Source organism: Tachypleus tridentatus, chromosome 12 (genome assembly GCF_004210375.1).
Source record: "Tachypleus tridentatus isolate NWPU-2018 chromosome 12, ASM421037v1, whole genome shotgun sequence".
In the NCBI taxonomy this organism is placed as follows: domain Eukaryota; kingdom Metazoa; phylum Arthropoda; class Merostomata; order Xiphosura; family Limulidae; genus Tachypleus; species Tachypleus tridentatus.
Window position 1 is genome coordinate 46,032,707 of NC_134836.1, and position 144,179 is coordinate 46,176,885.

At 33.6% G+C, this 144,179-nt stretch overlaps 7 protein-coding genes across 9 annotated transcripts; 2 read left to right on the forward strand and 5 right to left on the reverse strand.

Moving 5' to 3' along the window:
• The first annotated feature begins 1,297 nt into the window (after window positions 1-1,297).
• LOC143235620 (uncharacterized) lies at window positions 1,298-2,635 on the forward strand. Its single transcript, XM_076473853.1, has one exon. The coding sequence runs from the start codon at window positions 1,298-1,300 to the stop codon at window positions 2,633-2,635; it is 1,338 nt and encodes a 445-aa protein (XP_076329968.1).
• An 18,366-nt stretch (window positions 2,636-21,001) lies between these two features.
• On the forward strand, window positions 21,002-21,715 carry LOC143235621 (uncharacterized). The gene has a single exon (XM_076473854.1). The coding sequence runs from the start codon at window positions 21,002-21,004 to the stop codon at window positions 21,713-21,715; it is 714 nt and encodes a 237-aa protein (XP_076329969.1).
• A 510-nt stretch (window positions 21,716-22,225) lies between these two features.
• Dip-C (dipeptidase C) lies at window positions 22,226-60,633 on the reverse strand. Its single transcript, XM_076469146.1, has 16 exons — window positions 60,396-60,633; window positions 55,847-56,027; window positions 51,165-51,292; window positions 50,018-50,081; window positions 45,094-45,141; window positions 42,019-42,080; window positions 41,330-41,374; window positions 40,551-40,626; window positions 39,789-39,835; window positions 36,553-36,621; window positions 34,904-34,981; window positions 32,384-32,532; window positions 29,799-29,983; window positions 29,110-29,220; window positions 25,740-25,823; window positions 22,226-23,648 (listed from the first exon to the last, which is right to left on the reverse strand). Exons 1-16 carry the CDS (start codon window positions 60,413-60,415, stop codon window positions 23,496-23,498), a joined length of 1,500 nt encoding a protein of 499 aa, XP_076325261.1. The 5' UTR covers window positions 60,416-60,633; the 3' UTR covers window positions 22,226-23,495.
• Window positions 60,634-71,884: 11,251 nt separating this feature from the next.
• Window positions 71,885-83,608, reverse strand: LOC143233183 (tubulin beta-2 chain-like). Its single transcript, XM_076469147.1, has 6 exons — window positions 83,449-83,608; window positions 77,334-77,442; window positions 73,954-74,064; window positions 73,379-73,623; window positions 72,559-73,195; window positions 71,885-72,253 (listed from the first exon to the last, which is right to left on the reverse strand). The coding sequence occupies exons 1-6, from the start codon at window positions 83,503-83,505 to the stop codon at window positions 72,075-72,077; spliced, it is 1,338 nt and encodes a 445-aa protein (XP_076325262.1). The 5' UTR covers window positions 83,506-83,608; the 3' UTR covers window positions 71,885-72,074.
• Window positions 83,609-90,357: 6,749 nt separating this feature from the next.
• LOC143233188 (tubulin beta chain-like) lies at window positions 90,358-96,033 on the reverse strand. The gene is made up of 6 exons (XM_076469152.1): window positions 95,873-96,033; window positions 93,598-93,706; window positions 92,456-92,566; window positions 91,935-92,179; window positions 91,111-91,747; window positions 90,358-90,852 (listed from the first exon to the last, which is right to left on the reverse strand). The coding sequence occupies exons 1-6, from the start codon at window positions 95,927-95,929 to the stop codon at window positions 90,674-90,676; spliced, it is 1,338 nt and encodes a 445-aa protein (XP_076325267.1). The 5' UTR covers window positions 95,930-96,033; the 3' UTR covers window positions 90,358-90,673.
• Window positions 96,034-101,178: 5,145 nt separating this feature from the next.
• On the reverse strand, window positions 101,179-113,902 carry LOC143233189 (uncharacterized). Of its 3 annotated transcripts, none has more exons than XM_076469154.1 (2): window positions 111,354-113,902; window positions 101,179-101,455 (listed from the first exon to the last, which is right to left on the reverse strand). In XM_076469154.1, the coding sequence occupies exon 1, from the start codon at window positions 113,900-113,902 to the stop codon at window positions 113,297-113,299; it is 606 nt and encodes a 201-aa protein (XP_076325269.1). In that variant the 3' UTR covers window positions 101,179-101,455; window positions 111,354-113,296. The 3 variants fall into 3 exon arrangements, with proteins under 3 accessions (XP_076325269.1, XP_076325270.1, XP_076325268.1); XM_076469155.1 differs by having other exon boundaries at window positions 109,589-113,902; XM_076469153.1 differs by having other exon boundaries at window positions 109,341-113,902.
• On the reverse strand, window positions 104,751-108,707 carry LOC143233190 (uncharacterized). The gene is made up of 2 exons (XM_076469157.1): window positions 106,587-108,707; window positions 104,751-106,370 (listed from the first exon to the last, which is right to left on the reverse strand). Exons 1-2 carry the CDS (start codon window positions 106,780-106,782, stop codon window positions 106,249-106,251), a joined length of 318 nt encoding a protein of 105 aa, XP_076325272.1. The 5' UTR covers window positions 106,783-108,707; the 3' UTR covers window positions 104,751-106,248.
• Window positions 113,903-144,179: the final 30,277 nt, after the last annotated feature.

A 144,179-nucleotide genomic window follows, 5' to 3' on the forward strand; every position in this document is an offset into this window, starting at 1 on the left:
TAATGCGTGAAAGTGATTTACATTACAGTTGCAAATCTCGAAAAACTACTCACTTCTAAACATTTTTGTATTACTTGAGTAGAAATACATGTAAATCTTGATTCATATGTTGTTTTATTCAGACCTTATGTAAATGAAAATGTGAAAATTTGCCCGTTTTTTACATAGAAAATAGGTTAATTTCTAAATTTCATTATCCAGGCTACAAAAGGAAAGTTTGAAGGGAATAATGGCCATTTTCTGTACTTTTACAACATGAGCAATTAAGAAATAACACATACTATCCAGGAACAAAATTTGTGTTACATAGTGTAATGTACGTATAAGACAAAGGTGTGTTTTCGTGTAGCAAAGCCACAAGAGGCTGTCTACTCAGCTCACCGAGGAAAGTCGAACCGCTGATTTTAGCGTTGTAAATCCGCAGACATACCGCTGTACAAGTGGGGGCCTGAAACAAAGCACAGTATCTGTACCGTAAAGTTCTCTCTAACACCTCCTACGAACGTATTAAGATGTTTCTTAAGAACTGGTTAATTTTACTTATTAAACGTTAGGAAAGCATCACTATTCAAATAAAGAGCTTAAATTGCCATGTAAATGCTAATAATATTAGTTATCCAACCCTGCTACGCAGATGTTATGGATATTAATTACTCTACCATGCCACGTAGATGCTTTGATGTTAATTATCCTAACATGCTACGTAGTTATTGGCATTAATTATCCTACCGTTCACATAGAACAAATCGATAACAGAAGTTTCACATAATAATCACATGTATATATATACTTGTGTGCGTGTAACGTAAGTTTTACTCAGTTTTCGTGCTAATCGTATTTTTATGCTTGTTACATTGTAATGAAAAATACTTAAAATAAAACACTGTGTGAATCATTTTAACTCACCATCTATCTCAGAGATTAACTAACACAAACATATTTTTACAGTTAAACTTCGAAAACGTTGCTAGTATAGTGTATTTCACATATGCTGTTATTTTTTTGCCCGCATGTTGGATTGGAGAGTTTATTTCGTGTTATATAAAATACTCAGGTAGGAACTGCACACCACGTGTCATCTGGTATACTGCTTGTTTTTAGTACATCAGTCGCCGATAAAAACCAACTGTTTCAGTTGTGCCACATGAGGAAAGCTGCATTGCATGAAGCTTTCTTTCAGATACGTTCTAGTGCAAAAAAAGAAATGAAATTTATTAAATTAAAGAAGAAAACCCTGCTTATTTTTAGCATCACTGCGGTATTCCTGATAAGTATTAAGTTTAGAGCGAATGATAAGATGGACAAATATTTGCTTAAATTACAGACTGAAAATGATTCAGATAGTGTAGTGAATGAGCCACAGAATTATATCATGAAAGTGAACTTGGAAAACGTTAAAGACAAAGAATTTATTTCTCGTTTGGAATTCTTACATGAGAATAAATACTTTCAAAACGAAAGTGTTGATCCAACCGACTTTTGGCGCATTGTAATTCCGGAAATCTATATTTATTCTGCTTTCTGGGATGATCGGCCGTCGAACTCTGGCACGGGACCTCTAATCCGCATCTTTGGGAAGGTTGGACTTAACTTTCAAAACTTCGATAATGTTCGTTGTATTTTGCAGTTTGGAGGATCAAGCTCTAGAAGAATTCTAACTCGGCCTTTGCAAGGTCGATACCGGTTTTCTGCAAAGTGCTATGATGGCGGAAGCATTGAGTTTCGTTGCCTCGTGCCACCCGACCAGCACCCAATTGCTGTTTCCATCATATCAAATGAGATGGCGAAGCCAATGCACTGGATAAAGGTTCACTATCCAAAGAAGACGAACCTAACGAATAAAACTGTGGTATGTACAACTCCGATGTATGGTGATTTTGATGGATATATGCAAGTTATAGAAATAGTTGCTTACTACACCGTTGTTGGTGTCAGCCATTTTGTTTTTTACGACGCTGGCTGTTCGGAAAAAGTGTTAACAATACTCGAACAATTAAAGAAGGCGGGCGTTTCGCTGGACGTGTTACCCTTTGCTAAACACGGAGAAACAGATAACCGCAAATGGAGCGAGCGTGCCCAGGTTATATCTATCCAAGATTGTATGTATAGACATATGTTTCAGTATGAGTATGGTCTGTATATTGACCTGGATGAGTTTATTTTTCCTGTGCAGCATGAAACATTACAAGATCTCCTGAAGAGCGAAGAGCGAAAGTTCTCTGGAGACTGCTGTGGAGAGTATCTTTTCAGACATGTTCTTTACTGTCTCGATTACCCATCGTTTCCTGTCCAAAACGTCTCTTTTCAGTTCAACACCCTGCTTAAAACAATGAAAACTAATAACACCGAGGGCTACGAAAGGTCTCGCTATATTACTAAAATTGCCGAGCTGGAACATCACGGCTGCGTGCATCGTGTTGCACACTTGTTACCGAGATCGAGGCGATACTTAGTACCCGACCAGATTGGTTTTAGCCACCATTACCGCCATGGGGTCAACTACGACAAAAGAATCGATTGCGGAAACTTTGCCAACCAAAGGAACAGCAACGCCACCGTTTACGATCCAAGTCTTCCATTGAAATTTGGAAATAAAATGATCGAACTTGTGAAACAATGGGGAATACTTTCATAATTCTTTATTTTACGCTGATATTTGTATTACAATTCCGAGATGTCGATCACTCCGTCTTGAAATTTGACAGTGGAAATTAACTTTCGTTAAAAATATTTCTCGTGTGTGGTTTGTTTGTTTGTTCTTAAGAGCAAAGTCACGTTGGATTATCTGCTGTGTCCACAGCGAGGAATCGAACCCTAGATTTTAGCAGTGTAAGTTTGTAAGTAACTTACCTCTATCTCACACGATCCTATGCAAGAAATGTAACGAAGCATTTACAATCAAGATTAGCGCATTCTAAAGTAAAATTAGTCCTAGCATCTTTAGAGTAATAGAGTTCATTCTTTACTTCACTCAGTACATTATGTTTATATTGTACAACGCAACACAGCTGCACCTTAGACAAAAATATTTATCAAAAATTTTGCCATACTCTAAGTACCTATTCCAAGAACTCAAAGAAATAACGCATACTTTCTTAGTTGTTAAATTTCTAAGCACTGAGGGTAATGTCAACAGAACGTGTGGTCTTTCGGCACTTCGTTTATTAGATAAGAAGATTGGTCCTATTAATACCTAAACATGATGTATCAACAATTACTGAGTTATTTTTTTCATTTATAAATGAAACACAGGACCACAGACATACTGGGATATACAACGAGTTTTCAGACATATATATTACTCTCTGTAATATATTCAAAGGTATCGAAACCCAGTTTCTAGCAGTTAAGAGTCCACAGACATATGCTCTGCTACTGAGGAGCAATCTAATAAACATTTAAGGTAGAATGAAAATGAAACGTACCATACCAAACGAACAGTGTGGTAAGTTTAAAGCAGCATATTTTGCCAAGCCAGCTTAAATGACGATTAGAAACGTTCTTCAATGAAATATAAATGATTTTGCGATATAGTTGTCTTTCTGGACGACTTTAGTTTTCCAACAGTTCCTTTCTTTTGTCTTATTCTCGTTTCTAGAATGCAAACTGAAAGTTCTAAGACAATTCCTGATTTAATTATATCACGTTAGCAATTATCACGCTCGCATATCTCTTATACCTCTTTGTTTGTTTGTTTTGAACTTCGCGCAAAGCTGCACGAGGGCTATTTGCGCTAACCGTCTCTAATTTTGCAGTGTAAGAATAGAGGGAAGGCAACTAATCATCACCACCTACCACCATCTTTTGTGATGCTCTTTTATCAACGAATAGTGGCATTGACCGTCACATGACCACGCCCCCACGACTGAAAGTACGAACATGTTTGGTGTGACGTGGATACGAACCCGCGACTCTAAGATTACGAGTCGAATGCCTTAACCACCTGGCCATGCCGGGCCTCTTTAATAATGTTTCGTTCAAAATCTCAGCAAACTAAGAATAGCACAACACATAGTGGGAAAATAAAGATTAACTTATACGTTTATAGATAAGACATATATGTAAGAAGAGTAGAATTTGATCGAGAAAACAATTACATATAGAGATGGAAAATAAATTATAGCTTTAATTAGTAAATGTAAAACTTTATAAATTATATTCATGAAAAGAAACCTGAACGTGAAAAACAATAATGCAGAGTATTATGTTTAATACTAATGTTAACTACCTAAACTGTTCAAATAATTTAAGAAAAATGTACTCTTGCTGTATTACTGAAAATCAACTCATTATTTAAACCAGATGTAACGAGAGTAGAAATTCTCTCTTTATTAAAAAAAACTTTATCTGAAACTATTGTAATATTCCAGAGCATAAATAGAAGTTCCTCAGTTATTGTTTCTTCAAACCGTTGAGGTTCTTGGAAGAGCGAAGGAAACGCTGACGTTTAACAGTAAGATGGATTTAACCTTTGAACTACAAATTGCAGCCTCCCATTAACATAGAAATATATCATTAACTGACATCTTTCACCGATCACTCAAAACTGGTTCTTTGGACACAGCTTCTGGTGTTGTCACCAGTTTACGATCTGGATTCAACCATTACAATTAAATAAACTAATTAATGATTTATCCCCATTTTTTTTTTTCACAAATAGAGCTTGTAATACGAAACACGTTAAGTGAATAGATATATTTTTAGGTAAAATGAAAACAAAATAAGCCATGTCACGATGAGTAACATGTGTTAGTTAGAAATATAAAGACACAGTATAACAATTACAAGGCTAGCGGGGGAAATCCACAACAAATAGGACAAGCTGTTAGAAGATTGAAATTAAGAGAAGTTAAATATGACATTCATGCGTCCTCCTGAGAATAGAGATTGGTTGGTTTGTTGTTGTTGACCTCAAAGTTACACAAAGTAATAATGTTCTCAAGACTTTGATGAACCACGGATGCATTCTCACTAATCAATTAGAGCATCCCAAGAGTTAGTGACGGGTACTGTTGACCATTTGAATTCCCTCTAGCTCACACCTTCAAAATTAAGGTCTTTAGCGTTAATAGCCCTTGTGTAGCTTTGAGCAAAATTCGATAAGACACAAAACAAACAGTCTGCGTTTATCAGGAAGATTAAATTGTTTGTAGGATGTAAGAAAACGTAGAATCTTATACAACATGCAGTGAAAGAAGAGATATCAGCACATATAGCCCTCGAGTAGCTTTGTGCGAAATTTAAAAAAATAAACAAACAGATGCTATTATTATTAATTATACAACCATGCCATGTAAATGCTATTAATATTAATTACATTATGTAACAAAATTTTTACTTTTCTTGTTCATGGGCAGAAAGTATTATTTCCCAATTGTTTATGCCTAAAGTAAATGGAAGAGACCTATTTTTCACTTCAAACTTTGCTTTTGTGACCTGGGTAAAGAAATTTTTAAATTTACCCATTTTCCAGAACATTCCAGGTCTAACAAAGTCGAATGCCGAGCTTTTGAGATCTAGGCTCAAGAAGTGATATTTGTTAGATGCAATTGTGGAAGTCACAAGAGAGAGGAAGCGTCACCAACATATTTCAAGCTTCTTCATTCATCAAGTTGGGCTCTGCTTCTGCCACAATGTATCCGGTCTGTGCGAGGCAGCTGGAATTGCCTGAAACCCGTACGAGTGGCGCCTCTTCATTGATAGCTCATCCAGAAGCTTCAAAGCTGTGATGCTCCATAACGGGAATAAGTATCCGTCTCTTCCCCTGACTCATTAGGTGCACCTCAAGGAGGAATACAACAGCGTCAAAACATTGCTAGAAGCCTTGAAGTATGATGAGTATGGCTGGAAGGTTATCGGAGACTTCAAAATGATGGCATTCCTGATGGGTCTCCAAGGAGGCTTTACTAAGTTTTCCTGTTATCTTTGCCTTTGGGACAGCAGAGACACTGCAGCGCACTACAACAGGAAACACTGGCCATAACGGATCGAGATCTCTGTGGGGAGGCACAATGTCATGTGTGAACCACTAGATGACCTCCAGAAGGTGTTGTTCCCACCATTGTACATAAAATTGGGTCTTGTGAAACAATTTGTCACAGGTCTTGATAAGGAGTCAGCAGCCTTCAAGTACCTTCGATAATTTTTTCTGGAGTGCACAGAATTTCCCAAGAAGCTCAGTAGGAAGGGGAAAATAAAACCTTGGGGGAGCTGTGTCGCAGTGGTTCGAGGCTTCTTGGGCAGTCACAAGGCCGAAAATTATGTGTAACTGGTGGAGGCTCTAGTGGAAAACTACGGTCAGAGGAGCAAGGCGAGCACTTCCACTAAGATATATTGGACTTTAAAGCTACCAAGAAGCATATAACGAAAACATGATGGGAGACTATATTTGGGGGCTAATGCGTGAAAGTGATTTACATTACAGTTGCAAATCTCGAAAAACTACTCACTTCTAAACATTTTTGTATTACTTGAGTAGAAATACATGTAAATCTTGATTCACATGTTGTTTTATTCAGACCTTATGTAAATGAAAATGTGAAAATTTGCCCGTTTTTACATAGAAAATAGGTTAATTTCTAAATTTCATTATCCAGGCCACAAAAGGAAAGTTTGAAGGGAATAATGGCCATTTTCTGTACTTTTACAACATGAGCAATTAAGAAATAACACATACTATCCAGGAACAAAATTTGTGTTACATAGTGTAATGTACGTATAAGACAAAGGTGTGTTTTCGTGTAGCAAAGCCACAAGAGGCTGTCTACTCAGCTCACCGAGGAAAGTCGAACCGCTGATTTTAGCGTTGTAAATCCGCAGACATACCGCTGTACAAGCGGGGGCCTGAAACAAAGCACAGTATCTGTACCGTAAAGTTCTCTCTAACACCTCCTACGAACGTATTAAGATGTTTCTTAAGAACTGGTTAATTTTACTTATTAAACGTTAGGAAAGCATCACTATTCAAATAAAGAGCTTAAATTGCCATGTAAATGCTAATAATATTAGTTATCCAACCCTGCTACGCAGATGTTATGGATATTAATTACTCTACCATGCCACGTAGATGCTTTGATGTTAATTATCCTAACATGCTACGTAGTTATTGACATTAATTATCCTACCGTTCACATAGAACAAATCGATAACAGAAGTTTCACATAATAATCACATATATATATACTTGTGTGCGTGTAACGTAAGTTTTACTCAGTTTTCGTGCTAATCGTATTTTTATGCTTGTTACATTGTAATGAAAAATACTTAAAATAAAACACTGTGTGAATCATTTTAACTCACCATCTATCTCAGAGATTAACTAACACAAACATATTTTTACAGTTAAACTTCGAAAACGTTGCTAGTATAGTGTATTTCACATATGCTGTTATTTGTTTGCCCGCATGTTGGATTGGGAGAGTTTATTTCGTGTTATATAAAATACTCAGGTAGGAACTGCACACCACGTGTCATCTGGTATACTGCTTGTTTTTAGTACATCAGTCGCCGATAAAAACCAACTGTTTCAGTAGTGCCACATGAGGAAAGCTGCATTGCATGAAGCTTTCTTTCAGATACGTTCTAGTGCAAAAAAAGAAATGAAATTTAGGAAATTAAAGAAGAAAACCCTGCTTATTTTTTAGCATCACTGCGATATTCCTGATAAGTATTAAGTTTAGAGCGAATGATAAGATGGACAAATATTTGCTTAAATTACAGACTGAAAATGATTTAGATAGTGTAGTGAATGAGCCACAGAATTATATCATGAAAGTGAACTTGGAAAACGTTAAAGACAAAGAATTTATTTCTCGTTTGGAATTCTTACATGAGAATAAATACTTTCAAAACGAAAGTGTTGATCCAACCGACTTTTGGCGCATTGTAATTCCGGAAATCTATATTTATTCTGCTTTCTGGGATGATCGGCCGTCGAACTCTGGCACGGGACCTCTAATCCGCATCTTTGGGAAGGTTGGACTTAACTTTCAAAACTTCGATAATGTTCGTTGTATTTTGCAGTTTGGAGGATCAAGCTCTAGAAGAATTCTAACTCGGCCTTTGCAAGGTCGATACCGGTTTTCTGCAAAGTGCTATGATGGCGGAAGCATTGAGTTTCGTTGCCTCGTGCCACCCGACCAGCACCCAATTGCTGTTTCCATCATATCAAATGAGATGGCGAAGCCAATGCACTGGATAAAGGTTCACTATCCAAAGAAGACGAACCTAACGAATAAAACTGTGGTATGTACAACTCCGATGTATGGTGATTTTGATGGATATATGCAAGTTATAGAAATAGTTGCTTACTACACCGTTGTTGGTGTCAGCCATTTTGTTTTTTACGACGCTGGCTGTTCGGAAAAAGTGTTAACAATACTCGAACAATTAAAGAAGGCGGGCGTTTCGCTGGACGTGTTACCTTTGCTAAACACGGAGAAACAGATAACCGCAAATGGAGCGAGCGTGCCCAGGTTATATCTATCCAAGATTGTATGTATAGACATATGTTTCAGTATGAGTATGGTCTGTATATTGACCTGGATGAGTTTATTTTTCCTGTGCAGCATGAAACATTACAAGATCTCCTGAAGAGCGAAGAGCGAAAGTTCTCTGGAGACTGCTGTGGAGAGTATCTTTTCAGACATGTTCTTTACTGTCTCGATTACCCATCGTTTCCTGTCCAAAACGTCTCTTTTCAGTTCAACACCCTGCTTAAAACAATGAAAACTAATAACACCGAGGGCTACGAAAGGTCTCGCTATATTACTAAAATTGCCGAGCTGGAACATCACGGCTGCGTGCATCGTGTTGCACACTTGTTACCGAGATCGAGGCGATACTTAGTACCCGACCAGATTGGTTTTAGCCACCATTACCGCCATGGGGTCAACTACGACAAAAGAATCGATTGCGGAAACTTTGCCAACCAAAGGAACAGCAACGCCACCGTTTACGATCCAAGTCTTCCATTGAAATTTGGAAATAAAATGATCGAACTTGTGAAACAATGGGGAATACTTTCATAATTCTTTATTTTACGCTGATATTTGTATTACAATTCCGAGATGTCGATCACTCCGTCTTGAAATTTGACAGTGGAAATTAACTTTCGTTAAAAATATTTCTCGTGTGTGGTTTGTTTGTTTGTTCTTAAGAGCAAAGTCACGTTGGATTATCTGCTGTGTCCACAGCGAGGAATCGAACCCTAGATTTTAGCAGTGTAAGTTTGTAAGTAACTTACCTCTATCTCACACGATCCTATGCAAGAAATGTAACGAAGCATTTACAATCAAGATTAGCGCATTCTAAAGTAAAATTAGTCCTAGCATCTTTAGAGTAATAGAGTTCATTCTTTACTTCACTCAGTACATTATGTTTATATTGTACAACGCAACACAGCTGCACCTTAGACAAAAATATTTATCAAAAATTTTGCCATACTCTAAGTACCTATTCCAAGAACTCAAAGAAATAACGCATACTTTCTTAGTTGTTAAATTTCTAAGCACTGAGGGTAATGTCAACAGAACGTGTGGTCTTTCGGCACTTCGTTTATTAGATAAGAAGATTGGTCCTATTAATACCTAAACATGATGTATCAACAATTACTGAGTTATTTTTTTCATTTATAAATGAAACACAGGACCACAGACATACTGGGATATACAACGAGTTTTCAGACATATATATTACTCTCTGTAATATATTCAAAGGTATCGAAACCCAGTTTCTAGCAGTTAAGAGTCCACAGACATATGCTCTGCTACTGAGGAGCAATCTAATAAACATTTAAGGTAGAATGAAAATGAAACGTACCATACCAAACGAACAGTGTGGTAAGTTTAAAGCAGCATATTTTGCCAAGCCAGCTTAAATGACGATTAGAAACGTTCTTCAATGAAATATAAATGATTTTGCGATATAGTTGTCTTTCTGGACGACTTTTAGTTTTTCCAACAGTTCCTTTCTTTTGTCTTATTCTCGTTTCTAGAATGCAAACTGAAAGTTCTAAGACAATTCCTGATTTAATTATATCACGTTAGCAATTATCACGCTCGCATATCTCTTATACCTCTTTGTTTGTTTGTTTTGAACTTCGCGCAAAGCTGCACGAGGGCTATTTGCGCTAACCGTCTCTAATTTTGCAGTGTAAGAATAGAGGGAAGGCAACTAATCATCACCACCTACCACCATCTTTTGTGATGCTCTTTTATCAACGAATAGTGGCATTGACCGTCACATGACCACGCCCCCACGACTGAAAGTACGAACATGTTTGGTGTGACGTGGATACGAACCCGCGACTCTAAGATTACGAGTCGAATGCCTTAACCACCTGGCCATGCCGGGCCTCTTTAATAATGTTTCGTTCAAAATCTCAGCAAACTAAGAATAGCACAACACATAGTGGGAAAATAAAGATTAACTTATACGTTTATAGATAAGACATATATGTAAGAAGAGTAGAATTTGATCGAGAAAACAATTACATATAGAGATGGAAAATAAATTATAGCTTTAATTAGTAAATGTAAAACTTTATAAATTATATTCATGAAAAGAAACCTGAACGTGAAAACAATAATGCAGAGTATTATGTTTAATACTAATGTTAACTACCTAAACTGTTCAAATAATTTAAGAAAAATGTACTCTTGCTGTATTACTGAAAATCAACTCATTATTTAAACCAGATGTAACGAGAGTAGAAATTCTCTCTTTATTAAAAAAAACTTTATCTGAAACTATTGTAATATTCCAGAGCATAAATAGAAGTTCCTCAGTTATTGTTTCTTCAAACCGTTGAGGTTCTTGGAAGAGCGAAGGAAACGCTGACGTTTAACAGTAAGATGGATTTAACCTTTGAACTACAAATTGCAGCCTCCCATTAACATAGAAATATATCATTAACTGACATCTTTCACCGATCACTCAAAACTGGTTCTTTGGACACAGCTTCTGGTGTTGTCACCAGTTTACGATCTGGATTCAACCATTACAATTAAATAAACTAATTAATGATTTATCCCCATTTTTTTTTTCACAAATAGAGCTTGTAATACGAAACACGTTAAGTGAATAGATATATTTTTAGGTAAAATGAAAACAAAATAAGCCATGTCACGATGAGTAACATGTGTCAGTTAGAAATATAAAGACACAGTATAACAATTACAAGGCTAGCGGGGGAAATCCACAACAAATAGGACAAGCTGTTAGAAGATTGAAATTAAGAGAAGTTAAATATGACATTCATGCGTCCTCCTGAGAATAGAGATTGGTTGGTTTGTTGTTGTTGACCTCAAAGTTACACAAAGTAATAATGTTCTCAAGACTTTGATGAACCACGGATGCATTCTCACTAATCAATTAGAGCATCCCAAGAGTTAGTGACGGGTACTGTTGACCATTTGAATTCCCTCTAGCTCACACCTTCAAAATTAAGGTCTTTAGCGTTAATAGCCCTTGTGTAGCTTTGAGCAAAATTCAATAAGACACAAAACAAACAGTCTGCGTTTATCAGGAAGATTAAATTGTTTGTAGGATGTAAGAAAACGTAGAATCTTATACAACATGCAGTGAAAGAAGAGATATTAGCACAGATAGCCCTCGAGTAGCTTTGTGCGAAATTTAAAAAAATAAACAAACAGATGCTATTATTATTAATTATACAACCATGCCATGTAAATGCTATTAATATTAATTACATTATGTAACAAAATTTTACTTTTCTTGTTCATGGGCAGAAAGTATTATTTCCCAATTGTTTATGCCTAAAGTAAATGGAAGAGACCTATTTTTCACTTCAAACTTTGCTTTTGTGACCTGGGTAAAGAAATTTTTAAATTTACCCATTTTCCAGAACATTCCAGGTCTAACAAAGTCGAATGCCGAGCTTTTGAGATCTAGGCTCAAGAAGTGATATTTGTTAGATGCAATTGTGGAAGTCACAAGAGAGGAAGCGTCACCAACATATTTCAAGCTTCTTCATTCATCAAGTTGGGCTCTGCTTCTGCCACAATGTATCCGGTCTGTGCGAGGCAGCTGGAATTGCCTGAAACCCGTACGAGTGGCGCCTCTTCATTGATAGCTCATCCAGAAGCTTCAAAGCTGTGATGCTCCATAACGGGAATAAGTATCCGTCTCTTCCCCTGACTCATTAGGTGCACCTCAAGGAGGAATACAACAGCGTCAAAACATTGCTAGAAGCCTTGAAGTATGATGAGTATGGCTGGAAGGTTATCGGAGACTTCAAAATGATGGCATTCCTGATGGGTCTCCAAGGAGGCTTTACTAAGTTTTCCTGTTATCTTTGCCTTTGGGACAGCAGAGACACTGCAGCGCACTACAACAGGAAACACTGGCCATAACGGATCGAGATCTCTGTGGGGAGGCACAATGTCATGTGTGAACCACTAGATGACCTCCAGAAGGTGTTGTTCCCACCATTGTACATAAAATTGGGTCTTGTGAAACAATTTGTCACAGGTCTTGATAAGGAGTCAGCAGCCTTCAAGTACCTTCGATAATTTTTTCTGGAGTGCACAGAATTTCCCAAGAAGCTCAGTAGGAAGGGGAAAATAAAACCTTGGGGGAGCTGTGTCGCAGTGGTTCGAGGCTTCTTGGGCAGTCACAAGGCCGAAAATTATGTGTAACTGGTGGAGGCTCTAGTGGAAAACTACGGTCAGAGGAGCAAGGCGAGCACTTCCACTAAGATATATTGGACTTTAAAGCTACCAAGAAGCATATAACGAAAACATGATGGGAGACTATATTTGGGGCTAATGCGTGAAAGTGATTTACATTACAGTTGCAAATCTCGAAAAACTACTCACTTCTAAACATTTTTGTATTACTTGAGTAGAAATACATGTAAATCTTGATTCACATGTTGTTTTATTCAGACCTTATGTAAATGAAAATGTGAAAATTTGCCCGTTTTTACATAGAAAATAGGTTAATTTCTAAATTTCATTATCCAGGCTACAAAAGGAAAGTTTGAAGGGAATAATGGCCATTTTCTGTACTTTTACAACATGAGCAATTAAGAAATAACACATACTATCCAGGAACAAAATTTGTGTTACATAGTGTAATGTACGTATAAGACAAAGGTGTGTTTTCGTGTAGCAAAGCCACAAGAGGCTGTCTACTCAGCTCACCGAGGAAAGTCGAACCGCTGATTTTAGCGTTGTAAATCCGCAGACATACCGCTGTACAAGCGGGGGCCTGAAACAAAGCACAGTATCTGTACCGTAAAGTTCTCTCTAACACCTCCTACGAACGTATTAAGATGTTTCTTAAGAACTGGTTAATTTTACTTATTAAACGTTAGGAAAGCATCACTATTCAAATAAAGAGCTTAAATTGCCATGTAAATGCTAATAATATTAGTTATCCAACCCTGCTACGCAGATGTTATGGATATTAATTACTCTACCATGCCACGTAGATGCTTTGATGTTAATTATCCTAACATCCTACCGTTCACATAGAACAAATCGATAACAGAAGTTTCACATAATAATCACATGTATATATATACTTGTGTGCGTGTAACGTAAGTTTTACTCAGTTTTCGTGCTAATCGTATTTTTATGCTTGTTACATGGTAATGAAAAATACTTAAAATAAAACACTGTGTGAATCATTTTAACTCACCATCTATCTCAGAGATTAATTAACACAAACATATTTTTACAGTTAAACTTCGAAAACGTTGCTAGTATAGTGTATTTCACATATGCTGTTATTTGTTTGCCCGCATGTTGGATTGGAGAGTTTATTTCGTGTTATATAAAATACTCAGGTAGGAACTGCACACCACGTGTCATCTGGTATACTGCTTGTTTTTAGTACATCAGTCGCCGATAAAAACCAACTGTTTCAGTAGTGCCACATGAGGAAAGCTGCATTGCATGAAGCTTTCTTTCAGATACGTTCTAGTGCAAAAAAAGAAATGAAATTTAGGAAATTAAAGAAGAAAACCCTGCTTATTTTTAGCATCACTGCGATATTCCTGATAAGTATTAAGTTTAGAGCGAATGATAAGATGGACAAATATTTGCTTAAATTACAGACTGAAAATGATTTAGATAGTGTAGTGAATGAGCCACAGAATTATATCATGAAAGTGAACTTGGAAAACGTTAAAGACAAAGAATTTATTTCTCGTTTGGAATTCTTACATGAGAATAAATACTTTCAAAACGAAAGTGTTGATCCAACCGACTTTTGGCGCATTGTAATTCCGGAAATCTATATTTATTCTGCTTTCTGGGATGATCGGCCGTCGAACTCTGGCACGGGACCTCTAATCCGCATCTTTGGGAAGGTTGGACTTAACTTTCAAAACTTCGATAATGTTCGTTGTATTTTGCAGTTTGGAGGATCAAGCTCTAGAAGAATTCTAACTCGGCCTTTGCAAGGTCGATACCGGTTTTCTGCAAAGTGCTATGATGGCGGAAGCATTGAGTTTCGTTGCCTCGTGCCACCCGACCAGCACCCAATTGCTGTTTCCATCATATCAAATGAGATGGCGAAGCCAATGCACTGGATAAAGGTTCACTATCCAAAGAAGACGAACCTAACGAATAAAACTGTGGTATGTACAACTCCGATGTATGGTGATTTTGATGGATATATGCAAGTTATAGAAATAGTTGCTTACTACACCGTTGTTGGTGTCAGCCATTTTGTTTTTTACGACGCTGGCTGTTCGGAAAAAGTGTTAACAATACTCGAACAATTAAAGAAGGCGGGCGTTTCGCTGGACGTGTTACCTTTTGCTAAACACGGAGAAACAGATAACCGCAAATGGAGCGAGCGTGCCCAGGTTATATCTATCCAAGATTGTATGTATAGACATATGTTTCAGTATGAGTATGGTCTGTATATTGACCTGGATGAGTTTATTTTTCCTGTGCAGCATGAAACATTACAAGATCTCCTGAAGAGCGAAGAGCGAAAGTTCTCTGGAGACTGCTGTGGAGAGTATCTTTTCAGACATGTTCTTTACTGTCTCGATTACCCATCGTTTCCTGTCCAAAACGTCTCTTTTCAGTTCAACACCCTGCTTAAAACAATGAAAACTAATAACACCGAGGGCTACGAAAGGTCTCGCTATATTACTAAAATTGCCGAGCTGGAACATCACGGCTGCGTGCATCGTGTTGCACACTTGTTACCGAGATCGAGGCGATACTTAGTACCCGACCAGATTGGTTTTAGCCACCATTACCGCCATGGGGTCAACTACGACAAAAGAATCGATTGCGGAAACTTTGCCAACCAAAGGAACAGCAACGCCACCGTTTACGATCAAGTCTTCCATTGAAATTTGGAAATAAAATGATCGAACTTGTGAAACAATGGGGAATACTTTCATAATTCTTTATTTTACGCTGATATTTGTATTACAATTCCGAGATGTCGATCACTCCGTCTTGAAATTTGACAGTGGAAATTAACTTTCGTTAAAAATATTTCTCGTGTGTGGTTTGTTTGTTTGTTCTTAAGAGCAAAGTCACGTTGGATTATCTGCTGTGTCCACAGCGAGGAATCGAACCCTAGATTTTAGCAGTGTAAGTTTGTAAGTAACTTACCTCTATCTCACACGATCCTATGCAAGAAATGTAACGAAGCATTTACAATCAAGATTAGCGCATTCTAAAGTAAAATTAGTCCTAGCATCTTTAGAGTAATAGAGTTCATTCTTTACTTCACTCAGTACATTATGTTTATATTGTACAACGCAACACAGCTGCACCTTAGACAAAAATATTTATCAAAATTTTGCCATACTCTAAGTACCTATTCCAAGAACTCAAAGAAATAACGCATACTTTCTTAGTTGTTAAATTTCTAAGCACTGAGGGTAATGTCAACAGAACGTGTGGTCTTTCGGCACTTCGTTTATTAGATAAGAAGATTGGTCCTATTAATACCTAAACATGATGTATCAACAATTACTGAGTTATTTTTTTCATTTATAAATGAAACACAGGACCACAGACATACTGGGATATACAACGAGTTTTCAGACATATATATTACTCTCTGTAATATATTCAAAGGTATCGAAACCCAGTTTCTAGCAGTTAAGAGTCCACAGACATATGCTCTGCTACTGAGGAGCAATCTAATAAACATTTAAGGTAGAATGAAAATGAAACGTACCATACCAAACGAACAGTGTGGTAAGTTTAAAGCAGCATATTTTGCCAAGCCAGCTTAAATGACGATTAGAAACGTTCTTCAATGAAATATAAATGATTTTGCGATATAGTTGTCTTTCTGGACGACTTTTAGTTTTTCCAACAGTTCCTTTCTTTTGTCTTATTCTCGTTTCTAGAATGCAAACTGAAAGTTCTAAGACAATTCCTGATTTAATTATATCACGTTAGCAATTATCACGCTCGCATATCTCTTATACCTCTTTGTTTGTTTGTTTTGAACTTCGCGCAAAGCTGCACGAGGGCTATTTGCGCTAACCGTCTCTAATTTTGCAGTGTAAGAATAGAGGGAAGGCAACTAATCATCACCACCTACCACCATCTTTTGTGATGCTCTTTTATCAACGAATAGTGGCATTGACCGTCACATGACAACGCCCCTCACGACTGAAAGTACGAACATGTTTGGTGTGACGTGGATACGAACCCGCGACTCTAAGATTACGAGTCGAATGCCTTAACCACCTGGCCATGCCGGGCCTCTTTAATAATGTTTCGTTCAAAATCTCAGCAAACTAAGAATAGCACAACACATAGTGGGAAAATAAAGATTAACTTATACGTTTATAGATAAGACATATATGTAAGAAGAGTAGAATTTGATCGAGAAAACAATTACATATAGAGATGGAAAATAAATTATAGCTTTAATTAGTAAATGTAAAACTTTATAAATTATATTCATGAAAAGAAACCTGAACGTGAAAAACAATAATGCAGAGTATTATGTTTAATACTAATGTTAACTACCTAAACTGTTCAAATAATTTAAGAAAAATGTACTCTTGCTGTATTACTGAAAATCAACTCATTATTTAAACCAGATGTAACGAGAGTAGAAATTCTCTCTTTATTAAAAAAAACTTTATCTGAAACTATTGTAATATTCCAGAGCATAAATAGAAGTTCCTCAGTTATTGTTTCTTCAAACCGTTGAGGTTCTTGGAAGAGCGAAGGAAACGCTGACGTTTAACAGTAAGATGGATTTAACCTTTGAACTACAAATTGCAGCCTCCCATTAACATAGAAATATATCATTAACTGACATCTTTCACCGATCACTCAAAACTGGTTCTTTGGACACAGCTTCTGGTGTTGTCACCAGTTTACGATCTGGATTCAACCATTACAATTAAATAAACTAATTAATGATTTATCCCCATTTTTTTTTTCACAAATAGAGCTTGTAATACGAAACACGTTAAGTGAATAGATATATTTTTAGGTAAAATGAAAACAAAATAAGCCATGTCACGATGAGTAACATGTGTTAGTTAGAAATATAAAGACACAGTATAACAATTACAAGGCTAGCGGGGGGAAATCCACAACAAATAGGACAAGCTGTTAGAAGATTGAAATTAAGAGAAGTTAAATATGACATTCATGCGTCCTCCTGAGAATAGAGATTGGTTGGTTTGTTGTTGTTGACCTCAAAGTTACACAAAGTAATAATGTTCTCAAGACTTTGATGAACCACGGATGCATTCTCACTAATCAATTAGAGCATCCCAAGAGTTAGTGACGGGTACTGTTGACCATTTGAATTCCCTCTAGCTCACACCTTCAAAATTAAGGTCTTTAGCGTTAATAGCCCTTGTGTAGCTTTGAGCAAAATTCAATAAGACACAAAACAAACAGTCTGCGTTTATCAGGAAGATTAAATTGTTTGTAGGATGTAAGAAAACGTAGAATCTTATACAACATGCAGTGAAAGAAGAGATATTAGCACAGATAGCCCTCGAGTAGCTTTGTGCGAAATTTAAAAAAATAAACAAACAGATGCTATTATTATTAATTATACAACCATGCCATGTAAATGCTATTAATATTAATTACATTATGTAACAAAATTTTTACTTTTTCTTGTTCATGGGCAGAAAGTATTATTTCCCAATTGTTTATGCCTAAAGTAAATGGAAGAGACCTATTTTTCACTTCAAACTTTGCTTTTGTGACCTGGGTAAAGAAATTTTTAAATTTACCCATTTTCCAGAACATTCCAGGTCTAACAAAGTCGAATGCCGAGCTTTTGAGATCTAGGCTCAAGAAGTGATATTTGTTAGATGCAATTGTGGAAGTCACAAGAGAGAGGAAGCGTCACCAACATATTTCAAGCTTCTTCATTCATCAAGTTGGGCTCTGCTTCTGCCACAATGTATCCGGTCTGTGCGAGGCAGCTGGAATTGCCTGAAACCCGTACGAGTGGCGCCTCTTCATTGATAGCTCATCCAGAAGCTTCAAAGCTGTGATGCTCCATAACGGGAATAAGTATCCGTCTCTTCCCCTGACTCATTAGGTGCACCTCAAGGAGGAATACAACAGCGTCAAAACATTGCTAGAAGCCTTGAAGTATGATGAGTATGGCTAAGGAGGTTATCGGAGACTTCAAAATGATGGCATTCCTGATGGGTCTCCAAGGAGGCTTTACTAAGTTTTCCTGTTATCTTTGCCTTTGGGACAGCAGAGACACTGCAGCGCACTACAACAGGAAACACTGGCCATAACGGATCGAGATCTCTGTGGGGAGGCACAATGTCATGTGTGAACCACTAGATGACCTCCAGAAGGTGTTGTTCCCACCATTGTACATAAAATTGGGTCTTGTGGAAACAATTTGTCACAGGTCTTGATAAGGAGTCAGCAGCCTTCAAGTACCTTCGATAATTTTTTCTGGAGTGCACAGAATTTCCCAAGAAGCTCAGTAGGAAGGGGAAAATAAAACCTTGGGGGAGCTGTGTCGCAGTGGTTCGAGGCTTCTTGGGCAGTCACAAGGCCGAAAATTATGTGTAACTGGTGGAGGCTCTAGTGGAAAACTACGGTCAGAGGAGCAAGGCGAGCACTTCCACTAAGATATATTGGACTTTAAAGCTACCAAGAAGCATATAACGAAAACATGATGGGAGACTATATTTGGGGGCTAATGCGTGAAAGTGATTTACATTACAGTTGCAAATCTCGAAAAACTACTCACTTCTAAACATTTTTGTATTACTTGAGTAGAAATACATGTAAATCTTGATTCACATGTTGTTTTATTCAGACCTTATGTAAATGAAAATGTGAAAATTTGCCCGTTTTTACATAGAAAATAGGTTAATTTCTAAATTTCATTATCCAGGCTACAAAAGGAAAGTTTGAAGGGAATAATGGCCATTTTCTGTACTTTTACAACATGAGCAATTAAGAAATAACACATACTATCCAGGAACAAAATTTGTGTTACATAGTGTAATGTACGTATAAGACAAAGGTGTGTTTTCGTGTAGCAAAGCCACAAGAGGCTGTCTACTCAGCTCACCGAGGAAAGTCGAACCGCTGATTTTAGCGTTGTAAATCCGCAGACATACCGCTGTACAAGCGGGGGCCTGAAACAAAGCACAGTATCTGTACCGTAAAGTTCTCTCTAACACCTCCTACGAACGTATTAAGATGTTTCTTAAGAACTGGTTAATTTTACTTATTAAACGTTAGGAAAGCATCACTATTCAAATAAAGAGCTTAAATTGCCATGTAAATGCTAATAATATTAGTTATCCAACCCTGCTACGCAGATGTTATGGATATTAATTACTCTACCATGCCACGTAGATGCTTTGATGTTAATTATGCTACGTAGTTAACATCCTACCGTTCACATAGAACAAATCGATAACAGAAGTTTCACATAATAATCACATATATATATACTTGTGTGCGTGTAACGTAAGTTTTACTCAGTTTTCGTGCTAATCGTATTTTTATGCTTGTTACATTGTAATGAAAAATACTTAAAATAAAACACTGTGTGAATCATTTTAACTCACCATCTATCTCAGAGATTAATTAACACAAACATATTTTTACAGTTAAACTTCGAAAACGTTGCTAGTATAGTGTATTTCACATATGCTGTTATTTGTTTGCCCGCATGTTGGATTGGAGAGTTTATTTCGTGTTATATAAAATACTCAGGTAGGAACTGCACACCACGTGTCATCTGGTATACTGCTTGTTTTTAGTACATCAGTCGCCGATAAAAACCAACTGTTTCAGTAGTGCCACATGAGGAAAGCTGCATTGCATGAAGCTTTCTTTCAGATACGTTCTAGTGCAAAAAAAGAAATGAAATTTAGGAAATTAAAGAAGAAAACCCTGCTTATTTTTAGCATCACTGCGATATTCCTGATAAGTATTAAGTTTAGAGCGAATGATAAGATGGACAAATATTTGCTTAAATTACAGACTGAAAATGATTTAGATAGTGTAGTGAATGAGCCACAGAATTATATCATGAAAGTGAACTTGGAAAACGTTAAAGACAAAGAATTTATTTCTCGTTTGGAATTCTTACATGAGAATAAATACTTTCAAAACGAAAGTGTTGATCCAACCGACTTTTGGCGCATTGTAATTCCGGAAATCTATATTTATTCTGCTTTCTGGGATGATCGGCCGTCGAACTCTGGCACGGGACCTCTAATCCGCATCTTTGGGAAGGTTGGACTTAACTTTCAAAACTTCGATAATGTTCGTTGTATTTTGCAGTTTGGAGGATCAAGCTCTAGAAGAATTCTAACTCGGCCTTTGCAAGGTCGATACCGGTTTTCTGCAAAGTGCTATGATGGCGGAAGCATTGAGTTTCGTTGCCTCGTGCCACCCGACCAGCACCCAATTGCTGTTTCCATCATATCAAATGAGATGGCGAAGCCAATGCACTGGATAAAGGTTCACTATCAAAGAAGACGAACCTAACGAATAAAACTGTGGTATGTACAACTCCGATGTATGGTGATTTTGATGGATATATGCAAGTTATAGAAATAGTTGCTTACTACACCGTTGTTGGTGTCAGCCATTTTGTTTTTACGACGCTGGCTGTTCGGAAAAGTGTTAACAATACTCGAACAATTAAAGAAGGCGGGCGTTTCGCTGGACGTGTTACCTTTGCTAAACACGGAGAAACAGATAACCGCAAATGGAGCGAGCGTGCCCAGGTTATATCTATCCAAGATTGTATGTATAGACATATGTTTCAGTATGAGTATGGTCTGTATATTGACCTGGATGAGTTTATTTTTCCTGTGCAGCATGAAACATTACAAGATCTCCTGAAGAGCGAAGAGCGAAAGTTCTCTGGAGACTGCTGTGGAGAGTATCTTTTCAGACATGTTCTTTACTGTCTCGATTACCCATCGTTTCCTGTCCAAAACGTCTCTTTTCAGTTCAACACCCTGCTTAAAACAATGAAAACTAATAACACCGAGGGCTACGAAAGGTCTCGCTATATTACTAAAATTGCCGAGCTGGAACATCACGGCTGCGTGCATCGTGTTGCACACTTGTTACCGAGATCGAGGCGATACTTAGTACCCGACCAGATTGGTTTTAGCCACCATTACCGCCATGGGGTCAACTACGACAAAAGAATCGATTGCGGAAACTTTGCCAACCAAAGGAACAGCAACGCCACCGTTTACGATCAAGTCTTCCATTGAAATTTGGAAATAAAATGATCGAACTTGTGAAACAATGGGGAATACTTTCATAATTCTTTATTTTACGCTGATATTTGTATTACAATTCCGAGATGTCGATCACTCCGTCTTGAAATTTGACAGTGGAAATTAACTTTCGTTAAAAATATTTCTCGTGTGTGGTTTGTTTGTTTGTTCTTAAGAGCAAAGTCACGTTGGATTATCTGCTGTGTCCACAGCGAGGAATCGAACCCTAGATTTTAGCAGTGTAAGTTTGTAAGTAACTTACCTCTATCTCACACGATCCTATACAATAATCTTAAAGATTTGTATTCTTTGTTACTACATAAAAGTTTGTCTACATTATAACCAAAGGAAGATGACTTTGAAAGTGAGAAAAGCTTGCTCATTTACAGTATAAACCAAACTTATACACAAACAAGTACTTTGTAGTGATTCAATTTGCCCAGAAAAAAAAACTACATAGCAGTTAAACATATAAAACTTATTAGATCAAACAAGGATCTTTTCAACAAACTTTTATATGATGTTAAGAATGGGAATTGACTGATTAAACAGAGTTCAGCAAGCTCTCATCACATGGTCACTAACTACAACTGAATTGCAAGCAACAGTCCAAAGATGATGTCATACTTTTGAGGTAACACATGAAACAAATGCTATCTTACTATTTTAGAAGTTGAGAACATTACAGAGGTATATGGCAGATACAAATAACTGATAAATAAACTATTTTGGAAGTTTTTGAATAGAATCTAATAAAACACAAACCTTACAAATGAAAAATAAAACAAAAGATGCAGTTAAAGAGAATTTGACCTAAAGAGGAATGCTATACAATCGATATGATGTTTCATAAAATGTAAATCAGCCATTTAATATTATAGCTTAAAGTTGCCTTAAGGACAAATAACATTTCAAAATGTAGACTTTTTTTTAAAATTATTTTGGACAGAAAATAAAAATAACTTTGTGTGTGTGTGTTTTAGTCTAGCTTATAATCTGTATTCACATACAATTGACTGGAAAAACCATATACATAACACAGAGAATTAGTGGAGTCTGCCACTACTCACAATGTGATACACATTCAGGATAACATTTCAAACAAGCAAATTGTAAAAAAATCTTTTTCAATACACTTCAGAACTGAATACAACCACGGCTGTGTTCTTTCAGTACACTTCAGAACTGAATACAACCACGGCTGTGTTCTTTCAGTACACTTCAGAACTGAATACAACCACGGCTGTGTTCTTTCAGTACACTTCAGAACTGAATACAACCACGGCTGTGTTCTTTCAGTACACTTCAGAACTGAATACAACCACGGCTGTGTTCTTTCAGTACACTTCAGAACTGAATACAACCACGGCTGTGTTCTTTCAGTACACTTCAGAACTGAATACAACCACGGCTGTGTTCTTTCAGTACACTTCAGAACTGAATACACCCACGGCTGTGTTCTTTCAGTACACTTCAGAACTGAATACACCCACGGCTGTGTTCTTTCAGTACACTTCAGAACTGAATACACCCACGGCTGTGTTCTTTCAGTACACTTCAGAACTGAATACACCCACGGCTGTGTTCTTTCAGTACACTTCAGAACTGAATACACCCACGGCTGTGTTCTTTCAGTACACTTCAGAACTGAATACACCCACAGTTGTGTTCTTTCAGTACACTTCAGAACTGAATACACCCACCCACACACCCCTGACTGTGTTCTATGGTTTGATAGATCTCTTCCTATCTTTTCATCCATACCTTTGTAAAATTATTCTTTCTGCAGCAGTTTCTCTTGAGGGAAAGGGCTTGGTAGTTGTTTTCCTTCGGCCATGAGAGCTTCAATCTCCTCAACTGTGCGAGGCACACAAGTGAGCAGTTCCATACCATCACTTGTAACAACAATATCATCTTCAATACGAACCTAAAGGGTTATTAAATAAATTTTCTTCATTTAAGAATAATGTGCAACACACTCAAAACTTAGCTATGATATTGATTGATATAGAGTTTTAAAAACAAATGAAACTTAAAACAATATATCTTTTTTTTTTTTTATCTACTATCATGTTAAAAGTTCATGAGTATCAAGTACTAACATTTAATTTCAACTACATTTCAACTACCAAATGTATCAGTTTCTATAATACTTTGATAAATAACCAGATTGAAGCTCATATATGGTATAAACAAAATAACTTAGTTTTTTGTAAACTTTTCACACATGCAAGTACAAATTTATTATACATCCATCCTAGAAATAATGTGTCAATAAGCAGCATTTTTAAGAAAAATATAACTAAAACAATAACTGAACCCCTGAAACAGAAAAGCAATAATACTTGGGATTCTTTCTCTGATGTTTACAACTCTTATCATTAAAATTGTAAGAATTTAGACCACAGAGACAAAATAGGATGTTAAAACAAATGTGCCCAAAAACATTTACAAATTAAGGGATATTTTATTTCTTTTCCTGTTACATTATGGACATTAAATTGAATTTGACTAAATCACAAGCCATTTTATTAATCCCTTTTTGTAGGTGCTGTAATTTATAATGGTCTAGAGCACTAAATACATATATATTGTAGCGAGAATAATTACATTCTAATGAAGATAAATAGAAAATTAAGTAAAATCATAAGGAAGGACTACATTAAAAACAGTAAATCCAAACCTCTGACTAATTATACAATTTATTATTTTAACTCAAAAACAAACCAACACAAAAAAAATTAAACAAAAAAAGCTACATCAACTGAAAAGATCCAACGATACAAGCTACAATGTTGGATTATAAAATGTACCCTAGATTTTGGAAGTGACTGAAGAAGTAGGATCCACAAAGCAGTGGGGATACATCCTCTTTCACTGATAGTGTGTGTGTTTTCTTATAGCAAAGCCACATCAAGCTATCTGCTGAGTTCACCAAAGGGAATTGAAGTCCTGATTTCTATCAGTGATAGACTGATGTATGTGAATGGTCACTAACTATGCTGTACTTTTCATTACATTGTTCAATCTTTATGAAGTATAATAACCTTAACTAATGATAAATTGTGAAACTATAAATTAGCGTAGTGAGCTGGTTATAGTAATTATATTGCTGCAAATGTTAAAAAATGTAATAGAAAAAGATGTCTCACATGTCCTGCTCGAAATACTTTTCACCCTGTTACTTAAATTAAAATTAAAGAGTGATAGACAGTGTATACCCGTTACTATGTGGGTCCTACTTCCACAGTCACCTCCAAAACTTAGGGTACATTTTATAATCCCTGTTACTTAAATTAAAATTAAAGAGTGATAGACAGTGTATACCCATTACTATGTTGGTCCTACTTCCACAGTCACCTCCAAAACTTAAGGTACATTTTATAATCCCACATTGTAGTTTGTACCCTAGGATCTTTTTAAGTCGATATAATGTTTTTTGGTTTAATTTTTTTTAGCTTGTTTTTGAGTTAAAATAACAAATTATACATATATGTATGTATTTCAAACACAGTTGTTTCCCACCTAACAACTGAGACTGATCACCTTTTGAGTTTACATACAAAATATTTCTGTAGCAGCCATTCATATGAGTGTTTTTTGTTGTTTTGTTTTTTAAATCAACTTTCCATATTAAACAGACATGCAAGTAAATTTAAAAGCAGTATGTAGCTACATGTACAAAGTATTTTCAGGTCTTGCTTACAATACTACATATCACAGGATACATTAAATGCCTGGGTAAAAAAAGATGCACAACTACAACAATGAAATGAATTTTATGTTTCAAATAAAAGCAAAATAAAATATTTTTCAGTAAATATATATTTTCTGAATGGGATTGTTTAGCAATTATACAGATAGTTGTAAAAATTAAACTTCTGAAAAACATTTAGAGATTTAACTGGAGGCCTGAAAATATTTTCTTTGCCTACTTGCCAAAAGTAGACAAATGACTTAGTCCAAAACCTTTTTCCTCTTCATTATTTAAAAACTTTATATGTGAAAATAAACTCACCCCTCCAAAGTTACGAAAGCGTTCTACACATTCAGGTACGAGAAACTTTGCCAGTTCAGGATTATTCAATGTTTGTTCTAAAAGCTATATATATAAAAAAGAACAGGATAAAAATTAAATTTATATAGAATTTGTTTTTCTTTTCCAAAAAGAAACCCATATTTATATACATCGTATCAACATTATAAACATCTTACATGTTATCTATTTTTCACTGTATCACTTCATTTGTATAATGTAATTATCAGAATTTGGTAAGGATTCAGCTTTTATAAAAAAACAAAAAAGTAAATCATTTAAACCATCCCATAACATCTTGAAAGTTTTGTGTTGCAGACTTACATCTGAATCTTAAACTAGCTGCATTTCCCAGACTTAAATCTGAGTCATGGAAACATGCACACAATGTGTTTGTAAAGACATTTTTTAATAAAGCAGTTATTCTTGTATTGATAAAAAGTATTATATAATTACACTTCATATGTGAGAGCCATGCAGTAATTACTAACTAGTTAGAATAGACTGAATTTTATAGTTTTCACATATTCCCTATTAAATGCTAAAAAAGTTTATTTTTATTTTCCCTTTCCTTATTTTCATCCTTCAAAGCTCTACTGAAATAAATGGTTGAGTCTAACAATGCAAAATGCATATTTTGTCTTTATGTTTATTGGCCTTAAGATTTTGGCCAGCAGTGTATCATATTAGTCCTAGAGCATCAACAGTCCTCAGCTGTAAATACACTCACTAGAAACAATCAACCAACATATTACAATAACTATTATTGGAACTCAAACTAGTTATGCCTAAATTCTGAGCAACAGGTATGATCTACATAGTTCAGGAAATGTTTGAGCTTCAGAACCTATCACTAATTGAATCATTATCCATGAATCAACTTCCTAAAATGAATCTGTTGCACATTTTCAATCTAAAAGTGTTTTTAACAACTACATTGTACACTTTTCAAGCCACTTGTTTTCAATACATACAAATCAGTGATGTCCTCAGAAGACTTGCATTTAATTCACATCATATGATAAACATTCTGTACCCTAAATACAGAATATATTTATGGATCACCCAATTTATGTAGGATCACAAGTGTCTCATGTTAATGATTTGGCTATGTCAAAAAGCAGTCTGTTCATTGGGTTTTTGTTCTGTATTTGTCACAAAGTTACACAAATACTATCTATACCAGCAGAAAGAAGGGATTTTGAGTCAACTCTTGGGCTACTATTTTACCAAAAAATAGTGAAAAACTGTCACATTTTAACACTTTCATGGACAAAAGGGTGAGTATATTGACAGAGATTTGAGCCTGTGACTTGCAAATTGTGAGTTGAGTGCCTTAATCATCAGATCATGCCAGATATACAGTTTTGTGAACATGCCAAAGCTTTCATTTGTTAATGGGAAAGTTCAATCAATATTTGCTACTGTTGAAAAAAATAGAATGTGTTTCAGTTGACTCAGTTGCCTTGACAGTTCTGTACTCAAATACATAATCATGTCACGCACTGGTGAAATAGTGGAACTTAACATCACTTGCCAAAATACAATTTATCACAACACAGTGAATACATAATTCCTAAAATGTCTAAGAAAGGACTTTTTTTCTCAGAAGGGTACAACATTATTATCTTCCATACTAAACGTACATCCACAAAATCCCCCCAAAATGTAACATTTAAAAAATAAATCAAACCAAAATTAAGAGGAAAGCATTTATATTGCTTGCTTTTGAAGTTCCTATGTATGTTCTAGCCTACAATTCTTATGACTCATTGCATGCACGTAATTTACTGATGTCACACCAGTACAAATTGCAACATTAACAATCCCTTGTACGATATCATGATAAATGTCTACTTACTGACTGACAAACAAACACACTACTGTGTGGTTGTCTAAATGGTTACACGGGTAACCACCTCTAAGTAAGCCTTTGGTTCCCTTTCTGGGAAACAAGCTAATGTTACATGTATTTACACCTAGGCTTACATATTTTTCCTTCAAAAATAAAAAATGGACTTTCCTTGTGACTTGCCTCTAAACAAAGTTTAGAAGAATCACATGCGATTTAAAATTTGTAAACCTACCTACTCTGAGCCTTTTCAGTAGTTTCTGTAGGTTAATTATCTTGCATGATACATTCTTTTAGTAGTTATGGGTTTGTACCCTAAAAGACATGCAACAAACTTACTTCAAAGAAAGCTGCTCCAAAATCCTTAGATCTTCCCTTCATTGCAAGAACCAGAGTGTGAACTAGAATATTTTTTCTTAAAATACTCAACTTTAAAGTGAGTTGAGATCTTTTGATTAGAGTACCACATTCATTGAAAAATGGATAAGTAGCAGTCAAGTCTGAGAAAAAGACTGGCTTGTTCTGAATTTCCCAGAAAGCTACTCGAGGGCTATCTGCACTAGCCATCCATAATTTAGCAGTGTAAGACTAAAGAGAAGGCAGCTAGTCATCACCACCAACTGCCAACTCTTGGGCTATTCACATCATAATGCCCTCATGGCTGAAAGGGCTAGCATGTTTGGTGGAGCAGGGATTCAAACCCCATGAGACCCTCAGATCATAAGTTGAGCACACTAACCATCTGGGCATGCCAGACCAATGGTGAAAAGACAAGAAAGATGTTGAAAATTTAAAAATGTGAGGTAGATGAGGAAAACTATACCACAACCATGAGGCATTAAAGTCAAAACTGTTTCTTAAAAAACAGCTTGTTAAATTGTATCATGTAATGTATTTGTTTTCATTTAAATAGAAAATCATAAATTACTTCTTCTAACTATCAAATTTAAATTCAAAAGTCAAAACTAATAATTCAACTGCTGCTGTATTTAGTTTATAAATGTGTACATTAACAGATCAAATGTCAGTTACTTTTATAAAAGTTTTAAATGTTCTACTACTATTTAAATAAATACAAATGTGATGCTTTTTAACAAATATTTGACTTAAAAAAGTAATTATTTCTGTTTACAATACACCTTAAAACATTAAACAAAATTAAAATTCAACCTCACTACAAGAACTATGAATTATTACTGCAGGCAAGTTTGTTTTTTTAAATTGCAAATAATTTTATAGTATTAATTCCAAGTAATTCGTAAACATTCTATGTCATATTATATATAAAATAAAGAGATAAGTGATAATATTAAATAGAACTGCACAACACAAATATTAGATTAAGAGTATTTTGGGGATACTTTTCATAAACTAAGATTTTGCTTTAACACCAATTAATCTAAATACCAATCACTTCTCTGTGTAATATAATGTTAGTATTTTGTGTTCATGATAAGTCTGATATAGTACAAGTTATTCTTGATTTGAACATTAACTTACAGCATCAATAAAGTAAATTCCAGGTTCAATAGTTAAAACCATTCCCTCTTCAAGAATACGTGCTGTTCTTAGTGAACGCACACCTGGCTCAGATCGCCGGGGTGGTCCACCCTAAAAAAATATATTTTGTCATTTAAACCTGTCTTATACATCCTAAATATTTATATATGCAAGTTAGTGTGATAATGTCAGAAAGTTAGTCCTTACTACAATCAAAGTTACATGTTAATGTATCTGAACTTTAGCACTTCTTAAGAAAAAATGTCTCAGTATAAAGACAAAAAATCTTTCAGTTATTATACCTATCTCAATTTTGAAATTGTTAAAAACAATAAATCTTTTTACTCGTATTTTAAGTTAATAACTTTACAAGTCATTCAATGGTGCACTACTTTCACTGTTATAACTATTATAACTGCCACTTCCAAATGTAAAGTTTAAAAGACTGTATGAACAAACACAGTTTCAAACATTATCCTATGAATTAAATACTCAATACCAGCCAGAAGCAACAGTTGGTAGCTGTTGCTTTTTTTAAAGTTAGCATTTTGAAAGAATGTACTTGATCTGAGAACCAAACAACTAATAACAAATATAATAATATATTCTCAAATATAAATGTAAGTTATTGTGTTAGAAGCTGTATTATATGAAAAATGTATTTTTGACTAATAACTTTAAATATTTACTTCCGGATATCCTCCCACATCATGTACGTCACATCCCATAAAGTGGCCCAACCCATGGGGCATAAAAACAGCTCCTAAGTGAGCTTTCATCATTTCATCAACATCTCCTTTCAAAAGTCCATGACGTTTTAACTCTTCAAGCTGAGTACGTTCTGCCAGGAGATGCATATCTACCCATGAAACACCTGAAAACAATAACATAAAATCACTATGAAAACAACCATAATTACATCAGCATTTCAGTACAGAATTTTCACTAAGCCCAATAAAAACTTGCTAGGAAATACTTAAACTAGGATTTGGAAATGTTCTTGGCACATAACTCAACAGAATGGAAGGATGACAGAATTTTTGCAGTGATGAAAGCTTTAAATGTAATTCAGTAATTATTCAGCAATAGAAAACAATTAAAGTATACATCTGAACTACCAGGTGAATTCATTTACTTTTCCACATTTTCTTCTATTCACAAAATATAAAACTTAATTAAATGATTTCAAACATACAGCTCGAAATGAATGGATAAATGACAAGCTTATCTTTATTTTTTTACAAAATAAATCACCTTGGTTACAGAACATGGAACTTAAAATAGCATTGCTATTCTCTCATTAAATAATTTTCCCAAAAGTAATGAGACTATACCTTCTTCTTAGTCCATTTCTGTCAGCTTTAAAACCTTGAGAAAGTTCAACTAGATAAAAACTTAAAGTTAACTTGTATTCATAGTCACCAACAAGAATTATAAGGTGACAATAAAAAGTTCTGAGAAAAATGTCATGTAATGCACTTAATACCTAAACATCCAATTAACAATCTTTATAGAATTCATTACTTCTAAAACTAATTATGTTCCATGATCAAAACTACTTACAAATAAACAGCCTAAGTATAGACGATCCCATGTCACTAGTTCTAGCCAACATTTTTACGACAGATTGAATATTGAATCTCAAGTGATCAATTCAGCCTTACACCCACCAATATACTAGTACAGATATGTTAAAAACACAATTGCTGGATTCACATCTGCAGAACACACTTAGTTTTTTCAACAATGTTAACTCCGTACACTCCAACATTAAGTTCACCTAGGAACATGAGAAAACTAACAAACAGTATTTCATAACCTCAAGATCACAAGAATCAATACACAATTCAAAACAGAAATCCACAAAAAAATCACCCATACTGGACTATACATTCCCTAGGATTCAGCACATGAAACAAGAAACTAAACATTGATAAACCAAATAAACACAGCCACAAAAATATGCTCACCCAATAAAATTAATGATGAAATCAACAAAATAAAACACTTCATTAACATTAACAAGTTTCCTCCAAAAACCATTGAAAGAATTATACACTCACATCTAGATCAATAACAAACAAACAATAATAAATTCCAAGAAACAACAAAACCCTACACTGCTGCACACTATGTTCCCAATATCAGCACAAAATAAATAACCAACACTTGGAAAAAAATCTTAAAACACAACATTTCAGTAAACACCAATTTTTTTTCCAAAACCAGGTGCAAAACTAAAGTCCGTATTATGTAAACACTACACTGACAAACACAACACAAACAATATTTATAGAATATAGTGTAACAACTGTCATGATTTCTATGTTGGAGAAACAAGCAGAAAAATAAAAACTAGATTTGAAGAACACAAAAGAAACACCCTCACGCATTTTCGAACACCGCAAATCACATAAACACAACACAACCACAGAAAACACCTACATATCAATTAGGGATACAAATATAAACAAACACAAAATCAGAGAATCCCTACTTATACAACTAAAACCAAAATTAAACCAATATATAGGAACACCTTTATAACTATACTAATTAAATTTAACATCTAACTGCAACAACCCATACAGTCCTGTACCAATTTACACTCTTGCCCCTAAGACGTGCCCGGCAACGATCAGTTGTAAACTGTTACCTTGAAGATGACCTAGGAAGGTCAAAACGTTGTTCTCTGCTTATCAATAAAAGTTTTAATACCCATACCAGCTTTCTTGAGAAAACACAGATTATGTTCTAACTTCTAGTTCAACAGAATTATTTTTCATTATTAGAAAATTGATACATAAATGTCCAAGATCACAATGACGACATTTTGGATTAACAATAAATAATCATAATGCAAAAGCTTAGTTACTTACTTTAAAGACTAAACCTAAAAAATCTCTACCATATTAAAAACAATTACCCTTTACTGTATTAATTACCTTTTACTGTATTTTAGTTTACCAACCTGTCACATTGGTGGTTACAAGTTTACATAAAACTATTAAAATACACTTCACTTAAGTGTAATGCATGTATCTATTCTCATTTATACATTGTTAAGTTAAAAAATATTCTAACAACACTGCAAAAATTAATAAATTTGGAGAGTATTTTCCTACAAAAAATACACATGGTCTTTTCATTCCTACAATGACAGATTAAAAATAAATTTATTACACATTCAAAAGGATACCCAAATACATACACAAGAGAAACTTATAACCATCACCATAAAAACAAACTCAGTTTTAGTTTATATTACACTAACCTGGTTTTACAGCATTCATCACTGCTCGACTAGCATTGTAAACAGATTCATAGATTATTTTTTGATCTTCTGTAAATTTTCCATTGGCAGGAAATGAACAAGTGATGTCTGACGTGTAACAGTAGTAATCACAACCCATATCAAACAAGCTGTAGATCAATTATTGGAAACCATTACAAGATTACTATAAAATATAAACATATTAATTGTAACTCTCATTTCATAAACACTTCTTAAATAAATTATGTTAACTATCCATAATGTGACATTACAAAATACCTAAATCACCTCATAAAAAAAAACAAATGTTATTGCACAAAGTTCCAGAAAACTGGGAAAACCAATCATTTTTTAAGAAATAAATGAGCATATAAATTAGCCATGGTTCAATAAGAAAGTGAGCTTACACTAACACCATTATCTCCAAAATTAGAACTTCTGCTATTATTAATGACCTCCAAAGATATACACACATTAATAATGCACTTCAATTACTTTTAAAAGGTTCCTTCCTTTAGACAGGGTTGTATCCAATGTTCAAGAATGTGAAGAAACAGAAAGTTAACAAAAAAAATAATACTTTAAGTTTAACATATACACAAACATTAATTCCACAACTTCCTGACACACAATCATTAGATGCACGACTTTCTGCTAATATTAATAAATATAGAACTGTAAAAAAACGCCCAAGGAATTAATTTTTCAAAAAAAAATTCAAATGTGGCCCACTTTTGATATGATCAGCCTAACAAAACAAAAAAATACATGTATAATTGGATTCAAAAATTACATAGAAGTACCAGGAAACTTATACAAATATTCTTAAATGAATTACTTAACAGCTGTAATTAGTATTGTTGGTTAATGTAATGTTGCAGTTATTTGTTTTATTTAGTAACTAATAGTCAACATGAACTTTTACCACTAAGAAAAGATCCAATTCAAGATACTTTTTGGTGATGAAACACTATAGATACTTAACAGGCAACTATGATGCCAGATCAATATTTGAATGGTAAATTAGAAGTGAAAGCTTCAAAGATAAAAAAAACAAAACAACTAACACAAAATATAGAACATACATAAGAATCATAAACAAATCAGGAAATTAATTTCTATTGTTACCTTTTATCAAAGTTTTGTAAACATACGTTTCAAGCCATTAAGACTTATAAGATATATATTATTTAATCCAAAACACAGGGTGTTTGGAAAGTCACTGTGCAATTATGTAATCATATTTTATTCAGTCTATTTCAAGCCAGCAACAGATAGCGGTGTTTATAAACAAAATAAGAAGGATCCAAGCCTGTATTGATGCCAACAGGGGTCAAACTTTCAATATTGTTTATAATTGTCATTCATATTTACCTCCTGTATTCTATATTGAAAATATATTATATTTATGTTAATAAATATAAAAGTGCACAGTGACTTTCTGAACACCCTGTATAATATATTGATTGGGTCTTTGAAAATCTTGAATTATAAATCAAGTAAAATATGGGTAACAAAAATAAGCTGGAGATTTAATACCAAAATTTTAGAAAAAAAATAATTTTTAGATTTATTTTTTGAACAAAAATTTTATTACATTGCCATTACATTTTAGTTTAGAAACCTTTAGCAAAAAAGTAATTGTTCTGTTTAGGTTACACTCAAGTGAATATACAAACAAAATATACAATCTAGTAATTAAAAACTGGTATTTAGATAGACAAGGTGACTTTTTGCAGTATGTGTTGACTGCCAAGTATTTCAGCTGCTATAATACAACTCTAATGCTTCTTCATTTTGTAACTTTTTGCGTGACGCCAGTTTGGATCGAAAGTGAAACAATTTGTAAGTAGATCAAATGTATGTATGGTGCTGACATCTAGCGTTGAAGTTAGGTATTATTGAGAACGGATTAACTCGTCCGTGGTACTGTGTTAGCGATCAGCTAGGACGAATTATCTCGTTTACGACACTGAACAGGTCAATGGATATGATTTGAAACTGATTGTGGCTACTTACACTTTACTTGTAAAACCAATTTTGCTGGCAAAAAAATCACATCAATAGCAGATATAACTAAACAACTGGCATGACTTACATATGTAGCAGCATACATACTTTAAAAACGAGAAAGTCAAAAATAGGGGTATAACAGTTTGATCTAAAGGTAATTTGCTTTCAAGGGATATTTTTTAATAAAATTATTTAAACTAGTTGGAATCTTAGACGTATTTAGGTTGTTTCAGTAACAGGGTAGATTATACTCTGCAATGGTAATTTCCTTCTCTCTCATGTTATTCATAAACAGTACAGCTGGGAAAGAAATACTTCAGTGCATTTTGTGTGACCTTTCATGCAAGTGCAAGACATTATTAAAGTTTTTAAACAAATACTTATGGATAATAGATATAATCTATCATGGGAAATAAAGATATAGTTTATAATTATCTCACATGGTAAAAAGTCTACAAGTGTTTTTTTCTCATTTTCTTGAACACAAAACAAAGGAAAGCTCTTTACCACATATCTCCATCTCTCACAGTTTTATCATTGGGTGCCCCTGCATGACCATAATGGAGAACTGCACCATTTTCTCCACTAGAGAAAAGACGGATGAACAAAATTTAAATTTAAGAACTTCACATTGATTCATTTTTATTTTTAAAAACAAAACAATTCAAAACATTACATTATTTCTAGCCAACAAATTTATATTCCTAGAATGAGCAAGTTTTGATTTCTATAAAAAAAATTACATTTCTTCTGTTAGTGTTAAATGGAACATTAAATTATAACACATTTATATCACTATTAATTAAAAATTTAGATTGTAACAAAAAGGGTTAATATTCACAAAACATTAGCACTGAAAATGTTTCCTATTGCTAAAAATAAATTTGGACTTTCCTTGCAGATACATTCAAATTATTTTGAAACTGTTTTTTAAAGAAGTATTAAGATATGAATAAATGTTCAATGGCTAAACATTTACTTCGCTCACAGTCAAGCTGCTATAAATAGTTGGATTTGAAGAGGATTTTGACTCGCTGAGATAAAGATTGTCCATACAATTCCAATTGTATCAACTAGTGTTAGATATACATGTAAGCGTAGGTTCAAGTGGAAAACTTAGGCTTGAATCAAACATACAATTTATCTATATTTTTAAAACACGTTTTAAATCATAATTCATCCATAGAAAAATTGTACAGTAGTTTTACATGAGCCAACTAAAAAATTTTAAGCTTTTTAAAATTATCAAACACATGTAACTAATCAAAACTCTGATCAATATGTATTATTAATATCTACAAAAAAATAGAAGTTTATATATTTTCCTATGCATTTATATATCAATGTTTTTATATTTAATAGAATATAACCACAAAATATTGGGCTTTCAGGTCTTTAAATATACACTTGTAATCTAAATACAATGCTCTCAAGAATCAATGAGCATAAAAAACCCCACTAAACTACAAACTGTAAAACATATTGTGGTTTGGTGAGCATAGTGCCAATCTTGCATTATCAAATTACATTATCACTTCTCTCTGTCTTTCCACTTTCAACCACGTGTTTTGCTATTCTACTTGCACATGTTTCACTCTATCCTTTCCTCTACCTTATGTTATAGTCTACAATGCTTTATTTCTTGCTTTATTTCAATATCCACTTTGCCTTACCACCCCACTGACTCCAATTCTTAAATAGATCACTTACGTTAGAAGTTTTCTTTCAATAATGTGCTCTATTATTTTGTTTCATTTCAACTCAGAGATTGAAATATGAAGAAAAATGTTTGTTCTATTGTTGACTAATATTATTCTGCTTTGAAAGTCATCTCATAAGCTCAAGAATATTTAAATACAGTACTAATAACCTAGCAATTCATTTCCTCATGTTTATAATAGATTTAAGTTACTTTACATTTACTTTCTAGACAACTAGTTACAAGTACAGAACCTACAGTGTTACAGGATCATAGCAGCTTTCACTTTGCACAAACAGGCAAAATAAAAATTTTAAGTTTACAATTTTTGCTTTTGGATACCTAGACTGGTTTGTCATAAAACCTTTGATAGAGGTACAGACACTCCACCAGAATTCTATGACTGTGAAACTTGTAAATGGTCTACTATTACTTTTGTTACCAAAATTTTGCTTACCTGCCACAAATACAAGTGTATGACATGTGTCTCGATCCACCAGTAAAATAGCAGTAGTGTTGGAATATGCTGAAAGAAAAGAAAAACAATCAGGAAAATTAAATAGCCAATGGATATAAAAGTTGCAATGAAATTTCTGTGTGTTAAAAGAATATATTACAAATAAACAACATACTAGCATTTATTTAACCTGAAAATTAAAAAGCCCTGGAGAAAAAGGTCAGCTTACAATAACCAAAATGTGGCTATATGTATACAATATGTACAAGTCCTTGAGTCCTTTCTATTATGGCTGACATTTTTATAAAATTTTCTAGATTGATCTCCAGAAATTTGCATCACTTGCTTATTCTATATTATTCTGCAAACACAATCAATGCGCATTTATATACTCTACAGTATAAATATGAGCATCGCTTGCTTCCAGTGGCAGTCTAAGTTCAGCTTTATCTTCTTAAGCATAAGTGTATCCTTTGTGATATTTTTACCGAGATCCCTTTATTATGAGTGAAAAAAAGAAAGTGTGATGATACCGAGCCAAAGAAAAGTAAATGGTTGACATTAGAACAGAAATCTGAAATCATTAAATGCCATAAAGAAGGCGCTTCGTTTACCAAGCTCGCATGAGAAAAAGGAACAAATGAATCATCTGTAAGAAGAATTGTAGAAGAATCAGTACAAATAGTATGGAATGGCTACCAACTCTTTTGCCTCAAAAACAATTGTAAAGAAAAGGAGCTCTTCTAATTATAGAAGAATATAGAACATCTGCTATCAATATGGATAGAAGATTACAATCAGAAGTAAATTCCTTTAAGTCAAACGGAAATTCAAATGAAAGCTATAAGTCTTTCCAACGTCCTTAAAGAAAACTATGGAGACGGGGCAACTAATGGAACATTTTCTGCAAGTCATGGTTGGTTCTTTTATTTTAAAAAAATGCACAGGGATTCATAATGTTCACATTGTAGGCAAAAGTTTAAGTGCAGACAAAGACACTGCTGAAACATTTCCAAATGAATTTATAGAATTATTGAAAAGGGTGAGTACAAAGATAACTAAATTTTCAATGTTGACAAAACAGGTTTATATTAGGAAAAAATGCCTTCTAAAACTCTTCTATTAGAAAATAAAGAAACTCAGCCAGGTTACAAGACATCAAAAGATCTTTTGACACTGTTGTTAGGCAGAAAATGGATCTGACAATTTTAAATTAAAACCCATGCTTGTGTATTGTGTGAAGATAACTCTCCAAGTTGTTTGACAACCAAATAAAAAAGTATGGGTCATGAAAATTTTGTTTGATAATTGATTAAAAAGTTATTTTTGCCCTGCAGATGAACACATCTGCAAAGAAAACAACTTTGACTCTAGAGCTTTGTTGTTATTAGACAATGAGCCAGGTCATCCAACATGGCTTTGTAACTTTAATGAAAATGTCAAAATTCATTTTCTTCCACCTAATACATCTCTACTGCAATCAATGAATCAAGGTGCCATTGTGACGTTTAAAGTTTATTTTTTTATCAAGCAATAAAGGCTACAACTAGAGAAGCTGCATTATATTTCACTGAATTCTGGAATGATTACAACATCAAGAATGCTATTGAAAACTTCAACGAAACATGGCTCGAAGTTAGCGAGAGTAACACGAGAGCAGTGTGGAAGTACATTTTGCCTCATTGCATAAGCGATTACTGTAGCTTTGAGTCTGAATTTGGGGATGTTTTCAAAGATGTCGTAAAATTGGACACAATCTTGGATCTGAGTCTTTGGAAGTGGCTAATGTTCAAGAGTGCATTGACTTGCATTCTCAAGCTCTCAACAATAATACACTCCTTAATTTAGACCAAGAGTGGGCATATGAAAAAGAAAGTTCACAGTGTAATGAAGGTGATAGTGAAGAGTGTGAAAAAGAAAGTCCACAGTGTGTGAAGAGTGTGAAAAAGAAAGTCCACAGTGTGACGAAAGTGATAGTGAAGAGTGTGAAAAAGAATTTTCCCAACAGGAATTTGAAAAAATTGTTTATAACAGTGGAAACTGCTTCAGACTTAATTATGAATCATGATCCAGACAGAACGCAGCATTAATGCCTGACAAATGTTAGAAAATGTCATTCAACACTACCGAGAACTCCATAAAGAAAAGAAAATAGTGCAACTTAGATCAGTTAAATTTTTCTTTAATCAGTAAATTTTTGCAGTTTTCATTTTTGCAAAATCAAGTTCAATTAATTTCGTTTTTGTTTTACTTCATAACTATTTGTGTTTATTATTTTTTTCTAACTAATCTAACAGTTTGTTTCTACTCTGAAAAAATTCCTTAAGATACTCATGTATCATTATTTTTGCTATTGAAACTACTCTCTGTTCAGTGCTGATTCAATGAGTGCAGTGTTTTTGTCCAATGTATTAACCACACTGTGCAAGGTATTACTGTAACTGAAATATGACTACAACACAGCCAAGACAAAATCACTTTGTAAATATTAGAGATCATTCAGTGTTACTGAACACAGTAACTCAAGTGCACATGCAACACATCAAAGCAGAGTATGTAATGTTAACTAGGTAACACTGGAAAGTCAATATAATAAAAATAAATATATAACATTATGTGGCTTAATTTATTTGTTTGTTTGTTTAAAATTAAGCACAAAGCTACACAGTGGGCAATCTGTGCTCTGTCCACCACAGGTATTAAAACCCGGTTTTAACCAGTGGGAATCCGCAGACACACAGTTGCACCACTGGTGGGCACCTGCAGTCATTCTAGCAAGAAAAAAGCATAATTTTTATATTTTATGATGGTTACAAATTAACAGATCCCACATAGTTAGGGCAGAGAAAATAAACAAAATCTTACTGAAAACAAATGCTTGAAATGTATTTAAGAGATTTTAAGAGTTTACTCAAATAATATATGAAATTTTTGAAACAGAATGGTCGTTCTTTATCATAACATGAAAATGACTTTGCACTTGGATTAGTAATGAAACAGAGTTGATACTTTTTTCACAAACAAATATACAGTAAAAATACTTCATAAAAAAAATTTTTTTATTTACAAAAAAACTTGTAGTCTTTATTAAAGTCTACCAAATTTTGTAAAGATAAACACACTGCATCAAAAGTTATAGTATAAATACTTATCGTATGCAAATGTGTATACAAACCCGTGTATATTATACCGAACTATTGCAAAAGGGTTAATACATCAGTAGAATTTATCTTTACCTTTCAAGTTGGTATTCTTTCATTCCAATACGAACACGCTTCATGACCTACACAAACATCATAAAAATAATTCAAAGAGCACTTGCAAAATCATATTTGGTAATAAACATTTTTTTTTTTTTTTTTAAATGTGAGCCACAGCCTTACGTACATATTATACAGCAACAGAATTATTTGTCATAAAACATTTTAATAAGAGGAGAATCTCCCATGAAACTATTAAAAGTTCTTTTGACTTTTACAATGCCAATATAATAGTTACCAACAAATTATTCTAGGTACACTTATTGTTTTTTTTGTACACCAGTAAAAGTATCTTAATTACTTCACTGGCTTACAAATAAAGTGTTTGATTTTTTTTATGTGAATATTTAAGTAAATTAATGGAAATTTTCCAGTTCTACAATACAGTTTTCCTAAATCCATCATGAGTAACAGGATATATTTGATTTTGGGAATTTTCCTGTAGTGATTTTGAAAAGGAATTTAATATAGATGTGCTACTTCTAATCAATCAATGATGCATCTTTATGCACAATAAGAAAGAAGATAAGTTTCTCAATTCAGAAAGGCACTAACTGGAACTAGTTAATGGCATTTTGAAGAATTAAATCACATATCCATAAATGATTAATGCAATTTTAGTTTCAACGATAGACCAATATACAAGTCTTTTAAAACTCACTTTCTCTGTATCTATTTCTTGGCATGAAGATAATGTTTTAGTTATATGCTCATTCCCCTATTTATTTATATACCAACCTCTTTATGAGCATCTGAACTAATACGATTTGTGTAGCGAAGAATCTCAATCTCCAAAGGTGTCTTGATAACACGGCTGCAATAATAAATTATCTGTTACTTTTTTAAATAAAAACACTGTACAAGATATAATTGGATGCCAGACTTTTACATCATTTTAAAGTTTGAAGTTACAAGTGTATATTTTTTTGATTATCTCTGTTTGATATCTTAATTACATTCCACAAACAGTACAAAACTAGACGCCATCATAAACTTCTCATTACAGCAAGCTACCAATACACATGCACACACACACATATATATACATATGAGAAAAGCCTAAATTTACTCAGTAACCAGTTTGGCTAACTTATACTCTTCTTACTGGATGTATGCAGTGTTAAGAAACATTATAACCAGAATGCCATGATTTACAGTATTGACAGAACACTAGTATACGACAGGTTCCAAATTTAAATACAATTTTTTCTAGTGCAAATAATCATATTAACTTTACTAAATGTCTATCTGAACATGTTAGTTGAATAATTAATAACATCAGTTACATTAGTTAGCTAATAAGCACAAGGTTTTCTGAAAATGTCCAATGACAACTGAATTAAATAAATTGTACCATACATTGATCTAATGTACTAATTAACTGTAAACTAAAACTTCAAATGGTTTTCTAATAATCTACATCAAAAAATGATAAATGGCTTTTTGGTTTTAACCATGTGTTAGTTGAACAAAAGAGAAAGTACATATATCCATGTGATGATAAATTTCAAACCTACCATTCCATTATTTCTGGGTGAAGTAATTTGTTATCCACTTTAAACCTATCAAAAGTCAAAAAGTAAATAATTCTCAAAGATCAATTCTTAAAAAAAAGTTTCTTTAAAGTGTAAAAACCTACAAGTGTTAAAATAACTTTGCAAAATTATTCAAATGTAAATATTAAAAATCAAAAACAATTACCAGAAAAATGTGGATTATTCTCCAATAATCAAAAATAATTTAGATATTTCTTTCAAGAAAATTAAAAATAATTGCCTTTAAAATACAACTTAAACACTGGTGCATTTGAAACTTTCTTTTTGTTTCTGAATTTTGCACAAAGCTACACAAAGGCTATCTGCACTAGCCATTCCTAATTTATCAGTGTAAGACTAGAGGGAAGGCAGCTAGTTATCACCACCCACTGCCAACTCTTGGGCAACTCTTTTACCAACAAATAATGGGATTGTCTGACATTATAACACACCCATGGCTGAAAGAGCAAGCATGTTTGGTGGGATGGGGATTCAAACCCGCAACCCTCAGAGTACGAGTCGAGTGCCTTAACCACCTGGCCATGCTGGGCCTCGTTTGAAAGTAAAACATGTTCTTTATACGTTTTTTAAAAGAAATCTCGAAAAAAAAAAGTAAAAGAATAAATAAAAATATCTGAACAATCCCCAAGTGGATGTACTAGCATACTCACTGACCAATCCCTTCAAATGCAGCCTCTCTACAGGTTTTACCACTATCAGTGTTTATTCCTTTCTGCAAACAAAGTATTTTTGGAATTAACCAAACTATTCCATTAACAATGTGCTCATTTAAATAATACTGACAATAAACCCCACAAGTAACAGAAAACTAATGAACATTATTATAAAATTACTATAGATAGGTGCATCATGGTTTTTGATACTCAAATATATTCTTTGATATAGGGCTCAATCTATTAACCTCAGAAAAATAACACTTTACTGCCAAAAGAACTCACTTTTCAACAGTGTTGAGAAGAAATCCTTACATTCAAATGAGTGGTATACTTAGCCATCTTACAGTGGTTACAAATTTTCTTTGACCATGTCTATCAAAGAACTTACAAAAACAACTTTATAGAACTGAGTAACTGGATCCTAAATGGCACAAAATTCACAACCAAGAACTGCCATGTCTTGTATGGGATTATAGAATCAATTATACTTCCTTATAGCAAGAAAATTAAAGGGAGTTTGGCCATGCATTCCAGATAGTGCAAGGAGTTTAAGATGTTTATCTCTCCACATCTTGGACTGAATAATAAAAGATATTAAGAAGCAATCCACCAAACATTTTTTCCTAACTGGGTGTTATGCATTTCAGACATCATAACTTACTTTTTTATTATAATTATTTCAACACCTATTACAGCAATTGGAAATCAATATATTTGAGATTAATAAATATTTATACTTCAATGATAAAAATAATACTTAGAAATCTGTAATTTTGTTATATTATTTGTTTTGCTTTAATAATCCAGAGGCAGCATTACCATGGCTCAATTAACCCATTTATCCCCTTTATTCACAAGGAAACAGTTAAGACAGATTCTAATATGTTGCCTATATACATATGATATGATATAATATTAAGTTGTCCAGAAATAAATGTCAGAATTCTTACAATGACATTTAGAAGCTGAATACTAAGCAACTTATTGTTGGTTAGTTGGTTTAATCCAATGTTTTTCGCTTACAAGGTGTCTTAAATGTCTGCTGTTTCAACTCTACTCTGAGTAAGATTTGTAATCCCAAAGGCATCATGAACAAGAGGGACTTTCATCTGATGTTCCTCTGAGACTTCAAACTTGGAAGAAAAGCTACCAAAACTACATGAGACATTAACCAAGCATTCGGCCTTTGATCTGTTACTACACGTACAGGTTTCAACATGGAATTGAAAGTCTTGAAGACCACAAAGGTCATGGAAGGAAGCCATCCTTAGATGAAAACGCATTAAGGGAAGCAGTTGAGACAGACCCTTGCACAACAGTATGTACTTGCAAAAAAGCTAGGCATAAGCAAATCAACAATTTCCAACCTGAATGCAATTGGAAAGATGAAAAAGTTGGATAAGTGGGTTCCACATGAGCTGAATAGAAAAAAAAAAAAAAAATGGTGTTATGAGACCTGTCAAGGATGATGCTTCAAAAATTGAACAAATTGGGAATCGAGGTTCTGCCTCATCCACCTTAGTTCTCAGACCTTTCATCTACAGATTTTCATTTTTCAAGCACTTTGACAACTTTTTGAACAATAAATGCTTTCAAAACCAGGCAGCTACAGAATAAGCTTTCATGGAGTTCACTGACTATAGAAACTATGATTTCTACAGCAGGGGCATAAACAACATTGTTACACATTGGGAAAAGTGTGTTGAAGCAAATGATGCTTACTTGGGTTAAAGCATGTTTTACAATGCTGGTTTATACTTTTCCAAACTTCTCAGTTCAAAAACATTTATTTCTGGATAACCTAACACATTACTTTTTAAATTTGGTGTCACTCCACTGTAGGTAAGGATGTTAATTTATGTAAACAAATGCACTTCTATTGCCAACCTTCCTCATAAAAATTAAATGATAAATACACACTTAAAAGTTTCTTAGTGTAAAAATTATCAATTTAATGATCACAGAGCCCTTACAAAATTGTCAAAATTTTATGAGGCCATAATGTATTTGGTCTTTTCATACATGAATACAGGTTAAAATGAACATAGGTGACAAAAACTGTCAAGAAGGAAAAAGGCTTTCTGCAGTTAAGAAGAAAAATTCCCAAATTTTATAATTTTAACAAACTGTTATAAAAATATAGTAACAAAAGAGAAAAATTACTATGTGAAAATACCAAGAAATGAAAATCCAAGGTGATGCCAATAACAAGAAGGAACTGAATGATATAGAATAAATAAGTCACGAAAGTATTGAATCTATTAAATTAATTATGGTATTAAAATAATGTTTGATGGGTACCAATATAAATAATGTAAAAGCATTGTTGTGAAATACTTAGCACATGTGATCAAAGAAAGAAGCTTCCTTATGTACATAAAAATATAGTAAATTAGTTGTTTCTTGTATAGTTTTTAAATATGCAAGTTTCTTTCTATATAACTGAATTGAATTGTTCCACCATCAGATAATACTCGAGAAGCAGAAATTGAGATTATGTGGGAGTTTTAGTGAAACTTCACCTATATCTGCATAAAAAGTACAGGAAGTTACAATGGAATAAAAAAAAACTAACAGAATTTCATAAAAATAAAGTTGTGATGAACTAAAAAAGAACAACTATGGAGATTTTTTAAAAATATTTTATGCCCTTAACATGAATAATGTATATTGTTATTTGCATGAACAAAATTCTAACAAGGTTAGGCAATAAAGGTAGTTCAGTTTGAGTTTACTTTTTCACTCTAAATATAGTTTTAGTTTCTATATTAAATCATAAACATTATTTTAGTATTATACTTTTAGATTTTCAAAAGATATTCTGCAGCTACTAACAACTTTTGACATACATTATAGAAAAGATGTTCATAATCTAAGAGTTCCTTTCAAATGGTGTGGAAAAGTTGTAACTTTATGGACAGGAAGTGGCAGGATAGTATACTGACCCTTCAACATAAAATATTCAGGTCGCCTAAAACCATTCCTTACTGACAGTTATTTGATTATCATTAAAATTTATGGGTTATGCAAACCTCATGAAATAAATAATAAAAACAAATGAAAACTTACCAGAGTCAAAAGCATGTCAGGTTTTAATCCAGTCAAAACATTCGCAATCTGTTCAATATGGAAACATATTTATCTATATGTTCATTTATATAAATCATTTTAAATTTAATGGTTTCTCCCCATAACTACTGATTATACTTACCTTTAATAACAAGATGAGTTACACACAGCTATTTAAATTTATGGAAAATACACCAATAATGAAGTTATTCATATCTTAAGTTAAAGCTAATGACCATTATTATACACTTACCAATTTTTCTGAGACTAATTATGCTATGATACACGTTTTAAGTTTACTATACTTTTAGTACACTAACGGCTTGTGAACAATGAACAATTCTTTACTGGCACAAACTAATTTGTTTTGCAAAGAAAATTTTACAAAACAATGGTATGTCATAACTGAAAACCTACTGATGCTTCATATACACGACATTTATTTACTTTATTAGTTAATCACATGCACATGATATTTACTTACTTTATTAGTTAATCACATGCACGACATTTACTTACTTTATTAGTTAATCACATGCACACATTTACTTACTTTATTAGTTAATCACATGCTTACATTTACTTACTTTATTAGTTAATCACATGCACATGATATTTACTTACTTTATTAGTTAATCACATGCACATGATATTTACTTACTTTATTAGTTAATCACATGCACATAATATTTATTTACTTTATTAGTTAATCACATGCACATGATATTTACTTACTTTATTAGTTAATCACATGCACGACATTTACTTACTTTATTAGTTAATCACATGCACGACATTTACTTACTTTATTAGTTAATCACATGCACGACATTTACTTACTTTATTAGTTAATCACATGCACGACATTTACTTACTTTATTAGTTAATCACATGCACGACATTTACTTACTTTATTAGTTAATCACATGCACGACATTTACTTACTTTATTAGTTAATCACATGCACGACATTTACTTACTTTATTAGTTAATCACATGCACGACATTTACTTACTTTATTAGTTAATCACATGCACGACATTTACTTACTTTATTAGTTAATCACATGCACGACATTTTCTTACTTTATTAGTTAATCACATGCACGACATTTACTTACTTTATTAGTTAATCACATGCACGACATTTACTTACTTTATTAGTTAATCACATGCACGACATTTACTTACTTTATTAGTTAATCACATGCACGACATTTACTTACTTTATTAGTTAATCACATGCACGACATTTACTTACTTTATTAGTTAATCACATGCACGACATTTACTTACTTTATTAGTTAATCACATGCACGACATTTACTTACTTTATTAGTTAATCACATGCACATGATATTTACTTACTTTATTAGTTAATCACATGCACATGATATTTACTTACTTTATTAGTTAATCACATGCACATGATATTTACTTACTTTATTAGTTAATCACATGCACATGATATTTACTTACTTTATTAGTTAATCACATGCACATGATATTTACTTACTTTATTAGTTAATCACATGCACATAATATTTATTTACTTTATTAGTTAATCACATGCACATGATATTTATTTACTTTATTAGTTAATCACATGCACATGATATTTACTTACTTTATTAGTTAATCACATGCACATGATATTTATTTACTTTATTAGTTAATCACATGCACGACATTTACTTACTTTATTAGTTAATCACATGCACGACATTTACTTACTTTATTAGTTAATCACATGCACGACATTTACTTACTTTATTAGTTAATCACATGCACATGATATTTACTTACTTTATTAGTTAATCACATGCACATGATATTTACTTACTTTATTAGTTAATCACATGTACATGATATTTACTTACTTTATTAGTTAATTACATGCACATGATATTTACTTACTTTATTAGTTAATCACATGCACATGATATTTACTTACTTTATTAGTTAATCACATGCACATGATATTTATTTACTTTATTAGTTAATCACATGCACATGATATTTATTTACTTTATTAGTTAATCACTTCCTGTTCAGATTTTTTACCATTTCCTTCTTCCCCCCCCTCTTTTTTCACTCACTCTAAATAACAAATAGTGCCTTTAATACCACTACTAACAGTAATAATAATACAAAGGCAAACAAACACAAGCTATGTTAACTATAATTATTTAGAGTGTAACTGCACTAATTGTTTTAATTCACACTCATGATAGATATTTAGTTTAGAATAACACTGGGGAACACTTTTTCAGTAACTTTGAGTTGCATTGGATATTTTAACTGATTCTGAAGGAGTTTTAGGCGCTGATTTCAAATCTGAAATTAGTTTTTCTCTACAAGCTCTAGTTTGTATGCAATTTGAGGTTAATGAAATTGTACAAATGTGAACTTGCGTAAACCATGTATAAGCATTTTCACGTCCATATATATAGATAGCTTCTAATATTTTGATCATTCTTTTGTTTCAGATCAAACATGGCTTCCAAAAATAGATGTCATTGCAGAAACAAGCCTGATGCCTTCTGCTACATATGTGGATGCTACACACTCAATCGTCAGAGACGTAACATATCCTCGTTCGTCAAGCGTGCCTACAAGGCATATTTTTAAGTTCATCTTTGTGATCAAGACAAGCAATGGGCTCCTCATGTTGTGTGCCACAATTGTAAGAAAATGCTTCGAGACTGGACCAAAGGAAAACACAATGGTCTGCCTTTTGGTGTTCCAATGATTTGCCGCAAACCCACCAACCATGTAACTGACTGTTATTTCTGCATGGTAAACACAACGGGTGTTGGGAAGAAAAACCGACATAAGATTACGTATCCGAACATTCCCTCAGCTATTTGGCCTGCTCCACACTCTGAAGAAGGTCCTGTTCCAGTTTTCAAAGGCTTGCCTTCATTGGACGATAAAGTCAAATTGCATAAAATCTGTAGCTTGCAGACAAAAACCGACTTCAGATTTGAAATCAACACACTCAAATTGACTATAGAAAGGTTTTTTTTTAAATGCAACAAAATGAGTGTTCCCCAGTGTAATCAGTTTCCATCGCTGCTGTACAAACAGTGATAACTGTTCCACTTTTCAGTATCTCCACTCACATACTAATGTTTTAACAATTATAAATATTAATTTACTAATGTAACGGCTCAGTAAAGCAAATGTGTGAACAAACATAAGCTGAGTTTAGTCTTAATAATTACTTAATATGAAACAACTTAAATGCAACTGTTATGTCTCAAAAATAACTCAGAATATCTATAAGAAAAAAATATTACATGAACAATAATTAAAAACAAAATTCCAAGAACTTAGCTTTCACTCATGATTATGTACAAATAATAAAATGCATTATATATATATATAACAATTATATTTACTTTGAGTATACATTTTAATCATTTCTACTATACGAGTCTCTAAACCTTCAAAATTCATCACATTTTCAACACATCCAAGTTAATTAAAACTGAAACACTTCAGTCCAAGTAACTATAAGTGACAGGCCATTTAAGGGTTTTTACACTATTCTAAATATTGTTTATTTTTGAAACATGGCATTTTACAATTCCAGTCTTTATACTGCTAGAGCAGATTTATAGTTGAGGTATGTACCAGTATTTGCAAGTTTCCTGTAAATGGCTGTAGTTATGTGACTTGATAACCAGCATACCTAGGAATGGAAGTTCATTATCTTCTTTAATGTTAATGAATTCTGAATATTCTCTTCAGTGTGTTTGTGTGGCCATCTTATAAAAGAATCATCAAAATACCTAAGCCAAATACTAGGATTTAACACACCTGTTTGATGTATACTAGTGACAGGCATTGAGATATCACAAGACCATCTTCTTGTTAGTTGTGTTAATACAGAAGGTTGTGAGGTCTATTACAATGAGTTTGTTCATTGATAGTTCTACCATTTTCAAGCTGTTGGCAGAATGTTTGTATTATCTTAGGGGTTAGTATATTAGTGAATTGATTGGACACAAAGCTAATAATTTTGTCTTGTGAAATTACCGTTTGTTTTTTATAATCTTTACAGAACGGACTGAGACCATAACGTGAAAATGTTTTACCACTTAGTTATCTTACTTCATCAAGAAGACATTATCTGAAGAATGGCATGGTGGATCTCTGCAATAAACTAAGTGGACCAGATATATGTAGGGTAATTCTAAGTTGTATTATTAAATGTTTGGTTGTTCATATTCCACATTGATATATCATGAGGAGTTGATTTTCCTTTCTCTGTATACCCTCAAGATAGATTTCATTTTCACGTAGTAAATAATTTCTATCAAAGTTTGCAGTTTATTAGCATATTCCTCTTTGTCCATGATTAAAGCGGGACCACCTCCGCATGCAGGCATTACTGTTGTGTAAAGCGGACCACCTCCGCATGCAGGCATTACTGTTGTGTAAAGCGGAACCACCTCCGCATGCAGGCATTACTGTTGTGTAAAGCGGAACCACCTCCGCATGCAGGCATTACTGTTGTGTAAAGCGGAACCACCTCCGCATGCAGGCATTACTGTTGTGTAAAGCTGGACCACCTCCGCATGCAGGCATTACTGTTGTGTAAAGCTGGACCACCTCCGCATGCAGGCATTACTGTTGTGTAAAGCGGGACCACTTTTGAATGCAGGTATTTTTGTTATGGTTTTGCACTTCATGTTTCAAGAACTGGGGGGTTTACATTTCAAAATTTTTGGACTGCCGAGTTTATTTTAATTCCACTCCTTTTTTTCTGTTGCAACTTATATTTCACTGCAATAATCTTCCTGTAAAGTACTTTAAGACCCAAGTATAAGAAAACTTTTGAAAGTTTCAGCTGTTTTTTTATTTAAGAAATGTTAAAATTTCAATACATAACAAAAACAGTACTGAATTTTACTTACATCAGTTACATAATGTACTTCATCAATGTGATATCTTTCTTTGAAGAACTCTAATGAATGAAGCCTATGAATCAAGACAAAAAATTCAGTTTCATGTTATTAATTCAAACAATAACCATGAACAATGTAACCGTTACTTTATTTTACATACTCTGATTGTGGATAACAATTAGTTTGAAACTTTGTAGAATGAATGGCAAGTGCCTGTTGTGGAGAAACAAGTGTAGAGGACAATATTTCATAAAGCAAAAGACTTCCAAAACATCTTCCTCTACACTCGTGTCTCCATAACAGGAAGACAAAAGGCAGAAGACTTCCAAAACGTCATCCTCTACACTCGTGTCTCCATAACAGGAAGACAAAAGGCAGAAGACTTCCAAAACGTCATCCTCTACACTCGTGTCTCCATAACAGGAAGTTGCCATCCATTCTACAAAGTTTCATCATGAATACTCTTACCTAAACAATCTATCAAAGAACAGTCAGTTTTGTGACCTCAAGTTAAAACTGCAAAAACTAGTTTGAATGCAAAACAAAATTATTTTCATAAAGGAAAAAATAAGAATTTGTTTAGCTTTTTAGCTTCCCAGTATTTAGTTAATTTTGGTCAATATTTTGGAAAAGATGGAGAATTTTAACATGTTTTTGATTTTCCTTTCTGTTATATGCAAATGTTTTCTAGTAAATTACATCTTCACTTCTACTTTTTCATTTATTTTTAAGTTAATAAACAAAGAAACTTGAATGGTATACTAAGAGAGATTAAATGAAAATAAGTAATTCATATTTCATAATAAATAACAACATAATTTCAAAGTCCAGTCATTCACTGTTTTAATTTAGTGTTATTTTAACATACATGAGGAACTTCAGTTTCATTAAGTAAGACTATTCAGTACTATCTCTATAATACATTAACAAATAACTTTGTATGTTATCCTCAGATAAATTACTTTTTCTAATCACGCAAGTGTTATATATGTATTTTTCTTCAGTTTATATATATTTCTCTTTCTTCTCTATTCTACACCCAACAAATACAAGTCCTGTTTTGCTTCCTAAAAATATTCACACAATAATTTTTTCTGGCTTAATTGCAAAAGTTTGTGCTCAAATAAAATAAAGATGGAAATCAGAATACTCTTACTTGCCCATCCACACAGCATAGGACTCTGGGAGCTTTGGAACAAAAAGATGAGATTTTCCACTCTTGACTTCAATAGCCCCATAACAATCTGGTTCAATCACCCCAAAAGTCCAATGAAAGTATGATTCCTGTAAAGGGGATAAAAAACTTGTCTAACAATCATTTACTTCCAATACACAGGTTAAGCAAAAAAAAAAAAGGCTATGATTAATATATGAAAAAATTACATAAAACATTCCAAAAACAGATAATTCAAATATGAATAAACATAACAGTTTACAAGAAAGAAAGCATAATACTTTGTAAGAAATGTTTGAGAAATAAGAATAATGAATATAATATTAGAACATAGATCTTTCTTTGTGGATTCTTTCAAATTATCACAAAAATAATTTAATGCCCAATCTACTTAAGGAAATAATTCCTATAAGTTTAAACCACTGTTTAAGTTCACATTTACAAATGACTATTCACCCCTAACAACAGTACTAAAACTAACCTATAATCAATTAATTAATTCGTACAAAGTTGTGTAGTAACTATCTCAATCAACTCGACACTTCAGGAAATAGTCTTTATAATCTACCCTTGTTCAAGATATATCTAGAGCTAATGTGAACTAAAATCACATTACATCATCAAAAACTCACATTTCCCTTTAGCTATAAGATAAATTACAAAATTAAAATATTTATTTTACAACAAGAATAAGACAAATATGAAAAATGAAGGGAAAGTAGAACTTTACAAACATTTTGATAATAACTTCTTCTAGGATATTAATCCTTTTATGACAGGCTTGTTATAAAATGCACTAGTTCATATACACATTGGCACATGCTAATTTATACTATAACTTTTAATGCAGTACATGTATTTTCAAAATACTTGCAGATGTTTAGCTAACATTACAAGTCTTTTGTGCATGAAAAATGTGATTTTTTAAATGAACTACTTTTCACTAAAGATTTGTTTGTAAATATACCAACTGTTTCATAACTAGACCAAGTGTGATTTTCATGTTATGATTAAAAAAACTATTCTTCATCCACAAAATCTCAAATATCATTTGTGTAATCTCTAAAACCTCTTAAATACATTTGAAATTTGCCATGAAAAAACAAGCTTGTCATCTTTATACTCTACAAAGGTGCAGAGAATCATGTGGGAGACACTGAGCTTTCAATTGGTCATTCCCACGTCATAGACAGAAGTAGATGTATATGAGCAAAGGTGGGTGGGGCCACAATGTTTGATTCAGCACATGTAACGATAGCTCAACAAATAGAAGTGATGGAAGTTTATTTCAGATTCTACCTTGCCAATACTGGTAATCTGAGTTGTATTCAACATTCCATGTGGCAAAAATATTTTTAAAGTTATTTTTAAATTAACAATTAACTACTGAATCATACTAAAATGTGAATTATAGTCTATAATTTGATAAACGTATTAACATATATTTACAAATGGTAGTTAAATAAATTTTTGAATGAAAGTCAATAAATGCAATATGGCATGACTTTTGACCTGTAGCATTAGGGTTAATGATACACATGCACATAAAATATAGAATTGAATGTTTTTCATATTACAAAATATCTTATATGACCTTTTTAATCAAAATAATAGTTCACTCATCTAACATTACTATTATTATCATTTCAACTGACAAGTCAACAAACATCTTCAAATATTATAAGACAATTTGCTTTTCAAAACAATTACTTTGAAAACTAACTGGTTCTATGTAGTCTAAATTTCCTTAAATTAACTCATGCAGAAACCCATAAAAAAACTGAGTATTTATTATTTATTAAGCTGGAGATAAAATATATCTAGTACAAAGTCTCTTCTCCATTACAGCAATTAATAGTGTTGAAGTACTAAGCTTATTCTGCTTCTGGTGTATAAATGGATGACTATATATGTGCTGCCAGAGGAGAATAATGAACACAAAAGTGATGCAATTTAAATTAAAGAAAAAAAAAACAACAGTTTAGGACTCAACATACATCAGATAATAAAGCAGAATGATTCATGTCAAATGTTTTCATACAAAATATGTGGAAACAAATCTAGTGGTTTACATGTAGCAAAGACATTTATGAATATGAAGTGTAACAGAATCTTTATCATACACAATTGTATACACAGGTGAATTATCAGATTTCTGATTTCTCTAAGCAATTTCCTCAGTTTATAGTCACCAACAAAAATTTGTAATCCTACTATGTTCCTCATTTAACATCCTTCATAAGGTATGGAATTTATGGTTGCTTTGATCACAAGTAATTGATAAACCTCTTGAAACTGAACCTAACATAATCAACAAAATAACTTTTAAAGTGAAGATAAACTGATGAATGTGAAACTTATCAGCTATTGTGCAATTACACACACAGTTCACTCCCCACATTTGTTTTTGGAACACAATGTAAGTTTTTAATAAGGTTCCAAGAAGTACAAGATAAGGTTATCACAGAAGCTAAACATGACAACTGTTGTTCAGCTTAGGTTTATTAATACTTTTAAGTAGTATGTTATAGTAGTAACAGTAGTAGTGGTTGAGGTGGTAAACAAGATAGAAGAAATGACTTAGGATTCTAATACAGTTGCTTAGCATTATCTGATTTATATACAACCCTACTCTCAGCATTTATAACATAACTAACGAGTATTTTATGTATCAAATGAACACACTAAAGATTATGATAAGTCTTCCAACTTTATAAGTTGATTACAACAGTAATATCACTATCAAACTTGAAAATAAAATCCTAAACTTCATAGATGCTCATCTCATATTCCATACATAATATTCAGCTTTATTGCTTGACTTGTATCTTATTTTTTAATATATAATCAATTCTCAGTAATAGTTTTACAGTTGTTTTAATAGATTTTAATATATAAAAAATTTAGAATATTTGAAGACAGAAAATTTTTTTTTCAAAACTTTTTACAATTTATCAACCTAAGATTGATGTTCCCTGTTGAAATTATACAATTTATCAACCTAAGATTGATGTTCCCTGTTGAAATTATCACAATTCAATTGTGTGGGACAGAATATTAGTTCACTAACAAACTTTATAATCATTCTGAATATTATGGGATAACATTTGGAAGCAGGGTGAAATCTGTTTATGTGTGCCTACCCAAAACAAAGCAAATTTTGTCTATTAATATAGAAGTTTTATTCTCAATTTCCCTTTCTGTTGTGATTATTATTATTATTCAGGCAAAGTGATTTATTAGATTGCACTGTAAATTTTAATAAAATTAATTTACAAACACTAGTAACTGCTGTTTGTTTTTTTGTTATTTTTACTCCAATACAAGACCCATTTACTAGAGTAAAATAGTACAATATGGAGACAAATAGTGTAAATAAACCTGGCAAATGTTCTAAATGTGTGTGTGTGTGTGTGTGTGTGTGGTTACTACTAGAATAGATATTCCTACATCAAGATTTAGGGTAAAGACACTAAATAATAATTAGATTAACACTCCTATGAAAAGTGGGGCCTAATAGGCCTCAGAGCAACTTGAAAGGTTATTAATATTAGGCTAATAATTTTGTATTTAAATGAAATTGCCATTTAAATCCATTAATGAATGGATTAACGAGATTCCCATTGTCCTTATCTACTATCTATCGAAACCACAGCCAGGGGAATGGGCTTGGAGAAATCAGGACTAGAAACATCTTTTCGTAGGAGTGTTAAGTAACTTTTAGCACCTGGGATGTCTTTTGTATTCTTAGAGACAAGAGTAAGTGGTTAGAAAGTGAGATAAATTGCAGCATATGTAAAAGTACATAGAGGATAAAAATCAGATATCTGTTACCAGAGCTACCATTGGTGTATCAGCTGGTACAGCACTAAGGATTTACAACTTGGTAAATATCCTTAAAATTCCATACCTTGACTTTGGCTTATCATGTAAGTACTTCATTCCATTGTTTTGAGAGTGCACGTACACCTACAGTACATCTACAAACACTACCTAATTTATTATAATATATACCCAGAACACAACACACTAAATCAATTCTTATTAATACAACTATGTCCATGAAGTAATTAAATTGTGTGTATGCATGTATGAGATGATTTAAATATTCATATATTCTTATAACTCACTTAGAAAAATTACCATCACTAATATTTCAAGAATTGTAAACATTATGTTTCCAAATTATGTTTAAATCTAACTAAATATTTGTAATGTGTTATTTCTAAGCTACCACCACCATTTGTAAGTCAATTTCTACACAACACTCAAGCTTCTTTCAAAATAAATTAATGTTTTCATCACATGATATTCAAATTCTTATAGGCTATCATCTACATTTTGTTTATTATTGTGGTCCTAATACTCTTAGACTTCAAAATGCAAAAATAGATTACTTCAAAAAATATAAGTGGTATATTTTAGAATCTTATCTACAACTAAAACCTGTCCTTAAATAAACCCACCTCCCAATATCTCACAACTCCTATGATTCTTTTTTTTGCACTTTGATGTCCACAACTATTTTGTAAGTTAAATTTTGTTGTCCCTCCCCCTACAAATATTTGTTTATTTTTTATAGTATGTCAATGAAGTTTTTATCAGTTATAATTCAAAATAATTAACTGATTTACAGTGTTATGTAACTTAAAATGTTATCAAACCTGACGAAAAACTGGTTCCATATCGGAGCAGTAGCGAGTGCTTGATTCACCTCCCTGCAATACAACCACGGAATTCTCCAGAACATTCTTTGCTCTTAATCTATCACACAACCGCTGTCTGTTTAGTTCGTGAAGTTCAGTATGAACAGTTAAGGTGTGTTCTCCCATACAAAATGCAGGTCTACAAATATTCAATGTGATTATGAAAGTTAAATTGGAATGCATATATGGATCTTCTATATTTCAACAAATTACTGAATCAGATGTTTTTTTATTAATACAAATATTTTATGGTGAATAATATAAGGATATATAAGTAAGGAAGCACATTATGCTAATACAATAATAGTCAGGCAAACAATGATTTATAAATACAAGGGAGAGTTTTATTCATGATGAAACACGCATGTTTGACAAAATATTGGTCTATCTTCTTCAGGTATGATAGTATATATGCGAGTAACACAGGGTTTATATACAGTTAGAAAGACAAAAACATGAAATGTTATGAAAATGATGTCAACAGCTTACAGGAAGAGTGAAGGTCAAGTCTGATCAAGAGTACAAGCAGTGAGCAAACCTCATCATATAAAGTTGGTATTACCAGGGCCATTATCATGACCCTTGGAAGCAAGTTCCAAAGTCACATACACTGAAACAACTTTCAGATATCTATTTTCACATTTTATCAGTTTGCTTGTTTTTTGAATTTTCCGAAAGCTATGCGAGAGCTATCTGCACTGGCCTTCCCTAATTTAGTAGTGCAAGACTAAAGTGAAGAAAGCTAGTCATCACCACCCACTGCTAACTCTTGGGCTATTCTTTTACCAATGAATAGTGGGATTAACCATCACATTATAACAACCCCATGATTGGCGTGATGGGGATTCGAACCCCCAATCCTCGGATTACAAGTCCAGTGCCTTAGCCACCTTGGCCATACCAGGCCTTTTATCAGTTTGAAACTGGTCACAAATTACTTTGGGATGAAATTCCAACCAACCAAACAAAGCTAAAAAAAAGAAAGTGTTTAGAAACTACAGAGATTGAATGATCATTTTGTAGCTAACTGGAATAAGATCTAGGAAGTTACAGCACTTAAACACTTTATGAGAAAATTAAACTAAAATCATGAAAGTTCAGGTATTTATGAAAGCCAGTGTTAAAATTAGGATTTAAGATCATATCTGAACAGATCTCATTGAGTACGTTCTAAAGGCATAGTTTTACATATTTTTCTGTTATCTAATAAAAGATATAACAAATTAACAACATTCTCAAGGGGAACCACTTTTCTTCTTATCCATCCCTTTTATATATAAACTTTGTATTCCTTAGCACAGATCATATGTGAAGAAGACAGACCCATATTTTGTCAAACTGTATTATGTTCCACCATCAATAAAACTCTTCCTTATGTTTAAAAATTGTTGTTTGCCTACCTATTATGATATATAATAAATATACCAATAAAAACAGAGAAAACTTTTTTTTTTTTTTTTATTAATTTACACTGACAACTCTTAATGGAAAAAACATCATTGATTCACAATTAAGTTTATCACAAAAAAGGCTATATTTAAATTGTTTATATGATACACACACACACACTATATTTTATGTTAAAAATCTGACACACATACACAAACCAGATCAAAACCAGGCAGCAAATTACACACAGACAAAACAGTAATTAAAATTTGTCTGTGAAACTAATTTAAAGCACAAAAATCAGGGATTGAAGATATAAAGCTAGATAACTAAATAAAGATTTAAACATCTACACCCTGAACAGTTTCTGTTGATCATGGCAAACTATTATGATATATATATATATATATATATATATATAAAGGACACCAATAAAAATAGAGAAAGGTTTTTTTTAGTACTTATAACTCTTAATAGAAGAACCATCTCATTATGTAATGATCCTACATTAGCTGTGTTCAGCTTACATTGAAAATTGTAACAGTTTTCTGCCCAAGTAATTAATGTCTTTTCCAGCATATTCTACATCCTAAACAGTTGCTAGAGAGTAATATAATTGATGAATAAGATAATATCATATCAATTCTGTCAAGGTTCCTTGACTAGATAATTTTTCCCAAAGAACTTTGAGGGAGGATAAGAGTTGGACATATGACTCAATTGCTAATGTGAGAGTTCTTGTACCAAATGTTTCCTTAAGGGTTTTGAAAAAGTTTAAGGACTGGATAATTAAGCCATTTACCACTTGAACAGAGGGCAAGTGCCTGATGACTGACAGTTTGCAAATCTTTTTTTTTTATTTAATGGAAATGATAAAAAAATTGCCTAGGTAACAGACAATATCTGTTGTACATCTTATATCAGTCTTAGGAAAATGATTTGAAAGTTTGTTAAAAGCCTTTACAAGGTACTGTTTACCAAAGTTTAAAACTTTGTTAGATAGTCAACAATGGTTTCACTTGAGAAAAAATCTTGCTTTATTAATATTTTAACATTCTTTGAAGAGGTTACTGTTTCTATGTATGTAAAAAAGAATAAAGTATGAATTTCGTATATCTTGATTTTCAGAAAACATTTTATAAGGTGCCATATACGATTTGTTAAAAAATTAACTATATTGGTGTATTGGATAAGTTGTCTCCATAGGCTAAAACTAGGTTAATGGAAGAAAGCAAGATATTATTATAAATGGAGTTTAGACAAACTGGATTATTCTCATAAGTATGAGACCTCAAGACTCAATGTTTGTACCTCTGCTCTCTTAGAATTTAGATTTGGACCAATGATGGATAAAGAATTTATCAATACATTTCTTCAATTTGATTACTATTTTAAGACCTTGGGTAATTGCTGTCTAGAGGATGATGTTTACAATAGGATTAAGACCCTATGTAGTTAGGCAAATAATTGGCTCATCATTTTTCATTAAAATAAATGAAAGATAATATATGTGAATTATTGTAATTTAAACTACAAGTTTAATGGAAATAACCTTAAGTGTTATGACAGAAAAGCCTCTTGGAAGTTTGGTTTCTCAGTTTCTTAAGCCATCAACACAACGTACTGTTATTATAACAGAGCAAATAATATTTTGAAATGTTTATAAGGAAATAGAATACAAATCTAAGGAGGTTATTTAATTGTATAAATCAATGGTTTATATCCTTTTTGCAAATGAGGACAAGCTAGTTTTGGTCCCAATATGCCCTGGACTACTTTGCACAATATTAACTTTCTGAAGAAGTTTTAAATTACATTATAAAATAACATTCTTCAACAGGTGTGCTTTAAACACTTTTTTTTTTTTTTTTCATCTGTCTTCTGGAACAGCTAAAATTTCCCTATGTTACGGTGCACCAATCCACGGACCAGCAGCTAAAAACTACTGGTATAGGTCATTGGTTAGACCTCATTTGGCATACCACGTTAAAGTCTGTGATGCTTATCTTAGACGAATTGAACTGTTAGAAAAGACTAAAAGGAGATCTACCAAGATGATACCTTTCTTATAAATGAAACACTAAAAACTGTATACTATTCATACATGATCGTAAGAAGCAGCAAGGCCAAGTTTGACCATATATTCATGGTATGTAAACTCAAACCTTATGTCTTAAAACTTGCTTCTTTTAACTCAGTAGATTACGTTGTGCGTTTGCAGCATCTGTAATTAAAATAGTTCAAGATTAAATCTTAAAAGCATTAACATTTTCAGAAACAAAATGGTGGGCACGCACCCAGACACTCCTCAGAAATCTGTCAGTAATGTGTTTTGTACAATGACCAGACGGCAATATGCCATAGTAAAGCTGTTGTAATACTAACGCTTTTTATTCATTTGCCAGCCTAAGGTTTTGTTTGTATAGTTCGATTAATAAACTTTAAAACAGTTAACTATAATTTTCAATAGAGAAATGAGATATGCAACATTTCTTGTTCTACAGTATTACTACTTCATAATATTAATGGTTACTTTTAAACTTAAAAATCTGTTAATATTAAGTAATTGTTGTAAACAATGATTATTATTGTAGATCTCGATGCAAACTATATAATACGATACCGTTGCTTGTGCTCTGCGTTTGCAAAAATAAAAGCGCCACATACTGATAGATAATCTCTATTTAATCTATTCAAATTTATTAACTTTATTCCAAGTCTTACAATTAAACATTGAAAACCATCATTCACACTTCAAGTTCAACATAGCCCAATCCCTACCGCTAATTTCCATACAGATGAACTTTCCCGTTCCTACTTTTAAAAAATTCACAATTCTTAATTCCTGATGCACGTTAAATTAATGAAAACTGTAATTCACTGTTGGACCTCAATACTTTCGTGTCATACAGAAATGACTTAATCAGTTAATACCGGTTTTATAATATAATAACATTTTATGCTCAACGTTTTATTACTTTCAATTTAATATATAATCTTAAAAAAAATATATATATGAGCTCAAAATTTAAATTAAACGCTTGTTTATCAGAAATCTAATAATATTATTAGTGTAGAATATTCTAAATGAAACAATTTTAAGTATATTATAACTTACTGAGCTTTTACTGATGCCATAGTTCCTGCTGTAAATAATATTAAGAAACAAAAAAAAATTAGCAATAACAATTGTGAGGACCGTTTTCACAATCCAACCGTCAACATTACATCTAACAGAATGGAAACGTTTCTATCACAGACATAAATCAATCCGTTAACTTTATAGCGATATTAGTGACCTCTATTCTGTAAAATATTCACTCCTACCATTGTTTAATACATTGAGATGTAGTTTTCTCGTCACGGCGCTTCTATAACTACAAATGTTACTAATTTTTATTGTGATTTATTTGGCCAACAACATGTTTAAAATTTACTAAAAGATAAATGTAAAGCCCAAACCATCATTTATTTTACAACCTTTCACGGAGTTATGCTTACTTGAGATAATTCTGCCCTTCAAAATAAAATAAAATAAAAAAGACTAGCCTTTATATAACAATGATATGTTTAGCATATGTAGAGTGAGTTGAGATTTTTTTGTGTGTTACCACATAGATCCCATATTTATAGAGGTTTTTTTTAAAATCCTGAAACTGATGTAACTCAGTAAAAACTGGTAAAACATTTTGTAACTAAGTACTAAAATTTGCAACTATCTCGAATGCAAAAGCAGATATAAGACGAACAACTGGTAAAATAGCAAGAACACTGATATACGAGTCAATTTTATAAAAGTCATTTGCAAAATGAAAGCTAAAGAGAAACTCGTTTGTGCTTTCCATCTGGACCATTTTGGTAGACATTTTAATGCAAAACATCAGTTTTGTGTGGTTGAAGTTAAGCGCAGAGCAACACAATGGGCTATATGTGCTCTGTTCACCACAGATATTGAAACCTAAATTTTAGCACTGCAAGTCCGCAGACATTCCTCCGTGCCATTGGGAGCGAGGGCTCAAAGTAACAAAGCCAAAGCTTGAAACCTGTGTATATAAGTATTTTATTATTAATGTTTCACAACTCACAGTACGAACATTTTCACAAACGGTGATAAAGTTTGATGAAAGAAAAAACGAAATTTGTATTCTGTTATAAGTTACACTTGAAGCAGAAATTACAGTTTTCACATAGAAAATATTGCCATAAGAATGTAACACCATTCTGAATTTTCTTATGTTGTGACGGTTAACTAATTTAGAATATCTCATTATTTTGGTACATTCCGGTAAATCTGACTAAATTTTTGTTTATCTATTTTGCGTGTAGTTGCTGCTTGTAAATGAACGTATAAAGGTAATAAAAATGTGATGATTCTTCATACAACAGTGTCATTCTGTCTTGAAGAGTGGTCATACACTTGCAATATACAGGCATATCATGGACTTTATGTCTTCTTTAGTAATGACTCATTCACTAATTTCGACAGCGTCTTAGTAGTAACATGTGTTCAAGAGAATTACTAATATCGTCTTCCTAGCTGCTTTGTCCCTTTTTTCCTTAAGTAGGTAACGACTTCTCTGTAGCAAGGATTTTTCATATTTGTTTGTAAAATCTGGATTGAACGAGTTAACGCTAAAATATCCTTGGCTGACCATTTATGACGTTGAGTGAAGATGATGGTCAACCACTGCTATCAAGGAACATAGATCATGATGTTATGCCATCCACTGAACAAAACTAAAACCAAATTGACATTCTGAATACAGGCACGCTTTCTTGGTTAAGTTTCCCATTACTTGACCAACAGAACGAATCTACTCTTTTCATCGGAGTTCTTCTATTGGGTTAGAATATTTAATTTTCAGAAGAAGAAAGCAACAAGACTAAAAACCAACTAAGGAGGATGTTAAACTCGTTCACGGTGGATATGTATAGTAATTTCATTTTATTGTTTAAATAAATATTATGATTCGTTATTTATATTTTAAGGATAACAGTCAGTGTGGGAGATGTTTTCTGAGCAAATTTTGCTGTTGTCATGGAATATCTTTCTGATACTTCTGGGGAAAGCAGTCCTATCCAAGAATACCACAAATAGACAGAAATAGCAAAATTGAAAATCTCGAAGGAAATATATAGGTTTGTACAGTTATAACTTCTGTCAAAAGAGATAAAATTTATAAAATAATAATTACAATTATCAATAAACAGTCTCAATTATGAGTAACAAGCAAACTACAGAAGGAGTTTATGGCTGTTTTGTAATCTGAGTGTAATCTAAATTTATACAGTGCGATACAACACTAGATTTCCAGTTTGATATAATAGCCTAGTGTGATCATAATTTTTGTACCTATAGCTCGCAGCCAGAGAATTAATTATACCAAATATATGTGATAGTCACTATAGATAACAGTCTCAAGTAATGTAAAATGAATAAAATATTTAATTGTCTTTATACATTTGTTTGGTTTGTTTTTAATTTACTATCCATAAAGTATTCAGTTCCAGACTGGATAGAGAACTTATGTAAGTTTCTAAAACTTTTACAAAAAAATTAGAATTAATTTGATATCTGTGAACAGTCGATAAAATATTCAGTTATTTACCAGATAGAAGACTCAGTACTGTTTGTAAGTTTGTAAAACCTTTATATATGAATCATTATTTGTAATAACTGTTGTTATAAATTGTGTTGTTGTTTCTATATCAAAATATATTTGTGTTAAGAAAGAAAATTGTGTGTATTAATCCTGTTGGTAAATAGCGTAAACTTGATATATGCTAACATTCAATTAACTTCTAAATTCAAAGGAGTAAACATACTTTATTTTGTCACATGCATTTGTTTAATTTTTATTATTGTTTGAAATAAAAAGGAACTGTTTCATTGCATTTTATGTCCTGTGTTTTTCTTTTATTTGAACTCAGTCGAGGTCGAAGAATTTACACTTTGCTGCTTTGTCATACATTTTCTGGTACTTGCTGTCATTCTGTACAGTCCTCATGATTTATCTAGGATAAATTAGTATAACTAAGAATACCACAACTTTATCCTGTTTAGCGTACTCGTGAAAATAACAGTGTAATACGCATTTTAATATCAGGACAATTTCTTCTCAGTTACTCAAAAATTAATAATTAAGTGTTAGTTTAGTCACTAAATTACTTTACGCTATACTGATAAAGAAAGGCCAAGGTAATGAACATTTGTAAGTATAACATTGTTATACTAGATATCACTTTATCTTAACTATTTTAAACCTGTCTTTAACACTTTTCATAATAACTGGTTCAGAAAGTTACAGTTTCAATGCTTAGTTATCGAGTGAACATTATATTGTAATTCATACTGCATAGCTTAGTTATTCACAATATTTGGTCATTATAATTATTTTAAGAAAGCGATAAATTATAAAATTGTAACGAGAACATCGAATGTTTGAAAGTACATGTGATCTGATATCCAATAAGACAAAATGTACGAAACACAAGTCTTAACATATTTAACTCTTAGCATATTTACCATAGCCAGCTTTATCACTATCCGGCATAAAATATCTATTTTTGGTTCATTAGTTCAAAACTACTTTGGTTAAATATAAGAAGAAAAAAAAACAACTGTCAAGTTCTGTGTGTGTTTTGCCTTTTTTTTTTTTTTTTGGCTTTTATCAGATATAAACAGGAAGTTTATACGAATGTTAATAAGCATGATATACTTTTCAGAATATGTGAAGTGACCAAAATGCTAATTATACAAAGAGTGTTATCCATGTCTCTATTTCCAAGTACAGGTTAGCGTTCCCGACTTGTCAGGCCAAGTTTTCACCGTACCACTGAGTTCTTGATACAGAAAGGAGTTTGATCTTAGTTGTAATTATCAGTTGCGTTCTGGTGGCTCAACAGTAAGATTTAGGGTAAAAAATTTAAGGTTCCATATCTTCAGTGGGCACAGAAAAGATCGCCCAATTTACCCTCTTGTATATAAAATAAAATAAAACAAAGAAAGCAAATAATAACTTAAAAATGTATTTTACTCGAAATTTAAATATTTATTTTAGGTAAAGCATACGAATGCTGTTTTCACATTAGACACTCCACACTCCAGTAGACACAAATTAGATAATTCAGATTACTTGAATATTAATTTAATATTCCGGATTCAATCTATCCAGCCTATTGGGAACCGTTGCATGGCCTGATGGTGAAGTCGCTAGACCCGTGCTCTACGAGTCGCGAGATCGAAACCAGCCATCGATTTGTTTGTTTGTTTTTAATTTCGCGCAAAGCCACTCGAGGGCTATTTGCGCTTCAGCCATCGGACGTGCTCGCTCTTTCAGCCTTGTGGGCGCGATATTGTGATGATCAATACTACTATTTGTTACTGAAGAGTAGCCCGAGAGCTGGTGACGGTTGCTGTTGATTAACTGCTTTCCAAAATTAAAGACAGGTACCGCAGACAGCCCTTGAGTATCTTTACACAAAGTTGAACTGACTAACCGAATTATGGGAAAGTTAAATCGGCACATCTGTTGGATTAGTGTTTCGGCGTAGACGTTTGAATGGGAGTAACTATAGTGTGAACACGTGATTTTTCTCATTTCGCTACAGGAGGGCGCATTATAACCTGATTAACTCACCCAGTTGTTTGTTAGATACTTTAAGATATATTATTTTTTTATAACAACACCTTCGCTTTGAACGTAAATGCCGCGGTGGATCGTGAAAAATGTTGGCATTCATCTAGTGTGCAGAAACCATATGGAAAAATGTTTGTAATGTTCTCACAGCTTAGCTTAGCATGCTGATTGCTTGCATTTATAGAACGAATTTTTGTGCTTGTGAAATACACATGTTAAAAAAAAAAAAATAGAAAATTTTGCTGCCGTTATCGAAGATCATCCTTTTGTGATTTTGCAAGATGTCACATGATCAACAAGGAGAGCCATCTGGTGTACTATTGTGGTACTAAGAATAAAAGATATTTCAGTACAGGGCTGATTCATATCAAATGTCCCTAATTGAAACAACGCGGGTCGATTAAAATTCCCGAAATGTTTTCCACTTATGTTTATGTTGGAAGAGAAATGTGATCGCGACATAATTAGCTTTCAATGATTCACTGTTTAGAAATAAACTTCAGGCAGAAATGTGGATACGAACATTTATCGGTTTTAATTAGTTGTTTGTAAAGCACAAAACCACATAATCTAAACCGTTTCTTAGCAATATACGGGAAAGGAGTTGTTAATAATATTCAAATAACAGCAAGTTGTAACATAAACACTTTGTTTTTGTTTTTTTAGAAATGTAATTATTTGTTCCATGCAGAATATACTCATTAGTCTTAGCGCTTATAAATAAACTCAAGTCAAAAATATAGGTAAATAAATTGCAAACAGTTGTTAAAATTTTCGATCAAAGTAAACGATTCTTGTATAGCCGAATTACCTTAAAATCCCAAGTACAAATATTATGCAAAGAATGGACTGTTTTTAAACTAAGTATTTTTGCTTTTCTTGTGTTCACCACAAGAAAATTAACTTTCGACGTGTTCATAGCAAAAATTATTGATTAAATATAACAGTGACAATCAAGTATAAATATTTCTTACTTTCATTTTGTACTTTTAAGCTTCCGTACTATTGAAGGCGAGTTCCTTAATGAGTAAATGGAAATTACTTTGTTTTATTAATCTATTCAGAGACAAGGCTTGAAATTGTTTTGGTTCATAACTTATATGGCTTTCCCTGTTGTTATGATTCTAAAACGAATTATATGTTTTCAATTATAATTCTAGTTTGTTTGTTTGTAATTAAGCACAAAGCTACACCGTGGGCTATCTGTGCTCTGCCCACCTCAGGTATCGAAATCCGGTTTTTACTTCTAGTTTAATCGCTGCTAACAGGACAGTTTATGCAATAGCAAATTAGTAGCAATGTTTATTTTCGATTCATGTCGTGAACTTTCTCTGTGTATGAAATTTGTAGAAAATAATACCAGTATAACCAAATAATCAACCAGTTGCCAAAGGCGATCTGACCTGAAGAACAAGAACAAAGCTGGAATTTTCAATATACGGTAAATCTGAAGTCGTATAGCGCCAAAAAAAACCTTTGATGGACATAGTACATATGGTACACTGGGTAGCTCTATGTTTAACTGTAAAAAAACAAACAAAACTGATTAATTCTTACTTCCATACCATTTGTATAATTTTTTTTCGGGCTAACGTAGCAGAGATATTGCCGCATATTGAAAGAACCAATCTGTTAAGCCAGGTTCGACCAACCCCATGTGAATGCCCTCACTACTTGAAAATAGATTCCATTACGACTTGTCAGACAAGTTCAGCACCGAGCTAACCAGTTCTTTCAATGAATACTGTTTCTGATTTTATCAAAAGAGTACTTTGTTGGTACGGTTATATTCCAATGAATTATTCTGGGAGTATTTTATCACAGTTTTACTTTATTTTATTGTAACTAATTGAAAGGCTTACTTTAATAGCACGTATAATGATTTGAAGTTACTTCATAATGTTGTCGTGAAAACGTTACCACTACCACAGAATTGTTCATACACGGTTTTATTCTATTAATATTGCATTCATCGTATCCTCTGTGGTGCTTTAATTGTAAACATTAAAATTATCGCATTTTTAGTGAGGAACATTTGTTTGTTTGTTTTAAAACAAAGACATATGGGGTTACCTACTGCGTCAACGGCGATGATTCGAACCCCGTATTTTATTTACAAGTCTGCAGACTTACAGCTGTTCCCATTGCAACTTTAAACGAGAAGGACGTTTAATTATGAATTTATAATAAAAACTGAAATTTACGTTCATTATACTTTTAAACAGAAACAAAAATATAAAAATTTCGTCCATGGATATTTGAAATTATTATCGTGAAATATAAGAACCCAGTTTAAAAAAAAAAACAACAGCAAGATCATTTGAAAGACATTGTAACAAACAAAAACAATCTAATACAGATATTGGGAACAGTGTATTGAACTACTAAACACGTGTAGCTTTGCGTGAATTTCAAATACAAATAAACAAACTACTAAAACTGGTTGTTAATCCAGCATCCAATAATCATTCTGAATTAAAGAAAGGATAACTTGATAAACATAATTGTGAAATAATGTTAACTGTAGTATACAAATATATAATTATGTAGAGAATAAACAACATATCGAATTGGTGTTTGAGTTTAAGCGTAAAGGTACACAATAGACTATCTGTACTGTGCCCATCACTGGTATCGAAACCCGATTTTTAGTGCATAAGCCGTCAAGCTTACTATTGAACCACGCGGTTGCTGCAAACGGGGGAGAATTAATACTGATCAGAGAGTTGGTTTGTTTGTTTTGAATTTTGCACAAACCTACTCGAGGGGTATCTGTGCTAGCCGTCCCTAATTTAGCAGTTTAAGACTAGAAGGAAGGTAGCTAGTCATCACCACCCACCTCTAGGGCTACTCTTTCACCCACGGATAGTGGGATTGACCGTAACATTATAGCGCCCCCATGGGTGAAGGGGCGAGCATGTTTGGTGTGACGGGGGTTCGAACCCGCAACCCTCAGATTACGAGTCGCACGCCTTAACACGCTTAGCCATGCCGGGCCTGATCAAAGAGAGTACAGCAGCAAATCTAAATATGTTTTTAAGAGTAAGCGAACGTATTATGAATTATAATACATTTAAAGAAACAGAAGTTATGAAATTTGTAGTTGAATCTGTTCCTATTTTTGTAATAACAATGATAAAAACTAAATAGCATTGTTGTAATATTTATATTATTAGGTTCTTAGTTCAAATAATCCACAATATTTTTTTTAATAATACAAATCTTCAATAAACAGTTATTTTGACTACCAAAAGAGATTTACTCACAACTGATTCATGTGTCTGTGCTTACATACAGACACATAAACATAAGTGGCCCAACATGACCAGATGGTTAAGGCACTCGACTCGTAATCCGAGTCACGGGTTCGAATCCCCGTCACACCAAACATGCTCGCCCTTTCAGCCGTGGGGGCGTTATAATGTTACGGTCAATCCCACTATTCGTTGGTAAAAGAGTAGCCCAAGAGTTAGCGGTGGGTGATGATGACTAGCTGCCTTCCCTCTAGTCTTATATTACTAAATTAGAGATGGTTAACGCAGATAGCTCTCATAGCTTTGCGTGAAATTCAAAACAAACCACTACACTTACGTATGACAATAAAAAAAGATATGGATGCAATGTTTAGCATTGAATACTACCTGATATTACGTTGTATTATACACTACCTTGTACAGTTGATTATGAAAAAATACTTGCTCGTTGAGGTACCATTTCAAGGGTGAAATTATTTTGCTAAAACTATTTTCGTTTATAAATGTACCGAATGAGATTAATACAAATTTAGCTTGATTTTAACAACAGTAGATTCGTATATTTATCTTACTAAATCACTTAAGAAAAAATATCAGAAATCGTATGTAATATTTTAAAGCCCAATAAAATAGTGTCACACTTCTACTTGTCGACACACGTGTTGTTCGTTTACTTTGACTATCTGCTGTGTACACCAAAGAGAATCAAACCTCGGGTTTTAGCGTTGTAAGACCGTATATTCAACGTTGTTCTATTGGAAGAACATAGGTGTCGTCATCATAATACGTATCCACACAAACTTGGAAATTTAAACCTTTATTCTTTCGTACGTACCGTAAACATATCTATGTAACATTACCAAAATTTAGCAGTAATATTTATATGTCAACATAAATTTAGATCTATTTTCAACAACGATTTCAGTACTTCCCGGCCATCTTCCACTAATGCAGCTGTTGAATTTTTTGCAGGCGGAAGCAATCTAGTTTATCATCGCAGATGTTGCTTTTAATTGTTGATGGTGTGTCGTCTACGATTACGGACAAAATTTTCCGTTTCCGAAATTAACAAAGAAACTGCGAACTATTTTATGGAGATGTCGATAGATGACACCACGAATAAAGTGATCACATTTTGTGGTGTCCATAACTGAACATGTTTAAAATAAAAACATTTTTACTGCAATTAAACCCGTGCTCTCCTGTAATTATTTTTTTCATAAATGCAAGAATAGAACACATGAAACTATAATTTTTCCTTTTTCTTAATTCATTGCAAAACGACTTAATTTCCTGTGTCCGTGATCTACCACTAAAAAAAAAAAATAAAAAAAATAAAATGCTGTTTTTCCATGACGACGAGAAAACCCACTTGTAGAGAAAAATATATACGTAAAACTGCTGGTATGGGTAGAAGAAAGCTCTACATACAGCTTTAACCACATAGAGCTTTCTCTACCCATACCAGCCGTTTATAAATGTATAAAATGCTTTTTTTTTTTTTGTTCATGGTGTACACACCAAATGCCTCTGTATAAATTACGCAGAGATCTAACGAAAACATGCTTCATTTACAATAAGTATTAAATAAGTGTAAGAATTACACTTCAAGTTTTTGATGACGTACCACCAATAACCATTACGACTCAAGAGCCAGTTTTTTTTCAATTTGATGTTAAACACAAAATTATACAATAAGTGATCTTCCTCCCTGAAGTTTCGAAACCCAGTGTTTACTGTCATAAACCTATCCTTACCGGTGTGCTACTGGTGGAGCAAAAGATTGCACAGTAACAGTCTTTGAGCTTTGTTATGATTATTTATTGGTGGATTTTATCTGTCTATTGCGAATTCACTGCTTGCTGCTGTAATAATGTAAGTTTTGTAACATTCGTAGTTGTAAAGAAAGAAAGATGGCGCCACCTCTTAAACAAGCGAAATATTTATGAATGTTTGAAATTACAATGGATGAAAAACGTTAAATCACATTTTCCCAAAGTTAAAAATTAACTTCTCTAGTGCTTAATATGGCAACAAAACGGGCCTTAGGCAGTCATAGCCTAACCATTTATTTACAGCATGCATACAGTCACGACTTGGGCGTTAAAACTTACTTCTTTTGGTTTAATACGTTGCATTGTGTGTATACAGTAGTTGTAGTTAGAATGGCTCGAGATTCCCTTCCATAACATTAGATTAAAAATTATCCCACACTTTCGCTTATAAATAATCGGACCATTTCAAAATTGCTTCTTACGGAAATGCACCCCAATAAAATAAATATTAGTACATATCGTAACCGATTGAATTACACCCAACTCATAAAATCATCTCTACAGACACGAATTAATTTTCAAAATGTTATTTTTAGAAAACAAAAATTAACAATATCTCATTTAACTTTTCAAAATGTGTGATCGTATTCAAAACAATTATCTTTCAAAAACTATTCACGATTTTAATTAAATTACGAAGATCTACCCATTTTGTCCTAATTAACCAAGTTCCTCGACAGATGGCAATAAATATATTTTTCTCCAGGGATAAATAAGTTAATCATCCGTCGTTTTGGGCCCAAGCCTTATCCAGAAAGATTTACTAGTCATAACAGTCATGAAATGCGCAGAGCAGCGTTTTGAAACACGTACTAATTAACGAACACAAAGATCACTGACAAAGTTGTTCACGATGCTCGCACACCAATACTCAACGTAATCAAGGATTTCTGCCTGGAAGAGGTGCAATGTCTTTCCCTAGAATATCCATTCAACCTTAAATGAAATGAACCATGAAGTGTATAATGTTATTCCATATGCAGAATAAAATATTGGCCTAAAGGTACACGGATTTCTAAGAGATATGACCGTTGAAACAATTGTTGGGAAACAGTCATCCTTACAAATTCAAGGAATTATAGAAATAAAGAAAGTGCAACGTTTTTGGCATAATATTACAATGTAACCTTTTTTGATGGAAACTGTGTGGCAGAGCAGAGCTATTAAGAATTTGTACGATTATAAAGAGAGATTGCCAGATGTGGCGACATGAGATGTAATGACGTGGCGAGGATCCATGATCGTTTTAATATAACTTAATATCTATACTGATACTAGCTATCGTAAATTTTCTGAAATACGCATTTTTCTAGAATAAAATAGGATATATTAGATACCTCATTAATTTCGGCAATGAAAAGTGTAAACAAAAGTACGTTCAGGCAAAGTGCAAAGTAACTTTCGATTTCATTTGAAAAGGCAGCACGAATCCACATCAATGACAAACCAAAATTTAAATGAATTATCCAGTAGAGAAACATTTTTCTTTTACTGCAATGTTTCCGAGCAAGCTGTTTAAAAGACATCTTAAATGTAAATTAATTATGAAGGTTTCCAAAATTTCATAATCGCAACCTACTATCTAAAAAGATGCAAAACAATCTAGGTGTGCGTTACAGAAAAATAATATTAAGAGTTCAAATGTCTAAAGGCAGACCTTAAAGTAACTGTGCGATATTTTCTTTTATTATATAATCTTGGTGCGTGTACGGAGGTCCAGAAATGTCCCACAAATACGTGTGAAAATAGATGTAAGCCACAATTATAGTACGAAACTTTTATTATGCCAGCGAGTGATTAAACCAAGGGAGTCTTAATGCTTTAGTACAGCACTGGACGTACGATTATTTTCATGAAGTGCATTTAATTTGTACTAGATTCCAGCATTACGTTTGAGTTTTATTTCTTTTCATAGTCATGAACTAGTAACGAATAAATAACATTAGTAATATATTAAAAACTATTACAAGAAAGTTAATTTAAGCTTCAACTTGAAGGATAAGATAACATTTCTTCGGAAGCAAAATTATAAATTTAAGATTCCTTCAAATTTAATATAAAATATAAATTAGGCTTCCTCAATAATCTCTTCCTCATCAAAATCCCCTTCATCTTCAGCAGTGGCTTCCTGGTATTGTTGATACTCAGACACCAAGTCATTCATGTTCGATTCAGCTTCGGTGAACTCCATCTCGTCCATTCCTTCACCGGTGTACCAATGCAAGAAAGCTTTACGTCGAAACATAGCTGAAATAACAATATAAAAACTGCATTTTAGATAAACCTAATGCCAGAAATTAAATTTGACCAGCATTTAAATGTATTGTTTAGCTGTAGAAAATACTTTTCATATAATAAGGTTGACTTAATCATTGTTAAGTAGGTTATGCTACTTCGATCTTCCTTCACAAGTGTAATATGATAAATTAAACAATTTCAATACAGTAAAAGTTCTGCAATGTTGTTTTTTTTTCATAAAGATGTTAAACATCCAATGTGGGATAAATGACAAAGTCACAAGTTTAAATGAAATGGAAACAATTTAAATATACCTGTAAACTGTTCAGAAATTCTTTTGAAGATTTCTTGGATGGCGGTGCTGTTTCCAATGAAAGTTGCACTCATCTTGAGACCACGAGGAGGAATGTTACACACTGCAGTCTTAACGTTATTGGGAATCCATTCCACAAAGTAACTGCTATTCTTGTTCTGAACGTTTAACATCTGTTCGTCGACTTCTTTCATGCTCATGCGTCCACGAAAGATTGCGGCTACAGTCAAGTAGCGTCCATGACGAGGATCACAAGCTGCCATCATGTTTTTGGCCTCAAACATCTGCTGAGTCAGTTCTGGGACTGATAGTGCTCTGTACTGCTGGCTTCCTCTGGAAGTAAGTGGAGCAAAGCCTGGCATGAAGAAATGGAGACGAGGGAACGGAACCATGTTCACAGCTAGTTTTCTAAGATCTGCATTCAACTGGCCAGGAAACCTAAGACAAGTTGTAACTCCAGACATAGTAACAGAGACAAGATGATTTAGGTCACCATAGGTTGGAGTGGTCAACTTGAGGGTGCGGAAACAAATGTCATATAGAGCTTCGTTATCTATGCAGTAAGTTTCATCTGTGTTCTCTACAAGTTGGTGAACAGAAAGTGTAGCATTGTATGGTTCTACAACCGTGTCAGATACCTGGGATGAAAGATGAACAATTGGCAAAATATTTAAGAAATGTAATTAAGTGCAAACAGATGTACAATATTTTTAATCATCGATTCAGAGATATTAATGTATTTATGTTTCATATACAGGTAAGCTTGGGTGAAATTCTCTTCAATCATCGTTAGAGGATAAAACATTTAATGTAAAAATCACCTTTGGAGATGGTAAAACACTGTAGGTATTCATGATCCTGTCAGGATATTCCTCTCGTACTTTTGAGATTAAGAGGGTTCCCATTCCAGATCCAGTTCCTCCACCCAAAGAATGAGCCAATTGAAAGCCCTGAAGACAATCACAGCTTTCAGATTCCTTCCTGACAACATCTAACACTGACTCCACCAATTCTGCGCCCTCTGTGTAGTGTCCTTTAGCCCAATTGTTTCCCGCTCCGCTTTGGCCTGCAAAATAAAAAAAAAAAAAAAAAACTTTCTATGCATTTAAAATACAGATCATCATGATTAAAATTTTAAATGACAGATTTTGCTCTTATTAAACACGTACACAATTAAATATTAAGATAGTTAAAGCAGACAACGGAAGTGCGAAGTTTTAGTATGTATTTTTTTTATTCAACATCTGAAAGTACTATATGCAACATTACCCAGATTTATAAAAAAAAAAAAAGACACCATCGAATTGAGAAATCGTATATCTTACAAAAATAATGACCAATAGCCAACAAAGTATGCGTTTCATACAAATTCGTGACATGTTACTACACTTTTTACCAAAAATGAAGTTGTCAGGCCTAAAGAGTTGTCCAAAGGGGCCAGAACGTACAGCATCCATTGTTCCAGGTTCCAAATCCAACAAGATCGCACGTGGAACGTACTTTCCTCCTGCATCATAAAAACAACTAATTCTAACCAAAACTACAGAAAATGTGGGTGTAAAACAAGATTTAAGTAAAAAGTTAAGTTTTATGATTTTTCGTAACATTGATAAAAATGTTATAGGATAAATCTATGGTACTCAAGCTACTATCGTAATTCTTTAAAAAAAGGTACTATAAGTAATAAGTGCTACTAGGTATTAATGTTTAAGATGCATTTTATTTTTTAAAAAAGTTTTTTTGAAGGAGGTGAAAAGTTTTGTTGATATACGAGGTTAAAAAATAAGCCTTAGTTTCTCCTCACATGTAAAAGATAGAAAAGTAGCTACGAGTTAAAATCCAGAGTTTAGAGGTTAACTTTAAAAATGTTAAATAAGTTTGTGTCCTAAAATAACTATATTCCGATCTGATTAAAAGGATTTCAATAACTAACCTTTGCAAAACTGTACTAATAATTAATGCTAGCATCGCTGAGCGACATCTATAGGGAACTAAAAACACCACAATGCTGCGACAGACGTTTCTTCTACAAATTGGGTAATTAAAACAAATATTAAATTCCCAGAACGTAAAATTATGTCGTTATTTACTCAAAATTAGTAAATGTCTATTACAATAAACTACCAATTACCATTTTCATGTTTGTTTTCTTTAACTTGACAAATTAAATGGTTAACTTCGATGTGAACATATGCAAGTAGTTAAAATCTGAAGAAACCGTTTTTGCAAATTCTATGTCTAATGTCCTTTTCTATACATCAAAAGAAGGATTGTAGTAGTTTAACTCCCTCTCCCCCAAAAAAAATTAAATCCCCTAACTACAAGCGACATTGAAATATATTTCAGAGTTGTCCAGTTACATAAAGTTTTCCTTGTATCACCAATTAAATTATAATACTAAAGTACTATAATTCTGAAAAGGTTTCAATAACTGATATCCCGTTCTTTGGACAACATGCAACAAAGGTAATACCTACAGAAGACCCATAATGTGCGTTGTATTCGTCTCACTGGATCAGTAGTAAATTAGAGAAATGTTAACGCTAAAGTTAGGGTTTCAGTAGCCGTGGTGGGCATAGCACAAAGTCAGTTGTCCAACTTTATGCTTAACAACGAACAGTACATGTATTGGTATAAATTAAAGTGAACTAATGATTTGAAATATTTACTTTCGTTAAAAGTTGTTTCATAATTAGCCAATATTTAAATATTTTAGGGTATTATATATATTAAAGTGCTCGTAATCGAGATAATTTGCACCAACAGATGTGCACGTGATTGTTACGCGGGGCGTATCTGATGACTCAACTATATCACATAGAAAACCCAAAAACGTTAAAGACCGTTCATTAGATATGTTGAGCATGTTTTCCTCTTTCCTCATTACTAGCCAGGTAAAAGATTACAAAAAGTGAAAAAAAAAAAAAGTTTTATTATTTTGAAGTAATTGGTACATGAAGAAAACAATACGCAAACCGCATTCTACATGTAGCAGAATTATTTAAAACTGGACGGAAATATGCTATTCAAACGAGTCCACTATGTTATAAGGATATGATAAAACTTCTTACTTTCAAAACAAAGCTATGTCGTTATACTGACAACGTCGCTTCAGGAAGATATTTTCGTTTCTTGTATTGGAAGAAAATTTCTCGTGCACGCGATTGATCATGCTAAAAGATCCGGATGTACAGGCTTCAAGGAACTGAAGTATCTGTAACCATGGCAACACGACTACCTCATGTGAATCGTTACGGTGCGTAAACGCAATTGTCGAAATTTTAATCAAGTTTGTAGAATCATGTTCAAGACATCCTAGAAAGAATAGCCTTTCCAGCATTTAACAGTTTGACTTCTCGAATTAATTTTCTTTAAGTTAGAAAATGTAATTTTCATACTTTGCTTTCTTTTTCGTTATAAATGTATATTTAAAGTGTTGCTCTTAACGCCGTATAGCGCATTATCTCATTAAAGTAACTTGTATAACACCTACTTACTCATCTTAGCCTACAAGTAGGAAGTCCTTAATTATGATCAACATCACGGGTACACTGAAACCAAAAGCATGATTTTTCCCACACGTTTCTTTGTCGGAAAACAAGGACTGAAAATAACCCACGCTATATAAATGTTACACAATAGTTAAACTTTTACCTATATAAACGTGCATATATACACTTGTGTAATAAAAACATACCTGGTGTTGACTGTTGCATATTGTAAAGTTTGTTGTTTAAACAGATACAAATGCTTTAACTCGCAATACTCCCATATAATCGAAGATCATTTTATACATCGTTCGGGGTTTGTTATTTTGGAAGTATTCAAACTTCTTGTTAACATAGTTCAGCAGCTGCAGGAAGATGTTTTTCGTTTTGGATGTACTCTGTCATTCCATATTTTCTGATATTCTTATAATGATAATGCTTTATTCTCCTTCGATGTTGTCGTCCAGTTTTCCTATCATATAAATTACGAACGTTCTACTTATGTAGGAACTACGTTTTCTAATAGGCGTTGTCGAATTGATTTTTCCAATAGATCGAAGTCCCACAACTGCCATTTAAGTTATTTCTATTCTACCTGGCGGACCTCTTCCTAGTTGGTTTTGAACAACATGTTCAGCTGCAAGGGACCAAACTTCGTCCACATTTCGGCTTTCTTCCATCTTGATTGATCCGTTGCCTTCTTTGATTTATGAAGTTAAAATTCGGTTTCTTCCACGATGGCCGTCACCTCTTCTTGTTTTACTTATATCCACCTCCTTTGTATGTCACTTTGTTGTTCCGCCCTTACGGCACTTGACAACTACTGTTTGAGGCACTTTAGCCTTCTTGGTTCTCCCAGTTTTAGTGTACGAAAGAGCAGGTATCTCCTATTTTAGTCCAGAATTTTATTCATTTAATTTAGTCAGTTAATTTAGGATATTGTTTGCTTTGTTTTGAATTTTGCACAAAAGGTATACGAGGGCTATTTGCGCTAGGCTATGGCGACTTCTGCACACAAGCAACATCCGCAAAACTAAGCACGAACTAGACAAGCAGTAAGAACCGAAGAATATGAACTACTCTGAATGTGGTTATCCTTTATGAGAAGTACCATTTCTCCTTCATACCCCCCAAAAAAAAAAAACAAACAAAAAAAAAACAACAAGTGCATCACATTTTTAGTAACTAGAAGTTGAAAAGATCGGTCAAACGAATTATCTCATAACAAGTGGTGATCTGAGAACGGGAATATTAAATAAAAAATCAATTCATAGTTAAATAACTATACCTGAAGCTTCATTGTAATACACGTTGATTCTTTCCAACTGCACATCCAAGTCACCACAATAGGTACCCGTGGGGTCGATACCGTGTTCATCCGAGATAACTTCCCAAAACTTAGGGAAAAAAAAAAATGTTTATTACTACAATGAAGAAGTTTCCGGTAATCTGAAACTAAAGATATAAACACTGCAATTTATGTATTCATTTTTAAAAAGTGGAGATATGAGACTGCCACTTCTTTCTCCAAGCAAAGGATTATTTTTGTGAAATGTAACTCTTCATATTTGAATAAAAGAGAAACTGAAAATATATCAACGTTTATTCTTTAATTTACAACAGTTATGTATGCCAGTGTAAAGATATCTGTACGTAACAGAGATTGAAGCACAAAGTGCTCATTTAAACGAGAGAGAGAGAGAGAGAGTTATCGGGTTATCTGCTGAGCTCACCCAGGGGAATCGAACGCCTAATTTTAGCACTGTAAGTCCACAGACATACCGCTGTGATAGCAGGGACACTTAGCATAAGTGGATTGTACATAAAAACAAACACAGGACGGCCAAAAAAGAAAGTTGCTTGTGGACATTACTTCCAATTAAAGATACAAAAACATTCGGCTACTTTATGTTCTATGTTTTTCTCCTTTCATTTTGAATAAATTTGTTTTTTAAAGAAAACAAGGATTTAGGCTTCTCCTCGAATCACTATTAATGATAAATTTTGGTCGTTTTTATTACGTTTATCTTTGTTTTAAATGAGAAAAAAGAATACCCAACTGAAGCACTGGTGGCTGGAATATTAGCTGCCAAGTTGTTGCAGGGCTGCCTCTTGACATTTCGCAAACCATAAAGTATTCCATTTACTGGTTTTCATTTTAAATCAGCGTATAAAACTGAAAATTCGCTTTAAGTGATAAAAAGTATTTTCCATGATTATTTCGCAGCGATTTTAATGCTAATGCTGGAAATATTTGTGCTCTTTTTGGTTTTGAGATGTCAAGAAGGTGTTTTTTAAGTTTCGAAATGTAATTTCAATTTGGTCAAAAGTTACATCCAACAATTTAACAAGACTTAAAGGTTTTCTCCAGGATCATTTCTTATTCACTTAGTAGGGGTTATACTCCATTGACTGCTACCCAAAATTAATCAATCAATAGTTTATTTTGCAGAATAGTTACCATTTCATTTATTAACAGTAGAATGTGTCAAATACCATATTCTGTAGGCCATCAAGTATAACATTTGTGTATGAAAAATTATTGGAAAATATATTCAACAAGAAACTGAAGATTCGATGAAGGTACTTTGGTGCATGTAAAAGGTTTCAGTATCCTTGTTGCCACAATTACCAATAATATTTTGAAACAAGTCAACGAGTTCTTCCTTGTATTCAAAGAATTTTGAACAAGGCCATGATTACAATTCAAATAAGTCAGGACCATTTTCGACATTTTTTTCAGTTCAGTATCTAAACAAGTGAACACGCTTTGTTGATTTATGAAAAGGTTTTGCAAAGATTCTTTCATTAATCATCACATTGAGACAACACTAAATTCAGCCTATGCGTCATATAATGAATGTTATTTGAGATGATACTGTATTCACGAGGTAACAGTCTTAACTCTGGGTCCAATTACAATGAGGCCCGATAATTTGAAGTGTGCGTTATTTTAAACAGTTAAACTGCAAGTTACTCATTTCGTTAAATGAGAGCTTTTAAGACAAAATAACCAAACATGACCTAAAAGGATGAAAATTCTCACGAATTTTATAACTTACGTTTACTTATTAGGGGAGAGGCTGGTAGATACCAACGAGTAATGAAACCGAGCCGGATATAACGCACACTCCACGCGTGGCATTACTGACGCACAATAATATACCTAATGAACTGACGTAGATGGACTTACTTTAATCCTACCTGAAATAATTAAGTGCTGCGTATATTGATTTTCCATTAAAAACAGTTAATCTGACTGTGCATCTCTTTCAGATGCTTTCGGAAATACAGAATGAAAAAGCCCATAATTTACTTAATTATGAAAGGAACGATGGTCCTACGAGAGTTTAAAACACGTATTATTCACTGAAGTTATATTGAGCACTGGACTTCCTCATTAAAAGTTCTATACGAACAGTTTACTTCCTCATTACACAGAAAACAAATACATCAAATCGTTTACATTTAAAGCCGTTTTAGATGGTTTACTATTAGCCGATTTTTTTGCATTACATTTGTAAACTTAAATAGCTTCGATAACTAATGACGTCATTTCCTCTCACCGTACGAATAATTAGGTAATTTCATTTATTTTATCAGTTAGCTTAAAATTCAGGTTTCAAATCACTAATCAAATTTCACAAGGTATTTCTAGCACCACGACATTCACTTCTCCCATCCTTAGTTTATTATAGACGTCCAAGTTTTGTAATTATTTTCTATGCTCTTTAAATTATAATCAGTTTCGTAACTTCGCTAGTGATGTAGCACTCCACAGTTTAACGTTTATGTAATTTTGATATTTAATATTCCTCTAAATATTTCGTATGTATGATCAACATGTTTGCAGGCATTTATACCATTAATATATTTACTTAACTTTTGCTAATTATTTTACCGTCAATTACCTGATATTATGTAGTTTCCTATCAATATTTTGTTATGAAGTAATGTAACTGTTCATATTCAACCTCATTCATATTTCTTGAAAGCAGTAATTAAATTGTTTCTTCTTACAAGTCAATATTTACACTACAATGTCATTTTTGTAATTCATGCGAGTAAAATTTAAATTTATTTAACTCATGTTGGATAGTTGTGCTATTTATAAAAATTTTAAAGTCACTTTGTATACATACCTCCTGTTAAATTATTTCAAATTTAACTTTTATGTTGGCTTTAACGTATACAGTACGCGCTCCGACTTGCTTTACTGCTTACAATTATAATTCGCAACTGTCCAATACCAATTTATTTCATTTTATAGATATATCAAAACTAATTATTAATTTTCCAAAGTTAAAATTATTGGGCATAAGTTGTAGCAGATTAAGTTAAGTTGCATAAACACCTTAACTACAAATAAGAATTATTTCTTTCATCTGAGCAAATTAAAATTTCACTTTTTAAATCCTGTATGGCAAATTTATTCAAAAACTCATTTTACTATTTAAAATCACCTTCGTTTCGTATTCTTCTCATTTTGAAGGATTCTCTGGGATTTTCCCTCGTTTTGCTTACATCAATTTTAAAAGTAACATCTTAGTTATTTTATTGTTTTTGTGTACAATATTTGAATGATGTTCTAGTTAAATGAGTCTTCTACGAGTTTAAAAATATTTCAGCGTTTCCTGTTTCGTATATTTATTTATTATCACCAAGTAATCTTGCTACTTTTAAGTAAGATCTGCCATTATAAGTCCATTCTTTTCGTCTTGTTGCTAGTTTACGCGCAGCTTATATACAGGTTTTGTATTCTTGTGATCAAACACGTTCCATATCACGACCAATAAGGTATCATGTGGTTCTTTAGGTATGTCCTTCTACACCTTCCAATTCAACTGAATCTGTATTTTAAAGAAATTTTATATTCCCACTTAAAATATCCTAAAGTACCAACCTCCATTATTGCGGACGGAAACTTATTCCATAAGCCACTCACACTATTAAGAGTTATTTTCATAAATACAGATATTTGATATTGGAAATAGCAAGTTTGAAATAACATCAGAGTGTACAGAAACAAACGCGATGTTAAAAGCTACTTTCACCTGCTATATAAACTTAAAACGGTTAGCCTTTCTTCCAGTATAAATTACGTGTGAACAATGAACACCCGTACTACACCAGACATTCGATACGTGCACAAGTCGTTGTGCGACTGAACTTTGGAATGTACATGGACTTATTTAAAAACACGATAAGACTTCAAATCATGCACTCTCTCTTCTGTAAGAAGTGGATACACAGATACTCGTTTTATCACAACTAGGTTTCTTTCTAACTAGGTTAATTTTGTGGTATAGATAGAATAACATTTAGTTTATTTCCAGTTTTATACGCAACATATCTGATTAAAGCAAGTTTTCATGAACAATTTTCTAAAAAGGGTAGAGAAAAAAAAAACCTGTATGCGCAAAATATCAGAGTCGCTAGATTTCTTTGGTCCAAAGGGTACAAATTTAAAAGTTGAATATTTCGTAGTATGTTACATTGGAAATATTTGATTTTCAACGAAGCTCAGATGACTTCCTGAAACGAGTGATGTCAAAATTTCAGAAGTCAGAAATTTAAGATAAAGTCAAAAGTAGAAAATACAACATAGCTCAAAATAGGATGAGTATTACTATTTAATACGCTATTCATGTTTTATTATTATTAGGATACAAACAAGATATACCCCGACCCCTCACGCACACATCTATACTGAAAATTGAAAGAATTTTCAATCTGATATTTACAAACATAATTTTTTGCATTTATTTATGACTAAAGAATAGCCACATACATGTATTCATTTAATTATTAATGTAATTCGGCCGATAGAATCTTCCTAGATGGTGAGCAAAATAACAAAACAAAAGTATGCGATTTATCTTTCATAGCATGAACTAAAAATACCCGAATTGTTTAACTAATGAGAGGCCGATTTACTGTTGACAATAAACTCATATTGACCAAAAACATTTTGCCCTCTATATTAACGAACAATTTATCTTAAAGCTTACAAGTTACATCACATATTCGAAGTAGTAAAAGCCGTTCATTGTTAACCTAATTTTTTTTTTATTTTTTTTTTGTGCACGGCCACGCAACACGTCACATGAACTGTTGATTTGAAATTTTTTGTTACAGCTTCATCTAAGAAACAAGGGTGGATCGATTTTTTATCATGCGGGTTGAAAACGACAGACTTAAAGCACCTAAATAAGCACTGACGAGGCCAGCTAAACTAAGTTAGCGATTGACAGTAGAGGTTTACAAAAAAAGGTAGACGGTTTTCATTTGTTGCTAACTTTCAAGTATAAATTTGCGAAATTACGAAATTATTAAAAAAAAAAAGAAAAAAGTTTCGCAAAACGTTATAATCGTTTAAGCCTACATGATGATGCTCGATACGGCTGTACCGACTGGATGTGGTGATGAAAACAAGCTGTTAACGTGGATTCTACAGAATTATTATAACGGAACTTAGTAATAGTTTGTTTCTCCAAAACAATCAATATATTAAATTTTGTTGGTTCTGTAAAATATAGGTCTATTCCGAACTGTCATCCTAAAGCAAATGTCGCTTATTATCAACTGTCATTTTTGTTGTGCGCGTATTGACAAAACGTTACGGTATCTAATTTTTATATAAAAACAAACGGATTTAAAGTACAGTCAAAAGAATAAAGTCAAAATTGACGGTTAAACTGGTATCTACATTTATAGTATTGGTAAAAGTTTCATACCAAATATTTATTTGTTAAGCAGTCAGAGTTTGTTTTTATTCAAATTTGGGCATAGTAGTAAATAAGTTATGCAAACGTGGCTTAGCTAATTATTAAACGAATATTTAAGTTATTATCAAAGTTATAAGTGAAGTTACCAATTTGGCCGCCAATTTCGATTTCGTTCCTTTACGTAGTACAATCATTTTGTATGTGGCAATATTATTTTACACTAAAAGTGTTTTTTGATCACATTTTATAGGAAAAAGTAAATTCAGCATCATAATACAGCACCTAGTATGGAATTATTATTACAATATAAATTCAATGGTAACCTAAAACCCTTTATTGAAGGAAAAACAAAAATTTACACATGAATTTTTTTTGTCAGAAGCGACTTGAAAATAACTTTCGTTAATATTTCTATAACCTACATTAATATTAGTAACATTTCTAGGGCAAACGCCTTGAAGTTTTTTTAAGAGATTAGAAAAACAAAAACAGCTTATCCCGAAACTAGTTACCTCATTAAGTTATGGTAAATCTATTAAGTGTTTTCTTTACACGTTTCTTTTAGGAATTACATGTCGGATTAAAGTTTAAATTTGAAACGACGAGTATATCTTTAAACGTTTCTTTTGGGTACAGCTCTTTCAGAAATGAATGTAATTAACTCCCACACATTACCTTTGCACCAATTTGGTTTCCACATTGGCCCGCCTGGATATGAACAATCTCCCTCATTTTACTTCCTGAGCCTTTTATGATCCGACCAACTTTCAACTGAATGTAAAAAAAACAATGTGATAAGAGTTGCCTTCGTTGTTTTTTAAAACACACCGTCTTCCTTACTGCGCATGCGCCTTGAGGATACTCGCTTATTAAACAGTAGCAGCAATAAATTGGCTTTGGAAATATAGTAATAGCTTTAGAAACTATTGTTTCTTCTCTTCTTGTATCACAAGTTGCGCCCGTTCATGATTTGATTAAAAGAGGGGTTTGGGGGGGAGGCGCTCGAAAATCTTATTGTTTACTTTTACGTTCAAATTAGCTGTTCAAAAACAGTCATAAATACATTGCTCCTTGTAAACTCTAAACAACAACAAATTATTGATTTTTTTCGCATTTTTTCTCTTTGAGGATAAATTCTTATCAGTTCTCAATCACTCATAAATTTCTGTGTTTTATTATTGTCTTGTAAAGATAAAATGATTAATAATTTTTGTTTACACTTTTTACCAGATATAGATGTGAGACAAATTTACATCCAAATACTGGGTTTAAACTAACCCGGACGTTAAGGGGAGATCGTTTTGAAAATAATACAGTTTCCTGGTAGATTTTGTTATTTACGCAGAAAGTGAAATAAGAACAAATCTTGAACATATCCTACATTTTTGTTGGTTCGTTCTTGAAACAAATAAATATATATTTTTTTCCTATTTCACCTTTTCTACCCATAAAAATATCTGTCGTAGTCGCTGAAAATGAATTTATTTTGAATGTAATATATCTAAAACGTATGTACAATTACCTCCTGAAAAGTCATAGTAAATAAATCCAAATATTTAGCCAAAGTATTACAAAAACATTTTTCATGTATTGTTGTAAACTGTATTTTCAATGTTGCAAGTAAAGAAAATATTTTCGAAAAGGTGAGTAAATGTAGGAATGACTACTGCCAGTCTTTCAAAAACAATGTAAATAAGATAGTAGGGATTCAGGTAGTTCGTGAAGCTATTGAGTAATGAATGAGAAATCAGTGAGGTATTTATTATTGTATTATTGGAGTTCAGTTTAGTATAAGAACACTATAATGTTTATGCAATGAGAGTTGTGACGACCGTTCAATTATTCGAGCGACTGATTAACCCAGGGCGTAGCCAGAAATGGCCATTTTTGGGGGAGGGGATAGTTTGAGTGCTTGATGCAAGCGCCGCAGGCGCGAAGTCATGCTAGGGGTCAAGGGGCATGCCCCCTCGGGATATGTTTTAATAAAAACATAAAAGAAAAACCTGAATTATGCATTCTGAGACCACCTTTTTGGCAAATTTCAGAATGACACACTGAGGTGTTTGTCTCATTTTTTTAATCATAAATAAATATATAGGCCTATATATATAATATATAACTTAAAGTTATCAGGCCCAGCAAAGTAGGCCTACAGTCCTGTCATCAACATATAAAATATAGAGCCACTCAGGAGAGTGCAAAATACATGTATAGTGTCTATAATCTGTATTCAAATATCATGGACAGTGTATGTTCAGATTCCCTTGATTTCAAGAATTAACTTCACAAATAAACAGTTGGTGGCACCGTGGCGGGCTGGCAGCACTATGGCATTAACCTAGTACTATTGGTGCCATCTATAATGAATCATTCACTATAGATCAATGGTACTGTGAATGTGACGTTGAGAAAAAGAAGTTGCAATAAACAATCATTCACTATGTCAAGCCTGATAAAGCAAAAGACACTGCATGGGTTCTATAAATTCATTCAAGAGGATGAACCTAATCAATCTGCTGCAGCCAATTAGGTTGAATCAGAATTGTCAACTGAATTCTCAGAGTCATCACCGTGGCCTTCTACCAGTGTTGTCACTACCACCTCAGGTCCAGTCTGGGACATTGGAAATTACATTTCTGATGATGTCAGCATTGGTAAACAGGTAAGTCGACTCCTCATTGTATTAATTTTGTATTAAAATCATGCAAACACTCTGCATCGTTGGTTTTCACAGTGGAGATGGCTACTCTACAGTCAACATGCAAAGGGTGCTTTCTGCAAGTACTGCTGTATCTTTGCTCCTGATGGTGCTGTGTTGGAAGCCAGAAATTGAGACAACTGGTGAAATTTCCATACACAAACTGGAAGAAGGCTGTTGAAGACTTCAAGGCACATGAATTGAAACAGTACCACCAAGACAGCAAAGAAAAAGATAATTTTCTACAGGTCGTAAACACAAGTGCATCTGTGCACTTGCAGCTCGATGCAACTTACAAGCAAGAAATTGAACAGAACCGGCAATATTTAATGCCTATTATTGATACTGTATTGCTGTGTGGGAGACAGGGTTTAACTTTTAGGGCAAATTATGATTCTGGTCCAATGTTTGTTGGTGAAACTGATGAGAAGCCCATCAATAATGATGGAAATTTTCGTGCAATTTTGCACTACAGGGCAAAGGGTGATGTCAAGCTTTAGCAAGCCTTAAGAGTACAAAGAGTAATGCTATGTATCTGAGTCCTCAAATTCAAAATTAAATCACCAATGCCTGTTATACTCATGTTCTTGATGCTTTGGTCAACAGGGTTAATGCTGCAAAGTGTTTCTCAATATTAGCTGATGAAACAACAGATATTTCAGACATTGAACAATTTTCGCTGTGTGTTAAATATTTGTATGCCAATGACAACTCTGTTGCAACGAGAGAAGATTTTTTGCAATTTATACCTGTTTATGATGTGACAGGCAGAAACTTGGCTGATGTTATCATAACCAATGGCTTACCTGCGAGGACAAGGATACGACGGTGTTACCTCTATGAGTGGGAAATTCAATGGTGTTCAGAGACTCATAACTGATAAAGTTCCACTTGCACCTTATGTACACTGCAATGCTCATTCCATAAACGTGACAATTTCTGATGCTTGTAAAGAAGTTCATCTGCGAAATTACATGGGAGTAATTTTTAGCATTGAAAACTTTCTCAGTACACTCAAACGAAAGCACGTTTTGGCTCTTTCGGTGGAGAATAAAGCACTTGAATCGAGAAAAAAAGTTTGAAAGGTCTCTGCCCCACCTGGTGGGTTGAGAGGCATGACTTAATCATTGTCTTTCTAGAATTAATCCATGCAGTTGCAGATTCTCTTGAGACCAAATCAGGTTGGGAAGACAGATTCTGCCACGCAAGCCAATCAATTGTTGTGTTCTATAACACAGCCAGAATTCATCATCACTCTACTTACCATTGCTAAATTGTTTTCCTTTAGTTTACCTCTGTGCAACTTACTGCAGCAACAGAACATTGATTTAGGTGCTGCGATGCATCACGCAGAAAGATTTAATCCGTTCACTCAGAAATAATACTGTGAATGAATTTAACAACAATTTCTGTGAGTCTCAAACTCTGTGCAGTGAGCTTCAAATTGACATCACAATGCCAAGGCAGGCTAAAGGACAGATGTACCGTGTTAACCCACAAACCACGAGCCCTGAGGAGTACTTTCGTATTGTTGTATTTGTACCATTTGTTGATCACTTTCTTTCACAAATATGTGACCGTCTGTTCAGTCACAAAACTCTCCTTACAAACTTCATGTGTCTACTACCATCAGGATCTACCACAGAACGGTCAGAACCTACAGCACAACAATGTGTCCAAATTAAAAAGTTGGTCAATATATACAAGGCTGACATTGACAGCACTTCACTAGCTGCAGTAGGTGAACTTAGGGTTTGGTACAAATCACTTGCGAAAAACAGACCAAAAAATGTCATAGGTGCATATGCAATGTGCAATGCAGAAATACTCACAGTCATTTCTAGACTGTTGAAAGTATTTGCCACGCTGCCTGTGTCAACGAGCTCAGTGGAACGTTCGTTTTCAACTCTTAGAAGACTCAAAACGTATTTGAGAAATACCACCACTGAAAGTCGATTGAATGGCCTGGCCTTATTATACATTCACCGTGATATTAAAGTTGAATCAAGCTGTGTTGTAGATGTCCTGGGAAGAACGAACAGGCGTTTGAGCCTTTCATAGATATTCGATTGTATTTCTCTAGTTCTGACAAAACTTGCTGTATTAAAAGTGTTCAATCAAAAATTTGCATTTGACCATTTGTTGTGTGTGAAATTATCTGCCATGCAATCACTGATCTTTATAAAACTTCACAGGTGGCAACTGAACTTGTCTAAAAAGTTTGGGTTCCATGAAGGGTTAACCCCCAACCCTCCCTTGGCTACGCCTCTGGATTAACCACAAAATTTCATAAATAAGTTTATTTTTGTAAGTTAAGTGTAGATAAGCGAGTAATATCTGTTCAAGTTGTATGTAGAACGTAAGCCTACAACTTGTGCCAAAGTGAAGGTAGGCTGTTGAAATGTTATAAATAAATAAACTGATTTCCTACTCTTACATGAACTGGACTTCTCTCTTTTTTGTTGTTTTTACTGAATAATAATAAAATCTGCCCAGCGATAAAACGCATTACTACAGCATTCATTCACATACGGGTGCGAACATTTTCGTATAATATTTAGTTGGTCTATTGTTAGGCACAAAACTACACTAAGGGCTATCTGTGCTCTATCTACCACAGATATCGAAACCCGATTTTTTGCGCTACAAGCCTTCATAGTTATCAGTGGCTTATACGTGGTAACTAAAGTTTCTGCCATTATTAACAGTTCTTCTAGAGGACAGGTACTCACGATTTGGGCTGTATGGCAGACCATAATATATAACATTATTCCGAAATGAGTTAAAACTCTATTTTTAGTGTTTTTATGTTAAACTAGCACATACACAATTTTTTACGAAAAATTTGCAGATTTAGTGACTCTATCGCACGTTTTTGCCTACCATAGTTCACAGTTATAAACTGAGAATATGCACGTTTTCTGGTGTTGTTGACTTACCTTCTCGGCATCTTGGCTAAGATCAACCACAGTTTGTTTCTCTTATTGTTCTTTGTTTTCAGAGCAGATACGAAGGCCTTGACCTTGGCATCAGTGGGATAATTCTTATCACCTTAATGAATGCTACACTACCGCTTTCAGTGCAGCTCTCTTACAGTAATGCTGGAAATATCTTACTGTAGGTTCGAGCTGAAACCCAGACTTCACTGGATGATACTGCCATATAGCTCTTTTAAAAGCTTATTCTCCAATCCTCAATCTCTCTTTCACTTCTTTGAATGTTATCAACTAACATAGCAGTGCAACTATAACTTTTCTTTGAATACACTTCTCTGGCAGAGCTTGTTGTACATTGTAGACAATTTTGTATCATCAGATTTCTTAGCAATGCCACTTCTGATCACGTTCATTTAACATGGTGCATAGAATCCTCAATACAGTCATACAGAACACAAGCAATCGATTGTTTTTCCCAGCAGTACTGAAACTTGATGCCTTCCGTCAAGCTTGTTCATTTGGAAAGTTTGGTGTCCTTCTGTATTCGATACCAAAAACTGTTGAATTCAACAGACATCGTTCTTGTGTTTGTTGGAGAACCACACTTGAGTTTTTGGACGATCTGCGTTGTTTCTTCAGTGTCAAGAAATCCAAGGGGTTCTTAGAAGTATCGCTAGACATTTAATCTTAGTTACCCTCCAATGGTACAGAGTAATCAATCTTTTTATTTCTTAGTGCTTTAATTTGCTTTGCAGCTTTTCATGTCATTTTAACCTCTAGATTTAAACAGTTGCACCACATTTTTAATTTACCTGTATTAACGTTGCTTTATCAATATAAGATTAGTACACTTACTGAATATCAACAGTGTGACATCTCTTTTGTGGCCAGCCGTTGATTCGATTTTCACAAAGGGTACGGCAATCGCCTGTTTTTGTCCAATCAGGTTTGGTAAAATTGTTAATCAATAAATAAACCACCCGTAATTTTTTTTTTTTAATTTCGCGCAAAGTTACACGAGGGTTATCTGCGCTAGTCGTCCCTAATTTAGCAGTGTAAGACAAGAGGAAAGGATCGCAAGTTCGAATACCCATCATATCAAACATTTTTGCCTGCAGACTTACACTGCTAAACACCGGGTTTTGATACCCGTAGTGGGCAGAGCACAGGTAGCCCTTTGTGCTTAAGAACAAATAACTGACTTCGACTACCCTTCTTGTCCTGCCAACACATACTGAGAGAACTTTCCTCGTACAAAATGTAAGTTTTTAAAACGTGCACGTTTGAATTAATGTAACTTTTAAAAGTTTTCGTACTATATTTATACTAATTAATAACTGACATCTTACAAAAACACTTCATTTTAATACCATAACACCTCTCGCGCTGTGCCTGATGCAAAATCTTATGATGGCTTACAGGATTAACGTCCTTGGTATACTAACCATCGCTGTATATTGTTTAAACATAATTTTTTATTTTGAGAATTTATAAGTGTCAGGATATTTCCAAACAGAATAATATCTATCTTCCTATTAGATTATAACAATTGTGCAAAGGATAAATCAATGTTTACTTTTTAAGAGTATCAACTTTTTATCAGTCATAGTTCTTAATAAAATAAGGTGTGTATTGTGACAGTTAACATAACTAATATTGTAATAATAGCCATGTAAATCTAGCAATTTCACATATAAGCTCTGATAATACAATTGTATACTGTTTGTTGTTTTTTTAAAATATTGTACATACGGAAATTAGGAAAGAAATTGGATGTGGATCAGTAAAATTGTGTTGCTAAACAACTTTTTATCAGTGTCTAAAATTGTTAAGTGTCCTAAGCTACTTAGAGTTATTAAATTTTTGCTATTTGACCAACAAAACTAATAATTAACTACAGATGCCTATTAATAGGTTTTTCAAAATAACAAAATTACATTGGCAAGAAAGTGATGCACTTTTTTTATTGATGTCAACACAACCACTTTGATCAAAAATCAATCTCAAATAATGCAAAACGAGTAAAATGAACCAAATTATCTAGTGTTAAATATTTGAAATATTTCTTATTGAAAAGAAAATATTCTGAGTAAATGGTGAATTTTTTAAAATTCCATATAATGGAATGTACATTGAGTTTTATGGTAGTGAAGTGCAAAAAAATTAATTGGATGGTAACATTTACTACCATTTATTTAGAATTCTCATGTTACTCCATCATACAGAAAAACACAAAAGAATAGAAGCCAGTAAATGCAGAATAAATTTAAACTTCTTCCAGGGGTTCTTCTTCATCAAAATCCCCTTCATCTTCAGCAGTGGCTTCCTGGTATTGTTGATACTCAGACACCAAGTCATTCATGTTCGATTCAGCTTCGGTGAACTCCATCTCGTCCATTCCTTCACCGGTGTACCAATGCAAGAAAGCTTTACGTCGAAACATAGCTGAAATAACAATTAAAATAGTTAACATCAAACACATAAATACCTGAATAAAGACAGTTAACTAAAGGTAAAATTACAAACCATGAGATGTTAATTCCCTTTACAAAACTATATATGTTTAAAACTAAATTAGAGAAGTAATGTTTGTTAATATACACAAAATAAAATAATAATTAAAAGTAAACAAACCTTTTAAAAGATACATCTCACTCATAAGCAGTATCACTCACCACTTTAGAAAAAAACTAGAGAAATTACCTGTAAACTGTTCCGAGATTCTTTTGAAAATTTCTTGGATGGCAGTGCTGTTTCCAATGAAAGTGGCACTCATCTTGAGTCCACGAGGAGGAATGTCACACACCGCCGTCTTAACGTTATTGGGAATCCATTCCACAAAGTAACTGCTATTCTTGTTCTGAACGTTTAACATCTGTTCGTCGACTTCTTTCATGCTCATGCGTCCACGGAAGATTGTGGCTACAGTCAAGTAGCGTCCATGACGAGGATCACAAGCTGCCATCATGTTTTTGGCATCAAACATCTGCTGAGTCAGTTCTGGGACTGATAGTGCTCTGTACTGCTGGCTTCCTCTGGAAGTAAGTGGAGCAAAGCCTGGCATGAAGAAATGGAGACGAGGGAACGGAACCATGTTCACAGCTAGTTTTCTAAGATCTGCATTCAACTGGCCAGGAAACCTAAGACAAGTTGTAACTCCAGACATAGTAACAGAGACAAGATGATTTAGGTCACCATAGGTTGGAGTGGTCAACTTGAGGGTGCGGAAACAAATGTCATATAGAGCTTCGTTATCTATGCAGTAAGTTTCATCTGTGTTCTCTACAAGTTGGTGAACAGAAAGTGTAGCATTGTATGGTTCTACAACTGTGTCAGATACCTGGGATGAAAGATGAACAATCAGCAAAATATTTAAGAAATGAAATTATATTAAGTGCAAACAGATGTACAATATTTTTAATCATTGATTCAGAGATATTAATGTATTCCTGTTTCATATACAGCTAAGCTTGGGTGAAATTCTCTTCAATCATCGTTAGAGGGTAAAACATTGAATGTAAAATCACCTTTGGAGATGGTAAAACACTGAAGGTATTCATGATCCTGTCAGGATATTCCTCTCGTACTTTTGAGATTAAGAGAGTTCCCATTCCAGATCCAGTTCCTCCACCCAAAGAATGAGCCAGTTGAAAGCCCTGAAGACAATCACAGCTTTCAGATTCCTTTCTGACAACATCTAACACCGTATCTACTAGTTCAGCACCTTCTGTATAGTGACCCTTAGCCCAGTTGTTTCCTGCTCCACTCTGACCTGAGAGAGAAAGTATTATTTATTAGAAAATTCTAATTTCACAAATACCATAAAAACTGAAAAATACATTTATATATAATAATTTTAATATAAAAAGTTAATAAGGTGGTTAAGAAATTCATTGATTCAGCTGCTATGAGTTAATTACAACACATGTAACATATCAGGACTTTATGTATTCACACCCACACCAACTGGAAGTTAGAATGAAGGCTTTTTACACACACAAATACAACTCATATATTAAACTATCGCATGATGCCTTTTGAAACTAACCAAAAACAAAGTTGTCTGGTCTAAAAAGCTGCCCAAAAGGTCCTGATCGTACAGAATCCATGGTTCCAGGTTCCAAGTCGAGAAGAATTGCACGAGGAACATACTTGCCACCTGTATAAATAAATAAAGATTTTGCATATCTGTTAAAATTGTTTGAAAATAACCAACAATTTAATGCTCTGTAGAATTAAATCAATAAGAATGTTAAATAAAACTAAATTTGTATCAACCGGTGTTATAAAACTTCTGTTTAACATTTCTAGAAGATAATTATTTCTGAGCTTAACTTCCATAATGCAGAGGTAGATAATATTAAGAGGTAGTACCGTGAGAACCACCCAGTGTCAGTTTAATGCATTTTTTTTATAGGATTCTCAACAGCTATTGGTGCTAATGGTCAATGTGTAAGTTATTTATATACATATATGAAATAGTAAATTATGTTTGTTACTTATACATTTCTGATATAGCACTAATCTAACCTGAAATAAACAGAAAGGACGGAAAAGAAAATTAATCTATGTAATAACATTGAATCTTGAAATTAGACAACTTGGGTTTGTTCAGTGCATTGTACAGTGAAATCAACAGATTAACCCTCATTTGGTAGCCTTAGTGATCACGATACTGATGACACTATAGCAATACATGAAAACAAACCGGTTCTTGATAACCAGATAAACACGTTACTTAAAGTCACGCACGCATGCTCCTCCCCCGCGAGCTAGCACGCGAATATTTGCTGTTTTAATCTTGTTAAAATGTTTATTGGTGGTATATTAAATATCTGCGTTAAAGCAGAAATGTTTCTTTAAAGTTATGCCCTTACTGCTGTATATGAAAAAAAAATTTATATTTTTAAGAAAATAAATTACAAATTCGTTCATCAGTGCAAAAGACAACAGTTCAGAAAATTTGGAGACATACATAGTAAACAGTTTCTCACCTTCATGAAACAAAATTACAACACTGTTATACTTACCTTACCATCATACGTTGGCTTCAAAGTTCCTTTCGTCATAAAATATGTCTATTATCACATGTACTTAATCAAATTAAACTTGAAAATATACCTAATAATATTTTAATATTTAACAACATCATTCGCTCCGCACAAAATTTACGAACTGTTTCAGATATACCTGAGGCTTCATTGTAGTAGACATTAATTCTTTCTAATTGCAAGTCCGAATCACCGTGGTAGGTACCCGTGGGATCAATGCCATGTTCATCGGAGATCACCTCCCAGAACTGCAAATGAAAAACAAGTTAGTTACTATGTGACGCTTATAACGGTTGTACTGAACATATAAACGACGTTGAATCATCATACCATTTAATGACATAAAGCATCTGACTTCACACGAAACTAGGTGTTAGAAGGTAAAGGTAAGCGAAAGGAAAATTAGGAGTTTACATCATGTAATCAACAGATTAACAGTAATGTTACTGTGTTAGTAATGTATATTATTTAAAAAATTGTTATGTTATATTGAGCATATATTATATAATCTCTACTCTTTGCTTTCCATAAATTCGTTTGTTTGATTTTTTTAAACGTCCCGTCACACCCAACTTAACAGCCACTTAGTGCAATTCTGTAAGGTGATTTAATCCAGATAATTGATTGTTCATACCTTAGCTTTGGAAAAATAAATCTTTACTTTTATTTAAAATTAACTTTATGTATACAAATAATAAATTAAGTAATTATGGAAGCTTAAAATTACTATAACTATGGTTTTATATTATATGCAATGTAAAAAAAAAAGTGCATGCTCTATACATGTATATGGTTATAGAACTCTGGTGGCAGTGGGACTTCGGTTTACCTTCATAAGCACAGCTGAAAAGCAAAGTATTATTATATTAGTTGCTTTGTGAGGCTACGGTGGTCTCAGTAATTGGGCCGATGTGGCTTTGCGATAATGAAAACACACACTTTGCGAGACCTTAATAACAAGCGAAGAGCTAAAGACTAGAAGTAATGTTCCTCAAAACAACGGGTATGGACAAGTCTAATTAATATTAAATGTTAACGACGCACTGGAAAATTGCGAAGTTTACTACTTTATATTTATCGTATGATAAAAGTTTTAAGCATGAGCGAATATCCACCAGAGGGCTAATTTGCTAACTGAAGTACCTCTATACTTATTGCGCATGTTCAGGCCACTCCTTGGTTCATTTCAATGAATCACTGCATCCAAACGCAATCTGCTCATGGTACTCGAGCTCACAATTTTGCAGTAATTCCACTTTGCTAGACATTTCTATTATACTACTGCAATATTCGTTTGAAATAGGATTTACAACACAAATATCCTTAAATAAAACATTATTCTTTACACTTTTAAGTAAGTACTACATCATCAATATATATTTGCGTTAACGCAAATATAACTGGAAGATATTCTGCAAAGCAAAATATTTTTATTATTATCGTCACATGAAGTATGTATTCGATAATCTCACCCCAAATCCATTTTAATGTTGTAAATGTACATCATCAGGTTATATTTTAAACCAGTGACGATCGTAAAAGGTTTACCCACAAACATGAAATTAAAAACAACCGACTTATGAATTAGCCAATGGCGATACACATATCCAATACTTTCTCGTTAAAAACAACCAATAGGAGATGAGGTATCGTGTTTCAGTCCAATGCAGAAGCTAAACGGCCATGACAGCAGAATATGGCGTTCAACTAAATTGTACTTCATCTTCGTTTAACAAGGTAACCACGATATACTTGAACTTTAATTACAGCAGTGGTTACCGGATACACTATACTCCGTAAGAAACTTCAAATGCTAAAAATCAATAATTTTGTTTACTTAGACATTTCTAGAGTATTATAACAACTGAATAAACACAAAATCATAAAACCGGTTCTGAAGCTTTTATAGTAACGAAATGCTGTGCAAAAAACATTTTAACTGAAATTTTGTGCTTATATATATATATATATACACACATACATATAACATTTTATTTTAAGATAGCGTTTATAGTTTATAAATTATATCAGTTTTAAACATTTAATGCTCTATGCAACAAACACATTATAATAATTAATATATAATACACATATACGTCAAGAATTACCGAAAGGACCTTTTAGGTTCTATCCACAGGCGTATATAAAATTAAAAATTAATCACATGACATTTACATGTTAAATCACACGCTTCCTACAACCTAATATATACACTACTCATTACTGCACTTCTGTATCTAAAGCTAGTTTGAAATCAAACTCGAAGTGTGAAAGAGCTTATGAATTTCCGGTAGATTATAAATATGAAAACCACACGTTGAAAGATGAAATACAATAATATAGACAATTGAAACAAAAAAAATTCATCGTGCTAAATTACAGAGCACAAAACAAATATAATTACAAAAAATTACTTTGGCTCCAATTTGATTTCCACACTGTCCGGCTTGAACGTGCACGATTTCTCGCATATTGGCTCTTTTTACGATTATATGTTCCTCTACTCTCCCACCTCGTCTTTTCAAGAAAGAATATGGCGAATATGTACAATGCTTCTGGTTTAATGTATCTACTAAACTACGACTGAGCATGTGCTTTTATGTGTGATTGGTTAAAATTCGCCTCGTGACCTACAGATTTTGGCGGAGAAAAACAAAGAACTATGTAACACTATGGCGCCGAGATACGCATGTGCAACAGAAACTTACGTAGGGCGTTTCCCGATCGCATTGCGCAACATAGTGTGCCTTTTAAGTAAAACTACGCACTGTATTCATTTAAAAGTAAATTTCGTTTGTTTTTTGGAGTTTCGCACAAAGCTACTCGAGGGCTATCTGTGCTATCCGTCCCTAATTTAGCAGTGTAAGACTAGAGGGAAGGCAACTAGTCATCACCACCCACCGCCAACTCTTGGGCTACTCTTTTACCAACGAAAAGTGGGATTGACTGTAACATTATAACGCCCCACGGCTGGGAGGGCGAGCATGTTTGGCGCGACTCGGGCGCGAACCCGCGACCCTCAGATTACGAAGCGCACGCCTTAACGCGCTAGGCCATGCCAGGCCCATTTAAAAGTAAATACTTTCGTAGGTAGCAAATGTATTTTTCCAAAATTAAATGTTTAAAGAAAAGTTATAGCAATAAAAAAAAACAACAGGGAATGTCGTGGACACGTCAAAACACATTTAATGGCTTTAAGTTTGCGGCATTTAACAAACAAAGAATATGAGATGCGAAGAATGATACCATTTGTGTTATATTATCAGTAACAGTGAAATAAAAATTAAAATTAGTACTACTTACTTTAACATTTAAGTCTTTTAAGGCGAGACTTGTGTAAATACACTTACCTATGTATTTGACAAATCACTTCAGTTCTCTGAACATAGTCGATACACGGCAATTTCACATGTTTCAGAATCTTTTAAATAATATGTTATGAAATATATTAATGGTAGTTGAAACAAATCGTTTTCTGAAACTATTAAGAAAAGAAGCAATATATATAGTCTAGTGCTGTTCTATCTAAACCTTACAAAATAAACAATTATGTTTTGACAAGAGATAAAACAGTATCTACATATTATCAAATCATACATATCTGATGAAATTCAGTTTTATCAGTTTTGATTTTGGTGGATATAAGAAAAGTGTTAATTTTGTATCTATTTGGAGTCTACTGTGCTCAATATTAAATACTTAAAAAAAACGAAGACAAAGTTATGTGATGTTTAAATTGTTTTAAATAATTATCGAATAATTGAGTTTTACATATTCTAGTAATGGCACAAAACACAAATACTGTTAGTAAATAATATCAGATGATTAACCATATGATCTTAACTGCAAATGCATCCACACAAATTTTCATTTGGTGTTTGAGAAAACGTTTATTTAATAAAGTGTTCAAATACTCTTGGATATCAATGTAAATCGTTCATCGGTATAGTACGTTTAAAATAAATAAATCAGTGAGCAAATGGAATGATATCACACGCTCCTCTTGAATAAACAAAAACAAACTGCATATTGTGATTTGTCAAGTTCTTAAAATTTCATGTTTGGTTTGACAGGGATTTGAGCCCGTGTACCTGAGATTGTTAGCCGAGCGCCCAAAAACAAAAGAACATAAACGATGAGTTAATTGGTTAATATTCTAGAAATCCTTTGTTGTCGAATTTTTGTTTTTTCAACTTTCAGAAATTTACAATAAAACTGTTTTAAAACACATTTAAGTAAAATACTTAAGTTGAAGAAGTGTTATAGTAATATTTATCCGATTAAATTAAAAGTGCATTTTTTGTACGAGATAATTATATGCAGTATTTTGCTTTAGGTAAGACTAGCTCAAGTCACAAATAGATGTTTTATTTCTGTATTTTTGTTTTTCTTCTTTAGCTTCAGAAGCCTGGCATGGCCAGATGGTTAAGGCATTCGACTCGAAATCTTAGAGTCGCGGGTTCGAATCCCCCATCAAACCAAACATGCTTGCCCTTTCTGCCATGGAGGCGTTATAATGTGATGGTTAGTTAATCCCATTATTCCAAGATTTGGCGGTGAGTGATGATGACTAGCTGCCTTCCCTCTAGTCTTACACTGCTAAATTAGGGTTGGCTAGCGCAGATAGCCCTCGTATAGCTTTGCGCGAAATTCAAACAAAAAGGAGACGCACGATTTTGATTATGATGCTTACATATAAATACGTATATTTTTAATTGTTAAATCTCAATTAAGTTTTCTTTGTCTCTATTCGTGTAAGGATATTCTCGTATTCTTTACAATTGAATATTTCTGTCTTAAACAACTTTAAGCGTCACAAGATCTGGCATGTTACATTTTTTTATATTTTACACTTTCTAATCATTTTGCATGTTTTATACTTTTGAAGTGCATCAGGTACTAATTAGCATGTGATGAATATACAGTTGATACCAAATTAAAGTACCAGTTTTTTATTCTTGATTACTACAACATAATATCTAGATGGGGTAAATAAACATATAAATTATTTAGCTCGAACAAGCGATTGATCTGAATAAAGTTTCCTATTTTATGCATAATTACATCGTTAAAATGGCTAAACGAATGCCTAGATATTTTCGTGAGTTGGAAAGGCTTCATTCAGCCGATATTAACGAAGCCATTTTTTTAGATTGCCCCCAGTGGCTCAGCGGTATGCGGACTTACAACACTAAAAACTGGGTTTCGATACCCGTGGTAGGCAGAGCACAGATAGCCCATTGTGTAGCTTTGTGCTTAATTCAAAACAACAACAATTTTGTAAATTACATTTATTTTATTCTGACATAAATTTTTGTTAATATTAATTTATGTTGTGCGTTAATATGTTTGTCCACGAGCTTCTCGCGTGATTTCCGAGTTAGCACGAAAGCAAACAAACAAACAAAAAAGTGGCAGGCGGATACTGGGTGGCTTTAGGTGTGAATGTTGGTTGTTCTTATCTCTTTGATGTAGTGTCCTATCACTCGGGGCTAAAAACGCCCACGGAAGGCCACCAAGTCATAATGGAGGCCGAAAAGTAGATTTAAAGGACCGGAAAACTTAAATCTTGCAATCGATTTTTGAAACTATGTTTGTACTTTACTCTCTAACTAGCAGGACTAAGAAATCACAGGAGGAAGTTTTAATAGGGGTTGTGTGTTCGGGTGTAGACCTTCCCATCTCATGGGTCAGTAGCATGACCGCCAATAAGTGGGTAACAGGGGATAACCCCCAGTCAAAAGAGTGCTCGCAATAAAAACGCTCGCCCAATTGACTTTTCAATATGTATTAAAACTGCTATGAAAAACCTCGGGAAGATGCATTTTATACTTAACTGATATTACTGGGGGGCCCCTATGTTAAATATTACCCCTCAGCTCAGAATAACTCTCGGTGGTCCTGGTTAGTAATTGAAGTAACTGGGAACAACAGATAATCTTGATCATTAGATTGGAGCACTGATATCTTGTGCTAGTGTTAACTATTTTCGATTAATTATTTGTACAGTAAATGCGAAGAGAAATTGGGTAATTTCAAGCTTTCCAAATATTATTTTGGTTTGAGTGTATGTTTAACTGAGAATATTTCTAAGGAAAAACAAAATTTTACGTAAAGACTGACAACACTCATCTATATTTGTAGTACATACTCAAAAGCAGTCAAGTCTATGTAGGCTTTGGGTTACGTCAACTAGGGTAGACGTTCTATTTAACTTGTTTGGTCTCGTACACGTTCTCTTGAGTATGACTCACCTAACAGATTACATACGGTCTGACTCCCATATGGTCAGTAAACCCACTTAACTAAGCCAGCTCAGAAAATAAATTGTGATAAAACTGGAAGGAAAATTAGTCTTTGTTTGCACAACAACTATTTTTTAATATTCTAGTAATATTAGTAATTAATAGTAATATTAATCTAGTATACATACAATTTTTTTCATTATGTAAACAACTGCATTTTTGTAAATAATTTTAATCAATCCCACTATTCGTTGGTAAAAGAGTCGCCCAAGAATTGGCGGTGGGTGGTGACGACTAGCTGCCTTCCCTCTAGTCTTACACTGCAAAATTAGGGACGGCTCAGGTTTCTCCTCCTGGTTGGGGGTTGTGCAGTAGGCTAACAATCTACTCACTTAAAAATCCAGCCTGTTAATGAATCCGCAAGCGATTGCGGCCCTATGTTCCTTCATGGAATCGAGAGGCATAATAATAATAAATAAAATAATTTTAACCATGTGGAAAAATGACACGAGGTCTACACTTTCATAACAAACGTATTTATAGCATTACTACATAAACAAAATTTTGATAACTTTGAAAAATAATATCCATCTTCTAACAGTTTTCTCATATAGCAAAACTATAATTCAAAAGTGTAACATACTAAAAACAGATTTTTTATATTAATTATTATATTTTGTTCTAAATAAAATATACATTTCCCAGGTCATTCGAAATTTGATGATATACAAACTTTAGAGTAGCTAGCCAATTAATAGCTAGAAATAATTCGATTTATTAGCTATGATAGTCTTACTTGTAACAAGGGAGCATATAAGTTATGCGCTCACCAGAGGCACACCGCTAAAATCCGAATTTTTGTGCTTAATTCTAAAACAAACAAGCGATAAGTTAGTATAAAATGTTCCTGAGATGTGAATGTAAAGGCAAGTCGAACAAATATCTATAAAACTTCTATGTGATTTGAGTGTGAAATTTGAAATATTGTTTGTCTCTATCACAACAAATTTTTTTTTTTTCGAGTAACAGTAGAAACACGCACAAGTCCCTAGATTACAGGTTGCGGCCCAATGGCTGGCATGTCAAGCAGTGGGTCCCAGAATTTGAGACTTGATGTTACTGAATACTTTCCGCTTTTTCAGCTGTGGATCTACTATAAAAGTAACAGTCAATTCCATTGTTTGAGTGAAAAAGCAAGACAAAGCCATGTGGCGTATGGTGCTGCTGGTTGGTTGTCCTCACCCTAGCCAGTAGTTTATAACTATGGGATAGTTATAGTTGTCACCCAAGGGATCTTCGACTTGTATAAAATGTGCTGAGCAGGTTAAAATTCCAGTTCTTTTTAAATTATTATCAGTTAAGAGATAAAGGTATTACTGGGCAAATCAAAATGTACATATTTGTATGACTGAATGTACATATAGTTTACTTAAAATAAAGAAATGGAAACAATAAAGAACTGACTATTGTAAAACTTAAAGTGGAATTCTTTTATAAACACTAAAAACTTCAAAATCTTTTATATAAGCTTCACTTCGTTTTTTTTCAAAAAAAATGAAAGCGTTTTTAAAGATGAAGTTCCAATTATTTCAATACAGACGTGGTCTTCAGGTTCACTAAGGTCTGATAGATAACTTCAACTAAACGAAGCCCCGCACCCCGGTGGCTCATGGTAGACCTCTGAGTCACGATGCTGAAAATCGAATTTCCATACCCACCATACCCAGATTACGAGTAGTTCGATGTGTAACTCTGTAATTAACAACAAAAAAACCACTAAACGACGATTTCATAAATGTTATTTATGCACATAATTATGATGAAATGGGACAGTAAAGGGAAAACAAATAAACATAAGCGAACATATAAATTAAATTTTCATTCATAATAATCTTTGATTACCAACTGGTCGTATTCTAGATGTCTGAACTCTAACTAGCTACTGGGGTACAAGAGAGGGTTTACAAACCACACACGCAATGCAAAGAGAAAAATGACTAATACTACATTTTCAGGTCAGATTATTGGGTCCTATTGCAGTATCCCACAGTCATTAGATTACATACAGCAACATATTTGTTTATTTGAAAACGCAAAGATACACAATGTGTTCTCTCTTCTGTACCTACCGCAGGTATCTAAATTCGGTTTTTTAGCATTATAAGCCATCAAGCTTTCTGCTGGGCCACTGAGAGGACAAATAAGATTTTGACAAATATAGAAATCTCAAGTCACACTAACTTTGATGTATTTGCTTTGCTCCAGGGTGTTGACAAAGACAAGTAAGATTAAATAATAATAACAAATAATATTCTATTATCGATTCTTACTCATAACGTGATTTGTGAAAGAATAACACAAGTGATGAAAATTACATTTTGCCACGTTAATCTAGTTCATTCTATAACAACTGTTATTCATGCAATTTGATAAATATCGTTTCAACCATCGTTATTTGTGTCATATCCCTGTTGGCCTGATAAGCCTTGGTACTGGGTGAGATACGTTTTAGGAATTGGATATATAAGGCACAATATATCTGACATATTGTTATAAATGTTTCTTCACCGTCACTCTTAAGTTCTGAGCATATACCTAAGCAATAAGATTATCCCATGTTTATTTTTTGTTTTTTGACATCCAATTTATAAAGATGCCCAAATTACATGTAGAAAAACACAAATGAAAATTTATAAAAATTATCTAAATATACCTTATGTATTTCATTCTAAAACGATCGTGAACATGCAAATTAACAAGTCACATAGCATTACAAAGGATTAAATTATAACACTGAGTTGACAGTGAAAACTGATTACTTTTAAAAGGGTATGTGACAGCCAGAATACAATGCCAAATATTCATTTACTGATATCATACAGATGTGTTCAGATTGGGTATTTAGAATTTCAAAGATGGAAACATCAATATTGCTTTATGACATTAGAAACAAAGGAATATGGATCAGTTTTGAGTACCAAGGCCATTCAAACAATTATACCCTAGTTGTAGTAGCAAGTGAGAATCCAAAAACACAATTGTCAGTGACAAAAGTCACCCACGTGGCTCAGTCTATAATAAGCAATATAATCCAGAAAAAATTTTATCTGGAACAGCAACACAAGTTACATGTATGCAGATTATATAAATTTATAAATATATGTTTATACATTGAACCACTAATTTACAGTAACTGCCAATAATGCTGTTCCACATTGGCAATGTGTCTACAATGCATTAGACTGAGGATCTGAGATCTGTTGGGTGGCTCCCTTTTTTTTTTTATGAGTATAATTCACAACATTAATATGTCTATTAACAAGTCAAATTTTAAAAAAATCCAAATGAACTCAAGATGTTTAGCTAGCAATGTAAGGCTAAATGTTACAACTAGGAACAAGACCAAAACCCAGTTATTTCTTGGAATAAATCATCTGCACTCATAATTAATTATATAAATTCCAGATATTAAGTGTATCAGCACTAGATTCATCAATTTTGGATGAGTGTGTGCGACCTTGCTGTGCAGCTAGCTTGGATCTTTGCTCCCCTGGTGTTCTTACTGGTATTAGAATATAGAAGCTAATTCATGCCAATCTATCTCCACCAACTATGCAACAAAGAAACTCCTCTTCTGTGTGCACGAGTGCAAACATTTTAGATATCAGTTTCAAGTCTATATAGTTAACGCATTGAAATACCTTCACATATTCTTAGTCGTGGTCTAAAATGTATGACCAAAGACAAGTATATCATTCATATGGATGAGGCATTTCTCCCATTGTTATTCTCTCAGTGTAAGTTACATAAACATCTTAAAAGTGGTGGGTTCATTACACTTTCCAAACAACATGACACAGAATATAAACAGTTCTACTGCTGAAAGTAGTCTTTTGTCTACTATAATTTTTCCAGTTAAATTGTGTTAAAAGCTGTGTTTAGTGCATTGGTATCTTCAGAGACATCTAGATATTCATTTATGTATGGTAGTAGAAAGCTATTGATGCTAGATCATCTATTTCAAGCAATTATATAACTTTCAGTATTCTTTTCTTCTTTATGGTTATTACCAATAAAAATAATCAAACCCACTATGAAGGTTTTTATTATCTAACATCCACTCAGTTTTAGTGCTGGCAACATTTGTGGTGCTTCAAAGAAGTCACCACAATGGTTTTTTTTTTTATAAGATATGATAATGTGAAATTGTTATCTGATCTAACTATTTTGTCTATATTTTGTCAAACAAAATCATAAAGCACCTCATAGATTTGACAAACGTTTCTTCTCTCATCAAGACAATCTCAGTAATAATGTGATTTGAATTGGTCAGGTAAAACTGTGTGCTGTAACAAAGGGAGAAACTAAAACCAACCACAGACTAAGCTCCAAGACAGTCCCAAGATCTGTAATGGCATCCACGGCACAACAGAAATATTAATCACCAATGTTTATCCAAAAGATACCATCAGGCTTTCTATCCATAACTTCCTTTTCTCTGTCATAAGTTCAATATCATCTCAGAAAATGCCCTTCCATCATCACGATTTACAAATGTTCCAGAGTCAATTGCAAAAATAAGCATGTATAAAAATAACTTTCATGATATAAAAGTTTTAACGTTTTAAATGTGATATTTAAGAACACTTAAACTGATCTGTGTCAGACATAAGTATCTGTAAAATACATATTCTAGAAATGGTATGTAGGGAATTAAATCGATATTAGACATAAAAGGAAAAATAAACACAAATTAACAAAATAAAAATAAATTTTTTGTTCATCGTAGTTACTGGCTGCTAACTGGCTATTTGAAGGAAAAATTTCTACACAGGTCAAAGACAAGATAAAGAATAATGTTTCACTACAATTTCAGTTCAGACAAATGATTTCCAGTTCACTATTCCACAATCCTTAGATTACTCACAACCATAACTAAATAACACTAAATAAGGACCCCTATTTCATTCTAACTTTTGTAAGTATTTGTATCAACCATTTAGATGGGCTTTTCCCTCCTCAAGAAGTGAAAATAAATCACAGATGAAATATCAAAATTTTATTAAGCTACATATTTAGTACAACAGAAATTCTGTGGAAGTTGTTGAGTTCAGCAAACAGATAATATTTTGTGTGTCCCTTTTTTGCTTTAATAAGTATAGACAGCCTTTCAGGCATTGTTGCAACACATTTAAACACAGTATCTTTTGGGATTTTTACTTCAAATGTTTACAACACACTCCATAAAGTTTCTTTGGAAGTAACTTTTGAATTGTCAAGTTTTTGATCTATCAAATCCCAGATCTGCTAAGCTTGATTCTGTGAGGAACACTGCATCATTTGAATGAATTCAGCGGCTTCTTTCTTAACTAAATAATTTCTAACATGTTAGATGAGTGTTTGGAGTCATTTTCTTCTTGATGGTAAAATCCCTTGACCATAAAATGAAAGCCATTGATGATAACATGATGGACCAGTAATTGGTGGTACTTATGTTGATCCATTATTCCCTCTGTTTTGCAAATATTTCCTGCAGACCCAACAGAAAAATACACCTGAACCATCACATTGCTTCCTCCATGCTTCATGGTAGGTGCTATGCATTGAGGTATTTTGTATTTTTCTTCTTCCGGAATGTATAAAATATGCTTTGAAGGAAATATTTCAAACTTGGACTCATCCATCCATAACATCTTTCTTCCAATGATCAACAGTTGAGTTTTTGTACTTTCTGGCAAATTTCAGTCTCTTGACAATATTTGGAGATCAAAAAAGGTTTTTTAACTGCTACTTGACCAAATATTCCATTCCTGTTGAGTCTTCTTGACACTTAAAAAAACAAACACCTTTCTGTCATTTGTTACATGGTTGTTTATCTCATGCTTGGATTAGTGGTAGTCTTCCTTCTGAACCAAAGGGTGCATAAATGAAGATGCCTAACATAATTATTACACTATGTAACACAAATTTTGTTCCTGGATAGTATGTGTTACTTCTGAATTGCTTATGTTGTAAAATTACAGAAAATGGCCATTATTCGCTTCACACTTTGCTTTTGTGACCTGGATAATGAAATTTAGAAATTAACCTATTTTCTATGTAAAAATGGGCAAATTAGCACATTTTCAATTACATAAGATCTGAATAAAACAACATATGAATCAAGACTTACATGTATTTATACTTAAGTTATACAAAAATGTCAGTGATACTACATCTAACTTGCAACTTGCACACTTTCATCTAACAAATCCCACTCCTTGAGCCCAGATGTCAAAAGCTCGGTATTTGACTTTGTTAGACCAAGATCTTTGATCAAGTCATTCAGGTCTCTTTGGTTGGGGTAGTATGGGTTTCTCTCACCAACTGCACCTCTGACGTTGTAATCTGGATCTTCAATGTCTACCTCCTCTTCTGATTTGCTGCCCTCTTCTGAGGATGGCTGCTTTCTCCCTGGCAGAGTGAGTACAGGGAGCTCAGGGTAGCGTAACACTGGAGCAATGGATGATGGAAGGTCCAGATACATGATAGCAGATGCAGTCTTATCAGCCGACGTTGGAAGGGTCCACCATGCAGAAGTAGCAATTGCTTGAGTGGTCAGTGAGCTCACGCCAAATTCTTGGAATAGCAAACTTCATGGCTCTCTTTTCCCCTCTGTACCATCCTGCTAGAGAGCAAAATAAAATTATTATTATGAAGAATAAATTTATTTCATCACAACTAATGTGTAAGAGGTTCATGCAAAATATTTCACGTGATATTTTTTCTATACTATTGGAAATAAAAAAATAAATAAATTAAAAGATATTTAAATTTTAAAAGGTATAAAATTTGTATGATATGAAATATTCCTATCCAAACAAGCAAAAATTGTTTGTCTTACCTTCTAGAGGTTTTCTGCAGTGCTTGCAGGTAAAATGAGGTGTCCAGGGTTTGTATTGATCCCTGACATATGCTTTGTAGACTTCACACATTTTAGCAGATGCTATCACAGAGTACTCTTTAGCTCTTGTCTTGATAAATTGACCACATACATAGCAGAATGCATCTGGAGAATGCTTGCAGCTTCTTGATGCCATCTTTGATAAAATCAGATAGGTCTATATGTTCACTTAGGCAGCTAGAACTAAACAGAAGTGGTGAGCCTCTGGATATATATATTACTATGGAAAGTTCAAGAAAATTCTAAAAGGTTCTTGAAAATTCTCACAAGTTCTGCATACATTCTAGAAAATGATTGTAAGTTCTACAACATTTTAGAAAGTTATTGAAAATTCTCAATCAGCTATTCAGCACTGAATCTTCCTAGAATGTTCTGGAAAAATGGGTAAACTTGCAAATTTCATTACCTAGGCCACAAAAGCAAAGTTTGAAGAGAAAAATAGGTCTTTTCCATCTATTTCAGGCATAAGCAATTGGAAAATAACACTTTCTGCCCAGGAACAAGTAAAAATTTTGTTCTTTAGTGTTATTGATTTGGGATGTTGTGTTTTTTTTTTCTATTTTTAAATTTACCTTTCTCAGTCTCACAATTCAGGATGTACTTGAGATTATTTGAGAAGCATTTCATGTGTTCAGCAATTTGTTGGAGAGTCCAACCAGCATTACATAAAGCTTTTATGCAAACTCTATGCTCTACTGACAATTCTTTATGCTTTTTGGGCCATGGCATGACAATAAAATTTAATATACAGTGTTAAACACTGTTCATATGAAGGTTTATTTTTGAAATGCTATTAAACTGATTTCTTCTAGTATATTCTGATACCATATGCTAGCTCCTTGTTACATAGTTAAGACACTGAATTAAGAACCATGACAATTACTTTGGACTCTAAATTTGATTAGTGTGTTCATTCGAGCAGAACCCTTATGACATGCCATTGGTACAAGTATGTGGGAATTCTAAAGAATGATAATTATTCTCATCCTGGCTCACTCAATTGTCAACAGGGATCAGCAAAGTATTACTAATTTTTATAACCTCCTTTAAAAAGATGAGTTCCATTAGTTAACTTCCAGTCCTTTGATATTTGATCACTATTCACGGACTGACAAAAAATAGTAATGAGTGGCTCACATAACCAATCTTTAACCTCCTTCAAAACTCTTGGGGATATATTATCTGGCATTATCTTTTATTTAAAATTCCCAATTTTTTCTTAACAAGCTCAGAAATAATACAGTTATCTTGTCTGATCTCATTTTCATTTATTAACTATTCAAAATGTAGAATACTTATTCAATCTTAATTGGTAAAAAAATGAAGAAAAGCATAATTTAATTACCCAGTCATCTCATAATCATCAGATACTAGCTGTCCTTTATGATCCCCAAAGAGTCCTATTCCCATTCTAACATTTTGTTTACTGGTAATGTATTTAAAGAAATCCTTACTGTTAAATTCAACATTTTCAATCTTTTCTCATATATCCCTTTTGATGTCCTAATCTTTTCTTTCACCAACTTTCTTGATATTCTGTAACATTCTAAGTCTTCTGTCATATTAGTCAATTTAATGCTCTTCTTTAATTTTTTCTCTTAAATATGTTTGTCTTGAATATTTAAAATTTATCATGAACAATTTTCCACATTTAATCAGTGTTTCCAAATAACTCAGTTGCCAAATTCACAACAGGCAGTTCTTGTCACATCCCTTCAAAATTTGTTGTTTTTTTTTAAATTTGTAACCAAAATATCACTATTCCTTATTTCAGTATGCAACAAAGCATTGAACATAATGGAGCAAAGATCAGTTGCACCTGGATGCTCCCCAATTTCTACTCTCTTTATCATTTCTATATTTGAAGTTAACAATACATCTAAAATAGCATTGTTTATAGTAGGTTCCTTAACTAATTGGTGAAGAAAGAACAGTTTCCAAAAATGTATTCTCAAGACAACTGGTATGGGTATTAAAACTTTAATTAAAATAAAGTACAGAAGGTCAAAACATTGTTCTGTACTTTATTTTAATTAAAGTTTTAATACCCATACCAGCCATCTTGAGAATACATTTTTATCTCAAGTAGGTTTTCAAAACCCTTTCTCCCTCATGGCTTGACTCTGGCATTTCCCACCCTATATGTCTGAAATTAAAACCACCCATAATTATGATTTTATTAACAGCTGAAATCTTCATCAGTATCATTTGATGGTCTGTAACAATGTCCAATGAAAGCATTTTCCTTTTATATCCACTAACAGAAACATAAATTAATTCAATCTCCTTGCTGTTATCTTTGATATCCTCAACTTCAACAGGAGGTAACTCATATTTTACATATAAAGCCACTCCTTCCCCTCTTTAAAATTCTATTCATACTGAATTGCCTGTAACCCTGTATTTTAAAGAAACTTCTATCATCGAAATCTTGTATGTTTAAATATGTTTCAGTTAGTCCAATTACATCAAAATCCTTCATTCTCACTAATGTTCAAAAGTCATATACTTTATTTTTTATACTCCTAGAATTACAATAGTAACAATTAAGCCTATTTTTATAATTACTTTTATACTCATTTTCTATGCTCTTTATTCTTTTTGCATTTAATTTCTCCTGTGCCTCACCCCTGTCTAGTTCTAGTTTAAAACTTCTCTTACAACTGAGCCTTAGCAACCATATCATCTCCTAACCTATTTAAATGTGAACTATCCATTCCAAAAGCTCTCTTCTTACACCAAAATTGTTCCATAAGTCCAACCAGTCAATCTTTGTATTGCTACATACTAACCTAAGCCTAACATTTAGTTCTAGTGACCTATTTATAATTTCATCCCCAAAGTTAATTTTAGGTAGTATCAATGACAAAATTAAGTTTTGACCCTTTTCTTTAAATAGCTTTGCCAACTCTTTGTACTTATTAATCAAGTCTATAGCCTACCTTTTCCTACATAATTAGCACCTATATGCATCATAAAAACTACATATCTGCTAGACCCCTTTATTATACTTCCTCCTTAGAATTCCCTAGTATGAAAACGTTAAAAGGTAAAATGTAGCTTTTAGATGTGATAAATAAATAAGCACTAAAGATAAAACATGTAAGTAATTTGTTTCAAGATTCACTTGAGGATTTCCTAAATGAAACTGTTTTTCCCAGTAAAAGTAACACTCATCTTCAGATCATGATGAAAAAATGTCACCAACAATTGTTTTGAGATTATTGGAAATATGTTCACAAAGTAACTGCTGTTTCTGTCTGACAAATAAACATGCATTCAATTAATTTCTGCATGTAAATGTAATTGTGTCTATTGTCTTATAGCAGCAATGACAAGATTCTTGCAATAAAATCATGCTTTTGGCATTAAGCATGTGCTGAGTTAATTTTGGGCTTGGTAGCATTATGTACTACTGGATTTCTCCAAGAGTCAGTAGAATGAATGCTGACAGAAATATTCTGAGATCTGCTTTCTGCTAACCAGGGAAAATTAGGGTTTTTTCATGTGATGAAGATGAGATTATTCAGATCTATAAAGTTATGGAGGCAATTTTTAGTGTGCAAAAACAGATATCATACAGTTTTCCAATGCAAAAAGTTTTGCTAGTGGTATTTTTGCAAATTCATATTCACATAATGCAGCAGTATAGGGTATATAATTATCATATCAAATACAAATAAATAAATGAAAAAATATATATATACATGCTCAAAACCACTCTGGAGAGAAGATATGATTTAGGAGGAGGGAAGGAATTTTACTCAATAGCAGTTAGAAGTTCTAGCTTATTTATAGTAATGAGACATTACTATGAATAAAGGTGACTCTTCTGATTTGGAAAAGGAGCAATCAAGATTTGAATAACTATTAAAATGTTAGAAGATAAAAACAGAATTTTTCATCTCAGGCTACACTTTAACACACTGGAATGATAGGATTAACTTCTGTTTGAACATTTCTTTTTCTAACATTAGCAGTTATAGATGAATATTATGACTGTAACATTAATGTAGTTTTCTTCTTTTTCTGATATTTAAAAACTTATGACTTTATCCCTTCTTCTTCCCACTACTTATTACTTCAGCAAAACTCAGAGTATAAGATAAACTTCCTATTTCTTTGTCTACATCAGGTACTACATTATCATTGATCAAGACTTGTATGATTACCTGAACCACATTATACTGATATATGACATAAGACTTACTTTATCAAAGAAATGTTGTGAGAAGAGTTAAAATTTTATTTTGTTTTTATCATATCTGATTTTACAGTACGCCATAAAACATCCAAATTCTATTAATGGCTTAATTCTTGTCAAACCTATGATCACATCACAATAAAGTGGTGATGGCTGTGTCAAAATATTCCTTTTTTGATCTTGAGAATCAGAAAGCTTTCACTTAAAAACCCACTGTCTTCATCTGATAATAAACAAGCATAAGCCTTCTTTTACAACTGATTTCTTTCACTTTGTTCACTAATTTAGTGTCCTTTGTACCAGTTATTTCCTGCTTTACTTAAAAATGTAAAAAAGTAATAGGGCACATATAGTTATCCTTCATAATGCAATATTTGAAATTGAATTAATAATAAACTAAGTTAGGTTATTTGCTCTTTTATCTAATTCAAATGATGTAAAATAATTAAGAGAAATGAAAACTGGTTACTGTTTTTACGAGATTTATGGTAATAGCACAATACCATATTTCAAGCAGATTTTTAAATCACCAAAATAGTCTCGATTGGACACAGCCCACTATATCAGGAATTAGATCTGGCAAAATGGCATGGGAAACATATTCATCTCGTATCACGCAAAAAAAAAACACACCAAAAACACACACACACCAGAAAACAATGAATTCTGAGTTTTAATTTTCTTTGATTTATGAATAACAAACTACGTATGTTAAAATCTAGTTATTAGTTAAATTAATTTAGTTATTATGAATTTTGGTGAATAGATTGGTTTGTTTGAATTTCGCGCAAAGCTATGCGAGAGCTATCTGCGCTAGCCGTCTCTAATTTAGCAGTGTAAGATTTGAGGAAAGGCAGCTAGTCATCACCACCCACCGCCAACAAACAATGGGATTAAGCATAACATATAACGCCCCCAGCGTTGAAAGAACGAGCATGTTTAGTGCGATCGGGATTCAAACCCGCTACCCTCAGATTACAAGTCGAGTGCCTTAACCACCTGGCCATGCCAGACCTTGTAGAATACAAAAAAGTCCTATTTCCTTCCGTTTTTGGTTGCAAGTAACCTAAAATTAATGCCAAATTTTTCTGATTGTGCATAATATTCAGTTTGTCAAAACGAAAATAGACTGTACATTGAATATTACAAACAAATTACTGCACAAAGTAAAAAAAAAGTTCAAATATTAAGAATTAATTTTTTCACCTTAAACTAAAATAAGCGTGTATATTATGATATGATTTCTTTTTTTTTCAATTTACAAACATTTACCTATGTAAACAAATATAACCTATCACTTTTGCTGCCATTATAAATAAGTTAAAAATCGGACAACACACTTTGGTTCAATATACCCACATTTGCACAGCAAATGCAATCAAGGAGCGAACTGATGCATAGCGCACCACTGGGGAGAAGGTTTCCTCGTAATCCAGACCATAATTCTGCGAGTAACCTTTGGCCACCAGCTTATTCTTGAACCTCTCTACATTTCCAGTATTTCCATACATAACTTTGAATACCCACTTACAACCTATAGGGTTTCTTCCAACTGGTAATTCCACCAGATTCCAAGTGTCATTTTCTTGTAAAGACTCAAATTCCAGATCTGTGGCTGACTTCCAGTCCTTTGCATTGCCACTTGATATTGCTTCACTTAATGTGCTTGGCTCTAACATACTGCATACGTTTGCAGTGTGACAAACTGATTCATTCGCTGCTGCCACATCAGCATACTCATCATATCCATTGCGGATGGGGGTTTTCCTGTTTCTTGCTGGTCGTTCAGCTTTATCTTTAGCTTTAACTTCTGTTTTTTGGTCCACTATCTGTTCACTTGATGAGATATACTCATTTGTCACAGGCTCTTGACCAAATTCTGTTCAATTAAAGATAACATCTCGCCGTATGAAAATCTTCCTGGATTTTTCATCATACAGTCGATACCCCTTGGTGCAGTTATCATATCCAATGAAACATACCTTTATAGACTTCATGTCTAATTTTTGTCTTGACGCATCTGGCACATGTGCATATGCAAGACATCCGAACACATTCATGTGTTCTACATCTGATTTCTTCCCATACCATCTCTCATATGACATACTACCATCTTTTATTGCTAATGCGGATACTCTGTTACCCACATACGCTGCAGTAGCTACAGCTTCCGTCCAGTACATTCTTGGTAACTTAGCATGTGACAGCATGCTTCTTTCTGATTCCACAAGAGTTTTGTTCCTTCTCTCAGCAACACTATTTTGTTTTGGACAATATGCTACTGACATCTCATGATGAATGCCTCTTGACTTCAAATATTGCTGGAACTCATTTGACGTATATTCTCCGCCATTATCTGTGCGCAGGGTTTTTATGTGCTCTCCAGATTCATTTGATTACAACCTCTCAAATTCCTTGAATTTCTCAAAGACTTCTGACTTCTGTTTCAAGAAATACACTCTGCAGCATCTTGAGTAATCATCAATAAATGTAACAAAGTACTTGCTACCTCCAATAGATGGAGTTTGCATAGGACCACAGGCATCACTGTGTACCAGTTGCAGTCATCAGACTTCTGGAATTTGATTTCACTTACATTTCCACTCCTGACAAGCTTCTGTAACTGTGAAACACTGACATGTCCTAGTCGTTGATGCCATATATCCAAGCCATTCATGCTGCTGTTTGAGGCTACTGAGTCATTCTCAATAACACTGGTCTTACAGTCCAGTTGGTATGGACCATCATCCTTTCTTGTACCCATGCCATGGAGTTGTCCTGATTTACCTCGGATGTAACAGCGATTAACTCCAAACTGCGCAATATTTCCTTTTTCAGTAGCAGCTCCTACTGAAAATAGATTGCTAGCTAATTTTGGTATATGAAGGGCACTCTGCATTGTGACATGCTTTGAATTACTGACTTTAAATGTCATTTCTAGTTTACAGTTTCCAACTCCAAGAGCTTCAACAGTTCTTCCATCACCAATCCTAACTTTCTGAGGTTTGCTAAACTTGTGATAATTTGATAATATGTTCCTCTGGTGTGTCATATGCCTAGACGCACCAGAATCCACCAACCATTCCCCATTTCCTATTCCTTAATCCTGGTTTGTTACAAAGGCAACACCATTGTTTTCATCAGTATAATCTTCCGCCACATTAATATCTACATTCTTAGCTTTGTGGACCGTTTCCTTCAGTGTTGGACAATTGCGTTTTATATGTCCAGCTGTTACCCCTTTTCTTTGTTTCTTGTGTTCCATGTGGTTTGAAGTTGCTACGAGTGGCTAATGCAGTTGATGATGTTTCATTCGATGTAGTCTTTTTCTTTTTTTGTTCTTCAGTAATCAGTGCCTGTTGCACAAATTCTAATGAGATATAATCAATTTTGGTTTTCAGGGCTGTTACAATTGTATCATAGCTAGCTGGCAGACTACCAAGTTAGGTAGCAATCTGATCCTCTTCTGCTATTTCAGCTCCAACCGCAGCAAGCTGATCTGTTAATTCCTTCATTTGTTTCAAATGTTCCTGGACCGTCATGCTTTCTTTCATCTCACATCGAAAATACTTCTTTTTCAGGAATAGTTTATTGGCTAGTGTGTTCCTATCAAAGTGAGCACGCAGTACATTCCATGCTTCCTTAGGAGTTGTACATGAGGTGACAAGATAGAGTTGTGCACCTTGAATATTCAGAACAATTGTTGAAAATGTTCTTTTCCTTTTCCTGTTGAAATCTGCCCTTGTTTGATCATTGGCTGTCTCTGCCAGTACCTCTGTTTCAGTCACATGGTTCCATAGGCCTTTTCCTCTCAATAAATGGTCCATTTGAAATTTCCACGTGGTCCAATCATTTTCTTCCAACTTATCAATTGATATTTTATCTTCCATTGTCAAACTATTTCAACTACAACTGTAATATTCCTTTCTCTGATTTAGATCTATTTCTCCCTTTATATGACTTGAGAAAATAGAGTGTCAATCAATATTTTACTTACAGTTTATCTTGGTATTTCACAATGGCTTCCAGACAAAGGAAACGAATCACCTAGCACTTGATAAAGTATCCATGTAAATCCTGTGCCATCTAACAAAATTGTCATCCAAAACTGTTCTACAGTAATCCTCAGTATCTCCTGGATTACTTGTACTAACAATTTTAAAACAGTTTCATCTGTTTAAGCACTATTAGAGCATTCCTGGGCCCATAACCTGTTGGTATGTGTTTATTCATTGAGTACAGATGTACAAAAAAAAATAAATAAAGTGTGACATCACAATACTTCCTGTTCCTGTCATGAATAATGTCCTCCTTGAGTTATTCCTAATTACAGGCGGCAGCAATTATCTCAATATTCTTAACAATTTTATCAAAGGTAGTTGTCACTGCGAAGGCAATGTGATTGTAATCTACACTATAGGTGTCAGCTATCTTCAACTTCAAGATCAACAACTAACTTTGAAAAGGTTTAAATAAATTTCAAATAAATACGCACAAAATAAAGAAGAACGTGGCGATTACCTTGTATAACCTAACATATGTGCACATAAGTATATTCGTTAGAAAATGCGTGATTAAAATCATAATATACAAGAGAGAATACTTGCATTAACCCAGTCCTTCGTCGAGGGGGCGTTATAATGTGACGGTCAATCCCATTATTCGTTGATAAAAGAGCAGCACAAAAGATGGCGGTAGGAGGTGATGACTAGCTGCCTTCCCTCTAGTCTCATACTGCGAAATTAGGGACGGCTATCGCATATAGCCCTCGTGTAGCTTCGTGCGAAATTCGAAAAAAACAAACCTTCTTCAAGATATCATGGAAAAATGTAAGTGTGTGAAAATGTCTGAAAACAATTTGTAGAATTAATATATAAACATTGGTTATCGAGTCTAACTGATACCATTTAACGCACACCTTTCTGATGTTACCCAAGTTTCTATGATTGAATTGTGAGTTTTGCGATCTACTGTCATATCGATTTACTAGTTTTCCTTAGGCAAGTTGACAAAATGCGATTCACAGATATGAAATACTCTCTGTTTTATGAAATATATAAAGTTTCGAAACTCCACTGCGTCTGTTGTATTACGCCAAGCCTGATGAACTATGGTATTAGCGAAGAGACTTCGTCAGAACTGCAGATGAACTGTGGTTGTTTACCAATAGATTCATGGAATTAGTAGTTAAAATCGTTACCTTTTTACTGACGATTCTATTTTCAATTAAAGCATATTTTTTTCTGTTTCTAAGAATAAGTTCTTAAAAGCTACTTGACTTGTTGTCTTGCGGACAATATTGTTTCGTTTATCATGATTCTATGCACTTTTGAACAGTAACAAAATCTTTAAGTCGAATTAATCTTTGCTCCCGTTATACAGGTGTTGTTAACTAGAAATATTACTTATGGGAGAGGTAACTGGTTTGGTTTGTTTTGAATTTCGCCCAAAGCTACTCAGGGCTATCTGCGCTAGTCGTCCTTAGTTTAGCAGTGCAAGACTATAGGGAAGGCAGCTAGTCATCACCACCCATCGCCAACTCTTGGTTTACTCTTTCACCAACGAATAGTGGGATTGACCATAACATTATAACGTTCCCACGGGCGAGCATGTTTGGTACGATGGGGATTTGAACCCCCTACCCTCAGATTACGAGTCGAACGCCTTAACCCGCCGGGCTAGATGTGACTGTCATGAAGGTCAAAACTAGTTTCCTCCAATAGAAGGCAAAGTATCTTGATGTTACGATCTCCTTTATGTTTCAGTTGGATTGATCAACAGTGACATAGATAGGGTACGCGTCCTAATAATATAGCGTTATAGAATTTAATGTATAATTATACGAGTTCTTATATAGCTCTCTCGTTTTCTAGTTTAAAACATCAGTTTCTTGACTGAAATTTAAGCTCTTTATTTGAATAGTGATGCTTTCCTAACGTTTAATAAGTAAAATTAACCAGTTTTAAGAAACATCTTAATACGTTCGTAGGAGGTGTTAGAGAGAACTTTACGGTACAGACACTGTTTTTGGTCTTATACGTACATTACACCATGTAACACAAATTTTGTTCCTGGATAGCATGTGTTATTTCTTAATTGATTATGTTGTAAAAGTACAGAAAATGGCCATTATTCCCTTCAAACTTTGCTTTTGTTACTTGGATAATGAAATTTAGAAATTAACCAATTTGAGGCTTCTGGATGAACTCTCAATGAAAAGGTGCCACTCGTTCGGATTACAGGCAGTTCCAGTTGCCTCGCACGGACCGGATACATTGTGTATACCCGTGTCACAGAAGCAAAGTTTGAAGAGAAAAATAGGTCTTTTCCATCTACTTTAGGCATAACAGTTTTTTGGGTTGTGTTTGTAAGTTTATATTAATATTGTTTCAATGTGTTTTAAAATTTATGCCTAGTCTCGCGAACGCAAGATAGTTTTAGAAAAATCCACTATTGTTTTATTATTTATTCTGCCAATCCTCCCGTTATAAAGCGATCCTGCTCAACACTCGTTCAGAAATCAGTTAAGCCTTAGAGCACAATATTTCAACCTACTGTGGTGCCTTTCTTCCAGATTTTATTCTGCCCAAGTCTTTTCTCTTTGGCCACAAAGCACATGCGCGTTACATAAACAGAACTATTTATTGAGCGTTTTAAAATAAAAGTATAAGTCACAAAATTATCCTTAATTTCAAAGCATGTAATATTTTCTTCTCTTAATTTGGGTAGAACTGTCAATCAGTACATAGTTAATTTTCATTCTGTTGTCTTTAGAACTAAAAAGAATAGGAAAATAATTTGAGTGAACATAGTGTTTAACGTACAATAGTACTAACTAGGATAGTATTTGGTGATACAGCACTAATTTACAGGATGTATTTTTATTTATTTATTTATGTATCATTATTGTCGTACATGCTCTTAATCATCTAATTATAACCCCTCCCCCAGTGGTACAGCGGTATGTCTGTGGACTTGTACCGCTCGAAACCGAATTTTGATATCCGAGGCGTGTAGATTCGTGCTTAAAAACAATTAATTATGGGGTTCTGTTGCAATATGATTGTTAGGGTGTAGTCTGAGAATCAAGGTTTCTTCTATAATTTCAAGCTACCGACATCATGAAGACAATCAGATGGCAGCAAGAGCTTATAATTTATTATTATTATTAATAGGTTTGATTTGTTTGTACTTAGCGCTCTTCCATAATGTCCACATTTTCGAGTTAGGTTGATGTACAGAGATCACAGTGGCACTACTTGATTATTGCACAAGGAGATGCTCGAGATTTGGTGCTGTCTTCATTTACGTTACCTTCAGACTGGTTCGTGTCTGTGTACTCGCTGTGTAACTGGAATGTCCTAATTGGAAAGGGCAATGAAAAGATGATATTATATTTACATTGCAAGACTCCGGTGAAGAAGTTTGTTAATAAGTTCTGTCGGTGCTCTGAGACGTTGGTAAAGTGTAATAAGAAGTGGCTGAAGTACACCTCCACGATCCGTCGTAAACATAACAGTAATATATAATCCTAGATGGGACAGTTAAGACTGGTAGAACATAAGTAACTGATGACATTCAGCTTTATATGCTGCTGAAACTTTCACTGCATTCATAACTTTGGTAACTTAGGCTATTACAGTGTTAAGATGGCTGGTAAAGTTGAGTTTTCTGTCAAATATTATCCCCATGTGTTTTGGTATTCCTTCTAGAAGGATGGCAATGTCTGCAAAGGAGATTGTTGGTTTTCTTCATTTATAATTTTGTTTTTGAGTATGTAGGGCATGACTGTCATTTCAGAAGGATTTGTTGCAATTTATATGCCATTGCACTATTTGCTCACTATGCTAAGAGGCAGTTGAATGTTGTGTTTAATTTTAGGTTTGCTTGAGTCTCCACCTCACATCAAAAAGTCATCATCAAAGGTTTGTACCTATAATTGGGTTGGACTGGAAGGTCCTAAATTCATGATGTAGATGGTAAAGATTAATACTTAGAATAATAGACTAGTATTGCTGATGATCCATTTTGATTGCAGCTTTCCTGCTTTGTGATCCATCTTTTTTGTAGTTGGTGCAGCCATGACAGATTTTGTAGGCAGCTTTCAGATTTACAACTACTGCCAAGAAGTTCTGATCAGCTCAAAATATTCCTTTATATCAATTACTATTCTAGCAGAATTGATGCAACTTTCTCTTCTACCATAATAACCACCCAATGAGCAGGGTATCAGTGCTTTAATCTGATAGGGAAGACTTCTAGCTATAGCCTTCTCTGGGACTTTGTCAATGATGTTTTATTAGGATGATAATTTGATAGCTTTGAGTCTGATGAATGATACTTCAGAAGTTTGGGTAAAAATTTGATAAAAACTTCAATCTATATCACAAGGATGCATTGTAGGGACAAGTTACATTGGTACTACGACATTAATACTGTAAGATTTTTAAAATTTTAGATCCTTATATCATCGGACCTGAATGATCTATAAATGGTAAAAACATTGTCGTTATTCAATATATTCAGTCCATCACAGTATCTGGAAAAATGTCTATGTTCTTATGTGGAACTCGTCTGTTTACTTACTTGAGCACGAAGAGGGAGGGTTTTATGACAAATCTAGTAGCCTCCATCCACCAAGCTTCAACAAATTGGATAGACATTATATTATCTTAGGGTCACTGGCAGAAAAAAGTATTTGGTGGTTATATACTACTCGCATTGGTATTTATTAGATGCTTGAAACAATTATATCGACGACATATATAATGAAAGCTCAGTTATGTATACAGGCTTTAATAAATATCCTAGTAGCAAACCAAAATTGTATCGAAAAGTTTTACACCTTCGTTGCCAAATTCAAATCGGCACCAACTGGTGTCTTGCACTAAAACATACTGTAGAGCATATTCGATAAACACTCTTCTAAATACTAGCGCAGAACTGAATGAGTAAATGTGAAACCATATAGTTTAAGTCTAAAGTTAATTTAGTCTCCCGCTAGTTTAGCGGTAAGTCTACGGATTTACAAAGCTACAATCAGGGGTTCGTTTCCCCTTGCTGGGCTAAGCAGATAGCTAGATGTGGCTTTGCTATGAGAAAACACACAGACCCTAAAGTTAATTTAGGTATAGAGTGTGTTTTTTCTGTAGTAGTATCACAATTAATTAAAAAAACATACTTATAATATGTTAAGATAATGTAAAATTGTTGTTACATGCTCCAAAACTGTAAAACATGTAATGAAAATTACATCAAGATTTGTGGTTTTGTTACTATTTATGTTGTCGTAAAATTAAAAGCGTTGTTGGCGTGTTTTATATAATTTTTTAGGTATGTGTGTGTGTTTTCTTATGGCAAAGTCACATCGGGTTCTTTGCTGTGTCTATCCAAAGACTTACTGCTGTCTCAGCGGGGGACTTTCAGGTATCTTCATTATAATAAATTAAACGCTTAAGCTTAAATACCATTGGAAAGGTATTTTTTATGTTTGTTTAGTGAGACCAGGCCCAGAACTAAAAACTTTTAATGTGAACAATAAGCCTTGGCAATGGTACATTAGTTATTTCATGTATATTTAGTCTTACTCATATATATGGTACATTAGTTATGCTTTCATGTATATTTAGTCTTACTCATATATATGCAAAAACGGCTCGTTTGGGTTGAGAAAATATTTTACATAGAAGAGCGAACAACGTTTCGACCTTCTTCGGTCATCGTCAGGTTCACAAAGAAAGAGGTAACTGACCGGAAGCTGACCACATGTTTGAAAGGGGTTGTGTAACTGAGTGTCGGAATGTAGAGGGCGGTGTTAGATGTTTGAATATACAATTTTATTTATTTTATTGTATTAATATAGGTATAAAGGCGTTCCTTTATGTTGGTTTATTTTGGGTTTAAGTTGTTGTATAAGTAAGGCTTCTTTAATTTTCTGTTTGTTTATGTTTGTTCCTTTATTTAGTATTTGAGTGTTTTATATGGTTATGTTGTGTTTATTTGATTTGCAGTGTTCGAAAACGTGTGAAGGTGACTTTTTATGTTCTTTGAATCTGGTTTCCATTTTTCTACTTGTTTCTCCAATATAGAAGTCGTGGCAGTTATCACATTGTATTTTATAAATAATGTTGGTGTGGTGTTTGTCAGTGTAGTTTTTACATAGTATAGACCTCAGTTTTGTGCCTGGTTTTTAAATAAATTTGGTATTAACTGGAATGTCATATTTTGTTACTAATTTTTGCTAAATGTTGGTTATTTGTCTGCTGATGTCAGGAATTTAGGATATACAGCAGTATATGGTTTCGTGATTTTTTGATTCGTGAGATATATTTACTTTTGTTGGTTGATTTTGTTTTCTGTCTAGGTGTGTGCGTATAATGTTTTCTACGGTTTGTGGAGGAAACTTATTGATGTTGATGAAGTATTCTTTTATTTTGTCTAATTCATCGTTAATTTTATCTGGTGAGCATAGTTTTATGGCTGTGTTTATTTGGTTCCTTAGTATGTTGAGTTTTTGTTTTGTTTCATGTGCTGAGTCCCAAGGAATGTATAGTCCAGTATGGGTGATTTTTCGGTGGATTTCTGTTTTGAATTGTGTGTCGGTTCTTGTAATTTTGAGGTTAAGAAATGATATTTGTTTGCTTTCTTCCTGTTCACATGTGAAGTTAATGTTGGGATGTATAGGGTTAATGTGATTGAAAAAATTAAGTATGTGTTCTGTAGATTTGAATCCCGCAACCGTGTCATCTACATATCTGTACCAGTATAGTGGTGGATGCAATGCTGTGTTAATTGCTTGTGTTTCAACTTGTGTCATAAAAATATTTGCTAAAACTGGTGATACTGGGTTGCCCATGTGTAGGCCATTTGTTTGTATATAGTTTTGGTTGTTGAACATGAAGTTTGTCTTTATCGTGGTGAATTCTATGAGGGTTGCTAATTGGTTACTGGGAATGTCTATAGTTGGGTTAGGGTCTCGGATATAGAGTTCTAAGGCTATCTTGCAGGCTTCAGTGGTTGGAACTTCTGTAAAGAGGGATATAACATCGAAACTGGCCATTAAGGCTTTATGATTAAGTTGATTTAGATTATACTTGAAATTAAGAGTCTTTGATGAATGAGCTGGCTGATGTTACATATTTGGAGAATGCCCATGCTATATATTTACCAAGATTGTAATTAAACGATTCATATGTGGACATTATTGGTCGTAATGGACAATCTGGTTTATGCGGTTTGGGGATGCCGTATATTTGTGGTGTGCGTAAGTCGGTTTTCCGTAGGTAGGAATAAAGTGTTTGTGAAATTGTGTTGGCTTTTTTCATTTTTTAGTAGTAATTTGTTCAGTTGCGTCTCGTGTGTCTTTGTTGGATTTATGTGTATTGGTTTAAATTTGTTCGTGTCTGATAGGATGTTCTTCATTTTTTGGGTGTATTCATTAGTGTTCATTATGACTATAGCGTTACCTTTATCTGCTTTTAGAATTTTTATGTTTTTGTCTTGTTTTAGGTTTTTAATGGAATTAATGTCTCTTTTTGTAAGGTTGTTTTTTAGTTTTCTGTTTTGTGAAATTATGTTGATGGTTTTGTGAAAAAATTCTTTGAAAAAATCGTTTAAGATGTTGTTTTTAGGTGTTTCTGGAAAATATAAATTTGTAATTTTACCTGGGAAGTTTGGCTGTTGGATGTCAATAAAATTATCTAAGTTGTCTTCTTTCTGTTGGTTGTTTTTGGTTGTTTCCTTGTTTTTGTTTTCTGCAGAAAGTATCACAAGTCTCCTGGCTAGATCTTCTAAACTTGTTTTGATTTCTATGGTTGGAATGTACCTAGGTGCTATTGCGAAGTTGAGTCCTTTGTTAAGTAGATGTATCTCGTCTGTGTTTAATTGTCTGTCGGATCTGTTAATTATGAGGTTAGTCAACGGTTTGTCATGTTGATGTCTTTTTTGTTGTTTGCATCTTAATTTTTCTAGTTTTTTTGTTGTGGCAGATCTTTTTTGTCTCTGTCGTTCTTAGTATTGATTTGGTTTATGTTTCGTTGTATAAGTCCGTAAATCTCTGGTTTAATGCAGCATGCCAGTTGATGGTCTAGGTTCATTTTTTGTTTTTGTAAGTCATGCAGTTCTTTGTATTTTGTGTTCAACATGGCTTTAAGTAGTTTTTTCTGTAAATTTTGAATAATGTTTGTGTATTTATTAAAATTTTTTGAAATTTTTACATTTACAAAATTAGGGGTTAGTTGTTCCTTTCTACATTGTTGAATGAAATAAATGTCATTTCTTCTATTAATAATTCGTTGGTTTAAATTTCTTAGTTTCTTAACGACCGTGTGAGCGTGTACTGTCAATAGTGGTGTACGGTATGCTAGTTCAGACATAATGGTAACAGGTAAGTACGAAGACACTGAGAAAAACACAAAGACTTACACTTCTCGTACAATCGCCGTGATGAAATAATAGTCAGTGATGTCGAGAAAACCCACTTGTAGAGAAATTTATATGCAGAAACGGCTCGTTTGGGTTGAGAAAATATTTTACATAGAAGAGCGAACAACGTTTCGACCTTCTTCGGTCATCGTCACCGACAAAGAACCGACACACAATTCAAAACAGAAATCCACCGAAAAATCACCCATATTGGACTATACATTCCTTGGGACTCAGCACATGAAACAAAACAAAAACTCAACATACTAAGAAACCAAATAAACACAGCCATAAAACTATGCGCACCAGATAAAATTAACGATGAATTAGACAAAATAAAACAATACTTCATCAACATCAATAAGTTTCCTCCACAAACCATAGAAAACATTATACGCACACACCTAGACAGAAAGCAAAATCAACCAACAAAAGTAAATATATCTCACGAATCAAAAAATCACGAAACCATATACTGCTGTATACCCTATATTCCTGACATCAGCAGACAAATAACCAACATTTAGCAAAAATTAGTAACAAAATATGACATTCCAGTTAATACCAAATTTATTTAAAAAACCAGGCACAAAACTGAGGTCTATACTATGTAAAAACTACACTGACAAACACCACACCAACATTATTTATAAAATACAATGTGATAACTGCCACGACTTCTATATTGGAGAAACAAGTAGAAAAATGGAAACCAGATTCAAAGAACATAAAAAGTCACCTTCACACGTTTTCGAACACTGCAAATCAAATAAACACAACATAACCATATAAAACACTTAAATACTAAATAAAGAAACAAACATAAACAAATGCAAAATTAAAGAAGCCTTACTTATACAACAACTTAAACCCAAAATAAACCAATATAAAGGAACGCCTTTATACCTATATTAATACAATAAAATAAATAAAATTGTATATTCAAACATCTAACACCGCCCTCTACATTCCGACACTCAGTTACACAACCCCTTTCAAACATGTGGTCAGCTTCCGGTCAGTTACCTCTTTCTTTGTGAACCTGACGATAACCGAAGAAGGTCGAAACGTTGTTCGCTCTTCTATGTAAAATATTTTCTCAACCCAAACGAGCCGTTTTTGCACATATATTTCTCTACAAGTGGGTTTTCTCGACATCACTGATTAGTCTTACTCATTTCTGAATCACATAACTGTCTCAAAACCCGAATAGATTATTATTATTTTTTAAATGATTACTTTCGTTTTAGAGTACGCCATGATCCGAAAATGGCGAGTCTTTTTTAGATATATCATACTAGGCTTATAAGGGTAAAACAAATAATCAGAATGTGTTTAAATTTTAACTAGGTGGCGCTAAACCTCCAATTTTATCGTGTTTTCTAGGTGCTTATAAACTCTGGGTTGGGAATAAACGACAAAAGCTTTTATTCGTGATATGCTACGAGCATAGAAAATAAAAACGCAACATTTGAAATTTAGTATCGACCTATTACTTAACATAATGTTTCGCTTTTTGAAACAAATTACGAGTTGATAAATGTTAAGACGTACAATTTGATGTTCTAGTAACAGCAGTATAGTTATTATACAAAATACTTTTAAATTCAATTTCTTGAGAATAGTCATAAAATATTTTATGCCATAGATACAAAAGAAAACTTTAGTTGCTCACTAAAGTTTTATCTGTGAGTTAGACTTTTCAAAGTAAATAGTCTGTGGAATCTTATCAAAGAGATATATATTACTTCGCTACAAAAGGACTGAACTTTGAATTATTTTTACCAAATGTACGAAAAGAACCCGCCCAACAGTTATACTAGTATTAACTGGTATATTTTAAGTTAATGTGCCCAAGTATTCACATATGAACTATCTTTTAATATTATTGAAACTGGAAGTGAAATATATCAATATCCGTTTTATTAATTTTATTTCTGAAGTTCCTATTCCAGGAATTCAAGAACAGTTTTAAACTTAAATTTTACTCATAACTTAAGGACAACAAAGGACCTGTTGGTCCATATACTCGTAGGTGGTCCTAACCATTAAAATAAACTTTCAAATAAAATTAAAAAAACCAAAGCCAGCCTTTATCATTCAAATATTTTTAAGCTTTTCTCTCAAATTAACAGCGTCCAGCATACTTAAAGGCAACCCATTCCAAAAAACAACCACTCTGTTAGAAAAACAACAGTGTCTATTATTCAGAGAAAAACTGTATTTGCGTCCCTTAGTCCTACCATTTTCACCATTAATAACAGAAAAAAATGATGCATCAACATTATCAATTCCCTTACCAGTTTTAAATATCTCAATCTGTTCGCTTCTAACTAAAAATGATATTCAGAAATAATAACCTGTCTTCGTATGACAACCATTCCCCCCATATATCGTCCAGGTAGTCTTCCTCTGAGACTTTTGTAACGATTCAATATCCTTCCTGAGATGACATGGATACGGCCTAATAAATTACATATACATTGCAAGTATAACCTCTTTTCATTTGTTTTCAGTATTTTTGTGAATATTGGGTAAAATTATATTTGCCTCACATCCAGCAATGACACATTGCTTTCATGACTTAAGGGACTGATCAAACAGAAACATCAATATCTTGTGTTTTCATTATACTGTTAAGGCTATTTCCTTCAAAATTGTATTCCTAATTAAAGTTATGATACCCCACATGAATTACCTTGCATTATTACAGTTAGAATCCACCAGCTACCAAATAATTATATAGTTATTAAATTACTTAATTATACTAGTATTAAAGGACTAAGTATATTATAAGCTAATTGATTGAATTACCATGTCGTTAGAGAAAAAAGCTGAAACAAAAAAATTATATATACATGTATGCCTCATAGATCAACAACGGTAAAGTATGTTTTTATTTTTACAAGAGATGGCGCTAAAATTGTTCTTATCGATTATACAGTTTCAAACCAATGAAAACAGAATATGTACACTTAAATCCATAAGACATAACATAAGGAACTATAAGTTTATTGTTATTTTACATAATAATTATATTCCTTGATTTTTTCAGGAAATATTTGTTTGCTTTTAGTTACTTGTTTGGACATTAAATACAATGTTGTAGGTTTGCATAAGAACTCATTCTTATTTCAAGTACAGAGACAAGTCTACAGATTTACAATGTAAAAATCAGCGGTTCGATTCCCCTCAGTTGACACATCAGATAGCCTCATGTGGCTTTGCTATAAGAAACACACACACTTATTAAACAATTTGTATAATAATTCTAAAAAAATAAAAAAATAAAATAGAAACATCAGTAACTAAGAATGAAGAAATAGAGTACCAAAAAGAAAGGAAACAAGGTAGGAATGGGCGGGTTAACATTACAAGACTTGGTGGCATTTGACATGATGCAACTTTAAAGTGAGTGTGATCATCGTTCAGCCCATTCATACTTCGTTATCTGTATTCAAGTTGGTAATTGTTCGAATTAAATGAAAGGCGTATATTGCTAAATTTCTATGTTGTAAACTTGGTTTCAGCAACCAAGAACATATAAATGGATGTAATAAAATTACGTAAACGTAACGAAATGGATGACATTATACGAGAGATGTTGGAAAGAAAGTTCCAGTCGTCATACTGTGCTTATGGGAAACATTATAGATATCTGACTGGTAAGGAGTGGGTCAACAGAATAGTATCAATCGCGGATTTTTGAAAAGTTTAGCTTTGTTAAGTATTTATTAAGTATTAGCTACTGATAAAAATGTAACTTAAGTTCATAATTAGTTTAAAATAAAACTAGTTTTATTACTTGTATTTTTGCTTTTAAGGATTGTAGTATTGAGGTACACACGAATGAGTCCCTACAACATTTATATGTAATATTATACTGTCATTGATGACCAAATAATATGAAACGTATATCATCATATCGGTAGTTCAATGGTAAGCTTACATACTTAGAATGATAAAATTCGGGGTTTGGTTCCCGAGGTAAATACATGTTTGAGCTAGCACAAATAGTCCTTACCTTTTAACCGTAGGAGCCTCATAATGTGACGGTCAGTCCTACAAAACGTTAGTAAAGAGTAGCTAAAGAGTTGATGGTTGGAGGCACATTCGTAAAAATACAGACATGATAATTATATATTTCTAAAATTAAATACACTTGTTTCTTGTCTGTATTTGTGAAATTCAGTTGTCGCACTATTTCTGAGGAAACAAGTATATTGTAAACTAAATCATGTTGTTGAAACAAAATCCAAAAATAGTAAATCTTGTTTTTGGAAATTCGCACAAAGCTACTCAAGGGCTATCTGTGCTAGCCGTCCCTAATTTAGCAGTGTAAGAGTAGAGGGAAGGCAGCTAGTCATCACCACCCACCGTCAACTCTTGGGCTACTCTTTTACCAACGAATAGTGGGATTGACCGTCACATTATAACGCCCCCACGGCTGGGAGAGCGAGCATGTTTGGCGCGATGCGGGCGCGAACCCGCGTTTCTCGGATTACGAGTCGCACGCCTTACGAGGTAGGCCATGCCAGGCCAAGTAAATCTTAAACAATCAAATGAATTTTGTTTTCTTCCAGTTTCCAATAGATGGCGGTAACAAGTCAGCTTTTATTATTTAAGAAATAGTATACCCTATTTAGTAATTTCGACGTGAAATAACATTTTTTTAAAAATAAAAAGTAGAGCTAAAAACATAAACTTGTGAGAAGCGACGGATATTAATACGTTAACATAACAGATAATTCTTACACGTCTTGCTGTGGTAACGTTTCGTCATGTACAATTTACCATAAATTTCAAAAATTACACATGAAGAAAAAAAAGAAGCAGTAATTTTGAATAGGTAGGCACTATAAGGAATAGAGATTTCTCGAACTAAATATCGACTGTTTAAAATAATAAAGCATGTTGTTTGGATCTACAGATTATTTATTGAGCTTCCAATAATTCTTAGTACTTCGCTAGATCACCTAGCTCGTAATAATAACTCAGGCAATGTGGCATGGCGCAAATAGCCGCGATAACAAATAGTACACATCACTCAAGGTTAAAAAGTGAATTTCGACAACAGTAACATTACTGCAGAAAATTAACTCATCAAACCTGCCTATTCTTCAAGTACGAGTTTTGTAACCCGAGTATTAAAGAGTTATTGGTTTGAACGAACTAAAAAAAAAAAAAAACAAACGGTTTATTGGGAATAATGAGAAAAACTTATTTTATGAAGATGGTTTTTCTGCCCTTATAATGGCCCCATAGCTGTCTGAAGACAATAATGAAGCCTGCTACTACTTAAAAGAAAGAAAATATAAATTTATCTCCTTAATTTCACTAATGTAGAACAACATTGAATTACCATAATAACCTTCATGATGTTAATAAATTATGTATTTAATTTTTATTATAAATATTTATTTATGAACATGGTGGATTAAAAAACGGATAATATTTCTATACTGGTTAACAACGTTCAACGTATAAGCAGTCTTTGAAATAACTATTCTGAATATATGTTGCTGCTACTACAAGAAGGACTGACGAGATAAGTGACCAAAACTCATTATCAGTAGTATATCATTGAATATGTTTTTTGTTTTGTTTTTGAATTTCGCACAAAGCTACACGAGGGCTATCTGTGCTAGTCGTCCCTAATTTAGCAGTGTAAGACTAGAGGGAAGGCAGCTAGTCATCACCACCTACCGCCAACTCTTGGTTTACTCTTTTACCAACGAATAGTGGGATTGACCGTCACATTATATCGCCCTCACGGCTGAAAGGGTGAGCATGTTTGGCGCGACTGAGATGCGAACCAGCGTCCCTCAGATTACAAGTCGCACGCCTTAACACGCTTGGCCATGCCAAACCCATTGAATATGTAGAAAAAATGAATTTTTTTTTACACGATTCTCGGGTTAATATGGTAAGCTGAAAAAATGACGAAGGCATTGTAAATGTTTATGCATACTTAAGTAAAATGCTTATAAAAATTCATTTTAACTTGTTTCATCACTTTTTCTATAAGATGAAACTACATTTAGATTATAATTCTATTGTAATAATTGTATCTTTTAGAGAATATGACTTCAAAAATAAATGAAATCTGAATATTTACCTTATAATCGAGCAATAATAAAGTGAGTATTCAGAGTGACTTTATGACCCCAAACGCATTCCCAGATGAAACACAATTCTTTTCACGCATTATAGGACATATAGAAAGAGTAATATAAAGCAGTAAACATGAAAATTATTTACTTGTGATATCTTATTCAGAGTAAAATATCGATTTACCTCATTATGTTCACATAGGTTTCTTGATTGTGATCCCCGTATTTGAACTCAGCTTATATTATTTCGGTATTTTGATAGGTCATTAAGTATTGCAAGAAAGAAAAGTTATGTTATAATAGTTTGAATACTTAGAACTATAAATTTGGCGTTATGATAAATGACGAGGGAATTCCGGCATGTTTTTGTTTTCTTCAGAGAAATATTAATTTATTTTTCCAAAAATAATACTGTAAAAAAAAATCAAAATACTCGAATAGAATTCCAGTCTGCAGGAAATGTATCTTATAGTTAGACTATTCAAACACTTTGAAAAGTCTTGTTTTTTAAATCATTTCGTTCGCTTTTGCAGAAATATATATATTGTACAAGAGCACCCTGCTGGGTTAAAATGTCTGCCATTTCGTTTCTGCCACCATTTTGTTTTTAAATTGCGTAAACAAATATATTTTGTAATTTTTCAGTGATATTTATTTATTCGTTTAGAAATAAGTACAGAGTTACACACTGAGCTAGCCGTGCTCTGACCAATTGTTTGTTTGTTTTGAATTTCGCACAAAGCTACTCGAGGGCTATCTATGCTAGCCGTCCCTAATTTAACAGTGTAAGACTAGAGGGAAGGCAGCTAGTCATCACCACCAACCGCCAACTCTTGGGCTACTCTTTTATCAACGAATAGTGGGATTGACTGTCACATTATAACGCCCCCACGGTTGAAAGGGCGAGCATGTTTGGCGCAACAGGGATGCGAACCCGCGACCCTCAGATTACGAGTCGCACGCCTTAACACGCTTGGCCATGCCGGGCCAATGTGCTCTGACCATCACGGGTATCGAAACGCAGTCTCTAGCGGTTTAAGTCCACAGACATACCATTGTGCCACTGGTGGGCTCAGTGAAATAGTATTTCAATAATAACTCTGTTGTAAAATTTTTGGTTATTGCTTGTTTGATTGCTTTGCTTGTTTTTGAATTTCGCCGAAAATGGAACCCCAGATGTTATCGTTATAAGTAAGCTAGCTTACCAAACACTCACTTCGGAACTGGAATTAAATCATGGCAAGTTATTTCTCTACAGTTAGCGCAAGGTGATGATTCCACGATAACTGTCGCAAAACGTTGTGTTTCGTTTCAACTGTATTTTAATACCGATTTCAGTTAATTTGTGTTATTACAAATATTAATGTTTAACTGTTTGTAATTAAGCACAAAATTACACAATGTGCTATCAGTGTTGTGCCCACCACGGGTAGCGGAACCTGGCTTCTGGCGCAATAAGTCCGCATACTTACTGTTGTGCCAATGAGGGAGAGAGATTGGTTTGTTTTGTTTTGAATTTCGCGCAAAGCTGCGCGAGGGCTATGGGGGCTAGCTGTCCTTAATTTAGCAGTGTAAGACTAGAAGAAAGGAAGCTAGTCATCACCACCCACCGCCAGCTCTTGGGCTACTCTTTTACCAACGAATAGTGGGATTGGCTGTCACATTATAACACCTCTATGACTGAAAGGGCGAGCATGTTTGGTGCGACGGGGACTCAAACCCGCGACCCTCAGATTACGAGTCGAACGCCTTATTCTACGTGGCCGTGCTGAGCCTTTTGATCTTCCTAGTTCTTTATAATAACATGCTAGACATAAAAATGATAAAAAATTAAAATAAACTGAAGGATATTTGGAAAAACAATCTATTTACTCGGCTATAGCTATTGTATTACAATAAAAAAACGAACAAGAAAAAGAGAGAATGAGTTAAAATATTTTTTTAATTCAAGTCTTCCACTGTCATTGGTACATATACTTCACAGAGTTAAATGTGTCGTATTGAAATGATTTTGGAACTCACCATGTCGTTACAGTCCATTTCGACACGCCCTGTTATGTTTCATCTGATGTACGTCTATCTTAATACATAGCTTCCATTGATAAAAGGATCAGCCGTAACACTGTTAATGTCTGAAAGACACCACTCCTTCCTGCTTCTTTCGATAAGCCATGTCTGAAAGACACCACTCCTTCCTGCTTCTTTCGATAAGCCATTTACTATAGTTTTCAAGGTCGCGTTTCAACAGCCTAATTGTACAGAAATTCAAAGGCACAACGCTCAGTGTGTCTTCGTTAATATAATGTAGATATTTGTTTCACTCTTCAGTCACTGAGATATGCAACGGTTGAACAAGATATATGAATGGAATCCTTATCTTGGTGAACTGGTCAGAGACAGAAGTCCTTCTCAATTATATTGCGTATTGTTCATTCGGGCACGTGAACAGATTTTTGTCACTGACCTTCGTGATCATAAATCTCGCCCGTAACAAAACGACTCATTTGACTTATTACAGCTGGGGTATACCTTGTTACGGGTCTTTTTATGTAAGACCCTGGTGTCCCAAGTTGATGATTATCCCTTTGTTTTTCAATGCCATTAAGTGCAAAGCACATCCCTCTTTTGAAAATTCCCAAATTCCTGACCTGATCGTGTTTCTATGATGTGAGTATATAATATCTAGGGTCAAAAAGGGCTGTTACGTATTCATTCCAAAAATTTATCAAATTTCATTGACATAACCCTACTTACGACCCATTAAACAATGTCAAACTGTTGTTCTGACACATTTGGTTCCATAACTTCTATATACTGACTATTGTTGTTTCATAAATTATTGACTTGCATATTTAAAATCATTTTAACATAAAGTATTCAACTCTCTGTAGAAGCTAATTTTGGCTTAGCATGGCCAGGTGGTTAAGGAACTCGATTCGTAATCTGAGGGTCGCGGGTTCAAATTCCTGTCACACCAAATATGCTCGTCCTTTCAGCCGGGGGGGGGGCGTTATAATGTAACGGTCAATTCCACTATTCGTTGGTAAAAGAGTAGCCTAAAAGATGGTGGTGGGTGGTAATGACTAGTTGCCTTCCCTCTAGTCTGACACTTCTAAATCAGGGACGGCTAGCGCAGATTGTCCTCGTGTATTTTTGCGCGAAATTTACAAACAAACAATAAGCTTATTCTATTTTACTTTTTTGTGTTGAATCAAATGCCACAGGAAAATTATATAAATTATGATCACAAAGGAATAAACCTCGTTTAACAAAAATTCTAACTTATTCGGTTCGATCTTTTATGCACTTGGTCATTACCATATGATCTAAACACGATTAAATCTTACAGCGATGCCTGTTGGATACTGTATGCATCATAATTTTTGTGCTTTAAGAAATAACTAAAGCCTGTTTACTTAAGAAGAGTAAAAGAAAATAAAAAACAGGTATAAGTTCATTCGTTATAATTACTAAAATTAATATACAAAATACTAAAAACATCTTACCCAAATTAATGTAGAAAACATCAGGAATGTTAAATGAGCTCAGATAATTAGGGACGGCCAGCGCAGATAGCCTTTGGGTAGCTTTGTGCGAAATTCAAAACAAACCAAACCAAAAACACTTTAAAATAAGAGTTGAGCTTTGCCTTTAATAAAGTCAGTTCATTTAATGTTTTTTGGTTTTTTTTTGTTTTACCCTGCAGATAAGGCTTTTGGTAAATACCATTCTTTTTGTGACCATTAGTTCTTGTTAGGTAAATAACAGTTATAACTCGAATTTGTCTTAGTTTTTACGTTTTCCGTTATGCTACTTAATTTTTTTGTAAACTAAACATATTTTAGGCTGTATTCCAATACATGTTTAAGTTTTTCTTTCTATTCAGATATCCGAGGGTCGCGGGTTCGCGCCCGCGTCGCGCTAAACATGCTCGCCCTCCCAGCCGTGGGGGTGTATAATGTGACGGTCAATCCCACTATTCGTTGGTAAAAGAGTAGCCCAAGAGTTGGCGGTGGGTGGTGATGACTAGTTGCCTTCCCTCTAGTCTTACACTGCTAAATTAGGGACGGCTAGCACAGATAGCCCTCGAGTAGCTTTGTGCGAAATTCCCAAACAAACAAACAAACAAACAAAATTCAGATATCTGTTTTTGTATTGCGCAATCCACCAACATAGGATTTAAGGAAAGTAAATTTGCAAATTCAGTTAAATTTCAATGTTATTTCTCAACCGTTCCATGAAACATAGAAACAGAATAGTGAAGTACATGTTGTGCATTTAATAATAAATAAATACGTAAATAAAACTTTAACTTGTATTTTAATTAATTAGTCGTTGCTAAGATTAATATAAAACACACACGTAGGCTTCTGCCAGTTATCTAGTTATTAATTAAAGATATCATTAATATCACAAGTGTTAAGTAGTTTGGAATGTAGTCACAGGGGCGCCACCTGGTGGAAGAATAAGTGTATTAGTTATGTTATTCCAAGTTTAATTAGAATAACATAAGGAATACCAACTGTGATGCTAATAGCTTGTTTTTATTATGAGTAAGAAAACAAACAAGGTTGTGTGTGTTTTCTCATCGTGAAGCCACATCGGGCTATCTCTTGTTTTCACCGTGGGGAATCGAACCTTCGATTTTAGCATTGTAAATTCATAAACTTACCGCTTTCCCAGCTGAACACAACAAGGTTCGTAAAGCTTCTTTCTAAGGTAAGACACTCACCATGTTTTTAGTAACATTTTTGTTAAAGAAGGCATGCAAGTAATTGAACAAAATATAACTTGAAATCTTTGCATATAGAATTATGCGGTAAGCACGTTTTGGTGCTGACTGAAATTAATTTTTGTCGAAGATTTTTTTCTGACTTCAAGACGCACGTGTTTGTTGTGTGTAGATTGGAAATGAAATTATTTAAAAACTCAACATACGTGTAATATGCATGTATACATCATATAAATTTACTGTATGGATATATATATATATACCCACACGCATTCATATAGGTTTTCTTGATGTAATTACTTTCTAAATTTGTATGTATATTAAAAAGTCGTTATAATGTTCTGTATAACAAGTAATGATAACCGTTTTGTTTGTTTGTTTGAAGCCAAGCACAAAGCAACACAAAGTATTAAAAAGTCGTTATAATGTTCTGTATAACAAGTAATGATAACCGTTTTGTTTGTTTGTTTGAAGCCAAGCACAAAGCAACACAAAGGGTTATCTGTGTTCTGCCTATTACGATATCGAAACTCGGATTTTACCGTTCTAACTAAGCTGAGTCACCGCTATGCTGCTGGGGAGGGCATTTTGTGTTGTAAATTTTTCATTGTAACTCAATAATTTACAAATATGACCAACTGACATATTTTTCCTACAGTTCCGATTTTATAATTTTATTATAGATATTGTGGAACCAAATGTGTCAGAACAACATTTTGACATTGTTTAATGGGTCGTAAGTAGTGTGATACCAATGAAACGTGATATCTTTTGGGATGGATAGGTAATGCCCTTTCTGATCCTAGATATTATATACTCATATCATAGAAGCACGATCAGGTCAGAAATTTGGGAAACACGTAATTTATTATGTCTGTGTTACTTAAAACACATAAGTTATTATTTGTATTACCTGAAAGACATAGAATGATATATTTGTATCACTTCAGGCAGATAGAGGCCCGGCATGGCCAAGCGTGTTAAGACGTGCGACTCGTAATCTGAGGGTCGCGGGTTCGAATCCCCGTCGCACCAAACATGCTCGCCCTTTCAGCCGTGGGGGCGTTATAATGTGACGGTAAATCCCACTATTCATTGGTAAAAGAGCAGCTCAAGAGTTGGCGGTGGGTAGTGATGACTAGCTGCCTTCCCTCTAGTCTTACACTGCTAAATTAGGGACGGCTAGCGCAGATATCCCTCGAGTAGCTTTGCGCGAAGTTCAAAAACAAAAGAAACAGACAGATAGACTGTTATATTTGTGTTACTTGAGAAACAGAGTATCGCGTTTTTATTTTCTATTTCAGCACAAAAGCAATTCTGGAAATGTTAATTGGAAGGAAGAACAAATGAGAAAAGTTGTATGTATAATCTTTATTTCTTTCTGCCTTATTTATATATTGGGACAAGGACAACTTGCAGCAGCCTTAAGTATTCGTTATTATTTTATTCGACAGTAAAGCACGTATAAACATTTGATGCGTCTAAATTTAGCTGTCTAATGAAGTATATTTATTATTTTATACTATATCCCAGTTATTTTATCGGTTATTGTTTATGCAAAGAAAAGTATAGGTAGGGGAATAACTGAGCTAACTCCAGCTGGAGTGTTTTAATGACGTCTGAGACCTCAACATCTCTGCACGTGCCAGGCACGCAGAGAAAATCCAGTTGAGAAGTAATTAAGTTTAGTCCTAACTGAACCTTTCCTTGTCCACCGAAATTGTTAGCAAAATTTTGACTTGCTAATAATATGGTGTAATCATAATAAAAGAATAGAAAATAATAATGATTATAGACTTCTGAAAGAAACTACAATGAACTGAAATAATAACAGTCGTCATTTTCACGCTTCTGAAAAATGTTTTTTTATTAAATTAATTTGTTTTTCAGTATACATTATTGTTTTATGTTTCTATTCATAATATAATTACTATGAAACATTTTGTCACCCTAGCATCTCTCAAAGAATATTACTTGACCGAAATACCCATAAATATTAAAATTATGTCATCTCCTGAGAATTATCTTCACGTAAGAACATTTTATTATCTTCATTTTACTTTTCTGATTTAATGAGGAACTCCATAATTTACACTACACAAACCACGGATCGAACGTCAAATTATAACGTTATAACCCTCCAATCTTATACTTTAGCCAAGGGAAGGCCTTTCCATCCTAAGAAATACAAGTTTCAATAATATATCGTTATAAAGCATATTTTCTGTTTTCAGTCTTACCGGACTTTTAGAATTACATAAAATTCTCAATACCTAGTTTTTATTGTTGTTACATTGATTAACCCAACATGTCCATGTGGTTAAGGCACTCGATTCTTAATCTGAGAATCGCGGCTTCAAATCCACGTTACACCAAACATGCTCACCCTTTCAGCCGTTGGAGCGGTATAAGTATAGTCAGTCCCACTTGTCGTTGGTAAAAGAGTATCCCAAGAGTTGGCGATCAGTGGTGATGACTAGTTGCCTTCTATTTAATCTCCATTGCAAAATTATTGAGAGCTATCTGCGCTATCAAAACAAACCAAACTGAAGCCCTAGGATAATACGAAGTTGTCTAACCTCTAATTTTTTTAAAGATCCATTTTAAGGGCCGACGATGGTCGAAGGCTCTATATAGTAGTGTCTTTTGATTCACAACTTAATATACACTTAGTTTGGTGAAAACTTATTACTTGCGGTTAGTATTATATTATTACACAAGGTGGGCCAAAAGTATAGATTATTTGGAAGAAGAAAAACGTCAAGGAGAAGAGAATCTCGCACAGAAGATAGTAATGGGTTTTAAAACCACATTCCAAGATAATCAAAGGCAAGACATTCATCCGTAAAGTGAAAGCGATAGTTGGGAAGAGAACCCTTTTAAAAAAAATAAAATAAAAAAATGAGTTGTTACAAAGCTGAGTTATATCTCATGGTTCCATTAATAAGATAAAAAATATTGGGAATTTAAAACCCGCAAAAAGGATCGTAAGAAAAATAAGGGAACAGGGCTAGAGATAGTGTAGGCATCACTTACTCAATCTACAAACCCCTATTCTGGCTTCGTGTTGTTGCTTAGAATTACACCTGATTGAGTCAAATAAGGATTTTATTTGAATAACTAATGTCTACAGTATTTCTAGCTTAGTTTTTTAATAATCCCTTGAGAGAGTTTTTAATTTTCAAATTATTTTATTTTATCCTATTTTGTTGACTCTTTTTGTTTAACTGTGAGCAAAGGATTATTTAATATGGCACCTAACTTTATATACAACAATAATAATAAACATAACTTTTAGCTAGCTGATATAGTGCATGATGATTTACAGTACCTATTGGCTATTTGATCACATTAATTCGAGATATAAAATGTTAAGCTGCAACTGGAGATTGTCATGAGGATTTGTTGGAGAATATAGAAAACAAAGAGAGTTGGCGGTAGGTGGTGATGACTAGCTGCCTTCCCTCTAGTCTTACACTGCTAAACTCTTGGATTACTCTTTTACCAACGAATAGTAGGATTGACCCTCACATATATAATGCCCCCACGGCTGAAAGGCCGAGCATGTTTGGTACGACGGGGATTCGAACCCGCGACCCTCAGATTACGAATCAAACGTCTTAACCCACCTGGTCATGCCGGGCCTACAGTGGTAAGTCTACGGATTTACAACGCTAAAATCAGAAGTTCGATTCCTCTTGGTCAGCAGATAGTCTGATGTGGCTTTGTTATAAGGAAACACATACATAATCCTTTTACTGAACCCTTTCTGAAATTTTTCTCATGTGTGTGTCTTTTATATCTCATAAATGACTTTGTTTATTAAAAAACAACAACAAACAAACAACAATCTATAACACTGAAAATTTGTATGTCGTACTCTACGGACCCAGTAAAACTCCATACCGTAGGTAGTAAAGATCTATATACAGAAGGCAAAACAGTGGTAAAAAAAACGCCGATAAAATTTGTTTGTTTGTTTTTGGAATTTCGCACAAAGCTACTCGAGGGCTATCTGTGCTAGCCGTCCCTAATTTAGCAGTGTAAGACTAGAGGGAAGGCAACTAGTCATCACCACCCACCGCCAACTCTTGGGCTACTCTTTTATCAACGAAAAGTGGGATTGATCGTCACATTATAACGCCCACACTGCTGGGAGGGAGAGCATGTTTGGCGCGACTCGGGAGCGAACCCGCGACCCTCATTTTACAAAGCGCACACCTTAACGCGCTAGGCCATGCCAGGCCCCGCTGATAAAAACCGCAAAACACTGAATATTTGTATGTACCCCAAAATAAACCTAATGAACTTTCAACCCCGCCCCAGCATAGCTGGATGGTTAAAACACTCGACTGATAATCTGAGCATCGCGGGTTCGAATCCCCGTGACACCAAAATGCCCACCTTTTCAGCCGTGGGGCTATTATGGTGGGGCCGTCAATCCAGCTAGTCGTTGGTAATAGAGTGTCCCAGGGTTGGCGGTGGATGGTGATGATTAGCTGCCTTCCGGCTAGTCTTACACTGCTAAGTTAGGGATGGTGAGGGTATATAGCTCTTGTGCAGATTTGCGCGAAATTCGCAACAAACAAATACTTACAAAGAAAAATATTGAACTTGCCCATTTCTAATAATTATAGGGTGGTAAAGATATCACAAAACTCTTATCATAACTTTAGATTTTTTTGTACAATTACTGCATCGTATTTCGGCCAACTTACTTGGTATTTTGGACAAAGATACCTTATTTTAGACTATAAACGGTGATATAGGTAGTGTCAAAGTTGGCATATTGGAATTTTATAGCAAAGATATGTTCATTTATGTTTATCACCCATTCAGCTATGGAGGCGTTATAATGTGACAGTTAATCCCACTATTCGTTGGTAAAAGAGTAGCCCAAGAGTTGGCGGTAGGTGATGATGACTAGCTGTCTTCCCTCTAGCATTACACTGCTAAATTAGGGATAGCTAGCGTAGATAGATCTCGTGTAGCTTTGCGCAAAATTCAAAAACAAACAAACTAACTTCCAAACCAATTTTCGTGAAAATCCACCCACACCATGAGAAGTAGTTACGTTCACATACAACAAACAGTACTATTGTATTTACGAGGGCTGTTCAAAAAATACGCGGACTGACGTCATAAAACAAAATGTACTTTATTTAGAAGTTACAGGTCTGGGACTCCTTCAAAGTACTCTCCTCCCCAACACACACACTTATCCCAACGGTGTTTCCACTTGTTGAAACAGTCCTGGTACGCTTCTTTTGTAATGTCCTCCAGCTCCTTCATCGCATTTGCCTTAATCTCGGGAATCGTCTCAAATCTTCTTCCTTTCAAGGGTCTTTTGAGTTTGGGGAACAAGAAAAAATCGTAAGGAGCAAGGTCAGGTGAGTAGGGGGTTGGGGTGGGGAAGAACAGTGATCGAGTGTTTGGCCAAAACCTCACGAGTTCTGAGGGCTGAATTTCGCAGCAACGCGGTGCATCTTCAATTTTTCGGTCAAAATCTCGTAACAAGATCCAACTGATATCCCACTCTCTTCAGCAAGCTCCCTGACAGTCAGACGTCGATTTGCTCGCACCAGGGTGTTGATTTTGTCGATGTGTGGGTCGTCAGTTGACGTGGAAGGACGTCAAGGACGCTCATCATCTTCAATGGACTGTCGACCATCCTTAAAACGTTCATGTTACTTGAAACATGCCGTACGCTTCATAGCAACATCAACGTAAGCCGTGTTAAGCATAGCAAAAGTTTCAGTCGCAGATTTTCCAAGTTTAACACAAAATTTCACAGCAAGTCGTTGCTCCTTCAGGTCATTCATTCTGAAATCCGCCAAACGAAAAAATCGCACTTCACTTAAAACCGCTAGCTGATACACAAATGAAGATATCTGCAATCGGGAAATGGCGTCGCAATCAGCTGATCTGTGTGAACCTAGCGACACCAAGCGGATTCCCCTGGAACCAACTGGAGCCGCGCAATTCAAACAGTCCGCGTATTTTTTGAACAGTCCTCGTATATAGATTAGCTGACGTACTCGTCATCTGGACGGAACGTACGTAAATTCATGATTAATGAAAGATCATCTTAGGACACGAAAAGTTGCTTCCCTTATATGCAACCAGATCAATCAACTTCTTGAAATGATATACTCAGGAGATTCCTCCCCTCCCCGTAGAGGAGGGGAAAACTCTAGAAGGTAAGACGGACAATTTTTGCTTGTTTGAATAGAAAGATTTCATATCATACACATTTTAGACCTTTTAAAAGTTAAATATCTTTTAGTTTTTAATTTCCAATAGTAAAGAAAAAATATCACATATAGAATATTTTGTATGAACCTCCCACACATTAGTTGTGGATGAAATAAATTTATTATTCATGATAACAATTTTATTTTGCTCTTTAGCAGGATGGTACAGAGGGGAAAAGAGAGCCATGAAGTTTGCTATTCCAAGAATTTGGCGTGAACCCACTGACCACTCAAGCAATTGCTACTTCTGCATGGTGGACCCTTCCAAACGTCGGGCTGGCAAGAATGCATCTGCTATCATGTATGTGGACCTTCCAACATCCATTGCCCCAGTGCCACACTGCCCTGAGCTCCCTGTACTCACTTCGCCAGAGAGAAAGCAGCCATCCTCAGAAGAGAGCAGCAAATCAGAAGAGGAGGTAAACGTTGAAGATCCAGATTACATTTTCAGAGGTTCAACTGGCGAGACGATATTTGGGGGTTAATACGTGAAAGTGATTTGCATTACAGTCGCAAATCTCGAAACACTACTCACTTTTAAACATTTTTTGTATAACTTTAGTGAAAATACATGTAAATCTTGATTCATATCTTGTTTTATTCAGACCTTATGTAAATGAAAATGTGAAAATTTGCCCATTTTTTACATATAAAATAGGTTAATTTCTAAATTTCATTATCCAGGTCACCAAAGCAAAGTTTGAAGGGAATAATGACCATTTTATGTACTTTTACAACATAAGCAATTAAGAAACAACACATACTATCCAGGAACAAAAATTGTTACATAGTGTAATGTATTGTACTAAACTGAATAATTAGCTGCAATCTTTCACGTGACGTCTGTAGTTATTTCCAATACTGTTTATATAATATATACGTAAATGGAATATTACGAGACGATGCGGATGCAGACTTTGTAATCACGGAGGTTCAGATTTAGTCATTGACAGATTCTGATTTATATTCCATAGCACTTATTTGGACTCTTCTCAGAAATGTTATATGTCAACACCTCAACTCTGAGTTGTATTGCTAGATAAATAAGGCAAGAGCTCTCGTAAAGTTATGTGACTGATCAGAAGTATGGTTTACTGAGCGCAGAAATTGTGTCCACTGTGATTGTGGAACATTCTTGTTTTATGTGACACTCACAGAGCAACGGACTTAGCTATGACAAATTCAAATCTGAGATATTAATATTACACGTGTGATTCATATTGTTATTCCGATGAAATTTTGTATATTTCAAAATACAGTCGTTTTTAAAGTAAGTGTTTTCTTTGTATAAATCTTATTTGCTTATTCCTGGTATGCTAGTGTCGATTAAATATTTGTTATTATAATGAACAGTAGATGGCAGGACGGTATTGGATAAGTTTTAGAATTTTATTTTTTTCCAAATCTTTCACGCAAAGCTACAAAAGAGCTATCTAAGAATGATTGCCCTAATTAGAAATTAGAAATTAAAGTGAAGCCAGCTAGTCAATAGTGCACACTGCCAACTATATGGTTATTCTTGTCTGACCGTATAATGACATTTGCCATTCGCTGTTACAACCCTCCCACTGCCCAAAATGCTGAATGCGCGTTTCTGTAGTGAAGGGCTGCAAACTAAAATCTCTAAGTTTTACAGTCCCAATTCACTAGTTTGTCTTTACTCTAAAGTAATAAAGGTTATCTTATATATATAAATTAGAAGAACATTATTAGAAGTTGCAAAACTAGTTTTTAATATACTTGTATTGCTCATAATAGAAAGTAGTTAGCCTGATTTATATTACAACCTACATATACCTAAAGGCTGAATGTAAACTAATGGATCTGATTTGAAATAACTTGTTCATTGGAAAGACGAAGAGGTAATAAACTAGTTTTTGGATTCTATTTATTTAATAAAACAATATATTTAATTTGTTTTACGATTCATCTGTAAGTTGAAATATATCTAAGCCTAAAGTACCGTTACTCGCGCTAAGCCTAATTTATCATTATTATAGTAAAATTTTACATCACTAATCTCTTTATGTTAAAACTTTGACCGTCTTACTTTTGTTTACCAATGTAACTATATGTGGGAAGTGGAATTCATAAAATAAGAAGACCGAATGTATGATGGCTAATGTTGTTCAGTCAAGATGTAGACCAGTGCCTTTAATTAATAAGTTGAACAAAACTTTGAGAAAGAAAGTATAAAAACGTCAGACATTATGAATATTTACGCATTTTTATTTACATAAAAAGAAAATGTTTTGTAGTAAATTTCTTAATGAACATCATTATATATATATATGTTTGCAACTGGCAATTAAGTTACATATTTTTTTGTCAGCATTCTTTTAAATTAAATATATATATAGAATATCTATATATATACTAGGGGTGCGTGTCTCATAACAGTAGTCGATACGATACGTATCTCGATACAGACATTTTGCCAACGGTTTTTTACAAGGTTTGTAAAACAACAACTAATCTATTTTTTGTATATTTTAAATATTATGCATAGGATTTCCTTATTAAAAATAATAAATACTGTCTTAAATTATGGTATACAGCCTTTATTTGCTTCACCAATGTGAATTTTGAATGGAAACTACAGTTTTGAATAGCAATTATCCAATTTCTTTAAGATCACTTTTATGCAAGAAATAAATAGCGTAAAACCTTCTTCAAATCACAATGTATAGAATTTTATGGCCCGGCATGGCCATATGGTTAGGGGCGCTCGGCTCGTAATCTAAGGGTCATGGGTTCGAATCCCCATCACATCGCACATACTCACCCTTTCAGCCATGGGGGCATTATAATGTCATAGTCAATCCCACTATTCGTTGGTAAAAGAGTAGCCCAAGAGTTGGCGGTGGGTGGTGATGACTAGCTGCCTTCCCTCTAGTCTTACACTGCTGAATTAGGGACGGCTAGCACAGATAGCCCTCGAGTAGCTTTGTGCGAAATTCCAAAACAAACAAACCAAAACAATTGAGCGAAATTCTAAAACAAATAAACAAAAAAATATAGCTGAAACAGTTTCACTTGTTATTCATGATGACAGATGCAAATAAAAAAACACATCCCTACAACATATAAATCTTCATACAAAGTGAATTTTGCATTAGAAAGTAGAGTAATACCTTTTATTTTTAAATGCAATCATGGAAACATCTATTTCACCTTTTAGCAGAGACGCGTAGGGGAGAGGGCACTTTTATTAAAATTGTGCATGTCTTAGGGTAATTGGGCACCTGGAAAGAAGCAAAAAATCACATGTAAACGTATTTTCCTATATTTTGGTATCAAAAGCAGTGATCTAACCGGGCTGAGGGTGGGGAAAATGAGCTCAACATTTCGGACACTCATGTGAGGAATTAAACGTTTCGTCACTGTAATGTTTGCTTAATCTTTTTAGTAGTTCTGTTTTAAAGAAATCATTTTATAAACGTAAAATATAGGAATTTTCTTTCAACGACACTACATTTCTTTTCATAATTATGGTATCTGATTGCTTTTCAAAATATACGCTCATAAGATTAGCCGAACAAAAAAAAAACGTTTCGTCATCGTTACTAATTTTCCAATATTGTAATTTCTTCAACCCAATAATGAATAATGTTATATACCCTAAAAAAGGTACTTAATGCTAACAATAATGTCATTCACAAATATGATTTTGGTGTTTTAGTATTAATGTATACATACGTATTACAAGGTAGTTAAATTGTACAATGTCAACTTGTTCTCTAGAAATGTTTAATTCCACTGATTGTTGAAATGCAACTTCATTTGATAGGTCCACGTACTCTCTCT

Coding starts and splice junctions, on each gene's coding strand:
- LOC143235621 (XM_076473854.1), top strand. CDS start 21,002: ATGTATGGTGATTTTGATGGATATATGCAAGTTATAGAAATAGTTGCT.
- LOC143233183 (XM_076469147.1), bottom strand. CDS start 83,505: ATGAGGGAGATTGTTCATATCCAGGCGGGCCAATGTGGAAACCAAATT. Junction 73,624..73,953: donor GCCTGACAACTTCATTTTTG/GTAAAAAGTGTA, acceptor TTTATTTTGCAG/GCCAAAGCGGAGCGGGAAAC. Junction 72,254..72,558: donor AATTTCTGAACAGTTTACAG/GTATATTTAAAT, acceptor TTGTTATTTCAG/CTATGTTTCGACGTAAAGCT.
- LOC143233190 (XM_076469157.1), bottom strand. CDS start 106,782: ATGGCATCAAGAAGCTGCAAGCATTCTCCAGATGCATTCTGCTATGTA. Junction 106,371..106,586: donor CTGCAGAAAACCTCTAGAAG/GTAAGACAAACA, acceptor TTTGCTCTCTAG/CAGGATGGTACAGAGGGGAA.
- LOC143233188 (XM_076469152.1), bottom strand. CDS start 95,929: ATGCGAGAAATCGTGCACGTTCAAGCCGGACAGTGTGGAAATCAAATT. Junction 92,567..93,597: donor CTACTACAATGAAGCCTCAG/GTATATCTGAAA, acceptor TTATTTATACAG/GTGGCAAGTATGTTCCTCGT. Junction 90,853..91,110: donor AATCTCGGAACAGTTTACAG/GTAATTTCTCTA, acceptor TTGTTATTTCAG/CTATGTTTCGACGTAAAGCT.
- LOC143235620 (XM_076473853.1), top strand. CDS start 1,298: ATGGACAAATATTTGCTTAAATTACAGACTGAAAATGATTCAGATAGT.
- LOC143233189 (XM_076469154.1), bottom strand. CDS start 113,902: ATGACACACCAGAGGAACATATTATCAAATTATCACAAGTTTAGCAAA.
- Dip-C (XM_076469146.1), bottom strand. CDS start 60,415: ATGGCATCAGTAAAAGCTCA. Junction 56,028..60,395: donor ATGGCATCAGTAAAAGCTCA/GTAAGTTATAAT, acceptor GAATATTTGTAG/ACCTGCATTTTGTATGGGAG. Junction 36,622..39,788: donor AAAGAATACCAACTTGAAAG/GTAAAGATAAAT, acceptor CTTTTCTTTCAG/CATATTCCAACACTACTGCT.